Source organism: Mirounga angustirostris, unplaced genomic scaffold (genome assembly GCF_029215605.1).
Source record: "Mirounga angustirostris isolate CCGP_5_RB_7025 unplaced genomic scaffold, mMirAng1.0.hap1 SCAF_11, whole genome shotgun sequence".
Classification (NCBI taxonomy): domain Eukaryota; kingdom Metazoa; phylum Chordata; class Mammalia; order Carnivora; family Phocidae; genus Mirounga; species Mirounga angustirostris.
In genome coordinates, this window is record NW_026991719.1 from 6,929,283 (window position 1) to 7,047,704 (window position 118,422).

The 118,422-nt window shown below is 49.6% G+C and overlaps 1 protein-coding gene across 2 annotated transcripts; it reads left to right on the forward strand.

The window, feature by feature from the left end:
- Positions 1 to 641: 641 nt before the first annotated feature.
- WWC3 (WWC family member 3) lies at positions 642 to 118,043 on the forward strand. 2 transcript variants are annotated; one of them, XM_045874341.3, is made up of 23 exons: positions 642 to 949; positions 42,336 to 42,445; positions 47,774 to 47,977; positions 57,521 to 57,597; positions 58,893 to 58,972; positions 70,871 to 71,000; positions 74,737 to 74,868; positions 78,609 to 78,682; positions 88,274 to 88,516; positions 91,420 to 91,509; positions 92,694 to 93,259; positions 98,541 to 98,661; positions 99,436 to 99,510; positions 99,964 to 100,050; positions 101,076 to 101,268; positions 102,412 to 102,579; positions 102,915 to 103,066; positions 103,914 to 104,079; positions 108,304 to 108,468; positions 110,939 to 111,031; positions 112,873 to 113,100; positions 113,552 to 113,679; positions 115,276 to 118,043. In XM_045874341.3, exons 1-23 carry the CDS (start codon positions 657 to 659, stop codon positions 115,340 to 115,342), a joined length of 3,642 nt encoding a protein of 1,213 aa, XP_045730297.1. In that variant the 5' UTR covers positions 642 to 656; the 3' UTR covers positions 115,343 to 118,043. The 2 variants fall into 2 exon arrangements, with proteins under 2 accessions (XP_045730297.1, XP_064429791.1); XM_064573721.1 differs by lacking the exons at positions 642 to 949; positions 42,336 to 42,445 and adding an exon at positions 114,307 to 114,456 and having other exon boundaries at positions 47,869 to 48,002.
- Positions 118,044 to 118,422: the final 379 nt, after the last annotated feature.

Here is a 118,422-nt window from a genome sequence, read left to right on the forward strand (position 1 = left end):
GGCGAAGCGGGAGGAGGGAGGTGGTGGAATGGGAAGAGGGAGGAGCGCGCGCCGCGGGAGGGGAAGGAGAAGGAGGAGCAGCGGCTGGGGGCAGAAGGAGCCTCCGGCTGGGGAGCCGGAGGAGCAGCAGCAGGAGGAGGTGGGGGCGCCGGGGGTAGAGGAGAGGGTAGCCGAGGAGCCCCGGGGGAGCTTGGAGGCGGAGCAGCGGAGGGAGCCTGCAGGACTAGCAGCTAGGCGGCCGGTGTAGCCGAGGGGGGCCGAGCGGAGGGGGCGGAGCAGCGGGGGGGCGGGGCCTGCGCGCGCCCCGCCCCTCCCGGCCGGGCCGCGCGGAGGAACGAAGATGGCCGGGCGCGCCGCGGGAATCGAGGGGCCGCCGGCAGCAGTGGCGGCGGCGGTGGCGGCTCCGGGGCTGTGACTCCACGCGTGGCGGCGATCCGAGCGACCCGGGCGGGCGAGCGGGCAGTGCGGGCGACGACGCGCAGGGCCGGGCGGGCGGCGGGCGGGCGCCGGTGCACGGGCGCCGGGCGGAGGATGCACCGGGCGCGGCGGGCGGCTCCCCGCGGCCGCCCCCGCGCCCCGGACGCCGGGCCTTAGTGCTGGCGGAGGAGGCGGCGCGCGCGGGGCGGCCGGGCGGCGGCGGCGGGGCCCGTGCGGTCATGCCGTGGCTGAGCGGCGGCCGGCGGCGGCGGCGGCGGGGAGAGCCGCGGGAGGCCCCGCGGGAGCCGCCGCCGCCCGCGCAGCCCCCTCGGGAGCCGCCGCCGCCCGCGCCCCCGGCCGCGGCCCCCGCGCCCCCCGCGCCCTCCGCGCCGCCGCCGCCGCCGCCGCGGGCCCGGGAGAGCGCCGAGCTGCCGCTGCCCGCCGGCTGGGAGGAGGCGCGCGACTACGACGGCCGCGTCTTCTACATCGACCACAACACGCGCCAGACGTCGTGGATCGACCCCCGCGACCGGTAAGGGCGGGGGCGCGGACCGGGGCCGGGATCCGGGCGCTCCATCCCTTGGGCTCTGGGAGGGGACCGAGGACGCCGGGAGGCCTCCGGGTCTGGGCGAAGATCGCGTGTCTTCGGGGCCCCGGCCACGATCCGGGCGCCCCACGCCCCTACCCTGGGGCCTTGGACGAGGACCGAGCGCCCCCTCTCCGGCTTCGAGCCCCCGGAGTGCGGAGCCCCGGCCGCCTCCCGGCCCCCGCTGCGGGGCCGACACAGTGACTTGGTTCCCTCACGTCACCCGCTGACCGGCGCCTGGAAGCTGGGCGCCTGGAATTTCCTCTCCCAGGGCTGACGGATGGCCCTCTTTTCCTTTTTCCGCCGCGGCCTCGCCCATCCCTCCCGGGCCTCAGCGGCCCACCGCCCCGGGCCCCGCGGTGGCCAGATGAGCTGTCATCTTGGAGCGTAAACGTGCGCTCCAGCTTCGTGGTGTGGGTTCCTTGTCTGGCGGGCTCAGCCTAGTTTCCATCCAAAGACTGGTGCCAGATGGGCCACTGCAGGGATTTCCAGTTCTTTTGCAGTTGGGAGAGCCTGCTCCCAGACTATGATGGTGGCTCTTTAGCGCCTTTTAAAAACTGAGTTAAAATTCTGATTGAAATAGCCTAGTGTACCGCAGCCAGAATGGAATATGATTAGACCCATATGCTTTTAGAGTAAACGAAAAACAAGAGTTGAATTTCAGGTTTCCTTTTTGTGCAAGATGTGAATAGGGCGCTAAGTTGTCTTATTATTCATGTGACTATATCCCATGGAGTAAAAAATGGAATCTTCTAGCACTACCAGATTGCATTTAATTAAGTTCGCGTAATGATGCTTTTCCTTAACTTTCTGTGTGATGGCTGGTTTCAGTGGTTCTGCTTTTTTGGAGAGATGCGTGCGTGTGTGTGTGTGTGTGTGTGTAATTGGGAATTCTGTTGAAACCAAGTGTTTCTAGTGGTTACCTGATATCTTGTCCTGTCGGGAGCAACTTATCCCTGCGCTGGGCCTGGGTTCCAGAAAGGAAATGCTGCAGGCTTCCCGGTGATTTTAAGACTTGAAAAGGCTCAGTGCGATGACATTGCTCCTGCCTCCTCCTTACCTGCACAGGAAAGGCGGCGCTGCATGGCCCTGGCGTTTGAAAATAAACTTTGGAGGAGGGAAGCTGTTGGATTATTGTTTGAAGGATCTCTCTGGGTTCAGATAGGGAAAAACAAAACAAAGCAAAATGATTGTGTTTCCCTGACATTCTCCCTGAACACAGCTAACTTCTGGACCCAGAAACTTAGATAAATCCTAGCAGTTTTATGAGTTAAAAAGATGCTTAGTTATTTTGAAAATCAGGTGAGATCATATAATAATTTTAACCAAAGGCTAGAGCCACAGCTGTTTGATCAAGCCTTGGATGGTTCTGGAATTGGTAGAACTGCTTGGAACGGAGCGCCCTTTTATGCTGTATGTCTGTTAAAAACCCAAACAACTGGAAAATGAACCAATTAAAAATCCTGTTTGGCTTAGAAAAGGCTAAGGCTCATTTTATGAGAGTAATATAAAACAGTTGTGGTTACATTGCAGTGGGGATTCAAGATGAAAAATATAAATGTGCAACTTTCCATTTTAATGGTATGACCCAGGACATAGGTGAGCAGACCCCACAGGAGTCAGCTTGTAGAATCTTCCTTTCTGTGTGTTTCGTACACGTTTCCTATGTTCTTTTTTCCAGAAATCCGTTTGTGTTACTGAATGACATTTTCACCCTTTTCAGACATCACTTGCGTTAGAGATTTTTTGAAAGTCCCGTTTCTAATGTTAAAGTGTTGATAGAGTGAACAAAAGCGCATATTTTACATTTTTTATAAAGTAAAAACATGTGTATACTTTTATGGGACATTGTTTTTATAGTGAGTGAAAATTCAGTAGGGGACAGCTTGTACTTCAGCTCCCATAATACCTTGCCCGAAATATGTATGGAATGCTCAGCAAGCCACAAACATTTAAGTGGAGTCTACAGAAGGGTGTAAATGGCGAATGGTGTAATAGCCATTCTTCTTCCTCTTTCAAAACAGAACCTTGCCGATTTTTGTGGGTGACTGATTATCCCTTAAAGTTGTAACTGATTTTTATTATATGGAAAAAACTGTTTGTCGGAGCACATTTTCTCCATGTGCATCTGACAGTTAAAACCCTTTTGGAGTTGTGTTTAATTCACACAACTGGAAGACGGTGTTCAGGGACTTTCTCCAGCTTCCAGAGAACTGATAGGAGAGTGGCAAATAAATAAATAAATAAATAGGTTTGTAAAGAAAACGAAATTAGGAAGGACTAAATGAATGTAGTAGGTGAGGCGAAAATTGTTGCTGACTTAAACCATTATTTCATATACAATTTAGTAAAAGCTATAATAGCGTAAGGTATGCTCCTGTAAGCAAAGTAACCGAGGGCCAAGGGTTGTAAATAATCTCTTCTAGAGTTTTATTTATTTATTTATTTTCAAAGATTTTATTTATTTATTTGACGGAGAGAGGGAACACAAGCAGGGGGAGTGGGAGAGGGAGAAGCAGACCTCCTGCAGAGCAGAGAGCCTGATGCGGGGCTTGATCCCAGGATCCTGAGATCATGACCTGAGCCAAAGGCAGACGCTTAACGACTGAGCCACCCAGGTGCCCCTCTTATAGAGTTTTATAGTGATTCCATTCAATGTTGTGTTTAACAACATTTGATATTGGCAGCTCAGGGTGTGTTGGTGAATTACTGGAGTTGTAATTTCTTTCTCAGGTCACAGCCAAAAGATTGCAAGCCTAAGGAAATAATCTTTACAGATGTGGCTACAGATGTATAAAAAAATCTCAGCATTTTCAAAACAAAGTTTTTTTGGTTTGATTTTGAACCTGCCTTAGGCTTCAATTCACTATCTCTGCCGATCAGTACTGTCTGTATAATTTTCATAGTTTCCTGCGAATCGTACCCAAAGACCTTGTTAAAAAAATATAAAGTTGATTGTTTCTATGGCTGGTAGTTTCTTTGGGTGAGTCTTGTGTGGTTTCCATTAGTTACATGTATGTATTCTACGTATATTAATTCGGAGTTCAGTGACCACTCTATACAAAGATATTTGCTATTTAGGCAGAAAACATGGGAAGAACATATTCACCTCCTTTGGAAGAATTTAGTGCCTTTGACAGTTGTGTATATGTGCGCTTCTTGTGCGATTGTGTTGATGTTACCCTGTAGATGGACTGAGTGATTGAAACTTCATGTTCTGCTTCTTGGAGCTCAGTTGAGATTACAATACTGGAAGGCCAGCCTCGAGCAGCTTAAGGATGGTGGACCATATCACATTTGAGATCAAAGCAGAATATAAATGGTCCTGATGATGGTGGACGGCCCAGATTATATCATGACATAAACTTTCAGGGACCCATTTGTTCTCGAGATGGGATTTGACCTCCAATTGGAGAAATTCTATGGTATATTAACATTCCTTTGAACAGGCTGTTGTTTTATGGAGAAAACAATCCATGGTTTGGGAATTTGCCAGGCCGGAGCCCCATATAACCGAGCCGGATGACATCATTGCCACCTTCTTGCGACCTTTATTTAGTATTAATTAATAGGAGGTTTACTATATTTACTCCACAGACTCTATTTCTGGATTGTACAAACTTTCTGATAAACAGACAATGATTTCTCCGTTTTTCATGTTTTAAAGATTATTGGTACTGTTTGTATGAACATGGGGGAGTGTCTTGCTTTTAAGGCCATAAGGGGTGGGCTCCTGGAAGAATCTTTGTCCATTTAGATGATAAACAATCATTTCTTGGTCTATTCTTGGCCTAGTATCTTTTTTTTTTTTTTTAAGAAAAGTGAATGGAAAAGTCATTTCTGAAAATAGATCCCGGATGTTTAGAAATCTCTGTTTCCTTTCCTCCCTTTTCACTCTGATTTTGGAAGTGGAAATAACGTGTTCCACCCTCTCTGGTAGGTTCTGCTTCAGGAACCTGCGGGTCGGGCATTAAATGTTAAAAGCCACCTGGAGAGCCTGGTGAGCTTCTTCTAGCCTAGGTCCTTTGGTAATGTTGGTTGCCTTTCCAATACATTCAGTAAAATTACTCTGATGGATTAAAGCACAGTTAAATTCTCCTGAATTCAGTAATTCCCATTTAAATCCAGTAAAATGAAGAAATATTTACAGAGATTGTTGGCCTCCTGTGTTCTCGAAGGTGGATGGAGACCCAGGTTTTCTGGGAGTTGGGAGACAGACATACAAAATGAAGACAGTGGTCACGAGGTGGTGATGGCTTCTGAGAAAAGGAGGGAGGGCTCATTTGAGTTGGGGTGGGGGGGTGTCTTCCATTGATTTCCTCCGTTGAGGGTTTCTCCTGGGCTTTCTGGGAGCTGGGGAGAAGGAGGAATGTGAAGAAAGTGCTGGAGGCAGGAAGTGCCCGAGGGCTGTTCGGAATCACTGAGGTCAGTTTCACTGAGCCAGCATCTTTGTGTGAGGGAGGTGAGACTTGGGCAAGACCACGCAGAGCTTGGAACCCTCAGCTTGGGAGTTGGAAGTGCTTGGACTGTCTTGTGCAAGCTCCTCATTTCGCAGTGCAGGCCACAGCTATGGGGACGTCCTGCTGGCAGTTGGAAGGACAGGGACTGGAGCGGAGTCTTCTGGCCGGGACCCGGTACTCTTTCTGGTATGCCCCTCAGCTGCCCAAACCCCACCCACTTTTAAGTATCCTGCCTCTGTGTATTTGTTCGTTCATTCATTCATTCATTCATTCTTTCCATAACTGTTGCACAGCCTCTCCGTCCCAGGTGCTCCTCCAGGGTTCGGCTCCAGCGGCGAGCGCCAGCAGACAAGTCCCTGCCCCATGGGGCTTTCACACCTCGCCGTGGTGAGGGCATCTTCAAAGGGTGCTTGTGCAGCTGTGGAATGTCCAGTGTCTTCTAAATGGAGGGTCCTCTTTTTTATTTCTTTAAAGCTCAAGGGGCTAAGGAAACGAGAGGGAAGGAGAAAGGGAGCAGGTTAGGGCAGCCCCCAGACAGCAAGCCCTGCACTTGGGTGGGTGGGCCGGCCATCGCGCCAGGCTGGAGAGCTTCTGAGCGGCCGTGATGTATGAGCCTCGGCGCCACTGGGACACAGAGCCCTGCAAGGTGAGTCCGGCCTCTGCAGGCCGTGTGGAGCTCCGTCAGGACACCAGAGAGCCACCGGGCCGGATGAGCTCTTTCTGCCGCTAGGAGCCCTGTCCCACGGGAAGGCGGCCGTCTCCACCGTGGGGGAGGCCTCTGAGTGTATGGATCAACTGGATTCGCCCTGAAAATTATCCTCACTTAAAAAAAAATTGAGAGAAGATTTCCATAGCATGAAATGTACCATTTTAAAGTGCACAATGTCGTGGTTTTTAGTATATTCACAGGCTTGTGCCACCATCACCACTGTCTAATTCCAGAACTTTCCCGTCACCGCAGCAAGAAACCCTAGAGCCATTAGCAGTCACTCCCCACCCCCCCTCAGCCCCTGGCAACTGCTCGTGTGCTTTCTCTGTGGAGTTGCCTGTTCTAGACATTTCATCTAAGTGGCATCATACACTCCGTGGCCCCCTGTGTCTGGCTTATTTTGCTCAGCGTGATCTCTTCGCGGTCCGTCCGCGTCGCAGTGTAGATCAGTGCTTCGTGCCTTTTCATTGCCAAGTGCCGCTCCGCTGTGTGGCGAGGGCACGGTTTGGAAGCCGCCCCGACGTGCCCCCCTCGTCCAGGTGTTCCGTGCGGAGTAGAGGAAGCAGGCGTGGCTTGAGTTGCACTGTGTCCACTGCAGCTGTTCTCCTCCCAGAAACATGACCGTTCCCGTGTTTACAGTGACAGAATGTAAACACGGCCTCGTGTGGTCCGTGAGCGACCCGAGCTCTTGGGCGGCTCGGATCAGCTGTTGTCTGTTCTCATTCGCTTGCTGCTTGTTCTGGCTCCCCGATAGCTAGAGCCGGCCTCTCCCGGGCGCCAGGGCTCCCCCAGAGTCCCAGGGCCCTCTGCACGTGGTGCCCAGGGAGCCCCGCGTTTCAGGCTTCAGATTCTGTTCCCTAGCACGAGCCTCGAGTGGATTGCGCTTTCTGCAGAAGGTGTCACGACTCAGGACGGGGTTCCGATGTTGATCTGAGGTGGACGTTTGCCGTTCTGCCCCTGTGCTCGGCACTGCAGGCTTGTAACGGAGAGCTCTCGGTTGCGGACTGCCTGGGGACTGCTTCTCCGGGCCCCAGCGAACGTGTTTCCTTGCCCTTTCTCCCCAGGTGTCCGTTCATGCAGGGCAGTGTCCGTTGGCCTGGGACGCCCGGGCGAGCTAGCCCGTGAGGGCTTGGAATGGGGGAGCGCGGGGCTTTGTGGCCCGACGGGCCGTGCGGGGGCCTGGCCCCCCGAGAGCAGCGCGGGGCTGGCCTGGCTGCCGCTGCACACGTTTGCGCCCCGCCTCCAGTCTCTCTCGCCCAGAAATGGCCCTCACGCACACTGGCCCGCTTCTCAGAGAAAACGGACGTTTTTAAGGACGGCGGGATGCCGTCCTTCCGAAGCCTGTGCGACTTGTTTGTGAAGTAATGCACTTCTTATGACTGATCAATCAACTGACGGACGCAGCCGAAGCAGCGGGAAACTCCGTGCAAGTTCACGGTTTGGCATCATGGCAACTCTCGGTGCTCGCTTGGCGCTGGGCTCCCGTGCACAGCTGCCCTTTGAAATGTGCAGGTCCACAGGGACCTGGGGTGTTTTTTCTATGACACGGGGAGCCCGCTGAAGCATTCTTGCCACATGAGAAGGAAACAGTGCATGAATATGCAGAACACATGGAAATCCCCATCTGCCCCTTCCCAGAGGGAACCTCCCGTAACAGCTTGCTGTGTGTCCTTCTCGTCCCTTCTCTACTCTCTACCTAGATACATGTGCATAAAGCTGGACCTCTGTCTTGGGATTTTACATAAGTGGAATCATACTGTCAACTTGTTTTCCCCCGTGACTTGACACTTTCATTTAATATGTCTGGTTGCTCTTTCCACTATTGGAATATACAGATCTACCACCATTCTTGAAAATTTTTTTTTACTGAGGTCAATTTCACATAACAGAATTACTCATTTTAAAGTGAGCGACTCCGTGGGGCGCCTGGGTGGCTCAGTGGTTAAGCGTCTGCCTTCGGCTCAGGTCATGGTCCCAGGGTCCCGGGATCCTGGGATCGAGCCCCACATCGGGCTCCCTGCTCTGCGGGGAGCCTGCTTCTCCCTCTTCCACTCCCCCTGCTTGTGTTTCCTCTCTCACTGTGTATCTCTGTCAAATAAATAAATAAAATCTTTAACAAAAAAAAAAGTGAGCGACTCCGTGGCGTTTAGTGGTCACAGTGTTGTGCACCCGCCCCCTCTGTCCAGTCCCAGAACATTCCTTCATCCCCGAAGGAAACCCCGTCCCCATGAAGCAGCCACTCCCCGTTTCCCCCTCCCCACAGCCCCTGGCCCCCACCCCCACCCCCCCAGGCCGCTTTCGCTCTCTCTGGCTTTGCCAATTCTGGGCGCTCCATCTAAATGGAATCGTGGGATATGTGGCCTTTTGTGGGGGGCTTCTTTCGTCTAGCCTAATGTTTTCGAGGTTCATCCCCGTTGTAGGGGTCTGGTTTTATGCTTCTGCTTTTGGTTTAATACAGGGACATTCCCTCACGTGATCGTAACCGAGGGCAGCTGTGTGAACTGTGCCCACGGGAGCAGCCAGCACACTCTAAGAAAAATCAATTGACCCTCCAGAAAAAGAGAGTTCAGCTTTTCGTTTGTTCCTTAACTTAGCCTTTGATTCGTTCCTTTGAGAAAGAGAGAAGTATAAAATCTTCCACATTTCTTTTTATCATTAGGGATGGGGAGCCAAAAAACTAACATGTAGTAAGACTTTTTAATAATAATCTAGATGCTACGCCTGTGCCGAGTGCCATGGAGAATAACAAACAAACATCACCCAGCCCTTTTCCTCAAGGAGCTGCAAACGCCGCCGGGGAAGCAGAGAGAGCGTCTGCGGAGTAAGAAGCTAGTGCCCCAGTGGTTACCAGTGTGTTGCCCGTGGGGGGGGGGGGGCGGCGCGGCGGGGCAGCCCTCAGGCCAGAGACCGACGCCCCAGCCAAGCTCCTGCCCCCCCCACCCCGCGCCACGCAGCCGTGCAAGGCCCTGAATGTCCCTGTGCCTAGATTTTCTCACACAGATAAGGAGGAGGACATACTTGTTAGTCGATGAACCAATGTTTCTGTGTAAAGTGTTTCCCGAGCATCATGGCTGGCCCTGGGAGATCCTAGGACAGGGTTGGCCATCAGTAGCCCATAGGCCGAACCCAGCCCACCGCCTGTTTTTATCCAGCCTGCAGGAGAAGAATGGGCTTTCCATTTTTAAGTGGCTGAAGAAGAATAAAAAGAAGAGTAGTGTTTTGTGAAATTCACATTTCAGTGTCCATGAATAAAGTTTTATTGGAGCTTAGGTCCACACGCTGTGGCTGCTTTCGAGCTATAACTGACTACAAGGACAGACTTAAGTTGCTGGACAGAGACTGTGTGGCCCACCAAGCTGAAAATATTACCGTCTGGCTCTTTACAGAAAATGTTTGCTGACCCCAGATCTTAGAATACAGGATTCATTAAGGTAACCGTTGGTCAGTGGGCGTGCAGGGGGTGGGGCACAGGGTAAGACCCGAAGACCCCAGTGGGAAGTCTAACCACCGAGAGGAAAGGGGCTCGGGATCATAAAAGCCAGCGGGGACGTTTTAGTCAAGGAACCCCTCCATAGAAACGTCTTCAAAAAGGATGTTGTATCTGTTGTAAGACAACCAGGGATAGTTAGGTTAGATCATTTAAATAATATGTAAATTAAGACTAAGGAGGCAGGAAAATAACCACATTTAGAAAGATTTTTCATTAGGGGCACCTGGGTGGCTCAGTCAGCTAAGCATCCGACTCTTCGTTTCAGCTCAGGTCATGATCTCGGGGCCGTGAGATTGAGCCCCGTGTTGGGGAGCCTGCTTAAGATTCTCTCTCCCTCTCCCTCTGCCCCCACCCCCAGTGCTCTCTCTCTGTTTCTCTCTCCTTATGGAAAAAAAAGAAAAAAGATTTTCATTAAAAATACACATTTAATTCTGGGGATCTAGTGTACAGCATTGTGATTATAGTTAACAGTACTGTGTTGTATCCTCAAATTGCTAAGAGAGTAGATCTTAAATATTGTCAGCACAAAAAGAAAATGGTAAATATGTAATGTGATAGAGGTGTTAGCTAATGCTGTGGTGATCATCATATTGCAATATAAGTATCAAATTGTCATATTGTATACCTTAAACTTACACAATATTATATGTCAATTATATCTCAGTAGAGCTGGAAAGAATACACAGTTAAAAAGCTAAGGTTTAGGGGGGCACCTGGGTGGCTCAGTTGGTTAATCCTCTGCCTTGGGCTCAAGTCATGATCCCAGGTCCTGGGATTGAGCCCCAGGGAGCCCGCTTCTCTGTCTCCCTTTGCCCCCTCCCCTGCTTGTGTTCCCCCTCTCTCTTTCAAATAAATAAATAAAATCTAAAAAAAAAAAAAAAAAAAAGCTAAGGCTTAAAGGTACAAGAAGCTTTAGTTCCTGGGAGAATTTGAGTAAGGGACTCGTTCTTTTGTGCTCCTGGGTAAATGCTCCCCCCCGACCTGTACTTTATGAACTTCAGTGGGCTTTAAAGGCCCATTAAGGGAATTGTATGTGTGCACATACGTGCCTGCTCAGAACATGCAGATGGAAAGAAGAAATCCAGCTGTTCCCTACCCTTCCACATCCCCCTTCGCAGACCTGGAGGTGCAGAAAAGACCCTCTGGGACCCGTGTTACAGGGAGAACCCTTTATTAGCCCGTTCCTTGTCAGAACAAACTGAGAGGCAATCAAACCCCAAACCACCATATGATTCCAGGCAACACAACACACAGAAGGAAATTGGTATGATTCTGTTTATATAGCGTTTTTAAAATAATGTTAGATGGAGAACAGATCAGTAGTTGCCAAGGGTTAGGGATGGGGGGCAGGGGTAGATGTGGCTCTAAAAGTCACTCGAGGGAGGCTTGTAGTGGGATATTCCTAGATCTTGACTGTGGTTATGGAAGCTACAAATGTGATGAAACGGCCTGGAACTAGTACATAGTATGTACAGCCGCTCACGCACACGCGGGAACTCCGAGGAAGCTGTGTGGAGTGTACCAGTGTCAGTTACCTGGTCGGGCTTTGTGCTGTGGTTATTATGCCAGATGTGACCCTGGGGGGAGACTGGGTGGGGGACACTCCCCATACATTTCTTGGCAACTTTCTGTGCATCTATGATTGTTTCAAAATAAGAAGTTAAAAAAAAAAAAAGAAATCAGAGAATGAAGGGACCAAGCAGTTACAGTTTTTTGTTTTTGTTTTTTTTAATTTAAACCATTTCCTTTCCTTTAACTTACTTAGATTTTACTCTGCTTTTTCTACGCAGTACCGAGCACATTGTGGGTCCTCAATAAATGTTGAATGCAATTATGCATGTAGAAACAGGTTTTACGTATTTGTGTATTTCTGTATTTCACTTCGTTTTTCTCATATATTCCAGAGTTCTCAAGAGCGGTCCTCTTTGTCAGCTTCAGAGCCCACATTTTGTTGGCGTGGCCACCCTTGTCTTGACTCAGGGGATGTGACCCCCTCTGCAGCTCCTGGCGAAGTCCTGCTTGCTCAAAGCCAGTGGGTCTCACCCAGGAGTGATTCTGTCCCCCTCTCCCCCCACCCCCCACCCTGGGGCCATTTGGCAATGTCTGGTGACATTTTTGATTGTCGTAACTGGGGGTTGGGGATGGGGTGCAACTGGCATTTAGGAGGTAGAGGCCAGGAATGCTGTTAAATGTCCTACCATGCATAGGACAGCCCCCGCCACAATGAATGGTGCTTTGGCCCCAGATACCAGCGGCGTCTAAGGCCGCTCTGAGCCTGTCCTAGAGCAGCTAGGCCTGCGGTTGGCCGGGGCAAGAGCACACAGCCCAGAGCTGTGCAGTGAGCACAGGGGGAGGTGTGGGACAGGCATAGTCGAGGACAAGGCCCTTTGTTCCCATGGACCTACATGGAAGGAACTCCTCTCCCTGCTGATTGATGTCCTGTCTCCACCCAAATTCAGAGCTGCCACAAAACCCAGGAGGGAGCTGGCTGAGAAGCTGAGGGTGGCAGAGGGGAGAGGCCGCATCCTTGGTAAGGTGGGTGGTGGCTGACTGAAGGTTCTAGAGCTACTTGCCTGCAGCACCTTTTCTTATATGAAATGTGAAATGGCAACGTCTACTTATCCTTCAGAGCTGGTCAAACTGCGGTTTCTGTTATTTGCAACCAGCCGAGGTGTCATCACTCATGTGTTGCTTCCATGTAGCTTCCATCACCCACGTTCTGATTGTTGGGGCTGTAGGCCGCCCCCAGACAGCTGTGCCATCGTTCAGTAAATAGTCCTCTGTTTCTTTTTTTTTTTTAAGATTTTATTTATTTATTTGAGAGAGAGAATGAGATAGAGCATGAGAGAGGGGAGGGCCAGAGGGAGAAGCAGACTCCCCGCCGAGCAGGGAGCCCGATGCGGGACTCCATCCCGGGACTCCAGGATCATGACCTGAGCCGAAGGCAGTCGCTTAACCAACTGAGCCACCCAGGCGCCCAATAGTCCTCTGTTTCTGACCAGTTAGATTGCCTCTTGATATTTACCATTATACGAATGCTGTAATTAGAGTGCTGCTTATGTGCGGTTGTTTTCTCTGCCGTGCTGTTTTTTCCACGTTTGCTTCAGGAGATCGTCATAGGCATGGGATGAATGCAAACCAGTGGTTGGTTGGTTGGTTTTAATACACATCTATTTCGGAATGTTTTAGAATTACAGAAAAGCTGTGAAGGTAAGACAGGTTTCCCCCATTGTTAACATCTTATTTCACCATAGTATATTTGTCAACGCTAAGAAGCCAGTTTTGTTCTGTTACTAGAACTCCAGACATTATTTGGGTTATACCAGTTTTTCCACTAATGTCTTTTTTCTGTTCCAGGAGTTCTTAGAACTGTTGAGTTGTTGGTATTTGTATAGCTCAAACCTAATATTTGTAAGTTTCTCCTGTATCTCTCTTTTGTGGGTGTTCATTTATCTTTCGTGCATTTGACAGACTTGTTAGAAGTGCTCTGAGGCTTCATTTCATTTAGGCTAGTCACGTCATATGGCATTCATTGAACAGTGATTTGTGGAGAACGTTCTATGCTTTCTCCAGCTCTTCCCCAGCCTCACACCCATCCCAGCATTAAACTGTGGTGTGCAGGCACTGCAGTCCCCGAGTACTGGCTAGATTTCACATGAAAAGGGAAGGGGTAGATGAACCTCAAAGACACACAAGACAACATAATGTCCCCCAAAGGCAAATCCATAGAGCTCGAAAGTAGATTACTGGTTGCCTGGGGCCGGAGGTAGGAAAAGGGAGTGACTGCCAGTGGGCACCAGGGATGTTACTGTGGTGATGGGAATGTTCTTAAACTGGATTATGTTTTGTACAACTTGGTAAATTTACTAAAAATTACTGAATTGTACACATAAAAGGGGAGGATTTTATGGTATGCAGATTATACCGCAATAAAATTGTCTTATTTATTTACTTTTAAAAGATTTGTTCATTTATTTTAGAGAGGGAGTGAGTGCGTGAGCAGGGTGCAGGGGAGAGGGAGAGAAAGAATCCTCAAGTAGAGTCCCCGCTGGGTGCGGAGCCCGATACGAGCTCCATCCCAGGACCCGGAGATCATGACCTGAGCCCAGATCAAGAGCCAGACGTTCAAATGACTGAGCCACCCAGGTGCCCCCTCAGTAGAATTGTTTTAAAAAAAATCTTTTAAAGTGAACCTGTTTTTACATTCAAGTGGTTACTTTGCTTTGGTGGTTGGACAGACCAGGCTATGTAGGTTAGACTTGGCAGCCTCTAACCGTGCAAAAGGCTTCTGGGCTCCTCAGAATGTCCATGCAATATAATATTGTATGTCAACTATACTTCCATTAAAAATAAAAAAAGCTTTGGGCGCCTGGGTGGCTCAGTCAGTTAAGCGTCTGCCTTTGGCTCAGGTTATGATCTCAGGGTCCTGGGGTCGAGCCCCGTGTCGGGCTCCCTGCTCAGCGGGGAGCCTGCATCCCCCTCTCCCTCTGCCTGCCGCTCCCCCTGCTTGTGCTCTCGCTCTCTCTGTCAAATAAATAAATAAAATCTTAAAATAAAATAAAATTTAAAAAGCTTGGAGCGCCTGGGTGGCTCAGTTGGTTAAGGGAATTTATCTTCTAGCACTGCTATTTGTTTTAGAATAGCTGATGTGATACCTGATGACGTGGCAGTGTTTGGAGTAAAATGAAGTTTGTGGCTAAAGGACCAGTTGATACTTGGGCCTTTAAATATCAGCATTCTTATCTTTCACACAGTTTTTTTTTTTTTTAAAGATTTTTATTTATTTGACAGAGACACAGCGATAGAGGGAACACAAGCAGGGGGAGAAGGAGAGGGAGAAGCAGGCCTCCCACCGAGCAGGGAGCCCGATGTGGGGCTCGATCCCAGGATCCTGAGATCATGACCCGAGCCGAAGGCAGACGCTTAACGACTGAGCCACCCAGGCGCCCCACTTTCACACATTTTTGGAAGAACTTCTTAAAATTGTAGTACATGCTTTTCATTTCTTATATATATATATATATATATTTTTAATTTATTTATTTGACAGAGAGAGAGACAGAGAGAGAGCACAAGCAGGGGGAGGGGCAGAGGGAGAGGGAGAAGCAGGCTCCCTGCAGAGCAGGGAGCCCGATGCGGAACTCAATCCCAGGACCCTGGGATCATGACCTGAGCCGAAGGCAGACGCTTAACCGACTGAGCCACCCAGGCGCCCCTCGTTTCTTAGATATATTAAAACGTGACATTTTCTTGATAGGGTTTGGATGGGTGAACAGGGGCATTGGTATGTCCCGGAATGTACCACTGACCATAGGGACCGCCCAAGTGTGGTGAGCCCCAACTTTAGCCATAGACGGTCTTGAGTCTGACTCCTGGCTCTGCCATTGGATATGTGCCCTAAGGCAGTATTTGGGCCCTCTGAGCCTCAGTTTCCTCTTCCATAAAATGGGGGCACTTGGATCAATGTCTAGTGCATAATAGACACATTTTAATTGTTTTTTGTGATCATATTAGTCATTCCGCATTGTGTCTTCAGTATCTTTTTTCTTTGGCCTAGCAAACTTTCCTCCCTCCGTCATATCACTTCTGCTTCTGAGTTGCGTCGTTATTTTCCTCGTAGCTCTGTGGCCCTGGGGGCCCACCAGTGTACAGACGGGCGGTCAGAGGTTATCATACCTATTTTTCCTCTCTGCTTGCAGCTGTTCTTTGCCTTCTCTTGGTTTTGTGGCTGGGTAAGTGAAGTTGCTGGAAATGAAATGTTACCGAAGATAATTAACAGATTAGAGCAGAGCCATCAAACTTTTTTGGTAAAGGGCTAGAGAAGAAATAGTTTCGGCTTTCCAGGCCACGGGGCGTCTGTTGCAACCATTCAGCTCTGCTGTTGTGGCTCAGAAGCAGCCAGAGACAGTCCCGAAGTGTGGACCATGGGCCCTACTTGGCCAATCCGAGAATGACGTCATGCTTGTTTGTGTACTGTGTTAACACACCCAGAGCTTTCTCATGTTTAACTTTCATTATTGTCACGTTAGCTTAGATACAAATCTGAGGGGCGCCTGGGTGGCTCGGTCGTTAAGCGGCTGCCTTCGGCTCAGGTCATGATCCCGGGTTCCTGGGATCGAGCCCCGCATCGGGCTCCCTGCTCAGCGGGAAGCCTGCTTCTCTCTCTCCCACTCCCCCTGCTTGTGTTCCCGCTCTCACTGTGTCTCTCTCTGTCAGATACGAATCTGAAAATACCCCAAATATGTACAGAATTATTCATTTCCAGGTTTTGGTATCATCTGGTTCTGGAACTTGGTATTCGTAGCACTCAGGGATGTCGGAGACTCTGAAATAATTCACATCATATGATCAGACCTCGTTCCGTAGTTAATGTTGGATCCTTAATATTGGACAGGTATTAAGAATAGGTGAAGTTGATTCAAGGTCAAGATGTTCAGCTACACCTTCTCAGCAACTTTGTGCAATATCTACAAGACAGTTTTCGTATGTGTATTAATAGCTTTTGGCTGTACATTGAACGGATGAACTTAGTTTTGGGATAATTTTAAGTTTACCCAAACCACTGTGCTGTTTGGGCCTTGGAAGGGCTTCTCAGAACACGGGTCCACGTCCATCCCAGCGCCTCGGGAAAGTTCTCACTCTTGCGGGGCTCACATGCCAGTGGGGGGAGACGGGAAAGGGGGTGAAATGGGGTTAGAGGGAGGCAGTGAAAAACAATTAACAGTCATTTCAACAGTTAGCGTAGATATTTTCCTAGCAGCATGTGGCCAAAGCTGTAAAAGATATTTCCACCCTCACTTAGATTCACCAGCTCCACTAAAACAAGGGTTGTCAGCGAGGGGCGGTTTTGTCCTCCAGGGGACATGTGACAATGTCCGGAGGCAGGGGCGGTCGTGCCCGCACGTAGCGGGTGGAGGCCGGGCCGCCGCTCAGCATCCCACCGTGCACGGGGCAGGGCACCACAAAGAATGATCGGGCCCATGTGTCAGCCGCACCGAGGCTGGGAACCTGCCCCGGGGGCACACAGATAAAGCATCCCCCCGTGGGGCTCACGTTGCAGTGTTCTAGGAAATGACACATTGGTGCTCACTCTGGGCAAGGTGGCCAGGCAGGGTGGCGAGTTTGTAGGGGCTGCCAGGGGAGGCCTCGCTGTTAAGGTGAGGAGGTGAGGAGGGAGCCCGAGGTGTCTGGGGGCTGAGGCTTTCGCGGAGAAGGAAGCGCAGGTGCTGAGGCTCCTGGGGACGGGGGAGAGTGGTTGGCGCGAGGTGGCTCCTGCCGTGTTTAAGGGCACACAGAGGTGCCCCATTGCGGGGACTCTGCCTGGGACTCTGAGCAGGTCAGGGAGCCTTCTGTTGGGGACACTTACCATTTTATTGGGGTCTCTCTGACTGCCGTGAGGGGACTGAGAGGGAGGGAGCTGAAGCAAGAAGACTGGGTGGGAGATGGGGGCTGAGACTGAGAGGTAGCGGTGGGCGTGCTCCCAGACCTAGGCATGGTTTCTTTCTTTCTTTTTTTTTTTTTTAAGATTTTCTATTATTTATTTGAGAGAGAGAATGAGAGAGAGCACATGAGAGGGGGGAGGGTCAGAGGGAGAAGCAGACTCCCCGCCGAGCAGGGAGCCCGATGCGGGACTCATCCCGGGACTCCAGGATCATGACCTGAGCCGAAGGCAGTCGCCCAACCGACTGAGCCACCCAGGCGCCCCTAGGCATGGTTTCTTAAGGACCTGGACCCCGTGTTGGCAGTGGCCCGTCTGCTTCACCCTTGCAGGCTTGGAGGAGCGGGGTTCAGCCAGAACGGAGAGTGTGGCTGTCATGTTTGGATCAGCACAAAGGAGCTGGGCCTTTTGCCTGTGCTGTTCCTCAGCTTTGCTCCTGGTGCCTACGAGGAATTCTGTGGAACGGGAAATGTTGTGCAGCAGATGTATTTTGTTCTTGTTATTTTAGCAGTTGAGCTGTGTGGGGACTTAAAGAGTATGTCTTTAGAGAAGATTTATATATGCTTTTGGAATGCCCATTTCATGTTCCAAATTCTTGTGTTGAGAACCTGATGTTTTATTATTACTTCAAAAAAAGTGGCGGGTAGTTGCTTTCTAATGGTTGGATGGTTTGGGATCTAAAATGGTAAGATACGAGCCTGTGGTGGCCAACTCTGCAGAGTTTTTTCCCGTTGTGACTTTTCTTTAGAAGCACTGTGATGCCATTTTGTTTGCCACATGTAGGCTGCTTCAGAAGGCGTCTCACGTAGATTATTCTGTGATTGATCTGGCCCAGGTTAACCCAAGATTGTCATCTCCTTAATCTCAGCATTAAAAGCCGAGACATCAGAAACCAAACCCTCCCTCCTCCAGTATCATAAACCTCCCAAATGTCACCATGCAGATGGCATATTGACAAAAATGTCGAGGATTACCAAGAATAGCTTCTTGCATTCACATGTGTATCTAGGGGAGAAGGACAGAGCAGCATTTCCATTTTAAGTGCCACCGCAGTGGTCAGAACCAATAATTCCTCTTCGAGCAACTCTCAACACTCAGCTCTGTCTTGGAGCTTTCGACATACTTACTTTTAATTTTTAAATACAAACTTGTGTATTTATTATGCCTTTAAAATTATGAATATTTTTCTTATGCCATATATCACCCAGCTCCTTTAAAAATACAAATCGCTCTAAAGTTTGATATAGACATGTAACTGATAAAACACACGATTTCCCTGAGTCATTGTCAGCATCTCAGTCTGAAATCTAGTGCCAGCTCAGTAAGTATTTGGGATCCAAATTCTGTGTTTCCTTCAGATGGGCTGATTTTTATCTTGTGTAAAGTGGAGAAACCTGTCACTTTTTTGCCATCTGTTTTGGGGTGCTTGGTAGCCACATTTTCATTGGTTGGAGTGGCTGTCATCCCTTTTTTGCACCAGTGAAAATACCAACCTGGCATGCCACTTTGGGGACAAAGGCTGTTTTTGTCATTTTCAGGGTTATAAAACCATGTGGATTAATCCCAGCCAGGTGGTGGGGAAAGGGGCAAGAGCTAAGCTGGTTCTCCTACCTCCCTGAACTGCGACATCAGTTCCTGGAACACTCTCCAAACTCATAGTAGTTCAAAGACAACTTGGATTGCACAGGAGCTAGTCAGTGTCGCCCGTGAGCTCTTCAGTGATGGCGCCTCTTAGTCTTTCCTCTTTTTCCCATTTTTTTTTAAGATCTTATTTATTTATTTATTTGAGAGAGAGAGAGAAAGAGTGAGTGGGGGGAGGAGCAGAGAGAGAGGAACAAGCAGATTCTGCACTGAGCTCGGAGCCCGACACGGGGCTCGATCCCATGACCCTGAGATCATGACCTGAGCCGAAATCAAGAGTCAGATACTTAACTGACTGAGCCACCCAGGCGCCCCTCCCGTGGTCTTCTTTATGTTTCACTGGTGTTTGGTTGCTTTACCTCTCCACCCAGAGTTGAAGAAGGTGCTTTGGCGCATTCCAAACTACAAAAATAAACAAAAAATCGAAAATTTCCCATGAAGCCGACCAATGACATAATGGTACCACAGGCATATGAGTTACTGGAATTGGTTTTATAAAGCAGTTGGCTGGTCATGTTTTCATGTTTGCAAAGCTGGGAGGTGTAAGAAGTGGTTGGATTTTTTTTCTCACCAAAAAGGTAGCCCTACAGTAAAGTTGATACATTCTTGTATTTAATGAATGGATTTCAAAGAAACTGAAGTGAAGTTCTTTTTTCCTCCTGTGCAAGTAAAGGTGAGACAGAAGTGTGACCTTCAGGCCATCGCTCTTTTGATAATTAGGTCTTGCACTTGCTAGAAAGATAGGATCAAAGTCGGAACTCTCCAGAAGCAAGGAAAAGAAAGTGCTGGAGAAAGTGTCAGTTGCAGTGCAGTTTCTTTATAAAGGAGCAAATGAATACTCTGTGCAGTGGTCCCTCATGGTAAGTACCTCCACGCTAGTGGAGTTGTGTAATAAAACAGTGTCTCACCATCTCCGATCCGTATTAGTAAAACGAGATTTCTGAAATACCTACACTGCACAGGACTGGAGCAGCCTAGGCATCGTTCTGTTTCCAGGCGGCTCCTCAGGTTTCCTCCGGAATCTCAGACTGCGTGTTGCCATCGACAGTCAGAGGGCCGTGTCCTTTTCTGGCAGGCGCCATCTCCAGCCACGGATGGTTAGCCGGCTCAGGGTGAGAGCAGTCTTTCGTGGGGCTGGCCCAGGCCGTAGCTTCAGGCTCTCCTACCCCCTTGGGTCTTAGTTGCTTCCCAAGAGCGCCGTTAACATTTGCCCTTACTTCGTGTTCATAATGAGCACACCATGCTCCGTGCTTATCGAGGACACCTCTCCTGTTTGCGTTCGTCTACGCAGACTAAACTCTGGGTCCTCCCATCGTTCTGGGGGCCTGGTTTTGAATCCACACATGGTCCTGGTTATGTTGCTCTCGAGTGCCTCGTAGCTGTGATTTTGTCACCGCTTTTTATTTCCAAGTGTTATATATCTATTTATATTTCAAAAAATGCATTGATTTTATTTTTTTTCCAGAGGGATGGAGGGACAGCATGTCATACTCTTTACCCATGATGAGTGTAACATCAGGTAAAACCCTGCGGTCTTAGCCACAGAAATTCTCTCATTTCTGTGTTAATTTAGAGTTGTACATATACATATCCAGTGTCCTAACCTGGTGCTTTTCTTTTTCTTTTTTTTTTTTTTTTTAAGATTTTATTTATTTGACAGAGACACAGTGAGAGAGGGAACACAAGCAGGGGAAGTGGGAGAGGGCGAAGCAGGCTTCCCGCGGAGCAGGGAGCCCAACTTGGGGGGCTCGATCCCAGGACCCTGGGATCATGACCTGAGCTGAAGGCAGACGCTTAACGACTGAGCCACCCAGGCGCCCCAGCCTGCTGCTTTTCAATCCTAGATGCCAGATTAACCTGGGGAGCTGTATATTTGTGTATATTGGCATTTACACACACACACACACGGGCCCCCCCCTTAGGAGATTCTTTTTTTTTTTTTAAAGATTTTATTTATTTATTTTGGCAGAGAGAGAGAGACAGCGAGAGAGGGAACACAAGCAGGGGGGAATGGAAGAGGGCGAAGCAGGCTTCCCGCCGAGCAGGGAGCCCGATGCGGGGCTCGATCCCAGGACCCTGGGATCATGACCCGAGCCGAAGGCAGACGCTTAACGACTGAGCCACCCAGGCGCCCCCCCTTAGGAGATTCTGATCAGCAGGGCCCAGGAAGCCCCGTTACCCATTTTTCTCCCATTTTGAAAGACTGAGGTAAAATTCACATAACATGAAATTAACCATTAACCATTTTAAATGGTTAAGTCTGTGGCATTTAGTACATTCACAGTGTTGTGCAACCACTATATCTATCTAGTTCCAAGATATTTTCACCACCAAAAAGAAAACCTTGTACCCATTAAGCAGTCACTCCCTATTCCTCCCTCCTTTCTGGCTGCTTTCTGCCTCTATTGTTTGCCGATTCTGGCCATTGCATAGAAATGGGATCACAGAATATATGGTCTTCGGCGTCTAGCGGGCTGTTTTCAGGTGCATCCGTTTTGTAGCACGTGTGGGGGCTTCGTTCCTTTTTATGGCCGCGTACCATTTCACTGTATGGAAGGAGCACATTGCGTCTATCCCTTCATTCGAGGATGGACATTTGAGTTGTTTCCACCGTTTGGCTGTTGTGAATAGGGCTGCTGTGAACACACACTACACGTATCTGTTTGAACGCCTGCTTTCAGTATCATTGATCACGTACCTGGGATTGGATTTGCTGGGTCGTATGGTAATTCTGTGTTTAACTTTCTGAGGAGCCACCGAACCATTTTCCATTCCTACCAGCAGTGTAGGAGGGTTCCGGTGTCTCCACGTCCACTTCAGTTCTTGTTGTTTTCTGTTTTTTGTTTGCTTTTTTAAAAAATGGCCATCCTGGTGGGGGGTGGGAATGCAGTGGTATCTATTGTGTTTGTTTGTTTTTTTTAAGATTTTATTTATTTATTTGACAGAGAGCACAAGCAGGGGGAGTGGCAGGCAGAGAGAGAGGGAGATGCAGACTCCCTGCTGAGTAGGGAGCCGGATGCGATGAGGGCTCGGGGCTCGATCCCAGGACCCCGGGATCATGACCTGAGCGGAAGGCAGCCACTTAACCGGCTGAGCCACCCAGGCGCCCCCTAGTGTGGTTTTGATGTGCATTTACGTGATGATTAATGATAGTATCTTTTCATGTGCTTGTTGGCCATTTGTATACCTTGGAGAAATATCTATTCAAGCCTCTTGCCTGTTTTTACATTGGGTTGTTTGCCTTTTTGTTGTTAAATTTGACAATTTGGGGGCGCCTGGGTGGCTCAGTTGGTTGGGCAACTGCCTTCGGCTCAGGTCATGATCCTGGAGTCCCGGGATCGAGTCCCACATCGGGCTCCCTGCTCGGCGAGGAGCCTGCTTCTCCCTCTGACCCTCCCCACTCTCATGTACTCTCTCTCATTCTCGCTCTCTCAAATAAATAAATTAAATCTTAAAAAAAAAAAATTTGACAATTTGTTTCTACATTCTGGATACTGGACCCTTAGCAGACATGACAATTTGCAACTGGTGTCCATTTTTTCTTAAAAGTTCTGGTGGGTTTGATTAGCAGCCATGCTCGAGAACCACAGATCTGGACCAGTGATTCTTGAGGCGTCCTACAAGATACCAAGAAAGCTTTCTAAAAACCAACAAACAAAATCCCTCCAAAATGCAGACCCCTTCCCTCAAGCTACCCTGGGGTTCTGATAAGCTCCTCCTCCCCAAAAAACAAATAACTACATGACAAAGCAATAGTTAGAGGTGACTGATGACCTGACCAAATGGACAGGTGTCATTAAAACAGAGAATCCAGCAGTTCCATAGAGAATCAGCCAGCATCAGCTCCCTGCTCCCCCTTCTCCAGAATGTTCTGTGTAGGGCATTTGTTAAATGTGTAGTAGGCTGCCCTTCATCATGCTCAAGCACGTTGCAGGATGGCCTGGCCCTCCTGAAGTACCAGCACCAAGACTTGCCATGTTGTTTGGCCTCTCAGGAGGTTACATTTCGTCTGCCTGTTTCTTCTGTGCCAGGGGGCAGGGCACCTCAGCATTTGCATGTAGGCCGTGGAGCTGGGCACTTAGTATTTCTTTTCAGTTTCTTCTGATGGACAGAGGACTGTTGGTGCTTCCTTGAAACATCCTTTTAATCATATTAATGTGGAATGTTGTTTCCACTCTAAAGGAATACACTATCCATCCGTCTTCCCCCTACCTTGTGTACCCTTAATTCCAAAGGATGGCTGGAGGCTTGGCTCAAAACCGAGAAGGTGTGATGGTTCTGGGCCAGTTGGTGGAACTTTCTAGTGAAAGAAGTTCTCATCTGATCTGATAGGAAGCTGGGCGTGGGTGGAGAGGGCAGGACCCCCAGGGCTCTGCTTCATAGGAATCTCTTTTTTTTTTTTTTTTAATTTTTTTTTTTTTAAGCTTTTATTTATTTGCGAGAGAGAGAATGAGAGACAGAGAGCATGAGAGGGAGGAGGGTCAGAGGGAGAAGCAGACTCCCCGCTGAGCAGGGAGCCCGATGCGGGACTCGATCCCTGGACTCCGGGATCATGACCTGAGCCGAAGGCAGTCGCTTAACCAACTGAGCCACCCAGGCGTCCCGGAATCTCTTTTTTTTTTTTTTTAAAGATTTTATTTATTTGACAGAGAGAGAGACAGTGAGAGAGGGAACACAAGCAGGGGGAGTGGGAGAGGGAGAAGCAGGCTCCCCGCGGAGCAGGGAGCCCGATGCGGGGCTCGATCCCAAGACCCCGGGATCATGACCCAAGCCAAAGGCAGACGCTTAACGACTGAGCCACCCAGGCGCCCCCATAGGAATCTCTTAAGAGAAGATAGTTCCTGCTGATCTGCCAGTGTGTCCTGTGGCACCCTTTGTCACCCTGGTGGGTCCCTTCTCGTTCCTGGGTTCCTAGGAGCTGAGAGCCTGCCATGTTCTGTGGGCGTGGTTCTTCCTTCCTGTACCTTCCACTCCAGGCTGCCCCCTGCCCTGCTCCTCCCATGTCTCCAGCTGGTCTGAAATGACTTACTTCCATACAAACTTTGGGAACCACAGAGGGACTCCTAAGAATACGATTTTGATGGGCCGGAAAGGAAAAGAAAAAGATCGCCTCAAAGGGATTCGGTGCCATGGAACTGCATGTGTTTTATTAAATTCCAAGTTAGGGCACAAGGTAGTTTTGCTGGGCAGTTTTTATAGGATCCTTATGTGCTGCATCACGTTCAACCTTAGAGGAAGAAGGCAACGAAATCTGTTTTGAGTAATCGCCTGGTCAGCCATACATCTCCTGCTTATTAGCATGTGCTCTCTGTACCAGTGTTAAACTTCAGTGACTCTTTTATTTTTTTTTTAAAGATTTTATTGATTTATTTGAGAGAGAGAGAATGAGAGAAAGCACATGAGAGGGGGGAGGGTCAGAGGGAGAAGCAGACCCCCTGCCGAGCAGGGAGCCCGATGCGGGACTCGATCCAGGGACTCCAGGATCATGACCTGAGCCGAAGGCAGCCGCTTAACCAACTGAGCCACCCACGCGCCCCTCAGTGACTCTTTTAAAACTACTGTCTTCCTTTGGAAAAAGGAGAAGCTGGGCCTGGGGTAAGCACTGCATTTCACTGTGGACTCCGTGCAGAAGCCTATCCTCATGAAACGTAGGGAGCCCACGTATTTGGCTGGCGCTTTCCTTTCTTTCCTTTTTGCCAGACTGTATGCTGTCGGGGGCTTGCCCTCATCGGTCTGCTCGAGCTTTTCCTGCTCGGCAAGTGTGGCCATGCCATGCTCCGGGTGGGTGAAGAAATAATTATTTGATTGCAGTTCGAAAGGTGTCTTCAGTATTCAAGGTGGAATTCTCAGTTCAAAAAGCAGATGCTTGTGAAAACCACTGATCACCCGCTCCCCGGGTAGGCTTCCTGACCCTGCTCGCTTCCTGTCTTCCCTCTCCGTGGAGACAGTACACACGCAGCGGGTGGAGGACCGCATGCCTTTGAGCGTCACTTCTGCGTCACTTCCACGAGGGTCCCAACCGAGACTTCACGCCCCAGTGATCTAAAGAGCATCTAAAAGCTGTTGTTCCTCGTGCTCTACCACAAGTCAATTAACTCCAACTTCTTGGGTAAATCCAAATGTCCTCAGTGATTCCAGTTGCAGCCAGGGTGCAGATCCACTTTCTCACGGGCTCCCTCTTGTTCACAGTCACGAGGGAGTATTCGTTGATGATTTCAACCCCTCTATGAAACTTGGGCTGCTAAGCCTTGATCTTGGAAACCAGAAACATTGAGGTTTGTAAAAGGGAAAGAAAGGTAGAAGAGCTACAGATGCGATTGTATTATTGTTTTGGAGCGGTGAGAGGGGGATAAGGATTTGATGTTCTGCTGACCATAAAAATAATTTATGTTCATGTTGAATCGCTTCCTCCTCTAGGTTTCCGGAGCACTCTGTGCCCCCAGCATCGAGGGAATTTGTCAGGTTGTGGCCGTTTGTTATTTATTTGCTCCCGGCTGAGATGAAGTCCTTGAGGAAACTCCTGGCACCTAGCATCTCAAATAGCTTTCCTGCAGTGAATATTTAAACAAATATTAAACAATATTAAACAAACGAATAGCCCTTTACAGTCTCACACAGCTTGTCCTAGGGTGTGGGGTCCCCAGGCTCTCTCATCCTTAGCCAAGGTTGCATGCCTGAGATGGTGAACATCATCTCTGCCCAGCTCTGTGTCTGCCTCTGCTTGGCGGGAGCCCCTCGTGCATGCCCTGTTTGCCCGGCTGTTCTCCGGAGAGGGTTTTCCCACCTTTGCGCCTCACCTTGGTGCAGTGATTACAGATGCAAACGCCCACCAGGGCTGGGATCCCAACCCAATGGCCAGATGTCGGAGGTGACAGCGAGTGGTGGGGACTGTGGCAAGCTAGCGAGTGGTCCCTTCAACGGGGATGGCCCTCATCGGCTTTAGTCATCTTTTGTCTTTGGGCGCTATGATCCCCGTGTGCCAGTTCTTCGATGTTTGAGAAGTTAGAAATTCAGGTGTTTGAAATGAGATCTTCTGAGTTTAAATGTTGGCAACCCGAGGGGGTTTTGGTAAAACACTCTGAGGGCTGGTGCTGCAAACCAGACAGAGCACGTCTGCAGGCCCAGTTGGCCCCCAGGGGCTTTGCAGTCAGTGGGCTTCCAGCTCTCGCTGCCTGGCTTGCCCTTGTCCTAGCCAGAGGAGCGGGAACCCGAGAGGAGTGCACTCTGGTGGCCACACTTGTCTGGAAGGATCATGGGAAGAGGAGGGGAGACAGGGCTATGTGGGATTCTGGGTAAACTCTCCCTTTAAAAAGATGATTTATTTGTATAAATGCACCATAATTCATTCCGGCCCTCTCCCTACAAATACTGCTGTGCTCGGGTGTCTTCTCTAGTGTTTTTTCTTTTCGTAAACAAAGGGACCAAAACGTGATCATATATTAACTACTTTTATAGCCGCTCTTTCTCCCTGAACAATAACCAGAGCATTTCCAAGTTACTACAGTGTGTTAATTTTTTTTTTAAGATGTATTTATTTGAGAGAGAGAGTGCGCGTGCATGCGAGCATGGGAGGGAGAGGGAAAGAGGGAATCCTCAAGCAGACTCCCCGCTGAGCGTGGAGCCCGATGTGGGGCTCGATCCCAGGATCCTGAGACTATGGGAGAGAGGGAAAGCTGGAGGGATTGGTGCTTAACTGACTGAGCCACCCAGGCGCCCCTGTTACAATGTGTTATTAAACACACTTTAAAATTATCCCAGGTAGACCCTCACAGGGACAGGAATTCTGTTTTGGTTTTTGCTCCCTCCATCCATGGCGCCTAAGCAAACTCTGGTATGTAGTAGGTACTCAGTGAATAACTCCTGAATGATTGCTGGTGTGCAGTAATTTATTGGGTCCTGTCCTTATTGTTGTCCATTTGGCTTGTTTCCTTTTTTCCTGTTACTGTACACAGTACTGCGAAGCACCTCTTTATACATTAAGCTCTTCACATATTTCAGGTAATTTTCATAGGTGGTAGTATTGACATGACGGGCTGGGTCACTCTTTGTGGGGGCGGCTGTCCGGTACATTGTAGGATGTTCAGCAGCGTCCCTGGCCTCTGCCCAGTCCATGCCAGTAGAACGTCCCCTGCACAGTTGTGACAACCCAGAATGTCTCCAGACACTGCCCGGTGTCCCTGGGAGGCAAAAATGGCTCCTGGCTGAGAGCCGTTGTGCTAGCAACGATTTGCTTCGATTAGCGAAGCAAAGAGTGTCAACGGATTTTAAGATTTTGAACCTTAGAATATATGCTGCTCGGAAAAAATATTTCAGCAAACTATTGTTTGCTGCCTTTCTCTACTCCCTTGTTTTACCCAGTCTCCTTCCCCTGAGAGAGCGGTGTCTTCCCACTGCCCTTTGACCCAAGCAGTGCTGATAGAACATTCCGTGATGATGGAAGTGGTCAGCATCTGCCCCTGTCCGGGATCAGAGCCACTGGCCACCTGTGGTTCTTGAGGACTTGAAATGTGGCTAGTACAACTGAAGGATGAAGTTCTAATTTTATTTAATTTTAATTTATTTAATGCTAAATAGCCATGTGCGGCTCGTGGCTGCCACAGTGGACAGTGCAGGAAAACCTCTCTCTGGCACCCCAAATAACCCACCCTTTCTCAGTGTGGCCCGGCTGAAAATCAAATCAATAACAAGTTTTGAGGCAACTTCTCTGTGTTCGGTGTGTGGTTACTGTTGAGTTCGGCTCCCCCTTTCCTTATGTTCCAGCCTCCTGGTTAGGGAAGCAATCTAAAGAAATAAAGCCTGATTAAGATATGAAGGAACTGGGCTGCCCTCTGGCCTCCTAAGCCTGCCTGCAATGTTTTTGCCTATAAATCCTGATGGACCTGGTTTGGGAATTCTGGCTTACAGTTCCCCTTAACTCATACTATTCACTTCCTCCTTTTCAAGATCTTTCCAACCCCACTGGCCTATATAGATGGGTTCTTCATCTGTCCACCCCTCCCTTTCTTCCTCCTTCCATTCGTCTGTCCACTCATCTGTCCCTCCACCCCCCATCCATCCTTTTGTTCATGCTTTTCTATGCATCCATCCCTCTATCCATCCATCTGTTTTTCCATCCATCCATCCCATCCCAGTGCTTCCATTGACCCCCATCCAACTATTTATCCATCTCTCCATCCCTCCCTCCATTTCTTTGTCCATCCTTCATTCCATCCCTCCAGCTTTCCCTCTCTCCCTTCATCCATCTGAGCACAGTGCACTCCTGCTATAGGGCCAGGGTCTGTGCTAGGTACTGGGAAGGCAAGACCCCTATGATGCTTGACCTTTTGGTGTACACAGACTAATGGGGGCGTCTGAAGACACTTGTCCTTCAATGAGGATTCAGAACAGAGCAGAGTGTTGGGAGCAAGGTTGCCTGGGCTTGTGGTGAGGTAGCCTCTCCAGGGAAAGGGGGCTACCGATGCTTGGAGTGAAAAGATGAGTTAAGGTCATTTCAGGTTTAGAGCATTGGGCTGGTTTTGGGGAGGATAACAGAGACCGAAGGCCTGTGTCCCTGCAGTCTTATTCTCTGCAATTGGATTGTCGGGCCATAATGTCTGAAAGCCCCTTGGTCTTCCTGTCTTCCTTGGTTTCTGGTCCTGAGAATAATTCGTGTCCCCTCTGAGACCACGAAGCGGACCTCAGGCACACAAGGTTTGCTTCAGCAAAAGGAACTCGCTGTCGGGTCCTGGTAGGCAGTGTTCCGGGGCTCCGAGGGCCCCCCGGCTGTTCTTTGCATGTGATTAAGCAGGCCCGATTTACCTTAACTGTGCTCTTCGCCCGCAGTACTGACCTCCGCGATGGGCTCAGGCTCCAGGTGCTCGTGGCCCGGTCTTGGAGATGTGCATCGACAGGTTTGACAGAACAAGTATCTTTCAGAGAAAGAGCTGGTTACTTATTCTAAGCATTGCTTCCTGTTTTGAAGACAGCCGGCTGCTGTGCTTTTGTGTAAGTGGCCAGTCCTGCCCAGCTCTCCCGGCCAGTGCCCCACGTGGGGACATGTGTCCGCCCAGGGACGAGCCCAGGGCACCGCCGCTGCTGTCCCTGTTGTTGGCAGGGCCGAAGGGACGATTCCGCAGGCTTCCTGGTGGTGGTTTTAAAGCTGGGAGGAAGCCTTGGAGCGGGCCCGGAGTGTGTCCTCCGAGGGAACTGACTCCCATCCAGTGCGCCCAGCTGGAGGGGCTCGCCCAGGGCTCCCCGGGCCGGCGCGCGCGTCCCCGCGCTCGTACTTGTGAACATGAAGGGTCTTCTGGAGACGTTAGAGGGCAGAGGTTTCAGCCAGGGTGGCAGGGGCATGCGAGGAAGAGGCACTGGAGCTGGCGAGCTTGGGGTGACGTGCCCTGGCTCGGGTCCAAGTGGAGTCACATCTCAAGTAGTTGTTATAACGCGGCATATTTACTCTGTGCTTCCAGGTGGGAAACTTGAGCTTCTGTTCCATTCTGACGGAGAGAATTTGGGGCTCACAATGAAGCCATTTCATGGGGCTGCTCAAGTCTTGTTGCTCACAGTCCTGCTCTGAGCACTTTTTTTTTTACAATTCTTGCAACTCGAAATTGAGCAAAATGACAGATTCCCGACTGCAGCACCTGCTGTTTAGGGAGTAGCCTCTTCCGGTACAGGCCGTCCTGACCCCAGCTCGGGGACTCCTGCTCTCAGGGCAGCAGCGACCTGTTGGGGGGGGGGGGAGTGGGGTGGGGTGCGGAGGGCCAGGCCTTGTAAAAAGCTTCCCACCGCTAAAGAATGACCCCTTGGATGGGTGTGCGTGACAGACCTCAAAGGCAGCACCTTCCCGATGTGACTTCGAGGGACCCCGGCAGGGTCACGGGAGCAAACAGCGGTGTCCCAGTTCTTCTCCCTGTAGCGCACGGCCTCCACGGGCGTGCCCCCCCCCCCCCCCCGGCCAAGGTCCTGGCCCTGTCACTGCTCCCCCGGCCCCCACGCTCCTCCGGCTTCATCGTTTTCTGCCCACCCCTCCGGGCCCTCCGCCTGCGGTCCACGTTCTCTGCAGCCCAAGGGATCTTTCCACACAGCTGATCTGATGACGGCCTGCGTGCCCCGACCTCCCCTCCTCCTGACTTGGCATCGCCTACAGACCGCAGCCCTGCTTTGTCAGGCCGGCCCGCGCCTTCTTGGGGAGGCTTCCGTTCGCCACGCCCGCCCTTGCTCCGTCTGCCGGGGGCCAGGGCAGGTCCCCGGTTCGTCTGGCACCGGCCTCCGTGGCTCTAGCAGCCTCCTCCTGTGCCCTCCCCGGGTAGGTCAGAAGCCGCCTACGGTGCTCCTCTCTCCGGCTTTGAACCTACCGCTGGCTGGTGAATCCGCCCTTCCCCCAGGAGCTGCACTCTCTACCTGGTGCCTCTTCCCCGTGGGTGGGGAGCCTTGGGAACAGGGATCCTGAAACTAGACTGCCCGGACTGGCAACATTTTGCATACATCTGAGGCCTGCGTTCTGGGTGTCTGTGTAGGCACATTTTTCTAGGGAGGAGATCAATGGCTTGCTTATCTCAGATTCCCAAGGAGCTCCAAGACCTGAAAGACGCACCGTCCCTGAGAACTTAACTATTCCCCGCAGCCTCACCTGGCCTGTGTTTCTTCATAGGAGCTTGATGGATGGCTGAATGTCTTAGATGTTCAGGCATTTTCCCCTTTGCTTTTGTTCTTGGATTCAGTTGGTGATATATGCAAAGATGCATTTAGAAAAAGAATGGAATTCTCATGCCAAAAAGAAAACAGATTGCAGAAAAGTTGGCTGTTTTGGGTGGGGGGGAGAGGTAATTAGTGCAAAAAAGGATGCACGATAAAATCCTTTTATTCTTAAAAGCCTGGCGCAGGACCTTTGCAACTGGGAACAATGCAAAGGGGTGAGCTTGATGTGGGCACTATTTGCAAAGCTGAAATTGAGATCACAGAGCCCAGAGGACTGTGACGTCACCACTGTGTGCTGCTTGTCTGAACTGAGGGCCAGGACCCTCCCTGGTCGCCTCCCCCTGTGATGCTATTTCTAAAGAATGTTATTGTTGGGCCTCCCAGCTCTGCTCGGCCTGTGAGGTTTTCGTCTCCCATTTCGGTTGAATTTACTTCTTCCGTCAATTGTTACTGTTTCTTTTTTTTTTCCCCCAAATCCTTCCCTAAAACCTCCTCTTTTGGTTTTTAAACATCCCTTCCTGTCAGTTGTGTTTGGGACTAAGGTAAGCATCAAGCTTCTGTGACACTACATTTTGTTTTTAAAGGAGTAAGTTCTGTCCTTTAGCCTTTTGTCCATATTAAAAATAAGGTGGTCATTCACTTCCATAGCTGTACTCCCATCAGAGTCTTCATCACTAGAAGTTTGTCAGGAGAGTAAGGGAGATAAAAATTATTTCGAAGTGGACTGTGGTGCATATATGCTTACAGGCACACCTTGGGTTGGGTTCCAGAACACTGCAGTAAAGCGATTATCACTAATAAAGTGAGCCAAATGAACTTCCTGGTTTCTCAGTGCATATAGAAGTCATATTTACACTACACTGTAGTCTCTTAAGTGTGCAGTAGTATGATGTCTGAAAAACACTGTACATACCTTAATTATAATATACTTTATTGCTAAAAAATGCTAGCCGTCATCTGAGCCTTTAGTGAGTTGTGATCACGGATCACAGATCACGGTAACAAATACAATAATGAAAAAGTTGGAAATATTGCGAGAATTACCACAATGTGACAGAGGCGTGAAGTGAGCAAATACTGTTAGAAAAAATGTGCCAACAGACTTATTCTGTGCAGGGTTGCCACAAACCTTCAATCTATAAAAAAACACAGTATTCGCAAAGTGCAACGAAAGGAGGCATACCTGTATTCTGACGGCATCTTTATTTCTAGCATTTTCCCCAGCAATGGTAGTTGCTGCCTGATCGGCTCAGATCTGCGCACCTGCCCCTGAGCGTATTCTTGGAGTCCTTCCGTTTTTGCTTGGAATCCCTCCAAGCCCAGTGGGCGTGCAGGGAGCCAGCTGGTGACCCCAAGGGCTTCTTCCCAGGGCCGGGACTGGTCTGGCCACGTCTTAGGCGCACACCCCTGAGTTCAGTTTCCTCCTAGGTGAAATGGGGGTGATGATAATGGACTCATCTCTTAAAATTGTGCTGATTAAAGGAGGTTCTGCCTCTGTGGCCAGAGCGCACCGTGTGGGTTGGCCCCGGGGCTGGTGGGTGTGGCTGCACACTTTCAGTTGGATCTGCAAGACGCGCGAGGAGGTAAGCGGTGCCCTACCCCCCAAGTGCTTCATGTACGACTGGCTTCACTCACCTCGAGGTGTGTCCCGGAGCATTGCCTTTCCAGGCCCTGCCGACTGCTGCAGAGAGGCAGGGCACTGTTTTGTAGCACCCGCACAACCAAAAGAAAAGTCTTAGAGCATAGCACGTACCATGCCACCCCCACGAGGTGTCATGTGCTTTCCTATTTTCTTTTTAAACTAAAACACTGATTGGGACCTACTCAGTGGACTTCACCGCTCACTACTGAGTCATGACTATGGCATGAGTGCCCGATCCGGAGTCATGTGATGAACGCATGCAGAGGATCGGAAATGATTAGCTTAGAGAATGTGTCAGCATGTGTCCAGCCATTTGGAGGACGTTCCGGGACATTGATGAGCCATAACTTGGAATTTGTGGATCAGAAGTGCCAGATGCGTGTGACAACTTAAGGTGAGATGACAATGAAGTGTTTCCAGAGTGTTTCATAGGACTCAGAATCCCGAAGTTGTTTCTTCCCACTGTAAATGACCTTTAGTGAGGTGTAATTTATATACCACAAACTTCACCCATATCAGTGTCGTGCGATGCGTTTTAGTAAGTGTATACAGCTGTGTGAGCATCACTGAGTTGGTTTTCGAATATTCCCATCTCCCATTGTTCATGTGCCCCTTTCCTCTTCCAGTCCCTCAAAGTCACGGGTCTGCTTTCTGTCTGTGTGTGTATTTTGGAATGCCTGCTTTTCTGGTTCCTCTTTGGAAAAGACAGATTCCAGAAGTCAGACTCTCCTGGAAGTCGTCATTTGTCCACCCTCCCTGCTGAGACCTGCCGGGGCTGGGTTTCTCCCCTGTGACCCGCCGCCTGGTCTAGAGCCCAGGGGAGGACCAGCTCGGGTCCGTCTGCAGGAGTTGGGCACCGAGGGCTGGTCTTGTGTGGGCATGGGGTGGGCGCGTGGGCTCTTAAGGCAGCCGGGGAATATTGGAGGACCCAGAGCTGTCTTTGGGTCTCCTCGTGAGGGCCCCTCAGTGTGCACTGGCTCCCCTCAGTTGGCGCCATGGGCCCAGGATGCCATTTCTAACTCGACAAGCCCGCGATTCCTATTGCGCCAGTAAACAGATCCTGAGCACCTGTTACTCCCATCCCCAAGAGCAGGAGATGCATCCGCCACGCTGCAGCCCGCTCCCTTGGATCCAGTCTCTCAGGCCTCAGGTCTGCGCACCTGCCCCTGAGCGTATTCTGTCGAGGCAGAGACATCTGAAACAGCCCTAGAGCTACCAGAGGCATACGTGTGGTGGCAGACTGCCTTCACCGCTCAGGTCAAGTCTGTGACTCCCGCTGGGTGTGTGCAGTTGTGGTACCTATGGGAGACCCCCTGGAGCTCCGTGGGGGCAGGTCAGAGTGGGAGGAGATGCCGTTCTTGTCCGGAAGGAGCAGACACTTGGGAGGAGAGGCTATGTGAACAAATAACCACGTTCTGCTTATAGTTTTAATAGATGTTCCGGGAGGAGAGAGAAAGTGCTGAGGCCGGCCACAGAAAGGGCGGCTTACTTCCTGCTCGGATGGGCTGGGTCTGGACAGGAGGCATCTGGGCCACGTGTTGGGAGACGCACTGGGAGTGGAATAGGATGGGGATGGGAGGGAAGCATGGCAAAGGGAAAGAGCAATCCAAGTTGGGGAAGAGCAGTTCCCGAGGGTTCTGAGAATGCAGGTGGACAGCGAGGGGCCGGAGGGAAGCAAAGAGTTCCCTGCGTGAGGTTTTGGGGTCTTAGAAACCTTGGAAATCTCTCAAGATCCCCATTAGGGGCTTATGGAAGATGGCTTTTCAGGCTTGATATTTCTTAAGGGCTCTCAGTCTCAGTGGGTGGGTTTTGCTGTGATCTTTCATAGAACCAGACGATGATAGAGTGAGGCGAGACCCTAGAGCTGTGCCGTCCAGCCCCGTAGCCACAGCCACGTGGGCGATTGCACACGTCCGTCGTTGTGAGCCCAAAATGAGATGGGCTCTGAGTGCAAAACATAGACTTTGTAGGAAAAAAAAGTAAAATATCTGTTTATAATCTTTATAGTCACTGCATGTTAAGTTGATGTTACGTGTTAGATTCCATGTTAAGTTGATGTCCCTATTCCAGCAAGCTGTAAAGCTCACGGGGAGCCAGGTAGGTCAGAAAAGTTGAAGGGAGGTCATTATAATTTCTTGAGGATTGGTTTGGAACTGAAATGGAAACATTGGTATCCTCTCTGAATAGCATATTAAAAACAAGCACGAGTTGGAAATACAAAGATGATCTTGTTCCAGGTGCCCTAGGATCATCCTGGTCTCCCTTTTGGTAAGGAAAATATGTGAAGGACCTGTGGTTACCCTTTTCTCTCTGCCTTCACCTTCTGCTGCCCTCCTCCACTTTTCTGCACTTTGGTGTAGTTGCTGTCAGAGCTTCCAGCGCCCTGAGCCTGGCCGGGTAGGAGGGCACGCTCTTGGAGGCACTGGATCGCTACCCACAGCTCTCCCCAGTGGCAGGCTGTGGTTGGCCGGATAGTGGCCTCCCAAGATGTCCACGTCCTCATCCCTGGACACCAGGACTGTGTTACCTGACGTGGCAAAAAGAGACTTTGCAGGTATGAGCGAGTTAGGGATCTTGCGGGGCCGGCGGGGGCGGATTATCCCAGATATCCGGGTGGGCCCAGTGTACTCTGAGACAGGAGTCTCTGCAAGTGGGAGAGGGAAAACCAGAGAGATGGCATCCTGAGAAAGACTCGACTGGCCGTGGCTAACTTCGAAGATGGAGGAAGCTGGAAAAGCCAAGAGAACACATTTCCTCCCTCGAGCCTCCAGAGGGGATGCAGCCTGCCTGACGCTTTGGTTTTAGTTCTGTGAAACCCAGCGGCACTCGTGATCTCCAGGACTGGAAGATAATACAGTTGTGTTGTTTAAAGCCACCAAGTTTGTCTCGATTTGTTACAGCAGCAAAAGGAAACTAATAGAGTCTGAAGCAGGTCTACTGGAGAACTGAGGGGGAGGCGGGCAGGGGAGTGGACGCAGCTGGCTCTGCACTGTGACGCCCACGCCCGGCTAGCACGACCCTGGCAGGTTTGCTCGCTCATCCCCATTTTGAAGATTGGGAAACGGAGGCCCAGAGAGAAACAGGATGACTCATCCAGGGTTTCGCGGCAATAAAGGGCTCTCTGACTGAGATGGTCCAGGGCCCGAAGCCCGGCAGGATGTGACAGGCAAACGGGCACAAGCAGAAGCCAGCGTCGGTGCCATCCATCATCCTCTCCCTTCTCGTGGACCAACTCTGGTAAGATTGGCCCGCAGAACATATTCATTACCTCTGCTGTGGCCAAGGAGAGCCGTTTGTTAAGGGGAGACTCTGCAGTGGGAATATCTCCGAGGGGGCTTGAGAGCGCCTCTCCTGGCTGGGGTTGCTAGGATCGGGGGGACGGGGTGAGGGGACTGGTGAGAGCTGGCCGCTGCGAGCGCACGCTTTGAAGCATGGGGACAGCGGGTACCCAGCTTCTCAGTTCATTGCTTGCCATGTTTCCCCCGCTCCCCCGCATTCTGAGAATGCTGTTAAACTTACCCTCTACTCCCTACCAACGTGTTCCTTGAGAGTAAAGCACGATTGTGCCATACAGTTTATTCTGAGCGCCCGAGCAAGTGCATTGAAGATATCCCCAGAGGGTAATGAAAAAAGTAATTACTTTTAATTACTTTTAATTATATCAAGTGCTTACTGTAAGCTCATGTTCATTCTTTTTTTTTTTTTTTTAAGATTTTATTTATTTATTTGAGAGAGAGAATGAGATAGAGAGAGCATGAGAGGGGGGAGGGTCAGAGGGAGAAGCAGACTCCCCGCTGAGCAGGGAGCCCGATGCGGGACTCGATCCCGGGACTCCAGGATCATGACCCGAGCCGAAGGCAGTCGCTTAACCAACTGAGCCACCCAGGCGCCCAGCTCATGTTCATTCTTCACAATAAAGAGCAGAGAATTGGAACATACCTAACGAGATGACCCAAGGTCCCTGGTAAATGAATTAGGGTTTACTGCAAATGATGGAAGATGCCAACGTGATGGAAAGTGGTGCTGACAAGGAGGTGAAGGGCATGGGGAAATACGCAAATGAAAAAAATCAGCGTATGAAATTGTATGTAGCATGACTTTTGCTGTGGAAAAATGAGCTGTAGGACAAAGAAGAAAGGAAAACAAATGAAAACATGAATCCAGGGCTTCTGGGTTTTAGGTGATTTCATTTCCTGTTCCTTATACTTTACTGTGAGGGTTCTGCGTTGAATCTGAGATACGGAGAAAAGAGCTTCATATCCTTCAACCTTGAAAATTTACTTCTTGAACCCTTTCAAGGAAAATAATTATAAATATAGATTATGAGCTTTAAAATAAGCAGAGATGTTTCTTTCATCATAGTTTTAAAGATTGGGGTATGATTCACATATAACATGGAACTCACCATTTTGTTTTTTTTTTTTTTTTCAAGATTTTATTTGTTTATTTGACACAGAGAGAGACACAGCGAGAGAGGGAACACAAGCAGGGGGAGTGGGAGAGGGAGAAGCAGGCTTCCCGCCGAGCAGGGAGCCCAATGTGGGGCTCGATCCCAGGACCCTGGGATCATGACCTGAGCCGAAGGCAGACGCTTAGCCGACTGAGCCACCCAGGCACCCCAGTGGAACTCACCATTTAAAGCATACAGTTCACTAGTTTTCCGTATATTCACATTGGGCAACCATCACCACTGTCTCATTTCAGAACATGTTTATCACTCCCGACAGAAGCCTTGTACCCTATTAGTAGTCACCCCCATCCCCTCTCCCCCAGCCCCTGGCAACCACTGATCTACTTTCTGTCTCAGTGGATTTGCCTAATCTGGGCATTTCTTATAGATGGATCCACACAACACAAGGCCTTCTGTGTCTGGCTCCTTTCATCAGCACAACGACTTCAGGGTCTATCCACGTTGTAGCGTGTCAGTACTCTGTTCTTTTTTAATGGTTGTATAATATGCCATTGTATGGGTAGACTGTGTTTTATTTATCCATTCATCGGTTGATGGCCCTTAGTTGTTTCCGCCTTTTGGCTATCGGGAGTAATGCCAGTATGGACATTCATTTGTGTGGACATTTGTTTTCATTTCTCTTGGGTATACACCTAGTTGTAGAATTATTGGGTCATATGGAAACTCGGTGTTTAACTGTGTGGTGTTTTTTTTTTTTAAGATTTTATTTATTTATTTGAAAGAGAGAGAGAGAGACAGAGCATGAGCAGGAGGCAGAGGGAGAGGGAGAAGCAGACTCCCCGCCGAGCAGGGAACCCAATGAGCGGCTCCATCCCAGGACCCTGGGCTCATGACCTGAGCCGAAGGCAGACGCTTCACCGACTGAGCCCCCCAGGCTCCCCAGTGTTTAACTGTTTTGAGAAATTGCTGCACTGTTTTCCAAAGCAGAGCTTATGAATATTTATATTAGCAGAAATTAGGAAATAACGTAGGTGTCAATAGTAGGAGAGTGCTTAGCAAACTGTTGGTAAAAATGCAAACTCTTTATTCCTTGATCACGTCCTAGGGGTCAAAGGCAGTTGAGATGTGAGAATTGTTCTCAAGGAGCTTAATCTATTCAACTGTTCCAGGTGATGTTTACGGAGAATTTATAACAAGGGAGGCAGAATATTTAGGCTATAATGTTAGGCCATCTCCAGGAATTTTGGGAGAGACTCAAGGTATGAATTAATAAGTATACATGTTACAAAGTTAAGTGGAAAAGGCTGGATAAAACATTGTATATACTGTGCCATCATGACCATGTCAGAAAAAAACCCCCAAAAGAACACAGAAAAAAGATGGAGGAAAACACACCAAAATAGGAATAATGGTTGCATTTGAGTGGTGGTGTGAATGGACATTTTTCTCCTATGTAGGTGTAGTTTCTAAACCCTTTGTAATGGAAGCAGAAATGCCCGAGTCTGCGTGTGGCGACTGTGGGAAGGAGTTAGTTGGAAAAATCTAACATTAAGTTTCTGGAGAGATGAGAACTTACAAACTTGGGCCGGCATACCTGTGAGTGGAGACAGAACCTTGGCCTTGCCTTGGGGAGGACTCGGAACACCGGCCCAGGGCTTTGCCCTGCCTGGCCCTTGACACTGGGCACTTGCAGAAGAACCACATGCTCTTGAGGAAGAGCCATTGGACATCAGGGTCTCCACCCAGTTGGAAGGATGACCGCTAGCAGCATGAGGGGTCACAAGATTGTCCAGGAGGAAGCCCTCCACCATGCCGAGGGTGCTGGTTGTCTCTGGTCACGGATGAGATCTCGCCTAGGTGGCTTCCGGCCTCAGCCTGACATGCAGGACTCATGCTTTTTAGCCAACAATGGCCAGAAAGCAGTCCTTGCTGAAAAACTAATACCAAAAGAACTCCACTGTTCCAGACTCCCAGACCTTGCCCTTCTGACAATGAAAAGGGAACCAAGAGTTACTCAGCTCTCCTCATTGTAGCAATGTGGTCAAATACATTAGAAAATTGAACAACTCGTCTGAAGCGATTTACTTATCACTGAAGTAATGTTACTCACCAACACCTTTCTTGGGGAAAAAACATGATTTTGGTATTGGTACAGTTTCAGATGTTCATGGAGGCATGTGCTGTGCAACAGAAAACCATGAAGTCTTTGTCCCGTAAACATTTTGGAATGATACTTAGGACAATAAATTTAGACATTCTCAATGCTGTTATTGAAAGTCATGCCAAAATGTGTCTATATGCGATGAGGTTGCAGCTGTCTGAAAATCTGTAGGGTGTGTCATTCTCATAGATGGATGAATCAGAAGAGCAGTGTAGATGTTTATTTTAATGTTCTTAAATAGGACGAAGAAACTTTCTCTGCATTTCACTGCCTCCTAGTAGAGGACAGCCTGGGTCATCACCACAAATGTCCACTACAGTATCTGATAGAGTGGGAAGGGATGTGAGGGCTTAGTATTTATTGGTTACCTATTGCTGCATCACAAATTAAACTCTGAAATCTAGTGCCTTCAAATGACAGCGAGCACAGGATTTCTGTCGCACAGGAATTTAGAAGTTTATCTGGGTGGGCCTTGCTTGGGTCTCATGAGGCGTTGTGGTCAAGATGCTGCCTGTGGCTGCAGTCATCTAAAGGCTTGACTGGGGCTGGTGGATCCACTCTCGAGGTGGTTTATTCATGTGGCTGGCAAGTTGGTGCTGGCTGTTGGCAGGAGGCCTCCGGTTCTTCTCCATTTGGGTCTCTTCATTGGGCTGCTTGAGTGAGCTCACAACATGGCTGCTGGTTTCCCCCAGAGCTGGCAGTCTGAGAGAACATGGTGGAAGCACAGTGTCTTTTATGACTCCCACCTCGGAGGCCACACACTGTCATTTCCACAGTATCCTGTTGGTCGCACAGCTCCACCCTATGCAGTGGGGGAGGGGAGCACACGAGGCCATGAACAGCAGGAGGCAGGAAGCATTGGGAGCCGTCTCAGAAGCTGGCCGTCATGGGTGTCCTGCCGCAGGGGTGCGTGTTTGACAGTGTGATGGGTGAAGCCAGGGAGTGGGTTTATGTGCTTCTCCTTGCTGTCAGATAGCCCCTTTGCTGCATTCTGCCTGCCCAAGGGACCCCTGTCTTTGCCTTCTAGCTTACCACTTCTGTCTTTTGGGAGTTGGAAAACTTCCATCATTGAGCCTGTCGAGACTACTGTCAGGTGAGTAGATGGGCTCAAAGTGTGGGCCCTGTGGATCGATGAGACCAACAGCGAGGACTCGATAACTTCTCTGTGGGTGCAGAGACCTTGCTTCCGACGTGAGCTGGACTGTGAGAGGCGTGCCTCCTCATCGGCTAGCTTTGTAGTACTGATTCCGTGGATGACCGTACAAACTCCATGCTTTGTTTGGAAAGAAAGTGGAATCCGAGGCATACAGATTCTGTATCAAGCCACAATAAAATTCACCGAGACAGTAGATGTGTCATTTGGTTTATTTTTAGAACAAGTATGGAAGTGTTATTATAATTACCTGCATTGTTTATTGGATCGAAAAATGAAAATAGGAACTTAAAATAGTTTTATGACAGTTCTTTTTTTTTTTTTTTTTTAACATTTTTATTTATTTATTTGACAGAGAGAGAGAGAGACAGCTAGAAAGGGAACACAAGCAGGGGGAGTGGGAGAGGGAGAAGCAGGCTTCCCGCCGAGCAGGGAGCCCGATGTGGGACTCGATCCCAGGACCCTGGGATCATGACCTGAGCCGAAGGCAGACGCTTAACGACTGAGCCACCCAGGCGCCCCTAGTTTTATAGCAGTTCTGAATTAATGAAGTGAATTGGGCTCTGTAGTGCTGTAAGGTCAGGTTTCCCACCTCTATTTGTTGATGAAATGAGATCATAGATGTGAACATGCTTAGAATGTACCAGTGCTGGGGCGCCTGGGTGGCTCAGTCGTTAAGCGTCTGCCTTCGGCTCAGGTCACGGTCCCAGGGTCCTGGGATCGAGCCCCGCATCGGGCTCCCTGCTCGGCGAGAAGCCTGCTTCTCCCTCTCCCACTCCCCCTGCTTGTATTCCCTCTCTCGCTGTGTCTCTGTCAAATAAATAAAAAATCTTAAAAAAACAAAAACAAAAAACAACACACCAGTGCTTGGGCATTTTTCTCTAAGCTTATATGTGAATCTAGAATGGCAGAGATGTGCTCAGGACTCCATTTATCTTAAAGTAGCATTGTTTTTGTTGTGGTTTGGTCCCCTTCGGGACCGGAATCACGCACCACACCCTGCTGTTACTTGCTTGACTTGGAACGCGCCACCATCACGCCATTCGGGGCCTGCCGAGGAATCGCGCTGCGGACGTTGGTGTTGCGGGATGGTGGGATGGACGGCATGCCGAAGGCTCATCCTGTGATGTTGTGCACTTTTGAGTGCATTGTATTTGGCAGGCTGGCTGTGGCGGATTTTACCTTCTGTATTTTGCTGTTTTGATATCGACTCTAACATCTTTTTTTTTTTTTTCTAGTATTTTTTTTTTAAGATTTTATTTATTTATTTGAGAGAGAGAATGAGACAGAGAGAGAGAGCATGAGATGGGGGAGGATCAGAGGGAGAAGCAGACTCCCTGCTGAGCAGGGAGCCTGATGCGGGGACTCGATCCCAGGACTCCAGGATCATGACCTGAGCCGAAGGCAGTTGCTTAACCAGCTGAGCCACCCAGGCGCCCCTCGACTCTAACATCTTAAAACTATGTGTAAAATGAAGACGAATTACAATCTATGCCGCTCTGATGGTGTTTATCAGTTTCTAAATGCTACTGGGAGAGACAGAGCCTGGTTGTCTAACCAGTTTGGGGAAATAACATGTTCAGAATTCATACTGGTCTTGTGAGGTTTGGCTGTGGTTGCGGTATCTCACTTTCCTGGGGCCAGGGACTTGAACAGAAGATGTGGGAGGACTGAGTTAGTGAAATTTAGGTTATCGGATTCCCATGCATACCAGTCACTGTGCATTTATAGAGACAGCCGAGGAGATAGCTGCCCAGACTCAGACAATTATAAGGCGTGGCCTATTTTATACAACAGCTGTCTTGTCAATCAATGTGATCATGGGATGTGGGGGAGGGGGCGGTTCTCCCTTTATCTGGGAGAAACCCTTTATCTATCTATGTCAAGCCAAGGTTTCCTTAGTCACATTTACTTCAAAGAGAGAGGTCTGTAGACAATGTGCTTTTGTTGTTTTTCTCCAGAAAACAAAAAGGACCCTTTGCCATTTCCGACTCTTACTGTCTAAGGACCACAGGCAGTATGGAGTAGGTATCTCCTTGTATTGGTGCCAGGCTTGCTGGGCTTTTTGCATTTGGTCAGGGGGTAATGTTTAACTCCTTGACTGATGACCTCTGGTAGATGAAACTTAACCAGTACGTTTTAGATAGACTTAAGCTGTCATGTACGGAAACATTTGGGGGGGCATTTGTAAGGGAATGAGAACAAAACACGGGTGTTCTATTGCGGAGGTTCCAGTGTCATCACCTCATTAAGCATAGGAAGAAGATGCTCGTTTTACCTGTTTTGTAACTGTCCATATCTATTTTCGCTGCTATTTAAAGTTGCACTTTGACATAGGAATGCTTTTAACTGCGAGTGTACTGATATTGTTGCTGCATATTATTCAGGCAAAGCCAGTGAATTAATATCCCAACTAAATAGTTGGAGCAGAAGCAGTCAATTAGATGAGATAATATCTAATTTTGTATTAAGACCTAATTCTAGAGTCGATGCAGCAAACTTAACGAAATTGACCTTTCAGATTTGCTTTCCTAATTTTATTTTGCAGGATAACAAAGCCGTTGACCTTTGCCGATTGTGTTGGGGATGAACTTCCTTTAGGATGGGAGACTGTATACGATAAACAGATTGGGATTTATTACATGGACCACATAAATAGTAAGTAGACGCCCACATTTGAGTTACTATATGTGAATGAGTTACTATCCAATGCAGCATTCAGCTGGATTTTATAAATGTAACCTGAGGTTGTCGTTTGTGGAGTTCTTCAAAAAGCGAAGCCGTTGTGTGGCTCCTTTGCTTGTGTGTTGCCCAGGATTGCACGGGATATGTTTAATGGACGGTTTTAATGCCTAATAAAGGGAATACATTTCCCAGGCAGTGTGGAAATAGAAATATCTTTCATAATGAGAAGGTTGTTTATTACAAAGTGGAGCTTACAAGTGCTTGGAACAATAAATGTCCAAGTGATTACCTTAACTTCATTTTGTCTTACACATTCAGTTTCAGTTTCAATACACCAAGCCTTTGTGATCTTTGTGAAGGGAGAAAACTGTGTAAAGACTACAGCTCGAGGGGCGCCTGGGTGGCTCAGTCGGTTGAGCGACTGCCTTCGGCTCAGGTCATGATCCCGGAGTCCCGGATCGAGTCCCGCATCGGGCTCCCGGCTCGGCGGGGAGCCTGTTTCTCCCTCTGACCTTCCCCCCTCTCATGCTGTTTCTCTCTCGCTCGCTCTCTAATAAATAAATAAAATCTTTAAAAAAAAAGACTTACAGCTCTTGGAAGAACTGGGTAGAGCCGTGGCTCTCGACCAGGGCTAATCTTGCTTCCCAGGACCGCTTGGCAACGTCTGGAGGCATTTTCCGTTGTTGCGCCCGGGAGAGGAGCTAGTGGGCGTCGAGTGGGCAGGGGCCAGGGCTGCTGCTGAACTTCGTGCGCTGCGCGGGACAGCCCGCCGCACAACGCGCTGCGCCCCGAGTGGCCGTGGGGCCGACGTTGGCACACCCCGGTTCACAGGCTCCATGCTGGTCTCTGCCCCTCACTCCTGGCTTGCCGCCCCTTCATCAGCCTTCCTCCATCTGGTCCCAGCGGGGGGCTCCACTTCTCTCTCAGATTCCCACTTTTGCACTCTCTCCCATTTTCATTCTAGCTACCCTCAGTGTTTCTGTCATTTAATCATTCTTCACTCCTGGGGACATGAAGCGTGGCTTCCCCTCGGCGGGTTTTCTGTCCTTCAGTGCATTAAGTGTGGGCGGGGGAGGCTGGGAGGGCCCGAGGCCGCACGATGCCGAGCCCCGTGAGCGATCTGAAGCTCTTTGCTCACTCCGGTCCCATGGCTCCTCACGTCCCCTTAGTGCGGTCGACCCAGGTTGGTGTCTTTGGGGCCGATTCCCTCATTGGCGCCTCCTGGCCAGCCTCCCGAGTCAGCATTCGGAAACCTGAATGGCGAGACTTCCTTTCTCAGTCCTGGGGCAGTGGAATTTCTGATGCGCGGTGGTCAGCCTTGCACTTGATTGCAACCCTTACCCGAAGACTGGGCATTGGGGAGAGGAACTGCCCTGGCTCATCTGCGCTCCCAGGCAGTTATCTAAGGGGCAGGAGGGCTTCTGGGTAAATCCACCAGCCACCGGACAGAGAGCGGCGCTTAGTGAGGCTCCTGGAGGGCAGCCCTCCCTGTAGCCCCAGCTGACCTGGTGCCTCACGATGGTCGGTGTTCGAGGTGTCTTGCTGTCTGGGCCTCCCTTCCCGGCTGCTGGTGGGCAGCCCCCGCAGGTGAGGGACGCCCCCGCAGGTGAGGGCTGCTGCCCCATGGGCCTGGGCACATGTGCACCGGGCCTTCATCAGCAGTCTTTGGCCTCTCCGAGCCCAGGTGGTATTACTGAATGGCAGAGGCATCTGCCTTACCCAACCTTTCTGGAAAGTCTGCCTGCCGCTGAGGTCCTGGACCCGTTCTGGCTCGCCTCTCTTGTAAACCCAACATCCTCATCCCTCTGTGCCCCCTTCTTTGCTGTGGGCATTCTTGCTCACCTGCTCGCTGTCACAGGGAATGTTTGAGAGCGCCTCTCTGTGCTGGCCACTCTTTGGGCTCTGGGGACGCAGGGAAGTGAGACCCAGTGTCTACCCTCAAGGATTCCTCATGACACTCTAGACGTGGCCATGAACCCAAAAACTGAGTAGCCACCAAGGACTTTCTTCTAGCCACTGAGTATAAGTGGGATGACTCAGCACTGCGGGTGATGAAGACATCAGAGAACCCAACTTTTTTTTTTTTCCCCAGGAACAGGAAAGGTTATTATTGTTGTAATAAAATGTACATGGAGGCCAAACACTGCGTTCCAGAAAACTTTCTCCTGAGAACCCAAGGCTTCATAGCACACCTCTAAAACTCTTTAAAGGCACGGAACCTGAGGAGTCAGATATTAAATTGGAACCGTGCAGGTCAACCAGAGGGACCCGGGTTGACCGCCTTCGAGGCCCCCAAGAGCGTCTGGTGTGCTGGGCAGAGTGCGGGCCATGGCCGCGGGCCACGGCGGTCCTCAGTGCTGTGGACACAGCCGTGACTCTGCCCCGCCCCAGGCCCACGGAATGTGAACTCCGGGCTAGCTCAGGACCCTGATTTTTGTTGTTGTATTTGGTTTCTTATTTCCTGGTGTGAGCTTTTGAGGCCTGGAGGGGCTTTCCAGTAGGGGCCTGGGGTGGCACTGTGAAGGGGGGTAGGGAATATTGGCGGAAGGCGGTTTAAACGGAGAACTTCCTTGGAACATCCTAGCAAGCACTTGTGTGTGTGTGTGTCTGTGGTAAGGTAAACGTGACATGACATTTACTTTTTCAACCATTTTGAGGTGAAATCCACAGAACATAAAATTAACCATTTTCAGGTATAGAGTTTGGGGACATTTGGTGTGTTCTGCGTTGTACAGCCACCACCTCTGTCTGGTTCCAGAACATTTCATCACCCCAAAGTCAAATGTGGAACCCATGAGCCGTCACTCCCCATTCCCCCTCCAGCCTCCCAGCCCCTGGCCACCATGAAATCTCCTTTCTGTCTCTCTGGATTTGCCTCTTCTGGACATTTCATATAGATGGAATCATACACTATGTGGCCTTTTGTGTCTGACTTCTTACACTCAGTATGACGTGTGTGAGGTTCATGCGTGTTGTAGCATGAAGCGGCACTTCATTCCTTGTTACGGCGGAATAACCTGCCATTGTACGGATAGGCCACGTTTTATTTATCCACTCATCAGATGCTGGAATTAAGGCTGTTTCCACCTTTTGGCTGTTGTTACAGTCCTGGCCAAGCACACTTAATTAAATTTATTTATTTATTTATTAAGATCTAATTGGCTTTATGAAACGATTTGTGAGTCAGGTAGCATCTCAACTAGCAAATAGAGGAGAGCTCCCCAGGTACATTTTAAAAGAGTTATTTTGCTTGCTTGCTTGCTTGCTTGCTTTCTATTTTTTCAAATTTTTATTTAAATTCTAGTTAGTTATATGGTGTATTGCATATTTATTTAGAATTTGGGTTGGGGGAATTTTGCCAGCACTTCTCTGAGCTCTCCCTTACTTTTGCATGTACTTACCAATATGTCATCGTTAAAACAGCCACCACAGCCCGGGGTCTCAAAGTTTGGAACAGGGACACGGCTTTGCATTTTTTACTTAATGGAGGCAACACTTGTGTTGAAATGTCCCTTAAGAGATCTGTCGCAGTGAAGGAGGGGAGCCTTCTCCGAGTCTGGGTGTCTGGCCCGTTTGCTCAGTCTGCCTCCTCAGTCTCAGGATCAGCTTTTGGGAGTGTAATCCTCTGCCTGCAGAGCCGACTGCCCCGTCCGTTCCACATTCAGTGAGCTTGCATTCAACAGTTGCCGATGGCTTCTGGCTTTTGGATGACCGAAAGCTCCTGAGACTAGAACGCCGACTGAGGCCGCGTGCCTGCCTTTGAGGGGCTTGCAGTTTAGTAGGAGGGAAACAGAAACATGGAAGCAGTTAGGCGCCCAGCGGCAAGAACTGCAGTCCTCCCCATGGCACGGAGGCGTGTGTGCTTGCAGGGGCCGAGGAGGCTTCAGAAAGGAGCTGCTTTCAGAAAGAGACTTGGAAGGTGGTAGGGTTTCCTGGTGGGCAGAAAGGACAGAAGCTGCAGCACTTTGGAAAAATTCATCCTGGGGAAAGGACAGAAGGTAGAAATGAAGCTGGTGAGTTAGTCTCGGGACTCCGACATCATGCAGAGGATATTGCTTTAATAGAAGATACTCATGTGCTAAAGAATTGCGAGCAGAGTTAGGAAGGCGACTTTGGTGAGCACACTGAGCATGGCCTTTGGTGGGATAAGGCAGGAAGCCTGCGTGGTTTTGGAGAGGTGTCATGAGGATCTGAGCGAACTCAGGGGAGAGGGAGTGAAGGGTGTGTCGCCAGTCATTATTATATCTAGGGGCAGGAATCACCAGTTCTTGATGACCCATGGAATATTCTGGGTGAGGGAGAAGAGCAGGCACTCTCTGGGGATGAACCCCAGGTTGGCTAAGTGGGTAGATCCAGATGATGCCGCTCACTTCGAGAGGCGAGGCAGAAGAATAAGCATGTGCTTGCGGTGTCACTATTTGCTTCCGGTTTCGGTAGTAAAAGGACGCTGTGTGAGAATAAGTTCTGCTTTGGACGAACGACCTAGAATTACTCTGGGTCCTTCCAGGGGGAGATGTGTGTAGGGGGCAGTTGGAAGGAGAATGGGAACCCAGGAGAGAGGCTGGAGCCAGAGGGAGGCATGAGCCTCCCTTGTAGAGTGAGGAAGCCGGAGTGGAAAAGGGGAGAATTTATAGGTGGGAGGAGGTGAGGAAGGTCACAAACATCGCAGAAGGGCTGCAGGTGTGGTGTGAAGGCAAGGGGGAGGGGAGCAAGCTGGATCAGAGGGGCATCCCGAGCCAAAGAAGTCTGCGAGAAGAAGGTTGGAAATAGCCGTTAGTTTGACGGTGATGAGCTCATTTGGTTTCATCTCCGCCAGTGTTTATTCACGGTGTGAAAAATTGTGTGGTATCGTCTTCTGCCCTCCTCCAGCCAACCTTTGCATGTCCGTAGAGTTTTCTTCTCGTCTCAACTGTGGGTATGTGAACAGAAGGTGTTCTGCGCTATAGGAAGTTTTGTTATGTAGATGCTTCCATAATGTGCATCCTGGCAGTTAATTTTCACATCGACCATTTGCATGACTGCATGACTGTTGGTCAGCCTAAAGATTTTACTCTTTTTTTTTTTTTAAGATTTTATTTATTTATTTATTTGAGAGAGAGAGAGAGAGAGAAACAGCATGAGAGGGGATGGGGTCAGAGGGAGAAGCAGGCTCTCCGACGAGCCAGGAGCCCGATGCGGGACTCGATCCGAGGACTCCGGGATCATGACCTGAGCCGAAGGCAGTCGCTTAACCAACTGAGCCACCCAGGTGCCCAAGATTTTACTCTTAAGTCACTTACGTTCTCACCCTTTCCATTTCAGAGCTTACCCAGATTGAGGATCCCAGAGAACAGTGGCGGCGAGAGCAGGAACGGATGCTGAAGGAGTATTTGATCGTAGCCCAGGAGGCTCTCAATGCCAAGAAAGAAATCTACCAGATTAAGCAGCAGCGGTTCGAGCTGGCTCAGGAGGAGTACCAGCAGCTGCACAGAATGTGTGAGGACGACACCCGCTCCTACACCGGCTGTGAGTCACCGCCTCTGGGGCTCACGTGCGTGACTTGAGAAGCCCCCTCTGCACTAGGTTACCCGCAGACCCCGAACTTGACTCGGGCAAGCCCGCTTCCTAGAGTTCCTCAGCGCATCCTGTTAGGGAGTCAGTGTTGTGCTCTGGAGTCAGGCATAGCCTGCAGCCACTGCTTAGCGACAGTTTCTCAAGTGCCTGCCTTGTGCCCGGGCCCGGGATACGGCGGAGCCCAGGAACGCAGAGGTCCCTGCCCCCAAGACCTTCCGTCCGGGTGGGGAAGGGAGAAAATAGGCGAGTTTCCGGTAGCGACATGAAACCACCTCACGTGTCGTGTTTGTCAGTGCGGAAAGGGGCTTCCCCCAGAGATCTCTGCCGTGAATAGATCACCTTGGGAAGGTCACACAGCGGTTTCGGTGATCCTGCCTCCTGCCTGGAGAGATTCGGGAGCCGTCGCCCGTGTCGAGCACCTGTTTCTTTGTAGAGTCCTTTGTGGGGCAGTCCGCTGAAGGTGGAGGAACTCAGTGTAGCCCAGGGGGTCGGGGGGATGCTCTTCCCCCACCCTCAGTGAGACGGACGCACACTGATGTTCTCAGAGGGAATCCCCCTTAGTTTTCGAGGCTGCTGGACGTGGGCCCCCATTTCATTAGTACTCAGCAGATGCTCAGGTGTTCAAGGAACCCGGTCCAGTCTCAGAACCCAAAGCATGTTGTTACGGACACGGTCAGTCATCGCTGGAGCCTGTCCCCTCCCAACAAGAGTTGCCAGACCGAACAGCCCATCACAGGTGCCCAGGGCTGGGAGTGTTATGGGTGCCAGTGAACTTGGGAAGAACGTGTGGAAGTGCTGCTGCTAAGGGCTGAGACGTGGAGGGCCTTACCCGTGTCGTGACTGCCACGTTGCCGGGCATTTGGCTCTGGTGACACAGCCTTGAGCTTTAAAGACACGGTCAGAGCTTTATTCTGGGTTGCAAGTCAGAATGGAGTTAAGGCCAGGGGGCCAGAGGTCTTTCTTACTGCAACTGCTGTGGAAGGTGAATAGGCCTCACAAGCTGTGGGGAGGAGAGGGGTGGGGTGTCCGCTCTGTAACAGGAATTGAAGACAGGTCTGCATCGCGCTCCCTGAGAGAAGGTCAGGACTCGGGTTTAACGGTTGTTTCCAGGTCGTCTTATCTCTTGTTCTTCAAATATCGTTATCTACGAGATTTTTTTTGGTTTTTGGCTTTTGTTTTAACTATCCGTCAGAATGCAGTGCTCAGCCCAGTGCTAATTTTGAGGGGCAGGTTATCTCCAGAGTTTCTTTTTTTATAATGTCTTCCTCTGATTTTGGGTATCAGGCCTCACAGAATGAAATGGGAAGCGTTCCTTCCTCTTCTCTTCTCAGAAAGAGTTTGTGTGGGATTGGTATTTGATGGAACGTGATAGAATTCACCAGAAAAGCCATCTGGACCTGAGTTCATTGTGGGAATGTTTGTAACTATAAATTTTTATCAAGGGTTAGATAGTAAATACTTTAGGCTTTGTGGGCCATATGGTCTCCGTTGCAACTACTCAACCTGTCTTTATAGTGCAAAAGCAGCTAGGGACAATACATAAACCAATGTGTGTGGCTTGCTCTGAGCAAAGTGTGAACACAGGTAACAAGCTTGATTCGGCCTGCAGGGAATTTGCCAACTGCTGACCTAAGTTGTCAAGTTTATAAAGCTGTTTGTAGAATTCCCTTACCATTTTCTTAATATCTAGACACTCCGAAGTGGTGTCCTTTCATTCCTGATACTAATAATTTGTGTCTTTTTTTTTTTTCAAATCCGCGTAGCTAAACTTTTATTGATTGTATTTATCTTTACAATAAACTGGCTTTTGGGTTTTTTGGTTTTTTTTCTTTTCCCGTTTCTTGTCCATTTCTATTTTATTGATTTCTCTTCTTTATTATTTTCTTCCTGCTTCTTAGTTTGGCTTTACTCTGTTCTTCCTTTCCTAGCTTCCTAAAGTAGAAACTTAGATCATTGATTTGAGAGCTTTCTTACTTTCTCACATGACCTCTAAAGGTATGAATTCTTCATGAAGTGCAACTTTAACTACATGCCACAAATGTTGGTATTTTTTCAGTCATTTCAGAATGGTTTCTCATGTCCTTTGTAGTTTCTTTTTTGACCCGGGGTTCTTTAAAAGTCAGTTATTGACACTTGTTAAAGATGTCATGTTGTTGATTTCTAATTGAATTCCATTGTGGTCAGGAACTACCCATGTAAGATTTCAGTCTTTGGGATTCTACTGAGATGACTTATGGCCCAGCATATGGTCTCCCTCAGTGGCCTCATAGCGTTAGAAGCCCATGGCCTTGGTACTTCCGAGGTCACACCTGGCTGCTGCGGAGGCTTATAACTGTTTCTGAGAGCGTACAGTTAGCGATGTGAAGCCTGTTAGAAAAGTGACTTGACAGAAGCTAGGTTGAACCATATGAAGTTGTTGTTTTTGTAGCTTAAAAAGGGCTGAGTATTGGCAGTCTCATATGATTCAACCTAATAGAATGTTTCTTCCCAGTAGCCTTTAGGGACCTTATCTGTCCCCTAGTTGGGTTTGGTTAAGTCTCCAAAGGCTCTCCAGTCAGTTCTTCTAATAAGAATGGAATGGGAGAAAGACATATCAGAAAAATTTGGCAGGAAGTTTCTTGCCAGTGATTGAAAAAGACAAATTGCCTCAAGGGAAGATTGCCTACTACCCATGCCTCCAGGACTTTGGCTGCAGTGAAGGTGGGGGCTGGGGACCTGAGCCCTTGCGGATGCAGGGTTAGGACGACATCGAGCACCCCGTTGGATTCCACACCCAGCCCTGGGGGAAGCAAGAGAGGAGGAGTCCCAGGGCAAAGCTGAGCACGCAGATGAAGAGCGCGGAGAACTTGTAGTCCTTTAATGCTGGGACATCCCTCAGCATCAGTGTTTGTATTTCCATGGGCTTTTCTCTCCCTTGACATTTGGGCAAGTAGGGAATTGCACTCAGTTATATTCCTTCCTGTGCTCCGTAGAATTTAATGACTGCCCAGTAAAAAAACAATACTCAAGATGCTGTCCTGAGTGGTGCATGAGGAAACCTTTAGTAGAGGAAGCAGATGACTCTGTAGTGTTGACTTGAGATTCTGGCACGCTCATCAGAATCCCGACCTGCTAGAAGTGTCTATGTAGACGCGGTCTCTGCATCCACTTGTGGAAGTGGCCTCGGGGGCCACATTGGGCCTGCCTGTTTTCATGAAGGGCTGGAGATGCCAGTGGATTTTGCCAGGGCCTCTCGGCTCATCTGGGAAAAGACTCAGAATGGAATCTAGGACTTAATCTAAGTGCTTTACCAGGTTGCTGCTGTCTCTGGGGTTCTAACGAAGTTCTTTCCAGCTTGCCATTTAACCTGAACTACCAATTACGATGAGGAAAACTCTTTTAGATGACTCAAAGGAATTCTCTCTGGCCACGCCGGTCTCACACAGCCCAGATTGCTGTCAGGGCTAGTTGTCTAAAGCAGGGAGGCGTCTCCGTGCTCTCGTACTGGGAACAGAATAACATCTGGACTTACTTCTCATTACTTCCTTCATCGGCAATGACTTGAAGGGAAAAGAGCCAGTATTCAGTGGGCTAGTGTTATTATCTCTGCATTGTTGGGATTGCAACATTCTGAGGTGCATGACGCTGTCTTTGTTGTACACATGGGAAACGATCCTGGGAAGGCTAAGTTACTTCTTCAAGTTTACATAGCCAGTAGATGGTAGAGCTTGGACTTGAACCGAGATCTGTTTGTGTACGTGGCCTTCAGTGCCTTGTACTGTTTCCTAGACATGGGAGAGGCAGCGCAAAAGAGCTAATCGTGCTTTTTGAAACACCTTGCCCTCTCATTGTTCAAGTTATCTGGAAATAAAGACCGATTATAAATGGACAAGTCATCTGGCAATTTTGCAACACTAAAAGGGGCAAATGGAAGGCAGAGCACCATCTGCTTCTTGGCTTTCTTGTGGCCCATGGTAGGGTTGCCAAACTATTCATTTAGTTTCCAACAGATACTTACTTAGCACCTGCTGTTGGTAAATACTAAATGTTGGGGACACGATTTATCCCTAATGGCGGATGGTGGGGAAAATAAGGCAATGATGGTGAACAGAGGAATTAACTAAAACAGCCATTTTTAATATTGGAGCAGAAGGGTACGAAGGAGGGTGGGAGTAAGGGAGGTGCATTTCTGCCACACCCTTCACAGATTTCTCCCTGAGTTCTGGAAATCACCAGAATAAAACTCCATTCACTGGAGAGAAGAGATTTTGTGTCAATATTGGGCCATCTGGTATCTTAAGAATATCCAAGCCTTGACCTTTTTGTGTCCCTGAGCAAAACAGATTCAGATGCTGGCTGGATTTGAGCGTACATGTCCCCGTGAGACTAAGAACCCTACTCTGCTTTATTTCTGGGGGCTGCTCGGTACCCAGGCCTATTTTATGCTCCGTAGAGCGCAGGGCAGGAGCTGCTCAGCTGCTACTTCTCTGCAGCTCCGTGTTGTAGTTTTCTCCTACTTTCTTCACGTGTTGTGTTGTGTTGCTGGCAGAGGAGTTTTATTAAAATTGTTGTAGTGAAAGAATTTCTTGCAGCCTTCAGGATCACTACAAAAATTGAAAAGTGAAAGTACTACCTGACAGTTGGAGACCTTTGTGTTTCTTGACTTGGGTGGTTACATTTGTATTTGCTTTGCATTAAGTCACTGTTTTGTACACTTTGCTTCATTAACTTGTTAACATTGCTCATATCTAGCGGTGGAAAGAGGGAGGTCTTTTTCTTTTTTTAAATTTACTTTAAAATTTGTCTCCAGTTGCATGCATTTATTTCATACAGTGAGCGCTAATTCTCTCTGGGTGAAGAATGAATTGATTCCTCATCTAGAAGAAGATGCCCTGCTTTCTTCATTGTAGTGTGTTCTTCTCTTTGCCTTTCCCACTGAATACGTTGGTTATGTCGGAAGCTTTTATTCTGGAGCTAATCGTTCGGTCTTCCTGAGAAACTTTAGCTTCCGGATGCATTCGGTCGAAGTATAGGACCATTTGCAGGGTAAATTATAGTCTAATCCACAGGTCAGCAAATTATGTGTGGCCTTTGGGCGGACTCTTGTCCACTCTGGCTGTTTATAAATAAAGTGTTATTGGAACACGTCCACATCGACTCACTTACCTATTGTCTGTAGTAGCTACAACAGCAGAGTTGAGGAGTTGAGACAGAGACCATATGGCCCACAACACCAAAAGTATTTACTATCCAGCCTTTTGCGGAAGAAGTTTCCCAACCCCTGGTCTACACCAATAGCTCCGAACCCTGGCTACAGGGTATAATCTCCTGAGGGGCTTTTAAAAGCTGCTGCCTGGGCCCCACGCCCAGAGATTTTGATCTGATTGGTTTTGGGGGCCAGACATTTGTTTGTAAAGCATCCCAGGTGATTCCCAGAGTTGGGAATCCAGTAGTCTAGATTGACTTGTGATGGTCCCTTCCAGCAGCAGGCATATGACTTTGTTATCCTAGCTCCTAGGAACTACCGGAAGTCTGCACCAAAAGTATCTTTGGGTGGTTGGGAGAGTTGGCCTAATCTCCCGTGAGAAAGCGCTGACCCACCCTGAATTCCTGGGTTAGGTGGTGGTGAAGCTTGACCTTATCAGTTAGCAGTTTTGCCAACATTCTTTCTGAGGCTTTAAGCCCATCCCACAAAGACTGTCTTCCACTGGTTATCCTGAAGAGGGTTTCTCCTCTACTGTCTAGGTTGGGATGATGGCCACAGTCCATCCGTTCAACCTTTTGTTTTCCTTCATGCAAGCATGTTGGAGCTGGCGGGAGAAAAATGGATCACGCAGCGTTTTTCACAGGTTATTAGTTGGTAAGACTCAATCTTGAAGGTGATTGCAGAGCATCCGTGTCTATTGAGAGATAATCCCCTAGTCCGCCCTAGAGAACATTTCTGAGAGAATGCTTGGTTTGAATTTGGTGGCATCCTGTGTTATTTCTCTAGGTCACCTCTGAGTGGGCTTGTTCGATTTTTTTCTTCCTTTGCTTATGGTGCCTTTAAAAAAACAAATGTCATGTCCTCTGTTGGCCTGGGTTATTTACATGCGTGCCTTTGTCGCTGCTCTGGTAAATTAGTACCTGTCAGCATGGGAACTGTCAGGGCTTGCCGTCCTTTCTGCCAGAGTTCTCTTGGCTTCCTTGAGCACCTCCCTACAGTGCTGACGCCTGGAGGTGCACAGTTGGTCCTAAGGAGCGGTCTTCCGAGAAGCGTGTCGTCCCCTCAGGTGATCTCAGGTTCTCACAGCACAGAGGAGGCCTGTGTGGAGCAGGGAAACAGGGAGGCAGAGACAGACAGACACCGCAGCATACGTGTTTTCCCTTTTCAGTATGCCATAAAATCGAAATCCAACGTCAGTACTGGGGTCTGCAGCATCTAAGTGCTGGAGGGCCATGCCTTCTCCCGCTGGGAGAGCTGATCTGATTGAAGAATCGTGGGCAGCTGGCCCACAGGAGCGCAAGTGTCAGAGAGAAGTCCCTTTTTGACTGATGCAGATCGAGTCACTACAAACTTAGTCTCTGTCAAGTGGGTAAATGTAATCATCGTCTCTCACAAAGATTTTGTTAAAAGAGATTTATTTTACTTTAGAGAGACAGAGAGTGAGCAAGCGCAGGCAGGGGTGGGGTGGGACAGTCAGAGGGCGAGAGAGGCAGAATCCCAAGCAGGCTCCGTGCTCGGGGGCTCAATCCCACAACCCCGAGATCACGACCGAGCAAAATCAAGAGTCGGATGCCCAACCAACTGAGCCACTCAGGCGCCCCACTCTCACACAGATTTTATGAGAATAGATGAAATAAATGTGAAAGGCACCTTCTAATAGCAAGGTCTAATAGTTTACGTTGCTGTGGTCCAGGTGGACCGTAACCTTGTTCTTACATCCCCCAAAGTACTACCATATGCCTGAGTGGACTCCTTAAGCTGTTTAATAGTAGTGCCCACTCAAGTCTTCAAGAGAGAAGAAAGCTTTAGAGGTGAGAGTCTGATATTTATCATAAACCTTGAGATTGGAGACATGTCTTAACAGAGAAAGATAATTCTTTTTTTTAAACGTTGTGGAGCGTGTGCCGTGAAAAATGGAGCCTGGAGTCCTGAGGTATTCCTTGGACTCCAGAGATGGGTTACGTTGGACTTACTGGCAGAGGTAAGGAACTAAGAGTTTGTCTTTATAAGTTCAATTATATTATTAAAAGTTATGCCAGTGTTCACAACTCTCCTTAGTATTTGAAGATAAATGCACTCGCTGTTTTAGGTACTTGAGTTGCCTTTTCCCTCCTCCCAGTCCTTGAATTTTACAATTTTAGAGACCGTAGCAAAGCTAACCTTGAATGCTACCTACATAGGTAAAACCTATTCTGTCATTTAGGATGGTTTCAGCTGTAAGTAACACAAAAGGCTAACTCCCATGGACCCGAACAAAGGACATCTCTTGTCCCATTAACTGAATCCTCCGGCAGTGGGCTGGATTCGGCGCTCAGTGAGGCCGTGGCTTATCAGGCTCCCTCCCCCTCCAGGACTGGGCACACGCCGAGTCTCCCAGGGGAGAGGTGCATCCCCAACAAGCTCAGGGTCCCGTGAGTTAGGAAGGAGAACTGGGGGACAGGTTGCTGTGTGTTTGTCAAACTGTATCCTGTTATCTCAAGTCTCTCTGCTAATTTTCCCTATGAAATTGCGTAGGAGTTTTGTGGCGACGATTTCAGACCGTGGTTACTGCTGTTTCACATTGCAGTTAACTTCCCTGGACTTGGGTAACAGGGTTCCTTTCTATCCCATATGGGAACAATCCCAGGTGATAACTGTGGGCATTGTCTTTCTCAAATGCAGGGTGACACACAGGGAAGTGAGGAGTCTGCGAGCCCTGGGCTCATTGGCTTCTTACCTGGGTCCAAGTGGAAGTCCCCTCGGCTCGGGTCTGGGAAAGCTTTAAGTCCCAGGAGTTTAATGTGGAGATTTTACAGAAATGATTTCTGACTCTTAAGGGCTTTGTATCAGGTGTGGCTTTCAGTACTGATCTTAAATGAAGCCAAAGAGTCTGTCAAGATGGACGTTGTAGGGTTTGGAAATAGTCTTCATCTGAGAAAGAATTCTATTTTAAAAATATCTTACTCCATGTCTTCGAGAGATTACGATTCTAAATATAAGAACATTTGAGATAAAGTTGGCAAATGCTTAGCTCCTCCAGATATTTATTTCTAGTAGATTCTAATGGTTTGAAATTCTGACTGATAGGGACTTCAGTAATAAGTTCTTTATAGAACTGGTTTTGTTTTTTGTTTTTTTTTTTTTAAGATTTTATTTATTTATTTGACAGAGAGAGAGATAGAGAGAGCAGGAACACAAGCAGGGGGAGTGGGAGAGGGAGAAGCAGGCTTCCCGCGGAGCAGGGAGCCCGATGCGGGACTCGATCCCAGGACCCTGGGATCATGACCTGAGTTGAAGGCAGACGCTTAACGACTGAGCCACCCAGGCGCCCTATAGAACTGGTTTTTAAAGAGCTATCCGAACTGCTCAAATTCACTTCGGATGTAGTTCTAGTTGAGGCTATTAAACAATCTTGCTGTGTAAGCCACTTGATGACTCTGAGCCATCCTTTCTGTTACAAAGGCAGGAAAGGATTTTGAGCTAGTTTCTAGCCGTTGGCACCTAGTTACCTGAATGACAGTCACCCTTCAGTAGCCAGATCAAAGGAGTCAAGGAAAGATGCTGGCACTGCAGATGGGTCTTCTGAGCACGTGAAGTTACTGTCAGTGACCCGGAGGCCGGTCACACCAGCGTGGGGTGGCCGCAGATGAAGACAGGGGAACGCCCCACCAGCTAGGGCAGGGCTAGACTGCGTCAGTGCCGCACACAAGCGGACGGCCTGCGCAGCCTAAGAGAGAGGAGACAGAAGCGTCACGAAAAAGCAGTGCAGGGAGGCGAGCAGGGCGGTAGCGATGGCAAGCAGCCGCTACGGGCTCGAGCTGCCGGATCGCTGGCAGGGCTCGTGCCGTCTGGCTGGCTGTGCTCGGCACACAGCTCGGCAGCCCTCCGCGTCGCGTTCACCCCCACGTACCGGCTGTTCGTACTCACCGCGCCGTGGCTCTTCGGGAGTTGGGGCCCCGCGTGCTGCGCTGTGGAAGGAAGCACTTAGCTGTGTGGGGTGTTCTAGCTAAACACGCAGCACAACACGCCGTGCAGCTTCCCCCCCCCCAACCCCGCCGAGTGTATCTGTGGTTTTTAACCCCAGTAATTTTGCAGTCGAGTTTCGGTTTACCGACAGCCATCTATTTTCTCGTGTGGAATCACGTAGAAAGGCCTCACGAAGAAATCAAACATCAAGATTTGAGGATGTGAGATGTGAATTCCTTAGGAGCCAGTGCCAACTTGTCAATCGGAGACTTAGAATTAATTATCGATTTTAGAAGTTCCTGTCTATGTGTATTTACTTATTTTAAAGGATCCATTATAAAATAAAATATTTTCCTTCTGTTTAGCCTTCTCTGGATATTCAGCAAATACAAAGTACGACCCATACCAAATTAAAGCAGAAATAGCAAGTCGTCGGGATAGGGTGAGTAAAATGAGTGCTTTCACAACTAGAAGCCCCATATGTATTTTTATGTACTATTGCTTATCATGGTTCACTTAATGGTGGTCAGTGTGTCTAACACTCATATTTTGGTTAAGATTTTCAATTTTGTGGATTATCATTACATTTGGTTTTACTCTTCACTTTCTTCTAAGAGGAGGGGGAAAGTTTTTTTTTTTTTTTAAGATTTTCTATTATTTATTTGAGAGCGAGAATGAGAGAGAGAGCATGAGAGGGGGGAGGGTCAGAGGGAGAAGCAGACTCCCTGCCGAGCAGGGAGCCCGATGCGGGACTCGATCCTGAGACTCCAGGATCATGACCTGAGCCAAAGGCAGTTGCTTAACCAACTGAGCCACCCAGGCACCCGGGAAAGTTTCTTTTTGAAAACACAGCCCATCTAACAAAAAATCGCCTGTATCCCTCTGTGTTTTTCAGAGAGCTAGACTCCTCCTGCCCAGTTTGGAAAGATTTGGTGACATTAGGCCCTGATCTCAAAGGACTGCTTCCCTTTATTAGTGGGATGGCAGCCTTAACCCTCGGCAGCTTTGGCATCTGCCGGTCTTCCCCGGTTGCTGTATTCCTAGGGAAATCCTTCCTGCAGTGGCATTTGACCAGACGGTTCTGATGCTCCTTCCCAGTGACACCGGAATCCGTTATGTGCCACCCCGTTTCATCCCTCAGTCCCTTATCTTGGTTGTGTGGGAAGGGGGACATCTTGGAAACGAAGCCGCCTCTTCTGGTGTGTCTCAGTGCAGGGGTTCTCAGGATCTAGCGCACCTGAGAAAAACACCTGCGGCGTTGACGAGACACGCGAGCCGCCAGGCCCAGCCCCTGAGTCTTGACACAGGCCTGCAGTGGGTGCTCAGTCTGTTGAAGTAAGCACTCAGGGGATTGACTTTCCCTAGTGGCACAGCATGCTTTCAGCAACAGCACTTCACGTGTGGGATCTAAGTAGTAAGCAGAGGGAAGATGAAACGAGTATGGCGTAGTTTGCTGATTGGAATGTGTAAATCACTACCTTGAGAAAGAAAGCAGTTGCCGGTTCCACAGAGGCAGGAACGTGTCAGTGATCCGGGATTCTTGTATCTAAGGAGACACTCCTTCCAGGATGGCTGCTGTGTATGCCCGAGGATGGAAATTCGTGGAGAGGATAGATGATCCAGTGGGTCGTGAGCCGATCAGGAACTTAGATGACAGTGCTAACAACTGTAGAAGTCATTTTCACCACAGCTTTTTTTTGGGAAAAAAAAAACAACAACAACGTAATTTGTCTTTAGCTTTCCAGATTAAAACGAGAGCTGACCCAGATGAAGCAAGAACTGCAGTACAAGGAGAAGGGGGTGGAGACCCTGCAAGAGTGAGTTGCCCGTGATCCCGGAAGGGGCGCTTTTCCTGCGATTTCCTCTTGGGCTCACCTGTGTGGTGTCTGCGCATGTGTCCTCCAGCTGCGTGGGCGTTCCCTTTTATGCTTTCTTTATGCTCCTTTCCCCCCAATCCTAAGCCTCAGAATCTTTCTTTTCCTTGAAGATACTTGGTTCCTTTAAGTGGAGCTACGTGGGAAACAAGACCTTTATTTTCTACTTATTCATGTTCTCTGTAGCTGCACCGTCCAAGACGCACGTGGCTGTTTAAATTTGAACTCCAGTCTTGTTCGTTTTAGCCTCAAAATTGTTTGTTCTAAAACTCAAATTTAAAATGAATTAAAGTAATTGAAATGAAATAAAATTAAAACTTTAGAACCCCAGTTACATAGCCACATCTGAAATGCTCGGTTGTCACTGTGGCTAGTGTAGATTTTCTCTACCTTGGCACGATTGACATTTTGGACCAGATGACTCTTCGTGCATCACAGGATGTTTAGCTCTGACCCCCTCTCACTTGTGACAGCCACAACTCTCTCTAGATGTCAGATGTTTCCTGGAGGGCACATGAGCCCCCAGTGGTTCTCAACTTGGATAGCACAGATACTTGGACATTCCCATCGTCACAGAACATCCTATTGGACAGTCTGGTCTATAAGTCTTCTTCCTATTGGCATCTTTACAGTTAGAACTTTATCCCTACTAAGAGTTTGGGGTTGAATTTCTTTTTTGTGAGCTACATTAAGTCAGCAAATTCAGTGAGCAAAAGTTATTTTATAAATGGTGATCTTACTCTTCTGAAAGAATTGATTTTCTTTCTTTTTTTTTTTAAGATTTTATTTTATTTATTTGAGAGAGAGAGCACAAGAGGGGGTGGGGTCAGAGGGAGAAGCAGACTCTCTGCCGAGCAGGGAGCCTGATGCGGGACTCGATCCCAGGACTCCGGGATCATGACCTGAGCCGAAGGCAGTTGCTTAACCAGCTGATCCACCCAGGCGGCCAAGAATTGATTTTCTCGAGACATACCACCCTGAACACGTCCGATCTCGTCTGATCTCGGAAGCTAAGCAGGGTCGGGCCTGGTTAGTACTTGGATGAGAAAGGGTATCATATGCTTTTCGATCGGTTGAGAGTCCATTCTCTCTGGATTCAGAGCCTGTCTTCACTTGCTGAACTTGAGCATGTGCTTCATGAAACCTTCTGTGTCTACTCTTCTCATCAGTCAGTGGGGATGGGACGGTTTTCGCTAGGGCTGCTATGACAAAATCCCAGAGACCGGGGGGCTTAAACAGCGGACATTGACTTCTCACGGTTCTGGAGGCTAGAAGTCCAAAATCAGGGCACTGGCAAATTTGGTATCTGGCGAGGGCCTGCTTCCTGCCTCCTGGCCCTGTCTTTACGTACTGCTGGTGGGGAGCTCTGGTCTCCGGTGTCTCTTCCTTTTAAAGACACTCGGCCTGTCATGGGGACCCCACTCTCATGACCTCATCTAACTCTCATTGCCCCCCCCCCCGAAAAGGCCCCATCTCCATATACCATCACATTAGGAGGTAGGGCTCACCTTGTGAACTGTGGGGGGCCAGGCCCCTTCAGTCCAGAGCAGCGATCATTGGGCCAAATAGTCCGGAGGGCAGCACCAGAGCTTGCTGTAGTCAGCCTTCAGCAAGTGGCCGGGGTCCGTGTGGTTACTCTTCTCGGGAAGGGTGGGCAGCATGCCACCCTCTTGAATCCTGTGTGCACATGCAACACAGTGTGCCCCATTGCTCTTTATAGGGAAGTGATACAAGAATGTCAGCGTTTGACAAGCATAATTATCTCAGCCTCATATAAAGGGTAATTACCGGGCATGTCAAACCCTGTTGTTTAATACTAGGTTGAGATTCACTTTCTTAATCATCCAGGATTGTTTTGGTTGATGATTTGTTTGCCCATTTTTATTTCAGGGCTTATCTATTAAGGACTTACAGGCACCAAGGGAGTCACAATAGAAAGGGGAGCTGGGTCCTGCCGAGGGGCACTTGGACTTGGCTCTCTCTGGCCCTGAGACCTAACCGTGCCCTCTGCAGGTCCCGCCACACGGTGGATTTTGGTAATCCCGTCCACATACTTAGTGTGACCTGGGGTCTTTTAACCCTACCGTCAGCTTTTTGCTTCTCTACCATTATCCAGCGGTGTGTGTGTGCCCGCGCACTTTCTCCCGTGATTTCAGTCCATGACGGGGGTTCCTTTAATTAGTCCTGGTCAGCACAGCTTCTTTAAAAAGTTTCCCTTAGGCAAAGCAATCTTCTTTTTCAATATCGGTTACCGGTTTTATTGCTCATCTTGTCCGTCTGCCCCGGTGCTTCCCAGCACACTGGTACATGTCCTGTAATTTTACCCCCATGGCCAGCCCACCTCCAGATGCTCAGATGCCTGCTAGGCTGCGTCCGTGTGTGCTGGGGCCACACTTCCCCGTGTCACTTCTGCTAAAGGGCCAGATACAAAGTAAGCAGAAGCAGATCATTTCATTTGGGAGGTCTTCTAAAGTTACTAGGGCTGTCTGCTTGAATCGGAGATTGACGCCATCCTTTCCTTTGGCCACGCAGTAGCTTTCTCTCATTACCAGGGAGAGCGGACACTTCCCAGGGTCTCCAGATCATATGACGTAACTGAATGCTAGGCATCGTGTGGGCTGCACATTTCAGGTGGGTCCCTTCTCCCTTGTAGAAGCTCTGGGGAAGGTGATGGAGGTTTGGGGCGGTTCAGGAACACTCTGAAGCCACACAGGACCCCCGAGCCTCAGAGGGGAGCCCGGCCCAGCACCTTTCCCCGCCTGCTCTGGCTTCGGGAGCAAGATTGCTGGGCCCGGGGCCCATCCCTCTGGCCTCCGCCACTCTGGCCGTGGCCGTTTCCTTCTCTGAACACAGAGGGTCTCCTGCCCTGGCGACTGAAGGCTGGGGGCTAGAAAAGCAAAGGTGCTGGGGCTCAGGGGGCCGAGGAAACCCCTTGCCCTCGGCGCCTCTAGGAAGTCAGTTTATCGTTCGTAGTGGAACAAATTTCAAGAAGAGGCAGAGGCGGCCTTGGTTTGTCCAGGTTTATGGGATGGGAGGCAGCCAGTGCAGGGAGAGCTTTGACTGGACCCCTGCAGGGGTAAGCGTGTCCCTGCCCAGGGGACCGTTCTCCCTCCCTCCCAGAGCCTGTGGGGATGCCCGCCCTCCCTGGGGGAGGTCGAGGAGTGGCATGGGAGAAGGTTCTGGACCCAGCCTTGGTCCTGGGGGACTCACTGAAGCTTTCCAGCGAGAGCTGCCCCGAGAGGCAGTGTTTAACCGGCTGTTTAACTGTATGTGCTCACTCTGTCCTCCCAGGAAGGAGACAAAACAGGGGCACACATGCCATGCTTAAAATTCTTGGCAAGTAAAAAATAATCTCGTAACCTTCCCCTGAATTACACAGGCTATGTAGGAGACGAAAACAGCCTCATTATTTTTCTGGTATTGAAGACTGCCTCTTATGCTTCCATCAAATCATGCCAGCTTGGTAATTTTATTGAGAAACTTTGAAAACTTTGTGAGCATTGATAATGTGATCACCCTACCCCTACTGTAAAATCCTAACTCTAAGCACAGGTAATACCTGAGCCGTGGTATGGAAAAGGGCTTCTTGGATATTATTACCAATGTTGATTTAAGGCAGAGACCCTAGATTTTCCTCCAGAAAATTTTCTGCTGTTCTTGCTTCCCAGAATATCCAGGATATTCTTTTCCAGAGCACCTTGCCAGGAGTTTAGCCGCTTATAACATTTTAAACTCTTACTTGTTTATCTTGGTGAACTTTCCTGGCTAGCAAGGAAATCCATCATTATGCTTGGGTCCAAGTGAAGGAAAAAGAACCTTTTGTTTTTTGTTTTTTTTTTTAAAGGTCTATGTATGTTGTTAATTTTTATAAATGGGAGCTGGCCATGAACACAGTTTCTGGGTTAATGATAGAATTAGGTGTGTGTGTGTGTGTGTGTGTATGTGTAATAGATATAAACTTTTAATGATGGAAAATGTCAAACATACACAAAAGTAGAAAGAACGGTAGCATGGAGCCCTGCTGTACCCTTCACCCCACCTCACCAGCCAGCCACACGGGGGCCAGTCGTGTTTTGTCTGTCAGCCTGTCGCCTCCCCCAAACCCTTAATGCCTTATTGAGGCAAATCCCAGAATCATTTTGAATCCACAAATAGCTCTTCTAAAGTTAGGGATCCCTTTTGAAAACATAGCTATAACGCCTGTGCCCCACTTAGTAGTCATCTTTTAACATCATCCCTTCTCCAGCAAGTTTTCCCTTTTCTCTGGTGTGTTTGGGTCCAGCTTTGGATGAGGCCTGCAAAGTATGTTTGGTTGGTGTGTCTCTGAATTTCCACTCCCCTGTCCTTTTTTTTCTCCTTTCTGACAACTTACTTGTTGAAGAAACCAATTTGCTCGTCCCATAGAATTTCCCTGATACTGGGTTTTGCCGCTTCGCCGCACATTTCCCATGTTCCTCTGTCCCCCGCTACTTACGCAGACTAGTGCAGTTAGTTCGAGAGGCTTGATCTGATTTGAGCCCAAGTTCTTTTTCTATTCTTTTTTGGGGGCGAAGTCTCTCTCGTAGCCGGCGGTGGTGGTACTTCCATCGGGAGCTGCAGACTCCGGTTGTCTCCTGCTGTGACGTGGAGAGCTTCAGTGGGCCCTGGCGTGGTCAGCCTCATCCATCCATTCATAACGTGGCCCATCAGCTTTACACCCGATGCTGTGCACGCGTACAAATGAAAGAGCTCAGGATAAGTTCCCAAAAGTGGGTCTGCTGGGTCAAAGGGTAAATGCATCGGTTGTATTTAGGAGATGTTGCCAAAGCCCCCTCTCTAGGGGTTGTGCCCTGTTGCCTTCCTACCACTAACAGAGGAGTTTCTCTTGCCACGGCTGTGCCGACAGAATGTGTTGTCACGCTTTTGCGTTTTTGCCAGTCTCATAGGTGAGAGATCGTTATCTCAGTGTAGTTGTAACTTGGGTTTCTCTTGAGGCCCTTTATAAAAGTCTTTGGAAAACAGGAGCAGCGTTTTTGAGTACGAAAGTCTTTAGAAAAATTGATCTTTTGCAGTGAGAATGCTGCTGGGCTGCGCTGCCCTCAAGTTTCTGAAGGTTGTTTGGAAAAATGATCTTAATGTAACTTGTTAGCAACATCCAGGGGCAAAGGCGGAGGACTCAGGAGCAGGATGTGCGCAGTTTCCCAAATGGGTGATGTCCAAGAATGTGCTGAGTGTGCCAGTAGGTGTGGGAGATTTCCCTCTCTAGTTATTCTAGATCTCCTGGAGATACGGAATGTACCTCGTGTTAGATTTCGAGTTGTCCCGCAGCCAGAAAGCTCATTTAACGTTGCTTCACCCCGAGTTTCCCACGCTTACGTGCCACTGAAGCCTCTTTCCACCAGGACACCTGTACGGTCCCCGCGTGCTGGTGTGATGGCCCAAAGCACTCCGGGAGGGGGGCACCATCCTGCCCACCTTCTTAGCAACCGCTGGTGCCTGGCCCCGTTCCCTTCCCGCGGCTTCTGCCATCGTCGCTGTTACGGCTCACCATTCTCCTGCTGTAGTCGTGGGGACTCTTACGGTGGCTCCTGTGCTTATGGCTCCCCGGGGCTTTCTCTCTCACTTAGATACAGTCCCCAATACCCTGTCCTGACCTCGTTTCCCCCGGTGTCACCCCCCCGCCCCGGCCACCCTGTGGCTCTCCCCACTGGAACGTGTAGCTTCCTGTGCCTGGGACAGTCTTTCTCCCAAATTCCACACACCTGTTCCCTCCCTGCTGTAGTTTTCTGCACAAATGGTGTCTCACCAAGATCCTCACTTAAGCAACGGCTCTAAAAAGGACCCCTTTCCGTCACACTCTGTCCTGGACACTGGATCCCTTTTCCTTAAAGCACTGACGGCTGCCTGTCCTAGTGATGTACTCTGTCTCCTTGACTAGCATACCGCCGCCCGAGAAGAAGGACTTCGCTTTGTTCCCTGCGCGGTCCTCAGGACACAGACAGTTGCAGGCAGAGGGCAGGGCCGAGTGGCACGCGGGGACGCTGCCCCAGGTGCTGTGCCGAGTGGCTGGGGTTGCGGCTCGCGGCTGCCGGGAGCCGCTGTGTGGTCCATGTCACTGTTGGACACTGGCGTCCTCTGGGGGAGGGCCTGGGCTGCCCCGTACCACGGGGGGGGGGGGGGGGGCCTCCGTCAATCGGCCCTGTCGTCTTCTTACTAACTGCCCTCCAGCACTTTTTCTCTTCTACATATTGTGCTCCTTTGTGTTTTAAGAAATCCTGTTCCTTGTAACATGCTGCTCTTCAGATCCCAGAAAGCGGCGTTCGCTAGATGTTCGGTATCCAGTTTCCATGCAGCACTCTCTTTGCCCTGAGGTCAGCCTTTGTGCTTCGAGCCTCGTAGCTGCTTGCTGAACCTCTTCCCTTTTCGGGTGGTACGAATAAAGCAAAACCCGTGTGTCTCCTACAGCAAGAGCGGCTACCCTCTCCCGAGCATTCTCGACTAGAATGCTGCACTATGAGAGACTGAGATGAGCGGCTTCTGTCCGAGGGGATTTCCTGTCCTCAGAAGAGAGTGGGATGGCTCACAGTGGGAACAGGCTTAGACCGACCGTATCCCGTGAACCTAGCACGTCAGGTGCGGCCCGTGCTAACTGTACGGCGTACGGTGGGGGCGGAAACCAAACGAGCATCGGTCCTGCTTGTGGGACAGGCCTGCTGCCCCGCACCGGACCCGCTGTTGATAGAAAGCTGCCGGAAGCTGTCTGGGGTGCATTCAAGGCCGCCTGCCAGAGCTGGGGATGTGAAAGGTAGAGGTGTAACAAAACTTCTCATTCTTTTCGGTTGTAAGGTGTGGTATTAGCATGGAATATCTCTAGAGGCCTGGCAGCCCTTTCCTTCACGCTGTGGGTTTACGAAGCCATTTGGTTTGGGGCGCCCGGGTGGCTCAGCCGGTTAAGTGTCTGATTCTTGATTTCGGCTCAGGTCACCATCTCAGGGTCATGGGATCGAACCCCATGTCGTCGGGCTCCACACTCAGTGGGGGGTCTGCTTCTCTCCCTCTCCCTCTGCTCCCCCCTCCCCCACACTTGCACGCGTGCTCTCTCAACGTGCGCTCTCTCTCTCAAATAAATGGATAAATGTTAAAAAAATAAAATAAAGAAGCCATTTGGTTTAACTTTTGCCAGTACAGTTCCCTTGACATCTTAACTTGAACAACAAATACAGAGACTGTAGGGCAGCAGGAGGTCGGGGTTGATTAACAGCTCCAAGCTGCCTTCTCAGCTGCACTCCTATCATCATCTGAAGCTGCACCTTCTCCGCTCCTCTAACCATTCTTTCCAAAGCAGGCTACAAAGAGCACCAGTTTACTTTGGGACATTTGACGGGCCTTGTGGGTGGCCTTTGGGTTTGAGGCAGTGTGAGTTTGGAGGCCTTGACTTTGAGTGTATTGCTAACCCAGTGAGGAAGATGATGAGTGCCGGTGTGAGGGGCCTCGCCGTGAGCCCCACCCACCCTGGCTCTCTGACTTCGAGCAAGTCACCTAATCTCCCCGAAGCTGTCGCAAGATGTTGAGGAGTGAAAAGCCAAGACTCTGGTCCGTGTACTGGATTTTTTTTTTTTACACTGTGCCTTCATCCACTCGGGCTGCTATAACCAAATACCACAGACTGGGTGGCTTATAAACAATAGAAATTTATTTCTTACACTTCTGGAGGCTGGTAGTGCAAGATCAAGGTGCCAGCATGGTCGGGTTCTGTGTCTGCTGAGAGCCAGCTTCCCAGTTCCTAAATAGCCACCTTCTTTATGTGTCCTCACATGATGGGAGGGGCAGGGAACCCTGTGGGGTCTCTTTTATAGGAGCACTGATCCCATTCACAGGGGCTTCTCCCTCACGACCTGATTACCTCCCAGAGGCCCCACCACCGAACACCATCACACTGGGAGTTAGGATCCCAGCATGTAACCAGTGGAGGGGGGAGCATAAACATTCAGATCATAGCACACTGCATAATAACATATGTGTTTTTGTTTTTTTTTTTTAGAGATTTATTTATTTATTTGAGAGAGCGAGAATGAGAGAGAGTACATGAGAGGGGGGAGGGTCAGAGGGAGAAGCAGACTCCCCGCCGAGCAGGGAGCCCGATGCGGGACTCGATCCCGGGACTCCAGGATCATGACCTGAGCCGAAGGCAGTCGCTTAACCAACTGAGCCACCCAGGCGCCCCATAACATATGTTTTTATTAGTACCACCTTGCATCGAGCAGTTATTGCTTTTCTACCATTTTATTTCAGATGTGTAAGTACTCACTTGGGCTCTTAATTAAAATTAAAAAGAGAAAAGACTGTTCTTTTGGCAGTCACAGATGTTATTATTTTCTTTATGAAATGGAATATATTGGTATTTTAGAAAATACCGAATCACTGACCACATCCTCTGAATTTGACCAAAGTTCTAGAGGGAATTTGAGCAAAGGGAGAACACTCCCAAAGAAATGAATTTTGCAGATGTAAAGGAAGAGGTTTCCTACTCTTAGAAGTTTTTATTAGATGAGGATGGATCATAGTTGAAAATTGGAAGTGGTGTGGATTCTGTGAAACATTGCTTGTCCTTATAAAAGCATACGGGCCCGACCTTGGCCGCCGAGAGCGCCTGCAGTATCAAGGGGCTTCTCTGCGCTTGGTGAGCCAGTGCAGACTTGAGAATTGGGGGAGGTGGGTTTGAACCCTGGCAGCTCTGCCAGATCTGAGCTCGTCATCTTGGGCCACTTAGTTCATCTCTCTGAGGCTCAGGTGTTTCATTATAAAATCTCAGAAGGTTATGCTTATCCCATTAAGCTGTTGAGAGGATTCCGGGAGGTGACAAATGCAAAGCATGCAGCCAGACCCTGGCACCTAGTAGGTGCTTGATACATCGAACTATTTTAATATACTCTTTATACTATATAATTATATAATCAAATAATATATACTATATAAAATGTCTATATAAGGTTATATTTGCATAATACATAATAATCCTTTTGTATGATTATGTATTCTTACATAATATAATAATATACAATATTGGTAGCATAACATATAATATATACTTATATAATATATATAACTATTTTTAAATAACAGTATTCTTGGGGTGCCTGGGTGGCTCAGTCGTTAAGCGTCTGCCTTCGGCTCAGGTCATGATCCCAGGGTCCTGGGATCGAGCCCCACATCGGGCTTCCTGCTCGGCGGGAAGCCTGCTTCTCCCTCTCCCACTCCCCCTGCTTGTGTTCCCTCTGTCGCTGTGTCTCTCTCTGTCAAATAAATAAATAAAATCTTTTTAAAAAAATAAATAAATAACAGTATTCTCTCTGAAATACTAGGACTTCAAGATCACGTTCCCTAGTAGCTTTCACACTTTTTTAACAGTGGAATCTTTTTCCCTTTCCTTTCCTGCAAAGGACATCTGTGCATCTCAGACATCTCCTGTCTGAGACAGAGCAAAGAGGAGGTGCTTGCTGAAGCAGGGGTGAGGGTCCCCAAGCCCAGACAGGCTCTCCCTTTAGCTGCTCCTGCTCCCCACACCAGGACACCCTTGGAACAGAGTGGAAACAGCTGTTCTAGGCCAATCTGCTTTCTCTTCGAGGTCTCAGAGCCACTTGGGTAGAGCTCAGAGTGCAGGTCCGTGGCCTTGACGTTGAACTGTCGTTCTCCGAGGGGCTCTGCAGTGTCCGCTGGTGGGATGAATTACGGGGCTGCTGATCCCCCTCCTTGAGGGGATTTGGGGCCTAATCATAGAACCTGGTGCCTTGACAGGCTGCTGACTCAATCCCTGGGTTTACTGGTGGCCACACTTAAGCTTTATTGCTACTAAAAGCCACAAGGAAGTCACAACACCCAAGTATAAAGCTGGGGCTGACGTGCGTAGCGGCTCGCATCACCGCCTGAACACTGGCTGTGTGTGTCTTTGCTTCTGTGGCTGTTTGATTAGCTTTGATTTTCAAGCAATTGAAAAAGTTTTGTTCCATGTAGTGGAGTTTCATTTCTCCATATGGGTGTCAGTGTCAGATGATGATCTATTTGCTGTACTTGTCAGAACAGTAGACCTGGTTAGCAGAGGGGCTGGTCATTGACTGTTCGAGAGAAATCCGATTTCTCTGACCCCGGGTTTTTTGTCTGAGAACGATGAAACCCTTTTCTACCGACTTCATCAGCCTTTGTGGGTTGTTGGTTGTGACATTAAATGAGATGTATTGGAGAGCCTTTTATCAGAAGATGAATACAGGGAGACATTATTATGTAAATGAGTCTCCATTTTCTCTGCAAGAAAAGTTGGGCCACTTCTTTGGCTGATGTGCTACGAGATGGATGACCTTCTATTTCTGCCTTCCGTTAGAGACTCTTGGTTCTCTGTAAAACAGCTGAAAAGGGAAAACACGTGGCCCGGCCATGTTGGGATGTAGGGGGGTCGCCCTGAAATGTGTGGGGACCCATGATGCGCCTGCATCCACTCCACGGGAGAGGACTCACCACCAGTTTTCATAAATGTATCATTTGTAGCCAATGCAGTCACAGCGATGCTCTTGAGCCCTGAGGCCTGATTCCAGAGGGTAGGAATGGGTTCCTGCGTGTTTTATTTGTCCTTCTCTTATTCCAAGGTCTGGGGTTAGAGTACCAGAGTTGGTGAATTCTTGACTTTGTCTCCCATGAGTACGCAGATTCAGCATTGTCCTGACAATCAGACCAGTCACTGCAAACATTACATGCCAGACGCCCTCCCAAGTAAGCCTTCTCCTGACAGTTTCTCATTAAATGGGGGAATCATTAAACTGAGGTGTAAAGAGTTGAAGTGACTTGCCCAGGGTCCCGCTGTAATGCTGGAGTGTCACTGGCACTCACCAACCTGCCAGGATGCTTTTGTGAGTGGAAAATTGGGAGTTTGGGCTGGCCGCTAAGGATCCCGATTCCCTGGTCACAGTTTAGCCCCAGGACCCGTGTAATGGCGGAGCTGGAACGTGAAAGGCCTGCTAATGGCTTTCCAGAGAAGGAGTTCATGCCATTTCTGGACCAAAGTATTCCAACCTCCTTAGCCCTGAGGGCTTCCAACGCTCACGACCTAGGTAGGGGAGGTGAGACAAAGGGTGTGCTGTAGGAGGCCGCCTGCTCTGTGAGGGCCGGAGGCAAGCCTTGGTTTGGTCAGCACTCCGCTTCCACCGCCCACACCAGGCCTTGTGTGCACAGGGGCGGACTGGCCGGAAGGAGAGACGGAGGGAGGGAGGAAGTTTGGATGGATGGAAGGAAGGATGAATGGATGTTTGGATTGGAGGAAAGAATTGAAGAGGTGCATGGTAGGGGGAGAGAGAGAGAGAAATTAGAGCTGGAATGAGATAAAAGAAAGATAGAGGAGTTTTATATGAGGCATCATTATTGCATTGTTCACAACTTCTCGCTGTTTCCCATATGTTCGTGCACACACGTCATTCATATGTTTATTTAATAGACATTTTTGACCACTAACCCAGATGCAGGGGATAAACGAATAAGACATGATCCTCCTCTCAGAGAGGAGTTTAAAATCTCAGGAAATTACTTAAGCCACTCTTGGTTGCCTAATCATTAATAGAGGTCGTGGGAATCCTGATTCGCAAGTCCTCACCTGCATTGGATGTTCCTGGAGCAAAGGAAGTCGTCCACCGGTCACGTCTCATCTCTGCGTATATACTCACAAGCCAGGAAGGTTTTGTGGGATCTTTATTTTTCTTTGCCGAAGCAATGTGTTTAACTGTTTCCCGCCTTTCTGTAAAGCTTCTGAGTTTTTCATTGTTGTTCAGTGTATTGTTAGGCTCTCGCATGGAATGACTCTGATTTTTCTTTTTTAACCAGGATTGATCGTAAGATGTCAAGTGCTCACACCAACTACAAACTGGATGAGGCCCAGGCGATAATGAGTGAGCTCCGGACCATCAAGAAAGCCATTTGCACAGGAGAGAAGGAGAGGCGGGACCTGATGCAGGTAGGGGCCTGGTACTCTTCGCATCCCGTGTCCGTTCGTTTGCCTGCCTGCGTGTCCATCTGTCGGTTAACATTTTAGGAAAATATGTGTTTACAGTATATAATATATATTTGTTATGTATACAGTTCATATATATTTTAAAACATATGTCCATGCCATACGTGTATATATGTTCTTTATGTGTGTGTGTATTTCTGCATATGTGTATTAAAATATTTGAAAGTATGGGTGTTAGTTTCCTAGGGCTGCCATGACAAAGTACCACAAGCGGGTAGAGAACAACTGAAATCGATTCTCTCAGAGTCTGGAGGCCAGGAGTTCAGAGTCAAGGTGCTGACAGGGCCACGCTGTCTCTGATGGCGCTAGGGGTGGACCCTTCCTCGCCTCTTCCAGCTTCTGGGAGCTGCTGCCGATCCTTGGCATTCTTTGGCTCGTAGATGCCCCACTCTAATCTCTGCCATGTCATCGTATGGTGTTCTCCCTGGGTCTCTGTGTCTACATTTTCTCTTATAAGGATGCCAACCACTGGATTCGAACCCACTCTAATTCAGTATGACCTCACCTTAACTTGATTCCATCTGCAAGGACTCTCTTTCCAAAGAAGCTCACATTCACCGATTCTTAGGACTTGAACATATCATTGGGGAGGCCACAGTGTAAGCCGTAACGATGGGTGATACAGTTTGTTCAATAATCAAAACAACTTAAAAAGTCTATGATGAGAAGTCTTGTTACCACCCCATTCTGTACTGCCCTGTAACTACCTTTTTTTTTTTTTTTTAAAGATTTGATTTATTTATTTGAGAGAGAGAGTGAGAGAGAGCACATGAGAGGGGGGAGGGCCAGAGGGAGAAGCAGACTCCCCGCCGAGCAGGGAGCCCGATGCGGGACTCGATCCCGGGACTCCAGGATCATGACCTGAGCTGAAGGCAGTCGCTTAACCAACTGAGCCACCCAGGCACCCTGCCCTGTAACTACTTTTATTAGCTTCTTGTATACCCTGCCAGCATTTTTGCAGACACAGGAGAGGGTGGTGAGCACATGTTCAGCTGTCCCCACAGAAAGCTAGGGCTGTGCCTGCCACTCTTCTGCCCCGGCTTCCTCGCGGGACAGTAACACCCCGTCCCCTTTTCTGGATCTGTGCACAATGAGCTGCTTCATTCCTTGATATGGCTGCAAAGTAGTCTGCGTGGATAGATTTTAGTTATATGGCTGGGATCGTTGGAGCTTTATACTGCTTTATTTTTTTGTCCCTTGAACTTCTGTAGATTTTCTTGTACTTAGAAAAAGCTTGAGTTTTTGCAGATGGATGCGCACTGGTCTTTCTGCTTGGTCCTGGGGTGCATTCAGATGTTTCTGTTATGGCTTTCATTTTTTGCTCAACACACTGAGTGCGTGGCAGGCATGTGTCTAGATTCTGCAGAATGTAAGGATAGAAGCACGTCTGAAGCAGAGCTCGGACCTGTGGGCCAGATGAGACAGGTGCACACATAACTGCCTTGCACGGCAGCACTCCCGAAGGTCAAGGATTCAGGAGACTTGTGGAGTGTCCCCACAGTGGTCATTCAATTGCCCCTTACTGGGCCCTACCCCAGGCCTGCTAGATTAGGCTCTGGAGGCGTGACCCACCAACCTGTATTTTCAGATGCACTCCCAGGTCATGAGAGGTACATGGTGGCAGGAACAGCTCCCGCCATTTCCTGGAACCTCTGAGTGCAGCGTTGGACGAGGTGCAGTGTGGACATGCCGCATCTAATCGAAGCCCCAACCCCCGGGGGTGAACCAGGTGGGGTATTCCATCATGGGGGCTTGGAGGCCTTGCCCCAGGACATTGAGCTGATTTCTCTGCCCCGGCCTTTCCCAGTGTGCCAGGCTGGGGCAAGCCACCCACTTGCCTCAAGTGGGTTCCCCACCACAGTGGTGGAGATGGAATTTCTGTAAGAAACTTCAGACCCCAGCATCCTCTCTGAGAAGCTCCAGGGAGAGGCCTGGGCAACGTCCTCTCTAGCAAAATCAAAGAAGTTGTTCTGTGTTTTATGACCTTAACAATATTGGCCCATTCCAGCATGCCTTCGTCTGGATCCAGAGCCAGCTAGCCGTGTCTGCTGGAGAGAAATACATTCAAAAGTCTTCTAAAAAACTGGAGAAAAATCTCATTTCTTTTTGACTTCCACCTAAAGGAGTTACGTATGCCAGAAGACATAGTTGCTCTAGTTTTGGGCAAACTAACATCCGTATGAGATGACTCTTGACCATGTAGAATTATGACTGAAAAATCAGGTTATAAAAATATGTAAACCTCATCTGGGAGTGGTTTTCCTTCTGTGTGGTTTATAAAAATCTCAAGGCAACATTCATCTCTGTCAGACTCATTTATTGATACAACATTTTGGATGGCAGTGCTCCCCCCCGATTTTATTGAGGTACAGTTGACAGATAAAATTTTATAAATTTAAGGTGTATAACCTGGTGACTTGATATACACATGTAAGGTGGAATGATTAGCACGATAAAGTTAGTTAACACATCCATCACCTCACGTGGGTACCTTGTTTTTTGTGTGTGTGATGAAAACTTTTAAGATCTACTTTCTTAGCAGCTTTCAGATACGCAACACAATATTGCTAAGCATGGTGCTGTGCATTCCGGCCCTGCAGCTTACTCATCTTCTAACCCGAAGTCTGTGCCCTTTGACCCCTCAGCCCCTGGCGACCACCATACCACTCTGTTTCTCTGAGTTTGGCTTTTTTGGAGGGAATGCTTGTTTTTTTCTTTTTTCTTTTTTTTTTAGGATTTTATTTATTCATTTGAGATAGAGAGAGAGAGAGAGAATGCATGAGCAGGGAGAGAGGCAGAGGGAGAGGGAGAAGCAGGCTCCTCGCTGAGCCAGGAGCCCGATGTGGGGCTCGATCCCAGGACCCTGGGATCATGACCTGAGCCGAAGGCAGACGGTTAACCATCTGAGCCACCCAGGAGCCCCTGCTTGTTTTTTCTTTAGAAAACAGAAAGATTTAGGGTGCCTGGGTGGCTCAGTTGGTTAAGCGACTGCCTTCAGCTCAGGTCATGATCCTGGAGTCCCGGGATCGAGTCCCATGTCGGGCTCCTTGCTCAACAGGGGGTCTGCTTCTCCCTCTGACCCTCCCCCCTCTCGTGTGCTCGCTCTCTCTCATTCTCTCTCTCTCAAATAAATAAATAAAATCTTTAAAAAAAAAAAAAAAGAAAGAAAACAGAAAGATTAAAAAAAAAAACCAGTAAAAATGGTACCACAGTTGTTCTCTACTATTATCTATTATTCTCATGCTGCCAGGAGGACTCCGTCACTGTCTGATTTAGATGACTACGCATTGGATTAAAGGTGCAGGTCGTGGGCGCCTGGGTGGCTCAGTTCGTTGGGCGACTGCCTTCGGCTCAGGTCATGATCCTGGAGTCCCGGGATCGAGTCCCGCATCGGGCTCCCGGCTCGGCGGGGAGCCTGCTTCTCCCTCTGACCCTCTCCCCTCTCATGCTGTTTCTCTCTCTCTCTCTCTCTCAAATAAATAAATAAATAAAATCTTTTAAAAAAAAAAAAGGTGCAGGTCGTGAGGGTCGTGTCTTTTACATCTCACGGGAATGGGGGGCAGGGTGGGCCAGCTCTCCGGCGCTGACGCGGCCGCCCTGGAGCCGATGACATGACTGCTTCTAAAGGGAAGAGACCATTAGCACCTCTGCCCAAGTAGCTCGTTTCCTTCTGTTGCAGAGCCTGGCCAAGCTGACCGAGGGCTTCAAGGACAGCTTTTCTCTTAGCGACCCTCACAGTCCAGGTGTGCTTGGCGATTCGTTACCTCAACAGTTCTGCGATGCTGGGTCTCAGACGGACATCATTGGAGAGGTATGCCAAGAGTGAGGGGCGGGGGGGGGGGGTGGAGAGCCGAGTGCGCCCAGAGAGAAAAGAGCTGCTTTCGTGTTGCCATCACTCACTTGTTTGACTTTGCCACTTTCTCTTGAGAAATGTTTTGGCTTTTGTGCCATTAAGTTTGAAGGAAAAATCCAGCTGTGAAGGTTCTGTGGCATGGAAGGCAATTGAATTGCTTAGTATCTCTATCCTTGTAATTTGGATTCTTTAAAACAGCAGAATCCTTCTGAGAGTTGAGTTTAGATGTGTTCTTTTTTTTTTTTTTAAGATGTATTTATTTTAGAGAGAGAGGAAAGAGAGTGTGGGGAGGGGAGGAGCAGAGGGAGATGGAGAAACTTAAGCAGACTCCACACTGAGTGTGGAGCCTGACCTGGGGCTCCAGCCCACGGCCCTGAGATCATGACCTGAGCCAAAATCAAGAGTTGGACGCTTAAAGGATGGGAGCTACCCAGGCGCCCGACATACGACATTTTAGAGCAGGGATCAGCTAACTTTTTCTGTAAAGGTCCAGATCGTAAATATTTTAGGCCTTTGCAGGCCATGCAGTCTCTGCTATAACTACCTAACTGTGTTGTTATAGTGCAAAAGCCACCATAGGCAATATGTGAACAAATGGACAGGACTGTGTTCCAATAAAACTTTATTTATAAAAACAGTATCGGATTTGGCCTGTGGGGGTCATAGTTTACTGATCTTTGGCTTAGACCAGTGATTTTCAGAGGCTTTGTGTCTGTGTCACCCTTAGGTTATACTTTGATGCTATTTCTTATTCTAAAAGAATGTCAGGAAATTGAATTGAATCAAAATTAATTTTGCTTGGAACTTGGAAGAATTTCATAATGCCCCATTTGATAATTACTGAAGCCTTGAGTTAGCTACAAAAACAAAGTTGGCAATCATCATCTGAAGTAGGGTAGTGAATGCTTAAAGACACTCCTGTTATAATGTTACTGAGTGAAGTTTATTACAAAAGGAAAACAAATGAAAAAAAGATGGCTTCTTTTTCTTAGGGCTTATTAAGTAAAGAGGAGACATCAATGGAATGTGCAGTGTCCTCCCCAAAATTAAGTAAAGAAAAAGCAAAAAACAGGAGAAAAAACCATTGACGAAAAACTCCGGGTTTTAAATAATTAGCTAATATTTTGAAATTTGGATAAATAGTATCTCTTTGAGTATAATATGGTAAATAATGACTCTTTTGGTCTTGGACGTTCTGAAACAGTCCTATTTTCAGTTGTCAGTCTCAAAAGTACATTTAGACATTTTTGTTTTGTTTTTTACACTTAGACATTTTTGACCAGGCGATTTTGGTTTAAAGAATGTGGTCCCCATCTATGTAACACACAGAGAAGAATCTGTAAGTCAGAAATGTCTGCCATTTTGGCCTAAAGATTTTTGGTGTGCAGGAAGGAAAGAAGTATAAGACTCATTGAATTCCATGAATAATTTATTGCTGTTACCATAGGTTAGAATTAGAATTAAGAGATTCAACTAGTTTGAGAGAAACAGGTAAGATCAAAGGTTCTCTAATGATCTAGGTAAGACTTTCTAAAGATGTCAGGTGCGGAGTGGTTGGTTATGCTGTTGCAGTAACTTGAGCCATAAATTGTCATGTTTGTGAGGTTACTGGGGCCTGCCTTGGGTTGACAGCTTCATGGCTGTTATCTTGTTAGTTGTTTCCATATCCGTTTGATAGGTGAGGGGTTCGAGGTGCCAAGTCACCTGACGTCATGTAGCCAGGGAGAGACAGGGTCTGCATCAACATCTCTGATGCCTAAGCCCCTGTGCTTTCTACTACATCATGCAGTTGTTAAAACAAAACAAAACAAAAACAAAAACATATTGAAGGGCTGAACTGGACTAGTTGGCTATTGCTGCATAACAAATTACTCCAAAACCTAGCATCTTAAAACAGCACACTTTTATTATCTCAGACTTCTCCTGTAGCTCAGGAGTCTGGCAGGGCCCTCTGCTTCAGGGGCTCTCCTGAAACTGCAAGCAAGGTGTCACCCAGGGCTGCAGTCTCGTCTGAGGACTCGACTGGGGAAGGGGCCACTCTCAAGCTCACGTGACTGTTGGCAGGATTCACTTCCTCATAGGTTTTTGGACTGAGGGCTCTGTCTCATTACCATACAGACCTCTCCCGCACAGTAGCTTGCTTCATCAAAGTGTGCAGACTGAGAGAGTCTGCTAGCAAGATGGAAGTGACCGTCTTTTGTAACATAATCACAGAAATGGCTTCCCATCATCTTTGCTGTATTCTGCTGGTTACGGTCAAATCATAGCTCTAGAGCACTCTCAAGGGGATTTCACCTGGGCTGAATCCCAAGAGGTGGAGACCATTGGGGACCATCTTAGACATCTGCACACCTGACTTAGTTATCACTTACGTGCTATAGGACTACATAAGAACTGTGCAACAGGAACCTGTTGAATCCATTGGGCCATAGATTTCTCCTTTTTTGATTAAGATGTCCATTTGTTCTCAAGAGTGCAAAAACAGAGCTTAGAGATCCGTAGACAGCATCGAGAAGAGGTTTTAGGAAATGACATTTATTTGTCTTGATGAGGGGTCAGCTGCAGGAGTCTCTAACAAACAAGGTGATGAGGTGACAAATAGCTCATTCCCAGTGTAGTCAGTTTCTGGAGATGTGATGCTGTAGCCTTAATATATTTATATTGAGGAAACCATGGAGAGGGGCTTTGGATGAGGCTATTAAAATGTGCACAGTGGTGACACGCCTCATCAGAGAATGCTCGCCCTGTCCCTCATTCAAAGCAATAAAAATATAAAGAAATTCCTATTGACATATATCAAAACTGGGGTCAATAAATTCAGCTCTAATCATTCAAATAGAATATTTTCAAATGTTTGTTGACATGAGGTTATTTAAAAAAAAAAAAGACGACTTAGTGGCTCTAACATAGGGTCTAGTTACGGTCAGATCTACAGAGACAATTGATTTAATGAACTAGTGTCGTATATTTCCAGGAATGAAGGAAGAAGTAACCAGGGTGAGCTACAGTTACCTCCCATACAGGTCTTTTTTGGTTTTGTTTTAGGAATTTGTTTAGTTCAGCGTAATTGGTATGAAAACATTTAAGTACAGCTAGTGATCACGTCAGAGCGCCACACGTTTGAGTTCTAACTCCTAGGGCGATGGGCCGCCTTCAGGCTTTTCCACACCTTGCTTTCCTTTCTTTCGACCTTTAGTTCTTTAACATGCTATGTAACATTCGAAGGAGGCCTGTAGCCCATCCGTCACAGAGCTAGTCCATCTTCTTCAGATCTTGTGACTTCTTAAGAGAACATCATTCTTCTGCATTCATTGAAGAACGAGAGAACGTACTGTACAAAATGGGATGAATATTTTTGCCTTTGTGTCAGCTTTACTAAATAATTCCCTATGTTTTTAAAATTTAATTTGTTGTTGTTGTTGTTATTAGAAACTACACAACAGATGAATACACTTCCACTGTTAAACAAATCCACCAGTGCTTGGGAGGCAGTCTTCTCAGCCCCACCTGCAGCTTCCACCAGTCAGAGGTGGCTACCGAGCACTGTTTGGTGTATTTCCTTCCAGACCCTTGAGAAATGGAAATTTAAAGACAAATTAAAATATTCTTCATTGTCACTGAAAGTTGAAATGAATTTTCTATTTTGAAAATATGTCTTTAATATGTTTCCCCCTTTTTTTTCCTTCTGTTCCGGAAAGTTTGTCTTTGATGATAAAACAAGACTTGTAGACCGAGTCAGGCTTAATTGGCAGTATGAGGAAGCCAGAAAGAGGTAAGAAGCTCCTTTCTCAAGTCTTGCCTTCTGCTTCCTTCCTTTCTCCCATGGAAAGAGGTTTTGTGGCGCTCCATTGTGGGACTGTCCACTTTTCATCAGAAAGTGGTATCTGCTAGAATACAAAATCCACGATCTTCCCTTCTGGGTAAGCCTCTTAATGCCCATGATAGAATTTCATGTGCATTTAACACATGAACGTCTCACTGTTGTGACCAGTTCTAAAGCCATGAGCTAATAAAGACAGAGACTTTCCCGGCTTCCTTCTCCTCTCAGATAGCTCAGGGCTCCCGCCTTCCCTACCTCCCGACCAGCAGCAGCCCCTCAGACCTGCTTCAACACAATTTCCTTATCGTTTACCTATGTCGTTTCTAACTCCAGAGCTTAATGGAAACAGTCACATATCTTGGTTTAAAAGACAGTTTAACAAGGACTAGGTCAACAGGTCTTAGCGGGACCTCATCCGCCGGATTTCGGTGGAGAGACTCGCAGCACAGCCTTTTCTGTGGACCTTTGCCATAAATCTTCTGCCCTCAGAAAATCAAAGACTTGACCCTGTCTGTACCTGTTCAGGATTTGTCTTTCTGTCGCCCTCTTCCAGCCCTAAGCACCGGACAAGGGCAGAATTGAGAGGCAGTGCAGTATTTTTAGCAGGTCACGTCCCTCCCCACGTTCGCAGGACCCTGGTTTCAGTATTCTGACCCTGCCCTAGCTTTCGTGTCCCCTTCCTAGAGACTCTTTTGTGTCTTCTGAGGAGAGCCTTAAAACCAAATTATTCCCAGATATGTGCTTCAGAAAGCTGTGAACCGTATCTTTTTAAAAAAGTTTCTTTAGTCACATATGAACTATTTTCTTGGAGGGTGGGGGAGAAGGAGTGGAATGCCAGGTGGGGTCAGGGGGTCCTTTCTGGAAGCAAAATAGCTGGGTCTGCTCCATATACTGTATCATTCCTGATGTCTGGAAATCCATTTTGTCGCCTTTTTAGAAAATGTAAAAATAGCAACAAAAGCGGATCATATGACTCCCTGCTAGAGGGCCAACATGAGCTGACATGGGCTTTCTGTTTGCTCAGAGCTCGTATGCCCGCTTCTTCCTGGCTTCTCACCACGTATCTGTGGTGGGCTTTACGCTTCCACACCGACCGCTGCCGAGTGCATTCAGCCGTGCTGCTTGTCTCTGCGGTCATATTCTCCATCTGTCGTGCATTCCTTCTCCTGAGCTCGCTGCTGTTTGTCAGGGGCCGTTGTCCCCTTTGAATATTCCTCTGCTCATTCTTGCATGTTTCTGCTGGACCGCGCAGTGTGGGTGCTGGAATTTGCTGTGCTGTAGTAAAATGCAGAAAATAGATGGTTGCTGCACTTAGGGACATAATTGTTACATGTTTTGCTGCGACATTTACTAAACATAGCACGTGATCTCTTTGTTTTCTAGAGATAGTATTGGTACACAGTGAGTAACCTTGTAAATGTTGAGATGAGACATTTGGGCGAAAAGGCAAGTATTTAAGAAAAATTTTCAGGGGAGGACACTGCATTTCATCGGCATCTTTTAAATGACAGTACTGTTTCAGGATTGCCAGGACCTTGTCAGGAACACACTGCAGCTACGTGGGGCGGGGTGGGGGGTGGGGCGGGGGGGAGCCCTGCCCCCAGTGCTTCAGCCTCTGTGGGCCAGAAACGCCGTTCTGGGCTGCATCAGCCACATGTAAGTATCAGGGACACGTTGTGGAGATGTCCTGGATCGGCTTGCACAAGCACGGCCTGTCCTTTTCCCACTAGCACAGTGGTTCCCAACAGGCGGAGTTGGGGAGTGGGGACTTTACCCCCAGGGAACTTCTGGCCATGTCCAGAGGCAGGTTTGGTTGTCACGACTCTGGGGGACCTGCTACGGCCGCTGCTCAACATCCTATGGCGCATAGGCCGGCCCAACACAGAGAGTGACTCCCCCACATGTCACCAGTGCCGAGGCTGAGAACCCTTGCTCTGGCTGGAGGACTGTGGTGTCTTAGCGGGGCCATCCCCGCGGGATTTCCTGCCAGCTGGTCTGCATGGGTGACCCCCCAGTAGTGTCATCTGCACCCCACCCCAGCTTCTGCAGGGGGCAGAAGCTGCTGGGAGAATGGGACATCGTACTTCTTTCTACGCAATACCTGCCCTGTTCTGGACATTTGAAAAAAACTGTGTGGGTTATGCGATGTGATCACATACGGTCTTTAACCTATTTGGGATATAAACTCGTCCCCAACTAACAGAAATATGTCGGTTTATCAGTGGCTCTGCCTGAGAGTGAGGACCTCTCCCTATCCCCACTCGGGCAGTACCTGCTGGGGTTGTGTGTGTGTGTGTGGGGGGGGGTGTGTACGCGTGCGCGCATGCGTGAAGTCACGTGCACACACATATAGCACGTGCATGTTTACAGACGTGCGTGCACACTTGTATTTTCCTCTGTGTTTTTATTACAAAAATAATACACGAATACATTGTTTTTGTCACAGGCACAATCAGTAGAGACCACCCACTTTCCCCTTCTCTAATCCCACTTCCTACCATTCATGGTTTGGCGTGACACCTTCCAGGCTTTTACCTAAACATTTAAATAAAGTAAGCCCAGTTTAGTTAAATGTAGTATGTGATGCATAGCTTAGGATGCATAAGCATCCCTCTGTGGAGAGACATCTTAGATGGTTGCAGTTTTTCCTTTTCACAAACAGTGCACATCTTTTCCTAGGCCTCAGCCTTGCGGAAAGGACTGTTTCCTTGGACGGATACTTAGCAATGAAATGTACAGATCTTAACTCACATACACTGAAAGGTTTTATAGGGGCGTCTGGGTGGCTCAGTCGGTTGAGCATCTGACTCTTGATCTTAGCTCAGGTCTTTATCTCAGGGTCCTGAGTTTGAGCCCCGCGTGAAGCCTACTTTAAAAAAAAAAAAAAAGAGTTTTGATAGCTGTCCCCACATGGCCTTCCAGAATGACTTAGCCACCAGCGCCGATGGAGAGCCCTGATTTTCACATCTGTGGAGCATCATTAAACATCTTCATTTTTTTGTCGATTTTACTAGAGTAACGGGCAAAGACCTTCTCTCAGTGGTCATGTGCTTCTCCCTGGTGTGAATGGTGCATTTCCTGGTGCCGTTCAACATAATTTTGTGTGACTTTTGGTTCTTGTAGTTGCTGTGTCTGAATTTTTTTTTTCCAGACAAGTGATCCTTTCAGAAAATGTTAGATGCTATCATTCCCCTGTTCCACATGGCTCTCAACCCTTGCAGGAGGCCCCTTTTGCTCCCTAGGGAACAGTTCTGGTCCTCCTGACTAGGGCAGAGCCCAGGGTTGCTGCTGACCAGCCCACAATGCACAGCGTGGCCCCACAGCAAGGACTTCGGTGGCCCAATGTCAGTAGTGCCTCAGCTGAGAAACCTTACTCTTGGCCTTCTTATTCTGCTCCTAAATCCCTACTGTGTTTGGACAAGGACCCACAGGAGCCGGTTTTCCACTAACTCAGGGCATTAGCCCACTGCCCCGTGTCTTCCCTTGCCCTGCTCCAGACAGGTTGACCCCTCAGTGTTCCTCAGACACGCCGGGTCTCAAACCTGCCGGGCACACTCCTGACTTAGTCCCTGGAGTCAGCAGAATAATGGCCCCCTCAAGATGTTCATGTCTTAATCCCCAGAACCTGGTGGCTGTGTTGCCTTCTGTGGCAGAAGAAACTTTGCTGATGGGATTAAGTTAAGGACCTTGAGATGGGGCAGTGATTCTGGATGATCCAAGGGGGCTCAGTGTCATCACTAGGGTCCTTAGAGAGGGACAGTCTGGGAAGGGGATGTGAGGAGGGAAGCAGAGATCAGAGTGGTGTGGGCCACGAGCTGAGGCCTGTGGGCAGCCCCTAGAAATGACAGTGCAATGGATTCTTCCCTAGAGCCTCCAGAAGGATCACAGCCCTGCCCACCCATTTTTGACTTTTTACTTCTGGCACTATAAGATAATAATGTGTGCTGTTTTAAGCCACTGAGTCTGTTGTTACAGCAACAAGAGGAAACTCATACAGTGCCCATGGCCTTTGCCGTTTCCTCTGCCAACAATGGGATGCTTTGCCTCAAATTGTCAGATGGCTTCTGCTCTCCTCTTGGTCACCTTGTCAGAGACGCTTCCCTGATCATCCAGAATAAAGTAGCATTCCCCATTCCCGCCCCCATCGCCCCGATCCTCCCAGCAAATGTAACCACCTAACCCATTCTCTATATACGTGTTTGTTTTTTCATCATTTGTTTTTCCCTCCGAGAACGTAAACCCCACAAGGGCAGGGATTTAGGTCCGTTTAGGTCATTGCTGTAATTCCAGTAGCTAAATACCCACTGAATATTGAATGAGTAAACGAGGGCCCCATTTGGTCACACTTGCTGTTTGGCCCTTGCTTCTGCCAGTGGGCAAGCAGAAGGAGTCCTTGGGGCCCAGGTCCTGGCTCTCCTCCTGGCTCCCTTCCCCAAGGCCCGCTGTGGGCCTTGGGATATTGCCCCTTGACCTGAGGACAGAAAAGCATCAAGATATGCATGTCTTTAGGGTTCTAACAGAGGCAGGACATGGTCTCTTCATTTCAAGAACTGTGTTCGCAGGATACATCATCATACCAAGCTCAGCTTACAGTTCTTGGGCCTTCATGGACATTTGAAAAGGCTCATGATCTTGAATCTTTCTATAATGAATTCTCTTGGGTGCTGGAGAAAATGGCTGCTGTTTCGGAGCTGCGCCCTGAAGGATGCTGGGATTCCGGCTGCCCGTGCATTTGGGAAGGGCTTTCTCAACCAAGAGGGGAGCAGGGATCAGGGTGGAAAGTTGTGCGATCGCAAGTTTCTGAGGAGGTGCGGGGGGGGTCCGTCTGCGGCAGCTGGACCAGCCTATAGTTGCAGAATGAAGGGGAGTGGGGGAGCAGGTGGGATGGAGGATGCCATGAGCAGGGAGGCAGGTCTGCGTCATGGGGGACCACCAGTACCTTGAAAAAGAGTTGAAAATGCTGGGCATTCTAGGACTTTTGAGTCGGGAATGGTCCGTGTGAGCCATCCAAATGGTGAGAGATCCAGGAGGGCAGTTGGAGGTGGTACTGACGTCATGGTGGCTGAGCTCACCTTGGGAGAGAACATGCACTGAGAAAGGAAAAGAATTCAGGACTGAGTCGTAAAAAAGTCCCATGGCTGTTGGCCTGGTGAGAGTGAGGCTGGCCGGAGGAGGGAAGTAAACAGTCCAAGAGAGTCTGGCTAGGAGTGAGCAGAAAAGAGAAAAGGAAGTAAAACCTCAGAAGACACTCACCTCCAGGGACCCACAGCAGAGGAGGAGATCCTGGAGAAGTCACACCAGTGGGCTGACAGACCTCTGCTTCCCAGCACTGCCCGCCACCGCTGCCGTGTCCCGGTCCAGGTTTTTATCATGCTGATTTGCTTTTTTTCCATTTAAAGAACTCTTACTCTGATCTCTCTCTCTCTCTTTTTTTTTTTTTCTGCTAAAATATCTTTCTCTTACAAAATAATGATGCTAGTTGATGTTAGTAGGTTTTTTCAAAATCTCTACTTGGAAAAATAAGAAGTTGGCAGCCCTACAGCAGCCCCTCCCCCTTCCTTAAGTGGCATGGGCCATGGGGAGTGTGACATAGATGGCACTCACTGGGGCTAAAGGAGGAGCATGGCCCCGGAGAGGGAGTTCTCAGAGGCTCCCTTCGTGGCCTAGGATCATTTAGAAGGTGGACCTTGAGTCTTGATAATGAGTTTCTGTTCTCATTGGACTTTAAGGTGCTTTAAAATGTCTGTGAAGCAGGGCCCCTGGGTGGCTCAGTCTTAAACGTCTGCCTTAAGGGTCCTGGGATCGAGCCCCGCGTCGGGCTCCCTGCTCCGTGGGAAGCCTGCTTCTCCCTCTCCCACTCCCCCTGCTTGTGTTCCCTCTCTCGCTGGGTCTCTCTCTGTCAAATAAATAAATAAAATCTTTTTAAAAAATTAAAAAATAAAGTAAAAAAATAAAAATGACCTTGGGGAAGTTTCTTTTTTGCCAACTTTAATCATGACCTTACTTTGCTTTCATGTATTTAATTTCACTGAAACTATATTTCAGGGGGAAAGAAAGCGCCTTTCTGGAGATTGTTTTTCTCATATTGCTCAGAATTGGAATGATGGTACTCGCAGCAGTGGGGTCCCAGCCTCCGGGTCAGCCGCACGGAGTGGCTGTGGGGGAAGGGGCACTGTAAGTCTACATCTGTGTTTAGCCTTAGGCACAAAGTCTGTCTTCTCCGCTGAACCTAACACACGAAGCATCCTCCTTGCAGACGGCTTGTTTCTAGGCCAGCAGCGCAGTAGACAAGGCGTACTGCGTCACAGGCAAAGCTGTCTTGTCTATCCCTTGGTGAATGCACAAGAAATCACTGGAGGAATCCTTCTAGAGATTTTGGCCTCCAGTGCAGACAGACAAGACGTATGTGCCTCACTCTCAACCTGGCTGAGAGCAGGCCCCAAATGTCGGCATCTGGAATGTGCATATAGGGAAAGAATTGTACAGTCCCTTGGCACGATATATCCATGTTCTTCGGGACTCATAGGTAGCTCTGAGACGACCACGCCGTCATTTACATCCTTGTGAAATTCAGTTATGTGAAAAAGCACTATTCTTCAGCGTAGAAACGCTTGCCTCGTGTTCAGCTTAGCCCAAACAGCTTTTCCACAGGGGCCGCACGAAGTCAGCTTTATCCCGATCTTGTCTGTGCTGCAGAGGCTGTCCCTTGCCGTGTCGCGTGTCTGTGCATATTTGTCCTGTAAGCAGAGTCACAGTACTGTGTGTCACTTGGGCCGCTGTACTCTTGAGCCTTCGGTGGACAGACCTTTTGAAGTTGGCCCTTTGCCTCTCTTCCCGCCTATAATTCTTTTCTTTGCTCGTTCTGTTTTCTGGTAGTGGATATTACTTGAGATTTGCCTGGGAAGCATAGGATTACCTAGGGTTGGATCTTCTGCCCCCCTCAGCAGCTCGAATGCTTGTAGAGTTGCAGCTGACCAGCGCCTGGCCAACTCAAATGGAATCTTGATCACCTCCCATGTACACCTCCGAAAACTCAGAGGGAGTGCTTTTAAAAATGTGGGTGCTGGTAGTATATGAATGAGAATTAGTGTATGTTACAAAGTAATACCGCTACCGCGAACTTCAGCTGGGTTCAGAGAGGCTTTCCTGCGGGTTGATCAGATAAATGTAATGAAAAGTTATGAGGACACAATGGATTTGCTCAATGTTGTTCGCCTCTTTCATATTTATTTCTTACTTTTGACTTGTCTTGATCTCCGGTAGAGCGTTCCAGAAATTTCATTGGGTATAATGTCTGATTTGGCACTAACTTATTTATGGGCCGACTTGGAGTGTATTTTCCTTGGGCTTCAGTTCTATGACTGCCATAAATTTTCATTACACTAATTAGACATAGATGGATGCTCAAGCCCCGTTGGATTCGTAGTCCTGGTCAGCCAGCTCTGCCAGTAGTATTTTCCAGTGACATGATTTGGCACCATTTTCCAACACATTTTCAGGAAATTAGTTTTAAGTTGGAAAAGAACTTGCCTAATAAAGCTACTGACATTCAACTATTTTCTTTACCTTCTTGGGGAATTGGACTTGAGTAAAATGTGCACGTTTAAACTATAACTTATATACTTTTTTTTTTTAAGATTTTATGTATTTATTTGAGAGAGGGAGAGAGAGAGCACAAACAGGGATGAGGGGCAGAGGGAGAGGGAGAAGCAGACTCCCTGCTGAATGGGGAGCCCAACGCAGGGCTCAATCCCACGATCCCGAGATCATGACCTGAGCCGAAGGCAGACGCTTAACCGACTGAGCCACCCAGGTGTCCCTACACTTTTTTTTTTTTTTTTTTTAACTGTTGGGTTTTTTTATTGGTTTGGTACTTGAAGAAGGCGTCTTACCCAGCCCTCCAGCCAGGCTGACTAGTCCCCATGCTCATGTCTAGCTCAAGAGGAGCCTGACCCCGTGCGGGGCTGGCCAACAGTCTCTAACATGTGGGCCGACACCAGCTGATTGGCAGTATCTGCAGGGAACACAGCGTTGAGGATTCTGAGGTCTGGACCTAGTGGGCAGGATGCCAGCTTTGATTAGTTTGTGTGTCCTGGGCAGGGGACAGGGTGGTGTCAGGAGCGCTCCTGCCGTTCCTGTTTTAGTGAGGATCATCACACTGGAGCCTAGTGCAGGCCCCTAAGAGCTCCACGGCCAATTAGGATCCTCCAGACCAGGCCAGGCTGCCTGAAAGCAGAGGGTTTTCAAACTGAAGTGAGCATCAGAAGTACCTGGAGGACTTGTTAAAACCCCGGTCGCCCAACCCCATCCCCAGCGTGTCGCATTCAACAGCTCTGGGGTGGCACCCGAGGTTTCCATTTGTAACAAAGCTCCTGGTAATGCGGAGGCTGCGTGCCGGTCAGGGACCCCACTTTGAGAATCGCTGCCTTGGAGGATGCAGGGCTATGTGCCCCTGCCGCTTCCCTGTCTTCACAGCTCTCTGTGACCTCAGAGGAGTCTCTGGATTTTGTTTTTGGGGCATGTGTGCCAACATCTGTCCTCCACAGCGCTGGGTTCAGGGCGGGTCTGGCGTCACTCGTTTTCTGTCTGAAAACAGCCCTCCTAGTTAGCCAGACTTGAACTTGAAGGGCTGAAATCGTTCTGCTCCGCCTGTGAAAGGCTGCTCTGCAAATATAAGCCACATCCGTCTCATTTAATCTGCATTAAAGGGCACGAAGCGATGCAGCCTGTGTGCCAAACACGTGGAAGTGTAGGCACGTGGAAGGTGACAGCAGCGTCCATACTTCTCCCCCCGGAGGGTGGTCGTGCCGATACGTTTGGTGAGGCTGACTGGTTTGCACCCCCCCGCCCCCCCTGTGGCCGCGCTTAGCTCCCGTGTATTTGCTGGCGTGCTTGTTCACAGTTTCACGCGTTCAGCTTTTGCTGAGTGTCTGCTCTCTGCAAGGCATTTTGAATGTCACTTATGCTCCAGGTCCCTGGGGCTGGAGAGAGCAAACAGAGCTGGAAGACGTGGATCGCCAGCCAGGCTTCGGGGGGTTTCTGTTCAGAAGCCCCGTGATGGGTGCATTTCTCTCCTGTCATTTTGTCCGCGTGGTGTTGGCAGTTAGGTACGGCAGAGCAGGCAGGAAGCCAGAAGCTTCTCTCGTGTATCCAGCACTGTGTTTAGCCGCTGCTGGTGGGGGATGGGGAGAGAGGAGCTGGTTCCGTCCTGCTCTGGGACAGTGCCGTGGAGGAAAGCACGAATCTGTAACAACACAGTGCAGGGGGTGTGGAGGATGCCAGCCTTCCTGTCCGTCCTTTGAAGCAAGCATGCCATGCTTACTGCCACCCCAAATCTAGGCCAGGGGAGGTTATGTAGAGGACCTCCACATTCTTTTTATGACCCATCTTTCCAGGTGCTTTGTTTTTGTCATTTAAGGTTCACTTGGTGCAATAATTTCAGTATTCACTTAGAAGAGTGAGTTTCTAGAATCCATGTGATGGTGTGGAGAATGGGTGGTGATATTTTGACTTGACGGATTTTTCTGGGCCCGTCTCTTGCAGAGTGTCGACGATTCAGCAGCAGCTGGCCCAGCTTGATAACGAGTCGTGGCCGGGCCTGGCCGAGGCCGACAGGGACCGGCTGCAGCTCCTCAAGGAGAAGGAAGCCCTGCTTCAAGAGCTGCAGCTCATCATTCAGCAGAGAAGGCCGGTGGAAGACGTGGCCCGGCTGGAGGAGGAAAGGAGGCGCCTGGAGGAGGAGATCCAGCGAGCCCGGGCCACGTCGGTGCAGGGCGCCACGGAAAGGTGGGCTGGCTTCCGCGGGTTTAGGAGCAGGCAGGGCTCAGCTTCGGGGGAAGAACCACCCGGAAAAGCTAACTCGGAGAACTTGCACGTGACTCGAGATTGGTCCTGGTCATGGTTACGCAGGGCATCGGCCGCCTGGTGTGTTTCCTGGCCGCGTAGAGGGAAGGCAGAAGGTGGAGGGAGCGTGTGCCTTCCCTTCTGTGGGAGGTGCCGGCTCTGCCCAGGGCTCCCGGGGTGCCTGTTCCCTGTTCAGAAGCAGGACGGGATGGAGAAGGGGAAGGAGGGAGGGAAGCTGGGAGCCCCTTGCTTAGCACCACGCCCCCAGCATCGGGGTGCTTGCCCCTTGTCTGCAGGACGGCAGCCCGCACAGGCGTGGGGCGGCCGGCAGGAGGGTGGGAGAGGGAGCCCGGGTGCTGGCACGGTCGGCGACGCGGCAAGCCCTACCCCTTCCTCTCATCGGCGACTTTGACCCCCCGCCCCGCCCCGGGAGAGGCTCTGTGGGAGCACGAAGCCGGCGGCCCGGCGCCTCTCCGCACTCTGTCCCGCCTCTCCGCCGGCCTCGGAGGCGTGAGGCCAGCCCCGCAGCCCGAATCCCTGTTGCCCGGCCTTGCCAGGCTGCCGGCTTCCGTTGGCCACGCGCGGTCACGGGCCGCGTCGGAGGCTGGGTCTGCGTTCCCCGTGTCACGGCTGTCAGCTGAGCTTTGGAGAGGCCCCCCCCCCCCGTGTGATAATCTACGGGACCTTCAAGTCCAGTGTGTTAAGAGGACCGTACGCTGTATCTGTATGAGCCTCTGTACGGAGAGTTTAATAGGTGAAGGGCATCCGTACTGACGCCCTTAGGCCTGTCATTTAATCACGTGGGAGCTTACCCAGCCGAGGTACCGCTGGGGTTGTCAGTGCTTGGATAGGCATCTTTTTTTTTTTTTTTTTTTGATTTTATTTATTTATTTGCGAGAGAGAGAATGAGAGACAGAGAGCATGAGAGGGAAGAGGGCAGAGGGAGAAGCAGACCCCCCGCCGAGCAGGGAGCCCGACGCGGGACTCGATCCCGGGACTCCGGGATCATGACCTGAGCCGAAGGCAGTCGCTTAACCAACTGAGCCACCCAGGCGCCCTTGGATAGGCATCCTTAATAGCTAGAGGTCTGTGTGGTGACTTCAGCGGCTCGTGTCAGCGCTGGCCGGAAGCGGTGGCATTGGGAGAGCCCAGCTCGGAGGAGTAGCTGGAGTGAACCTTAGTTTGCTCGGGATGATCGCGTGCCCTGTCACGTGACTCAGAATAAACGTGGAGTTGATCCTGAGTCTGGAAAGGGACCACGGACTGGAGTTTTCGTCTGTGCTCTTGTGCTTCTGCTCTCCCCTTGGTATTCTGTTGTATATGTTCTGGGTAGGAGGGCCTGGGAGTTCGTTGGGTTGGTTGTCTCTTAAGGGGGATGGACTCTGTCCCATGAATGCCCCCTGCTTCTCAGGACCCCACACCCATGCACCCTTGATTGTTTTTGCCCTTGCCTCGTGGAAATCCCAGCACACGTGAGTGCTGGGGTCCCAGGGTACAAATCCATGGAACCCCATGGAGCTGGTATGACCCTCGATGCCTGGGTTCAGGGACTGGGTCAGCCAAGCTCGTCCAGCTGATGGAGTGTCTTGTGGGACCAGCCCAGGAGCTGAGTCCTGGGATGCAGAGCCCTCCACTGGGACTGAATTGGCCCCCGTGTGTCTCCTGAATCTGTCGCTAAACGGCTCTGGGCAGGGAGGGCTGTCCCCTGGTGCTGACAAGCACTTTCATGCTGGCCACTTCTGCAAACGGTCTCTGTCTACAAGCCGTGCTGCACGGTGAGGCAGGGGCGCCAAGTGCCCCCCCAGGGCTCCGGCAGCCGGGGTGTTCTGGGCCTGGCGGAGGCAGGCCTCTTTCTCCGTGCACCTCCCTTCATCGGATGCATGCTTGAATTAGAAGCATGGGCCCCCGAGGTGGGCAGCTTTCCCTGGGAGCAGGCTGAGGGACGTTAGAGAGACCCGGTGTCGAGATGGAACGAAGCGACCGAGGGTGGTGTCTTGGGGCTGAGATGGGCCCGCTGCTTGGCCAGGCTTTGCCTGCCTCGGCCCCAGTGCCCTCATCGCCAGGTAGTGAGTGAGTGTCACTGGGGATTGGCACGGTGTCAAGCCTTTCCCCCGCCAAAGGACAGAGTGACTGTTTTAAGGGTGCCTACTTGGTCACATGTTAAATGCCATCGTTTGATTTATAAACAGGGACTGTTTTGTTCTGAGGCAAACACATTCATTCATTCATTCATTCATTCATTCATTCAGGAAGTGTCGAGTGCCTGTACCACGTGTAGGGCTCCATTCGAGGCAGGGGACTTAGTGCAGCGGACAAAGTGCATTTCAGAAATTAGCCTCAAGTCGAAGAAAGTGGAAAGAAGAGAAAAAATGCCCTCCAACTCTGTGACAGTTGCTGTTTTGTTTTATTTGTGTCTAATCTTAATTCTATGGATTTTAGGATCCATGCATTTTTGCCCGGAGCAGGGCTTAGGCGAGGGATTCTGATTTGTCCTAAGGAGTTCCAGCAGACTACCGCGTGCTCTGCATTTGAGGCCATCTTCTAGTCTAGCCTCTCATCCCTCCTGCCTGTTCATGCACCTGCCCACCCACCCTCCCATCCGTTCACCCACCCACCCATCTGTGGAGCGTCTACGGTGTATCCGGCACTGTTCAGGGGGCTGGGGGACAGTGTCAAGCAAGAGAAAAACAGTCTCTGTTATCTTGGTGTTTGTGACCTACATGTGTTTTCTAGATTTGAGTCATTCAAACCTAAATCACTTGGGGAAATTTACAGTTGAATTTCTTGTTGGGAATATAAACTCATTCTCTTTGAAATCCACCAATGGACAATTTTCTTACCTACAGGATTCTACTTCAAGAAAAAAGAAATTGTCTACTTATGCAGCTGGAAGAAGCTACCCGCCTAACGTCCTATCTCCAGTCCCAGTTAAAAAGGTAGGTAACTGGGTGCCTGGGTGGCTCAGTCGTTAAGCGTCTGCCTTCGGCTCGGGTCATGATCCCAGGGTCCTGGAATCGAGCCCCGCATCGGGCTCCCTGCTCAGCGGGAAGCCTGCTTCTCCTTCTCCCACTCCCCCTGCTTGTGTTCCCCCTCTTTCTGTGTCTCTCTCTGTCAAATAAATAAATAAAATCTTAAAAAAAAAAAGGGTAGGTAACTTTATTTTTATTTTTATTTTTATTTTGGGGGGGTTGGGGGCAGAGGGAGAGAGAGAATGTGAAGCAGGCTCCACGAGATCATGACCTGAGCCGAAATTAGGAGTCAGGTGCTTACTTGACTGAACCACCCAGGCACCCTAAAAAGGCAGGTAACTTTAAAAGAGAAAGCTATACCTAATTATCATGTTACAGTGGCATGTCCATGAGCTTCATCATTCCCTTTAGCTTGTTTTTCTCCTACCAGAATTTAGAACAGGAAGGGGTTGTAAACACAGAGTGGGAAAGCGGCTACATTGTATTTTTAAGAGGAGCTGCTAATGTATGATTCAGGGAATATGAGGAGAACCAAGCTTGGCTGCAGAATAGCGAGTCTGAACTCAAATACGTCTTATGATTTTATAATTTACAGCTTCTGAAGTGTATATATCCATCTCCCTGTGCACATGGATAGTTTTATTTTGTTTTTTTAAAAAATGATATGAATATTTTTAAAGAATTGGATGCTCAGTAATAGCTTCATTTTCAAATACTTAGTATATCGTGAGGCGTAGTATTAACGGCTTTCTATGTATTTTCTCGGTTATTCCTCCTAAAAATGCCACGACGTAGGAATGATTATCTCCCAGCCCCCAGTGAGAAAGTGGGGGTTCCTGAAAGGGCAAATTGCTTGACCCGGTGGGCTCAGCTAGTCTGCGTTTGAGCTGGAACTTGAAGTCAGGCGTGAGTCTCTGATGTTACCTGTCGCTCTCTACTGACATTCAAAAGAAACAAAGGAAATACTAGTGCAGGTGCCTTATAAATGCTTGTGAGTGGTTCAAGACACGCTCTGGTTAATGGGAGGATGGGGCAGGATTTTGTTCCGTCTGGAACAGACCAGATGCTCAGCTTTGCAGTGGAGAACGGTGGGGCTTAAGCACAGGTCTTTGGGCCGCTTTTCTAAGAGCGTGGGGTATCTCTCGTTTCAGCCTGTCCGCCAGCACCCTGACTGTGTCTTCGGGGAGCAGCCGCGGGTCCCTGGCCTCCAGCCGGGGCTCGCTCGCCTCCAGCCGCGGGTCCTTGAGCTCCGTCAGCTTCACCGACATCTACGGCCTCCCGCAGTACGAGAAACCCGACGCCGAGTGTGGCCAGCTTCTGCGCTTCGATCTCATTCCCTTCGACTCCCTGGGACGAGATGCCCCCTTCTTAGATTCCCCGGTGCCCTCGGGCTTCCACAAGCAGAGGCGCTCCCTGGACACGCCGCAGTCCCTGGCATCCCTGTCCTCCCGCTCCTCCCTGTCCTCTCTGTCTCCCCCGAGCTCGCCCTTGGACACGCCCTTCCTCCCGGCCTCGCGCGACTCCCCCTTGGCCCAACTGGGGGACAGTTTCGAGGTGCCCGGCCTGGGCGCCCTCGACAGACTGCGGGCTCAGGCCTGTGCTTTGGGCGACGAAGACTTGCAGGGCACGGCATCCCTTCAGCCGCACGGGTTCCCCGGGGATGGGGAAGGACCTCGCGAGCGCGGACCCCAAGTGACCGCCGCTCCCACGGCTGCAAGTAAGTACTGAGGGGTGCTGTGGGTTCTCTCCGTCCCGGGAAAAGAAGGGTTTCGGGTTCAGGGAAGAAATCGCGTGCAGTTGCACTGAAGCCCGCCGCCTCTTCAATTCCGTGGCCGGCTGTAGGTTTCAGACTTGGTAGGGTGAGGAGGAGGGCACGCCTGCTGCTATGTGCTTTCCTCATGGGGCCGTGGGGTCGGGGGCCTGGAGAGGTCACGGGGATGGCCAAGTCGTCTTTCCCGGGCATTCGGCTTGTTTTCAGGACGTGCTTCATCGTTGAAAAGGACGGTAAGCACCACGGTTTCCCGTAGTCAGAGGCTGCTAAGGGGGTCCTGGGGCCTCCATGAATTCCCGCAGCCCCAGGGTGCATGTGGCCGGTGTACCTCTCTAATTCCTTTGTCCCTGTGCCTTCGTCTCTTAGCCTCCGTCCTTACAGTTTTCAAAGGTGTAATTTATCAAACATGGGAATGAAGGTGATCGGTGTCATTTCAAAAGACGTGCCAGTAAGCGTCCGTCATTTCTACCCATCCGATTTCTCTGGTGGTCCTCAAATCGCGCAAGGCGAACTTCATGCATCTGGTCCGTGTTAATTCAGCTTCTCCTTGGTGCCTGGGCCTTTCCGGTGGTAGCCCATGTAGAAAACGGAACTGGTGTTCTAAAGAGTATTCCAGCTGATGGCTTATGCACAAAGCAGGGCCTGGGCTCCGACCCTCCTCATCTTGACCCCATGTGCTTTTCTGAGCCAAGCTCCAGCAACTTTAACTCCCTTAGGTTTCCAAGAGGACCAAGAGCGAGGTCTCATTCCTAAAGTTCCTGAATTTTTATTTACACAGCAGAAAGGTTTTAGACATTCCATTTAGGCAAACACTAGATATCTGTGTAGCTTAGTGGATCTTAAGCAGGGGAGATTTTGAGCCCTGGAAGGTCCTTGTCAATGGCTGGAGACGGTGTTGGGTTGTCACAAGTGAAGGCCGTGGGAGGGGGCACTGTTGGCATCTGGTGGGTGGAGGCCGGGGATGCGGCTCACCATCGTGCGGTGCCCGGCGCAGCCCCCGCCTCCAGGAACCGTCCGGCCAACATGTCAGCAGTGCCGAAGCTGAGAAACCTGGCCACGCACCGGTGAGCGGTTCAGCAGCAGGGGGCAGAAATGAAACGTGAGGACAAAGCCAGGGCGGTGTAGTGGAAACGGCTTCAGACCTGCAGCTTAGAGGCCCAGATCCTGTTCCCTGGCCTGTTGACTGGCTAGCCGTGTGACCTTGAGTGCATCCCCGGACTTGGCTGAGTCTTGGCTTCCCTGCCCGTGAACAAGGCGGTCTTCACTCACCACTGTTCTCTTAGCCTGAGTTTTATGTATATAACCACACTGGTTATTGTAGCTATAATAGAAGAATGGTCTCTGTTAGCACCTACACGCCGGACCAGAGATCTGTGAGGTCGGGAGGCCAGCCCTGTGGCTTTTTGGCATCAGTGATTTTGCTGTCTTCTCTGTGTTTACAAGCACGCCTCTCACATCCCCAGGTATACGGTTTCTGGAGTTCACATATGCAGGTGCCCCTCATTCCCTTTCTTCTTTATAATCACAGGGTCAGTGCTCCATGTTTACTCCTTTAATTCAAAAAAGAAAACACAAAATCGGGACCAAATTGCACATCTGTTGTTGCTTAAGCTGATTGCCCTCAATGCCTCACCTCCCTGCCCGCCTGTCTTTAAAGGCTGAGACACAAGAATATCAGTCTCATTAGGCAGAAAATCCCAAGGCCCAAGAGCCCTTTTGGGCCAGGGGAAAGACAGGATGAGAGGGAGAAGAGCTGACTTAATTTCTGGTCCTGATTTCTTTACTTTTTTCTTCCCACTCTGGCTGACATTGTAATGGTTCAGACTCCTCAGGCTGGGAGGTATTTGGTTATGCTACGTTCAGGTACTGCCACCTCGTGGTCAATTCTTGGATGACAGTGTCAGTAGGCTTGGGTCTTTATAAACTCGAAATAATTAACTCAGTGAATGCGCTGGTCCTGGTGGGTGCTCCCAGAAGGCTGGATTGGGTAACCAGCTTCAGGCGTGGGCACAGAGTGACTTCTTGCCTCTCTTGTTGTTTGTGGGAACACTTGAGCCTAGAGTCATCAGGGATCTTTGTACTCCTACTCCAGGGACCTTTGTTACTCCACCCCTCGTTTACGATGCCTGCCGTCATGTAGTTCCCCCTGACTTTCTAGTTTCCTTAGGAACAGCACAGTCTAAGTTTGACCTCGGGCAAGTTTTAGAAAGATAAAATTGTAGTAAGCTGAAATTCAAAATTGCCCAAACCTACGAAGGAAGCTCTAGGAATAATTTCTTCCATTGTGTTTTAAATCGATCTGTGGAGGCAGAAGGTGGGACAGGGGAGTGGGAAAATAGACTATAATCTTTAATGTTTTTAATATTTTTACTACATTTTTATCTTTCTGGGATTTTAAAAGCCAAATGTGTCAGCACACCCGGCTGGCTCAGTCCGTGGAGCGTGCGACTCTTGATCTCGGGGTTGTGAGTTTGAGCCCCACGTTGGGTGTAGAGAGTACTTAAAAATAAAATCTTTAAAGAAAGCCAAATGTGTCATGATTTTTGAAATCTTTTCCTATTTTCATTTCCCATTAGTATTTGCTAATCTAAATCTGGGAAAGCCTTGATTTAGTTCATCCGTTTATTGACGTTTTTATGATATTCATACTCTGTTTAAAATTGTTGGCTTAAATTCTGCAGTTTTTTCACTTTGTGCTTTTTTTCTTTATCTCCTTTCTCATGCGGCTCGACAGAAACGTTCACTGTAAGTGACTTGGAATCCTTCACCTTGTTGGTCAGGCAGCAGGCACATCTTTGTGTAGTGAATCAGTGTGTTCAGGACGGGAGGGGTGTGGCCAAGAAGGGCATATCGCATAGTTGTACTTTAATGTAGCTCGCTACTTACCATTATTATTATTGTTGTTATTATTATTATTTCAGCATTAATACTTATGGCCACTGAAGTTGTACAAGAACTTTTCTAAAAGCTGGAAGTACTTATTCCTCTGTATTTTTTCCCAGACTTCAGTGGCTTTTATTGTTTTACTATATGCCAACTGGCAGCTTTGCCCAAAATGTGATTTTCATTATATTTTCTTTTCGTCAAGCAGTGCTGATGTCCTCAGGTCTCAGTGTCTGTCTGTCTGTCTTTAATGATGGAAAGATCAGAGCTTTTTAAAATGAATGTTTGGAGGACTGTTTATTCCTTCCCTCCCTGGCATTGCCCCCCCCATCGCCCCCACCCCCGCCGTGCTCCATCTCGCCATCTTGAAGCCCCGGGGCAGATGGCAGGGGGTGCAGCGTGGGATATGCTGTGCGCTTTTTCCTACCCAGGCCAACTGCTGATCATACTCCCTTCCGACACCTGCTGCCAGGTGCGACTTACTCCGTGAATGCAGTAACTAAGCCTGGGATCACTGAGGATTAATTCCTTCATTTCCTTTTTCTCCTCCGAGACGGCCATTGCAGTGAGAGAGAAACGTTGTGCGCGTTGCACCGTCGGGTTCACCGGAAGTGCTTGGGATCGTTGCTTGGTGGTATTTCCTCGAAGGAATGCAAGGCTGGGCCTAGGAGCCGGGCTGAGGGTCAGGGCTAGGGATGGAGATAGGGAGCGGCTTCGTTGGCCGGAGATCCATGCAACAAACGGCTTCCTTCTGCGATTCTGAGCTGGGGGCTTTGGGTCCTCCCATGTGGCAGGAGTGACAAGAAGTGCTGGACTTCAGGAGTCCGCGCCTCCAGCCACCCCAGAATGGAGCCAGCTTCGGTCCCTGGCCAGGGAGGAGCCTGTAGGTGCCCACGCTTGGCACTGCAGACCTTTGGAAGGACAGCTTTGGTCTGCAGTTGAGATCGTGAGACCAGAGACCACAGCTCCGTCTGTTTGTCTGTTGTCTAGCGTGTTTGGATTTAATCGGCGTGTGGATAATGATTTGGTTGAAAAGCGAGCTGGTCATCAGTGGCCTGGACATTTCCCTCAACGTGGGGATGCACAGGTGCCTAGAGTTTTGTGTTCGGAGCATAGATGGCCGAAGAGAAGCACAAAGAGGACGGAGGGACCCGCGCTGTTAACAAAAGGGATCACGATGTCAGGGGAAGGCTCAGTTTGGGGCTCCATGTTTAATTTCTGTCTTCTCACCGAGTCTGCCTCTCTGGAAAGCGTGGAGACTCCCGCGTGCGCATTCACACCTAGCACGGGAAGATGGTGTGCCTGCTTTTATTGGCCCTGTGAAAAGGAACTTGTGAGGGAAGGAGCAAAGACAGTGGATGAAATGCTAAAAGGAAAAATGTCGACGGCTATTTTTGGCTCTCGATTAAAAGAGCTACAAGGCAAAAAATAAGCTGCCTAGTAACGGTAGTTTGCTAACCGCAGGAAAGCAATTTTAGAAGCAAATCTGGCCCCAGGGCTGCTGGGAGGATGCTGCAGAGGAGCTGTTTCCAAAGGCTGAGTCGGGGATCAGCTGTGTCCTCTGACTTGAAAGTCACCACGTCTTGTTAGGGTTTATTTGGATAATTAAAAAAAAATTTTTTTCCCTGAAAAATATAGAGTATATGTTTATTGTATAAAATATGGGAAATACCAAGCAGCATAAAGAAGGAAATGAAAAATACCCCTACCTACCACTCGCATACGTTTAGGTAACAGGGGCTGTCTGCATTTGGGGTAACCTTTCTTTCCCGTTCTTTCAGGGATGGTGGTCTTTCCCAAAGTGTGACATGAAGGGGCATCCCCCCATCATCTTCTGTTCTTTGTGCTCATTAAGGAGGTGAAGAGAGATTTGTGACTGTCCAAAGAGCTGTTATGGGCGCCTGGGTGGCTCAGTCAGTTAAGCATCTGTCTTTGGCTCAGGTCATGATCCCAGGGTCCTGGGATCGAGCCCCATGTGGGGCTCTCTGCTCAGCGGGGAGCCTGCTTCTCCCTCTCCCTCCACCTGCCGCTCCCCCTGCTTGTGCTCACTCTCTGTCCAATAAATAAATAAAATCTTTAAAAAAAAATTTTTTTAAAGTAAGGAGCTTTTAAAGAAGTAGCCAGAAGTCTATTTCTTCAATTTTTCAATACTAAAAAAAAATTGTGAGTGCAGCATATTGAAACATACGCATGTATCTATGATGTATGTCTATATAATGGCGTGTCTCTGGAGCACTTAGTAACTCTGTATGTGCTGTAACCTAGAGTGTTCATTTCTTGGCCTCACGGTCCCCGGCCTCCCATGCTGTCACCTCCTGACCCCAGGTGTGTCTCTTGTTTATAGCAGTGACTCTTCGAGAAGACAGTGCCAAGAGGTTGGAGAGGAGAGCGCGCCGAGTGTCTGCATGCCTGTCGGATTATTCGCTGGCCAGCGATAGCGGGGTATTTGAGCCTCCGACCAAAAGGTTAGAAGCTGATCTTCTCCCTCAGCAGACTTCCCACGGTGTTGCTGTTAAGCACAAAATATATGCATACTGGGACTTGGGCATATTGAAACTGTGTGTGTCTCCAAGGCTAGAATCTCTTCCTGGCTTCTCTCAACTTTGGTAGGTTGGGCCTTAGCAACCCGCCAAGAAAACTCCTCTGGCTTCTGTGCGGCGTCTGGAGGTTGGCCCTCCTTCCGTGGTTCGAGGATGACTTCCTCCTGTCTGGCCCTGGTCACTTGAAGGCCTAAGCCCATGAGAGCTGGGAAAGGAGAGCCAGTGGTTAAGAGAGACCTGCCTTTCTAGAAAGGCATTCATTAGAACTGAATGTTCTCCCTCCTTCCCCTCTTTCCTAAGCTAGAGGAATCACTTTGTAACGACAAAACACCTTTTGGGATTCTGGGCTTTATTTCGGTTTGGTAAGTTTGATGTCATTGTTTCCTTTCACGTGTCTGTCAGACATCTCACTTACTGCAAATGGTTTAAGAGTTAGTTTGGAAGTTTGTCCTGAGCAGCGCATGTGGTTCTGAAAGGTGTCCCGAGTCATTTTCTCAAAACCAACAGCACTTTGTAGGCAGGTACCCACGGAGGTGTGTCGGCCTGCTGTGTCCTTTCAGTCACATGAAGAATTTATTTAAGTCGCAACGTAAGAAAGCTCTTCTCGGTAAGAAGCGCCCCAGCACGAGAGAGCTTCTGCCAAACCGGCGGTCATCGGCTCCGGGGGGACTAACCCCGGTGACTTTCCGGTTTGTTCAGGAGTGAGGATACTGACGAGTTGGCACACGGAGACGCTTGTGGGAATGAAGGGCCCCAGATCCACGTTGGATTTTTGTGAGTACAGGCCACCCCGACCCTGTCGCTCCTAGAGATGATCTGTAGCTCGGCGCCCACCCAGTGACCCACACTTGCAGGCCGGGAGGGATGCGGGGACCCCCATGGTCTGGGTGGTGCTCCCGGCTTGGACACCCCCTCCCTGCCCGCTTCGGTGGCTCACGTGAGGGGACAGCGGTGGCGGGAAGGAGGGCTGGGGAAGAGCGGCTCCACTGCCGTCCCCCAGCACTGAGGGTCACGGCTGGCAGCTGTCCCCTCATGGAGCTGGGCCCCCGGGGCCGTAAGCAGGGGGCACGGGACGCCCTGGGCAGTGGCCGCACGGCCGGCCCGGAGTTGCCTCTGTCCGCGGCCGCACGGAGCACGAGCAGCTGAGGGCCGCTGCTGGAGGTCAGGCACCAGGAGGTGCCCGCTGCGGGGGTTGCGCAGCTCACGAGCTTCTCTTTTATTTCCTAGGCTCGACAGCGCCGGCGAGTGTCTTCTTGTGAACGTGCTCCAACTGAAGAATATTGCGGGGCTGGTCATGAAGGAGGACTGCAAGATGTAAGCTGGCTTGGCGGCAGCGGTTTGCCTCGGGGACCCGGGGACCACCCCCGGCCCGCGGTGGCAGCTCCTGGGCCGCCTGCACACGGCGCGGCTCGCTCACCTGTTCTGCTCGGCACTTGCGGGAGGGCAAAGCCCGTTTGGGAACCTGAGGTCCAAAGTTGATTCCTGATAAGATACCGGGCGGTGTCTGAATAGACCGGATTGGAAGTTTTAAGAAGAGTGGCCGATGTAGTGGCGCTCCGCTCTGTGATCCTGCGAAGTGAATGCAGAGGCTTCTGGCCGGGACCAGGGGCCCTTGTCTGAGCGAAGGAGAGGGAAAGTCGCGTTGTTGCCTTTGGAGGGCGCGACCTCTGTGAGCTCCGTGGCCCAAGAGGGCTGCCCAGCGGGTCCCACTCGCCAGGCGAAGAGCATACCAGTCAGGGGCCATTCAAGCCCAAGGGTGCAGTCCCCTTGCATGAGTCTTTACAAACTTGTCCTCTAAAGAGGGCCCTGGCCTAAGGCATTGGGAGCAACCCGGTTGTAAGTGGCTGAGGGCTCACCCTGGGATTTTGCTCACCCTGATGGCGTACTTCGCGGCATTCACCAGTGTTTGAGCTTCTCCTTTGTTCCCTGCTGAGAGTGGACAGGGCAGGAAGCCCAGGCTGGTGTGAATGGTCTTGGAGGCAAGGCAGGCAGAGCTTGAAGAGGGAGCCAAGAGGCCATGGAGAGATCAGTGCAGGTGGCTTCCCAAAAAGCTGGTGAAAGCAGGACCTGTTTGACTCCTTCCAAAGTCATAACTACTGACTTGTGAGCCTTTCTCTTTGTGAGCGTTTTTCCCTCCTGATCTCCAGGGGCACGTAAATTCTTTGGGCTTACTCTTAGGTGAGAAAAGGACCTTTTCCAAAAGACTTTAAGGTTCTGCCCGTGGGCATCCGAACAGGGAAACATACATGTGTATATGTGTGTGTGGTTCATGCATTTCTTCGCACAGATCTGTCAGTAAGTGTCGCCTCTGTTTTTTTCTTCCCTCTTTCTGGTTCCAGACACATCCGCGTCTATTTGCCGCCGATCGACTCTGGCACCCCAAACACTTACTGCTCTAAGGCTCTGGAATTCCAGGCCCCCCTGGTATTTAATGAAATTTTCAGAATCCCTGTGCATTCAAGCATGTTGACGTTGAAGTCACTTCAATTATATATATGTTCAGTGAATCAGCAGCTGCAGGAAGAACTGCTGGTATGTTCTTTCTCCTCCCTCCCCCTCTCTCCCTCCTCCCCCCATTTCCTTTCTGCTCTCCTCCCCCCCTTCCTTTCTTTGTGTTCCGATCAGTCTTTGTCTCTCTCCTGTCCCTTCTCTTCTTGTCTTCCTGCCTTTTTTGTGTGTGTTTCATTCTTTCTTGTCGCTCCATCTTTTGTCCTCTCTTTGTTTTTGTCTTCTTTATCTTTCTGCCTGCCTCTCTCTTCTTTGTCTTGGTCTCTCCCTCCCCTCATTCCTTCCTGTCTCCCTCCTACCCACCCTCCCCTCCTGCCTTTTTCCTGTGGTGGGTTGCTTAGAAATTGTCATCATGTGAAGCGATCTTTGTAGCTGGGAGTACAGAAAGGGATTTGTCTTGCCAGGTACACTGTACTTTAAATATATTATCTCAACTAATACTTGCAAGACTTCTGTATTGCCCTATATTGCTTCCAGTTGAGGGAACTAAGTGGGGTTGAGAAATTGGGCAAATAAAAGTAGAGGATGGTCAGTTAAATGTGAATTTCAAATAAACTATGGATTCTTTTTTAACATAAGTATGTCCCATGCAATATTTGGGACATACTTAATGCTTTAAAGAAATCCATTGTTTATTTGCAGTTCACATTTACTGGCTACTCTGTATTTTATCTGGTACTCCTTGAACTAAGACCACGAGCAGCTTGTGTTCAGTGCCCCAACCATGCACTGGCCAGGGCCATGACTTGGAAACCAGGATGGTTTCTTTGTGAGGTTGGAATTTCTCCCCTTGGTCTCACCCCTGGCAGTAGAATTAGATGGTGGCGTTCAGCCAGCCCTGTCTTGTTTCAGAAATCCCTGAGCGACTCCACAGCTCATCAGTGGGCAGACCCTGAGCCTGACCTCCCACCCCCACCCCCAGGTTGTCCACTCTCTGCCCCTGTCCCCCTCCTGGCACCTCCCCATGGGGCCGAAGCAGCGGGCCAGGAGCCTCAACAAGATCCTCTGCTACCACTTTGATTTTACTGCAGTCCTTTGAAGAGCAATGACACATTCTGCCTTTCTGGTTACGACTGAAGGGCCACCTTGATGTTTTACAAGATTCCCCTTGGTTGTTAAGGTGAAATCATTCAGTTCTGCCTTTTTTCCCCCTAAACACTCGTGCAGGGCATTGCTCAGATCAACCTGGCCGACTACGACGGGTCCAGCGAGATGCAGCTGCGCTGGTACGCGGTGCAGGTGTTCAGCAGCTGCGGGCCGCCCAGGGCGAGGGAGAGCGAGCAGCCGGGGGGTGCCGCCGGGGACCCCGCACAAGCTGCCGCCGCGGGAAAGACGGTACGTGTGCCCGCCTCTCCCGCCGCCGCCGCCCGCTGTCACGGGGCTTCGTCTCTCACGAGCGTCTCCGCACACTTAGTGTGGGAGCGTTAGCGGTGCCCGAGGGCAGGTTCAAGGGGAGGCCCGGGAGCGGGAGGCCTCGATGCATATGGCCCTTCGTGACGGTGGCTTTAATGCAGGCGAGCGACACACAGGTGGTTTTAACGTTTGCGCCCTCGGAGCTGCACGAGGTGGCCCGGCCACGTCCCGCTGGCCCGCGGCGTGCGCTTCTTGGCCCTGGAGAGCCCGCGAGGGCGGCCCGCCACGGCTCAGGGGCGCCCCTGTGCCCCCCGCAGGACGCGGTGACGGCGCTGCTGGCCAGAACCACAGCCCAGCTGCAGGCCGTGGAGCGCGAGCTGGCCGAGGAGCGGGTGAAGCTGGAGTACACGGAGGACGAGGTCCTCGAGATGGAGCGGAAGGAGGAGCTCGCCGAGGCCGTGTCCGAGAGGTACCCGAAGCGGCCCGTCGGCCAGGCCTGCGCCCGGTAGAGGCCGCCCTGCAGCGGCGGCGGCGTAGAGTAGATGGGCGAGCGCCTCGAGGGAACGGACTGCTGTCTGATCCCTTCTGCAGGCACCGTGGTACTGCTTTACTTCCACGTTTTTCCACGAAGAGCATCCTGTTTCCACAGCTTCCCGCGGCTTCTGAATACCTTTGCCTGAATTTGCTGCAGGGAGGGAGAGGGCATGGCCGAGGGGTGGAGTATGGTATTCGGGGACTGGCGGGAAGCCGGGCGGGGCTGGGAGCCAGGGCTCGGGTTGCTGACCTCTTCAGCAGCTGCAGCTGGCTGGTGGGGACACACAGAGCGTCTCACTGAAGGCCCTGTCCCGTGGTGTCCCCTAGAAAACAGGCCCTTTGACTTGATGGGAAGAGCGCCTGTGTGCGGTCGTGGGCAGCACGTGGGTCCCGTTGGGTGCGTCCGCGGCCGTGCGTGGCGTGCGGCAGGGCACCCGCTCCCGTGACGCGCACTTGGCTTTTTTCAGTTTTGTAAGGAACAGTGTACTTTATTTTTGTGACACTGTAGTTCTGGCGAGGGGTTTTTACCAAATTCAGTGGAGGGTAGGCAGAACGTTTTATGCACGGGAGGAGGAGGAAAGGGAAGGATCCACAAAATGCAAAACACGAAATCCTGGAGAGCTGTTAGCATGGGCTCCACTACACATTAGTACAGTGCACTGGAGAATTCCTGATAAAGAACAGAAGGCAGGGTGGACTGGAGAAGTTGGGGAAGAGAAGAGGAAGGGAAAGAAGGCCACCTGAACACACGTGTTGTGGGTTTTCGCAATGTCTGCCTTTAGGAGTTGGCAAGCCGACTCCGTGGACAGTGGCTGCAGCAGCTGCGCCCAGACCAGCCCCCCACACCCCGAGCCCTGCTGTGTTGGCGTCGACCCCCTCCATGGACACGCATTTGCTGGCCAGGCCGATCCCTACAGCCCCAAGAAACTTCAGCCTCCACCTCTGAAGGTAAGTGGAAACGGTCAGGGGGCTTCTGGGGTCCCCTGATGTTCTGCCGCCCAACCCCGGGCACGGCCCTGGAAGGAGGGCGTGTGCACCCTCCACGTGAAACGGGAGGGGGTGGGTGGACTAGATGGACGAGATGAAGCTGACAGGCTCCAGTGCGAGAGTAGAATGGTGTGGCTTACCTGCAGACACTCCCCGTGACCGTGACCGTGGTGACGGTGTGGTGGGAAACGGACCGTGCTGTCGGATCGGGGGGCCATAGACAAGGGGGCATTTCACGGAGAGCCGAGGGAAGGAAGGGAAGGGCTGAGTCTGTAAATGGCTCAAAATGGGCACAGCAGGTACCATAGACATGTCTCTCCACTCTCAACTGAAAAGAAAGGGGTGCCTGGGTGGCTCAGATGGTTAAGCGTCTGCCTTCAGCTCAGGTCATGATTCCAGGGTCCTGGGATCGAGCCCCGCATCGGGCTCCTGGCTCAGCAGGGAGCCTGCTTCTCCCTCTCTGTCTGCCTCTCCCCCCGCTCTCATGCTCTCTCTTTCTTTCTGTATCTCTGTGTCTCAAATGAATAAATAAAATTTAAAAAAAAAGAAAAAAGACAGCTACAGCTAGAAAGGGCAGATTGGTACTCCATGTTTCCCGGTGATGGCCTGTTCCCATCTTCAGGGCCCCGTACGGCTCAGGAGGTCTCATGTGTGATCGCTTGGAAGTGTCTCATCTCTTTGCTCCCTTTGCGACATTAGGCGCTACAAAGTGCCCCTTCGCCCCTTCTGTTCACCCAATCTTAGCTGTGCTCACGGCCACATCTTCAGCGAGGAAGTCTTTCATGTTTGCCATGACAGAGTCTGATGAAGCCTGTGAGGTTGGGAGACACTGAATCCATGCTCTATGGAAAGTTTTTTCCCAAACTGTTCAACTCCTCGAAACGTTTTATCACCATGGGCCCCACTGTCACCCCAAAGCACGAGTCCCGAGAGACGTGGCATCAGTTTCCCAAGCTGCACACGTGCGTGCGACCCCTCTAAAGGAGCTGTTCTGTGGCCCAGCCTCCCAGTGGTTGCTGGTGGTCAGCGTTTTAAGACCTTTAAAAGCATGGGCTCAAATGGGGGAGGGGGCTGTGGGAGGCGAGTTTGGTGTGTTGTCGTCATCCCCACCCCCACCCCCACCCCCGATTTTAATTTTGAAATACTTCAAATCTACAGACAGGTTGCTAGAGTAATAGAACAAATACCCACATGCCCTTCACTGGAGCTCCCCAGCTGTTCGTTCTTGACCACGTTTGTGTTCTCTCTTTGCGTGCGCACGTGGGTAGGTGCTAGGCCGTGCAGATGCAACAGTGAAGAAAATAAACGGGAAATCCTGCCCTCCAGGAGGAGGCAGGCAACAGCATCACTCAGGAAAACACAGCAGGCTTGAGAAGAGGGGCTGCTGGAGGACTAGATGGTAGGGAAGGTGGGGTTTGCGTTTTTAGAAAGATTTCCTATTTTAGAAGGGGTTTATATTTAGAAATATAGGTTTGCACTTATATTTTAGATCAGGATCGTAAAGCGGTGCAGCTTCTATGGATAACAGCATGGAGGTTCCTCAAAAATTTAAAAATAAGGGGCGCCTGGGTGGCTCAGTTTTTAAGCGTCTGCCTTCAGCTCAGGTCATGATCCCAGGGTCCTGGGATCGAGCCCCACATCAGGCTCCCGGCTCGGCGGGAAGCCTGCTTCTCCCTCTCCCACTCCCCCTGCTTGTGTTCCCTCTCTCGCTGTGTGTCTCTGTCTGTCAAATAAATAAATAAAATCTTAAAAAAGAAAATTTAAGGGCGCCTGGGTGGCTCAGTTGGTTAAGCGACTGCCTTCAGCTCAGGTCATGATCCTGGAGTCCCGGGATCGAGTCCCGCATCGGGCTCCCTGCTCGGCAGGGAGTCTGCTTCTCCCTCTGACCCTCCTCCCTCTCATGCTCTCTGTCTCAAATAAATAAATAAAATCTTAAAAAAAAAAAAAAAAAAAAGAAAATTTAAAAATAGAACTCCTGTATGATCCAGCAATCCCACTTCTGGATATATCCAAAAGAATGGACATCAGGGTCTCCAAGTATTTGCATGCCCATGTTCCTAGCAGCATTATTCAGGATAGCCTTAGAGATCGAAGCACCCCGAGAGTCCATCTTCGGATGAATGGATAAGGAAAAGGTGGTCTGTCCATACAGTGGAATATCATTCAGCCTTAAAAAGGAAGGAAATCCTCTTACATTCTACAACATAGGCAAACCTTAAAGACATTGTGCTAAGTGAAATAAGCCAGCCACGGAAGGGCGAATACTGCGTGATTCCACATACAGGAGGTCGCTAGAGTATTCAGATTCATATGGACAGCAAGTACAAAGGTGGTCGGTAGGGGACAGGAGGATGGGGAGTTGTGTCATGGGCTCAGAGTCATTTTGGGAAGATGAAAAAGTTCTAGAGCTCTGTTTCCCAACCATGTGAATATATTGAACACTACTGAACTATACACGGAAAAATGGTTAAGGTAAATTTTACGTGTTTTTTACAATGAAAAAGAATGAAAGGTCGTGGAAGCCTCACTGAGAAAGCAGTTTTTGAGCAGAAGCCTTAAGGCAGGAGTCTCAGGAGCCTTGTGCGGGGCTGGGGAAGAGCATTCAGGTACAGAGAGTTGCAAGTGCAGGCCCACAGGTGGGGGTGTGGGGGGACTGATGAGAGAACAGCAGCGAGACCAGTGTGGGGCAGGGGGTTGTCAGAGCCAATGATAGAGGGAAGGGAAAAGACCAAATCATGTAGGGCCCACTCCAGACTCTCCCTTTTCTCTGAGATGATTGGGAAGGTGGTGGGTGGTTTTGAGCCCGGGGTTGACGTGATCTGACTTAAGGTTTTCCGTGGATTTTTCTTTCCTTCTTTCTTTCTTTTTTTTTTTTTTTTTTTGAGAGAGTGTGCATGCGAGTGGGTGGGGCGGTGGGGGGAGAGGGTGAGAATAGCCCAAGCAGACTCCACACTGAGTGCAGAGCCCAACGCAGGGCTGGATCTCATGACCCTGAGATCATGACCTGAGCTGAAATCGAGAGTTGGACGCTTAACCAACTGAGCCACCCAGGCGCCCCATGATTTTTCCTTTTCTAAAATAATTTTTTGGCATGAAATTTATAGAAAATGAAGTGAACTTATTTCACAGTGAACAGTTCAGGGGCATTTAATATGTTCACAATGTGGGCAACCACCACTCTGTCTAGTTCCAAAACATTTCCATCATCCCTAAGTAAAGCCTCGCACCTATGAGACTGTCACTCCCCAAGCCTCTGGCAACCATCGATCTGCTTTCTGCCTAGGAATTTGCCTGTTCTGGGAGCTTCTCTCTGTTTCATGGCTGAGTAGTATTTCCTTGATTGGTATGCCTCCCTTTGTTCATCCATCCATCTATGCATGGACATTCGGACTGTCTTTACCTTTTGGCTACATGAATAATGCTGCTGTGAATGTTTGCGTGCAAGTATTTGTTTGCACACCCGTTTTCAGTTATCTTGAGTGAATCTCTAGGAGTGGAATTGCTGGGTCTAACTTCAGCTTTACCAGGATCTCCCGTGTTGCTGGATTGAGAAGAGACTGAAGGGGGGGAAGGAGGTGTGGAATTGGGGAGACCGGCCAAAAGCTTCCTGTGCCAGTTGGGCATGAGATGATGGTGACCCAAAGGGAAGTCTGATGAAAAGTGGTCAAACCATGCGTCCTCATGGGGCACCTGGGTGGCTCAGTTAGTTAAGCATCTGCCTTCGGCTCAGGTCTGGGATCGAGCCCCGCATCGGGCTCCCTGCTCAGCGGGAAGCCTGCTTCTCCCTCTGCTGCTCCCCCTGCTTATGCTTTCTCTCTCTCTTTCTGTCAAATAAATAAATAAAATCTTTAAAAAAAACCCAAAAAAACAAGCTTCATCATAAACCTGGAGCCAGTAGGATTTGGTCTCGGACTACATACAGTGTGTACGAAAGAGAGCAGAGTCCAGGATGGCACGAAGATTTTTTTTTTTTTTTTTTTTTTTTGGCACGAACAATTGGAGAGTAGAGATGATTCCTATAGGAGGAGATGCGTGTGTAGCGGGGAGGAATATCAAAAATCGTTTTGGACATCAACGTGAAATGCCAGTTAGAACTCTGAGTGGAAAAGACCAGGGAGGTTCATGTGAAGCTTATTGCTCATGTTCTAGAAAAAGTCATGGTAATAATGAACTACTACTCTCTAGGTCGATAAAGAAACCAACACAGAAGATGTCTTCCCAGAAGAAGTAGCGAGTCTTCCGAAGGAGAGGCCCAGCCGCAGGGCTCGCGGGTCGCCTTTCGTTCGGAGTAGCACAATTGTGCGTTCGCAGACCTTCTCCCCTGGGGCACGAAGCCAGTACGTTTGCAGAGTAAGTTGAAATTCCTTTGCCTCTTGACTGGAACGTCTTCTTTTTTCTTTTCTTTTTTTTTTCCCCTTTGTCATGTTTTATTTTTACTGTTCATGCTGAAAGACCTGTGCGTTCGTTCCCCCAAGTGCCGATAATGCGCAGCCACACGGGGGGCTATGCGATCAGTATGGTGGCCCATCTACCCCTCGCCCATGCATATCTCACTCTGGATTTCTTCAAGATTCTGATACATTTCTCCCCGGATTTTCAGTTTGTATGTGTACCAACTCATGTTCGGGAAGCAGGGCGAATAGGAGTAACAGGTTGGAACAGGGAATATCCTGAATTGGGTGGAGATTGTTAAGTCAGGCCACTGAGTGGTCCGAAGTCCTGAAGTGCAGCTTAGCTGGGTCCCAGGGTGGACGGCAGCCTTGAAGACTCGGGGCACTGAGACAGGGTTCTGACCCCCCAGCCCGTAAATTCTCACCCCAAGGTGATGGCAGGAGACATCGCGTGGTTCTCAGCCTGGGCTGTACCGTGCAGTGAAGTCGTGGAGGCGGGCGCTTCACAGAATGCTGGTGCCTGGGTTCCACCCCCAAGGTTCACTGCGGGTCAGGGTGGGGCCTGGACATCAGAGCTTGGGGAAGAGCCCTGATGATTCTGATGCTGAGAACCCCGCTGCGGTCCTTGAAGATAGGACGGAGGTTGGAGGTTGGCCGGCAGTGGTGGTGTGACAGTGACAGGATGGATTAGGAAAGAGAAGGCAATTGGAAGGGTAAATGGTCACGACACAGTGGCCTGATGGGGCTGTTTGGATCGAGGAGAGCTTTGACCCCTCCCGCCTCCAAACTGGGCTCGTTGAAGTAAAGCCCCTTCCCTTGACGGGGACTGCCAAGGAGCTGGCTCTGGTTGGGCAAAACCAAAGTTCAGTCATACGAGAGAAACGGGCTCAGATGTGTGCTAGAGACACCGGGAGTATGGTTCACGGGTCCCCTGGCCCGTGCTCAGGGTCAGGAACTTGCTGGGACCCACAGAACTCGGCAAAGCCGTTAGATTCACTGTTGTGGTTTATTACGGTGAAAGGATGTAGACCAAGGTCAGCAGAGAGGAGGCACGTCGGGCAGCACTCAGGAGAGACCTGCCGCAGGCCTCCGGGTCTCTTCCAGCGGGATTGTGCGGATGGTCTGGTCACCTGTCACTGCTGGGAGAAGCCACACGCGTGGAGTATTGCCAACCGGGGGTTTTGTGGAAGGTTGGTCACACAGGCAGAGCTGACTGCCTGCATGCCTGACCTTCGTCTCTAGAGGTCAAGCTGATGGCCTAAGGCCCCCGCTATAAGTCACATTGTTAGCAGAGACTGTGTGGCCTGGCTCGAGGTCCCCAGGTAAACAGAGACACTCAGGCAGGACATCCCAGGGGGTTACGGGTCACTTCCCAGGAGCTGGGCAAGGACCAAACCTTTCTTGGAGCAAGGTTAATCCTTTATCCCACGGCGGGAGTGGGGGGTCCCAAGCTGCCCCTGGGCCATTTGCAAGACCTGCTGCGCGTCTCCCCACAGAAGCCAGGTGTCCCGTCGTGGCTGCCCTGGGTCCCACGGCATCCGGCTCGGGCACCCCCGCTCCATGAGGCTGTAGCCCCGTGGGGGCTCGTGCTTAACCAGACACCTACCCGGAGGCGCTAGACCCAGGGCTGCCCTCAGGTCCCTTCCCCACTGTGGGCTGTTGCCGACCCACCGCCGAGTGGGCTCGGGTCCGCTGGGTGAGAAGGGCGGTGCAGGGAAGGAGGAAGTCGTCTACCTCCCCAGAGGAAGGCGTCCGGCTCCTGTGCGGGTTCTGTGCCCTGCGTAAGAGCATGCATGTCCGGGGGACGCTGGGAGAGGCCTTTTCGTTCTTACCTGTCGGTCACGCTGGAGTGAGGGCGCGTATACGCCGCCGTGCCCTGGCCTTTCCGGAGTATTTGGGGTTAGTTGGCGTGGAAAAGAAGGCCACGAAGGCAAGGACTTTGCCTTTCCCACAGATACGCATTGATCCAGAAGCAAGAAGCCGCCGCCGAAGGTCTTGGCTCCTATAAAGAAGGTGTTACTTCTTTGTCTTTTTAGACGCAGACCTTTTCCCTCGACTGGCAGAGTGGATGTCAGTGCCGCTGGCTTGTCCTCCTACCAGGAGGGGGGTCTCTTTCTGGAAAGTCATTGTTCCCCAGCTCTTGGCAAAGCCAGGAACAGAGCGAATGAGGAGGACGTGTAACGTGAAGGGCGGTGGGGGGTCGGTTTGCTTATTTGGTCTGTTCTGGGTTGTCTTTAGTTTTACTTGGTTCTTGGCGTGGGGGACGTTGCGTCCTCACTGAGACCAGAAGGCTTGGTAGACGTGCCAGCTGTTGTCCGTGCGTTTGGGTCCCCGTGAGGAGAAGTGAAGTCACGCAGTTCAGCTACACAGAGAGAATGAAGACTGCACTTCTGAGAAAGTGTTTCTGAACATCATTCTTTTTGGCACAGCTTTATCGTAGTGACAGCGACAGTTCGACGCTGCCCCGGAAGTCCCCGTTTGTCCGAAACACCCTGGAAAGACGGACCCTCCGCTATAAGCAGGTGCGTGCCACGTAAACTAATACGGAGCCTGGACTTAGCCTGGGAGCTATTTTTACAGAACTTAGAAGGTAGTATTTCAGGTAACATTAATTTAAAGGTAATATGTTTGTTTTTTAAAAAGGTATTTATTTCCTTATCGAGGTATAATTCTTAGAAGCGTAACGTCAAAACGTTACCACTCTTAATTTCCTAGGATAACATCATGATCTGAGATAATTCATGATCTTTACCTTTTTAAATATAATAAATTAACGAAGAGCCGGGCGCCTGGGTGGCTCAGTTGGTTCAGCGACTGCCTTCGGCTCAGGTCATGATCCTGGAGTCCCGGGATCGAGTCCCGGGATCGAGTCCCGCATCGGGCTCCCTGCTCGGCAGGGAGTCTGCTTCTCCCTCTGACCCTCCTCCCTCTCGTGCTCTCTGTCTCTCATTCTCTCTCTCTCAAATAAATAAATAAAATCTTTAAAAAAATAAAAAATAAAAATAAATAAATTAACAAAGAGCCAACCAACCTATACAGAAGACTCTCTTTTGACGAGGGAGTAGGAGTATGTATAGTTGAGAAATCGGTGCTTTTCAGCATAGAGCAGTCTTCTGCAAAGGCCTGTCCTGCTTGCATTGACTTTACCCAGCGAGTGTTTCCTCCACACGGCGTCAGTTTACAGAGTTTTGCTGCTTTCTGTTTGTAAGCGAGTAGTTCCTTGTCTTTTTCAGGCTAAGATTCTTTTAAAGAGATACTAGTAGATCCAACTGTGTGTGTGCTGCCTGTGTTTAGAGCGCTGTTGACACCTCGGACTGGGTCACTGTTGTGGGGACTGCCCTGCGCGCCACCCCCCCCACCTTGTGACAGCCAAACGTGTCTCCAGACACTGCCCAGCGCCCCCGGAGGGCCAAGTCATCCCTGGTTGAGAACCGCCGAGCTCTGCTATGAATTGAGCAGTGCTTTTAAGTGAACTTGTACTTCTTAAATCGTACCATGTCTTTGCATTCCAGTTCCGTACGTGGGCAGAATAGTGTCACGTGTGTGTAAAAAGCCTACAGTTATCCAGCGCACTGAGCAACGCTGGTGTGTGTTTCGGTAACTGCCTTTCCTGAGGTCGTTTCCCTTTGGATGGGAAATAACTGTTCTCAGCGCCACACAAAAAAGTCTTCTCTCATCTTAGTTTTCTTACACATGGCAGGTTTGCTTACTTGAGGCTCATATGGGGAGGAAAGGTTTTGACAGCTTGTGTGTGTGAATGTATAATCTTAAACAAAAAGCACTCAGATGGTTTGCGACATGCTTTTCCCCCTTTATACCATGGATCATTTAAGATTTTCCAGTATATTTTTTCTACTTTTTACAGTGGCTGTATTTTATGCTGACCTTATAATTCACTTAATCCATTTTCTCTTGTCACATATTTAGGTTTTCTCTGTCCTGAACTTGAATTGCATCACTTTTGCATGTCATGAGTTGTGCCTTTCAAAGGCAAGTCAAAATGAAATTTCAGAACCAAAGAAAATGCGTGGCTTGATGTGTATTGTCAAGTAGAACTTCAGAAAGATTGTACCCATTCTTTATTTACTTACTTGTAAGACTATACCCGTTTTTGACCCCACCAGCTCCATATGGGATGGTCTCTTTCTCCACACTTTTGCAAACGCACGGGTCACCATTAAAGCAGACCACTAGCGTCACTAACTTGATATTGAACTGGAGACTTAATCTCGCCCAAATCTGGTTGACACCGGCCACACGTAGAGAGACACCCGTCCCCCTTCGTTGTGGAAGGACCTCGCAGACGGCCGCGGCGCCCCGGTGCCGGCCCAGCGTGTGTGCTCACAGCTGCCGTCTCCCGCAGCCCTGCAGGTCCTCCCTGGCCGAGCTCATGGCCCGCACCTCCCTGGACCTGGAGCTGGATCTCCAGGCCTCCCGAACGCGGCAGAGGCAGCTGAACGAGGAGATCTGCACCCTGCGTGAACTGAGGCAGCGCTTAGAAGACGCGCAGCTCCGGGGCCAGACGGACCTGCCCCACTGGGTGCTGCGGGACGAGCGATTCCGGAGCCTGCTGAAGGAAGCAGAGAGGCAGGTGAGAGGCCGGGGCCCTGCCTGGAGAGACCTGCCACGGAGTCCCTCTGGCGTCCTGGGCCCGCCTGGTCATGATGATGGAGCAGCTGTAAACACTCCGAGTGCTCGTCTGAAGGAGCTGGGTTTCTCCCTCCCCACGTGGGCCAGGCAGCTGGTGTTCCCAGTGGCAATGACAGCTGCCTCGGGTGGGGGGCTGCTGGAAGGAAGGCTCCCCAGGCCCCCCTCTGGCATGGCCACCCTCCGCTTTGTAGTGGAATGTTCTGGGTCCGGTGTCTGCCAGGCATGACCCCAGGGACCCCAGTAGCTCCTGTGAAGATTCCCTGTAGCAGGCGTGTGTGTGGATGGGGCAGGCCTTTCTCCCCTCGGGAGCCCAGGGCTGGGAGTAGCTTTGTTCCTTCTTCCTTAAAACTAGAAGTAAAAAATGTCTCGTTCATCCAATGGTGCCGTTCCAGACAAGACAGACAAAACTTGACTTCCATAAAGAACAGGCAGCTGAGAAGATGCTGAAGAAGGCCTCCAAAGGGGTCTGCCAGCTGCGTGGGCAGAAGCGCAGAGAGCCCATCCAGGTGCAGACCTTCAGGTAGGGAAGGCCGCAGGCCCCACTTGCTTGCTTTCCTTTTCCTGTCATACCTTTGCCGTCATAAAAAGTAAGTATTTTAAAAAAACCCACGGGCAGTTCAGAATAAAACCAGAATCCCCACTGCTAATAGCATTTTGACTTTTTCTTCTTTTGATCCTTTTTGTCTAGACACTGGTTTTCTTCATGCTGCTTGTCATAATGCGGGTTCGAGTTTGCATTTTGCTTTTTTTTTTTTATAAAAATATCCTGTGTGGGGCGCCTGGGTGGCTCAGTCGGTTAAGCGACTGCCTTCGGCTCAGGTCATGATCCTGGAGTCCCGGGATCGAGTCCCGCATCGGGCTCCCTGCTCGGCGGGGAGTCTGCTTCTCCCTCTGACCCTCCCCCCTCTCATGTGCTCTCTCTCTCATTCTCTCTCTCAAATAAATAAATAAATAAATCTTTAAAAAAAAAAAATATCCTGTGTTTCCACATAATCTGTTGTCTTTTTTGGCTGTAATGTTTCATCTCAGATATAATTTGCCTAACTACTCTATTTTATAACCTTCTTTCCAAATACTTGCTATTGTGAACAATATATATCTATTCACACGTATTACCTTTGCCTTTTTACCTAACTTTTGATTGAAGCGTAACAGATGTACAGGAAGGCGTGCATTTTGTATGTGTGAAGCAGTTCGGTGAGACGTCCCACCTCTGCACGGCAAGAATCGAACACTGTCGGTGCCCCCCCCCTTGATTTCCCACACCAGAATAACCACAGTTTTGAATTTGAATGGCGTACGTTAGTTTTCCCTGTTTTTGTTTTTCGTATGAGGAGAATTAACAGCGACATCTATATTCTTTTGTGTCTGACTTTTTAAAAAATCAAGGCAAAATTCACATAGCATACAAGTCACCGTTTTAAAGTGAGTGACTCCATGGCATTTAGTGTAGTCACAGTGAGGTGGAACCGCCCCCCTGTCCTGTTCCAGAACATTCCTTCACCCCCGAAGGAAACCCCGTCCCCATGAAGCAGCCACTCCCCGTTTCCCCCTCCCCACAGCCCCTGCCCCCCCCCCCCCCACCGCCCCAGGCTGCTTTCGCTCTCTCTGGCTTTGCCAATTCTGGGCGCTCCATGTAAGTGGAGTCCTGCACTATGTGATCTTTTGTGCTTGGCTGCTTTGACTTAGGATAATGTGTTAGAACCTCAGTCCTTTTTATGGCTGAATAATATGTGTCCTTTAGCCTTAATTTTTTTATACCCTGACTTTTCACATCCCCATCATAAAGGGACCTACAGCACTGTAACTGTCTTGCTTCAGTCATGATTTAGAACTCCTTCATTTGTATAGCTTTTCATATTCATTCGTTTGTTAATAGAGCAAATATTTGTAGAGCACCTTCTACACAACAGGCACTCCTCTAGGCACCGCAGACAGCCCTTACCCTCATGGGGCTTCCTGACGTCTGTTAAAATTTAGAGAATCCGTATACAGACAGATGTGTTGTTAGGAATTGAAGTTCACATTTTTGTATGAGTAAGAGAAGCTGTCATTGATATGAGAGCTTTCGTTGCATTTATATCCACTTCTAACCTGTAATCCTTTCCAATCCCAGGGAGAAGATAGCATTTTTTACAAGACCAAGGATTAACGTACCTCCTCTGCCTGCCGACGATGTTTGATACAGTGCTTTGTACACATGAAGTATTTATCTGCCTGGTTTGTTTTCATGAAGTTCTTAGACTAGCTAAATTTGTCCTTAAAATATTTGTGCAAAGCTATTAATATACACACTTTGTAAAAAACACACACATATATCTATACATATATATTTTATAATAGTGACGGCAACAGGGCTTGGTTTTTCCTTGTTGTGAAATTGACATCTCTGAAGACAGGTTATTTTATAAAAGATCAACTATCGTGTTAAGAGTGTACAGTTTTTACGCTGTTTTATTTGACTTAAAGGCTGGAAGACAGAAACAAAGTGAGTTCAGGCAAATTCACTGTATTGTAATTTATTTATAGTACTTTTTTTTCCTTGAAGGAAAATACTGACTTTAAGATGTATTTTAAGACTAAACTTTTGTGCTTCAGTACTTGTCATGCTGTAGAATGGGACTTTGGGGCCGGTTTTGTTTCTGACACCCAAAACGCAAACACTCTGCTGGATTCGTCACTCGTATCAGTTTCCAAAATGTGTATTTACCGTGTATCTTGTACACGCCGCACTCCGCGTTCGCTTCCGATCCCGGCCGCGCGTGCGTTGCCGAGCTGTGTCCCGCGCGGACTGCGCACCGACAGCCTCTCCTGTTGTCTTGTGCGACGTTGTGTGCTCCCTGGGAGTCTGAGGGGGGCCCCGGGCCTCAGCCGCCTGTCCGGCGTGGCTGGCCACACTGCCTGCCCTCACCAGACCACAGGCAGCCCCCGCCTTGGGTCCGCCCCATCCGATCATGACCAGCGGGGCCGCGTGGAGCTCCTGCACTATGACTCTGTCATGAAGGCAAGTGACGGGAACTAGGAGCGCGTGTGTCCAGACAATCCTTGAGTCCACGGATGGGCGTAGCGCTTATAACGTAGACGTGATGGCCTTTGAAGGCGCTTGTTTGAGGAAGGGAGCAGGCATGCGCGGGTAACGGCAGTTACCCAGCGAGTCACTGACAGGAGAGTATTTGATTTAAATCAAACTCCGACCCCTCCATACTGGAGTCTACCCAGTATTTGCTAAGAAATCTTAGAAGTAGTTCTTGAGGGGAAAAGAAATTTTATGTAATAAAATGTAATAAAAATATACCAATATTCTTTTAAAATGTCAAATGATCTAAATATTTTGCCGAACGCCTATTTATTATACATGAAATGCGCTCTCCCTTCCGAGGCCTCAGACCAGTCAACGAGGTGGGTCACACGAACCGTACAAGAAGACAGAACTCTCTTCCTAGATCTTTCTGCCCCTCCCTGGGAAAAGCCCACCTTGAATCAGAGTCTCTCTCTCTCTCTCCTCATTAGTCTGTAACCGCCCCCTTGTATAACCTGCCTGCCTTTTTACATTGTTAAAACTGAATTTTGTAGAAGCATTTCATTGGCACGAGGCCTGTCACAGACAGGGGGTTTGTCCCTGGCGCTGGGACTGAAGACGCCGTGCTCTCACAGCACGCGACCCCAGCTTTCTCTTTGTGCCTCTAGTCGCGCTGCTTTTTGTTGGCTAATTTCTCTGGGTACGTAACCCCCAACGGAGGTAGAGATGCGCCAGGTCCCAGAGCTTGCCAGAACCGCCCCCCCAGCCGAGCGCATTGCCAAGCAGGTGAGGACAATGGCAGGCCTTCTCTGTGCCCCCAGCTGATGATACTTTTAACTCCAAAAAAGAACTGCCACCAGACTTGGGCGTGTGGAGGGCAAATCATGCCCCTCTCAGGTGCCCTGCTCCCTGGCTACGGAAAGGTGCCCGGGAACCATTGCTTGGTGGCTGTTCCTCAGCACCTGCCACGTGGAGCACTCTCTGCGTGGGATGGGGGCTCGAGGCAACTTTTCTGCCAACCCCTATTAGTAGCAACGGGGGGGGGGCACCCACTGCGCCAATACAGAAGGCCCTCCACCCAGGGGTTTCAATTAACTTCACTGCCCAGTAGATCTAGGCTTCTGTTTGGGGTGCTTACCCCCCACACCCCAGAGTTTGGTTGTGTGTGTGTGTGAGTTGTTTTTTTTTTCAAGAAAAGCTCTTTGCCCCACCAGGAACAAACAGTCCCTACTCCAGTGGCAGTCCGAGGAGTACTTGGATTTGCCACCAGATTGACTTCTAATTGACTTCTCCCGCCTCCCTGCAAGGGTCTGCCTTTGCACCCAAATGGGACCAGAGTGAGCAGGAGAGAAAAGCCAGACAGATGGGGGAGGTAGAGGGTGATGGGCTCTGTGCGACACAGCCGAGCCGGCGGCGGGCAGAAGTCCCATGATTGGCTTCTCTCTCCTGACCTGGTTTTGCAGCTTCTTTCTAGTGAAGACTGCCGCCCCCCAGCGAATAGCCCACACGTCAGAAAGGTGAAGTCCTGTTGTCGGAAGGGCTGTTTCCATCTTCTGTTTGAATTTGCCCATAACCGTGCTTTGGGATAAGAAAGCTGCCCTGTTTGACCAGCACTTCCGGCCCAGAGACAATCCCAAGTCCGCCACCAGGATTCTTTAGAAGCAGTGCAATGAGTCAAAGGGAATTTGGTCTTCACGTCATCCGATCACTAAATTGTCACTGCTGAAATAAGTAACCTTCTGTCGTGGGAATAAGTTCTAATCAGTATTCATCTCTGTTTTTGTCACTCTTCCCTAATTGTGTCATTTGTATTGTTTGAAAGTATTCCTTCTATAAAATTAAACTAATCTGCCTTAAGAACAGAATGGAAATGCGTGACTTTTCTTTTTTTAAGCAAAATGTAATTACATGGACTTAAATATATAAGAATATACCAACTTTTTCGGGGCTCCTGGGTGGCTCAGTCGGTTAACCGTCTGACTCTTGGTTTTAGCTCGGGTCATGGTCTCAGGGTCATGAGATCGAGCCCCGTGCTGGGCTTTGTGCTCAGTGTGGAGTCTGGGATTCTCTCTCTCCCTCTGCCTCCACCCGTCCATCCCCTGTGCACGTGATCTCTCTCTAAATAAATCTTTTTTAGAAGTATTTTTTTTCAACATAAAAACAAAGATATAAAAGAATAGTAAAATGAACACACATGTGGCCCTCCCCCCTCTCAACGTGGATCAGTCACGGCCGACTGTTTCG

Coding starts and splice junctions, on each gene's coding strand:
- WWC3 (XM_045874341.3), top strand. CDS start 657: ATGCCGTGGCTGAGCGGCGGCCGGCGGCGGCGGCGGCGGGGAGAGCCG. Junction 78,683..88,273: donor TATGAGGAAGCCAGAAAGAG/GTAAGAAGCTCC, acceptor CGTCTCTTGCAG/AGTGTCGACGATTCAGCAGC. Junction 100,051..101,075: donor ATGAAGGAGGACTGCAAGAT/GTAAGCTGGCTT, acceptor TTCTGGTTCCAG/ACACATCCGCGTCTATTTGC.